Source organism: Sinohyriopsis cumingii, chromosome 16, assembly GCF_028554795.1.
Source record: "Sinohyriopsis cumingii isolate HCF-2022 chromosome 16, ASM2855479v2, whole genome shotgun sequence".
Classification (NCBI taxonomy): domain Eukaryota; kingdom Metazoa; phylum Mollusca; class Bivalvia; order Unionida; family Unionidae; genus Sinohyriopsis; species Sinohyriopsis cumingii.
The window spans coordinates 93312435-93456613 of record NC_142976.1 but is presented as its reverse complement, the minus strand read 5'-3'; the positions used below and the strand labels follow the sequence as shown (position 1 = coordinate 93456613).

Genomic DNA, 144179 nt, shown 5'->3' with positions numbered 1-144179 from the left:
AAATTATTAAAGCTATAGCAATGAAAGCCGCATTTGTGGGTCTCATCAGATGAAATTCTGCAATAGGTTTAACAGAATGCGTTTATGTACAGGTAACTCGGGATTAATGGCGTTGAGCGCTCTCGAGTGTGATAACAGAGCTACGTCATTCATAGTGTAAAGTTGGTTGTTTAGCATCTGTATTTTATTGTCGATTGCGCGGAACTTGTTAAATGCTTGGATTTTACTGTCTTTTTAAAAAATAAAAAGTATGATTTCTTACGTGGTTTTTTATTTTTTAATGTTTGATTGTCATCGGTCATTTCCTTATAACTTAGCACTGCATATGTGGCAGAACCCTGGCTCAAACCAGAGTGATAGCAACTGTCGGACTTTGGAGGGTGGTTTCTGTGGCCGTGAAATTTGTGAAAAAGTATATTGCTATAACTGGTAATGTTTCGTGGATGGAAAAATATTAAAATTACGACCTTAAACTGCATATCCAAATGCATGCCCATTACTAATCAAAATTTGTTTCCATTATGCCAATTTTCATGACGCATAAATGGATGTAAACAGCACAATCTACCAACATACACCAATAGATGAATAACTTCAGTATAATCTTCCCAGTTTTATAATGATTAGACGAATGAAAGTGTAGAATTTCTTTTAATACCACATATTTTCAAAACAAAGAGACTCTATTTGTGACTGTTCCTTGAAGATTGTCTTTTTATGTTTTTCCTGATGAAGCGTCGCAATAAACAAGATTCAAAACATATAATTTATGATCAGCACTACAGTACTCGGACTGTAAATACGAACTAGTTTACTTTACGTCTGCCTAATTAGTCACTCTCATTCTCGGGTAGCTAATACGGGAAAATTAATGAGGACAATAAAAGCATTAAAAAAGCCATTGAGTGACAGTCGTAGTGAAGTGGGGCTATGTAGCGTCAAGGGGATTTTACTGTTAAAAAGGGGTATATACCTTAGGGCGTCAAGGGAAATTTAACATGGGAAATTTTTTGATGCCTTATAGCGTCAAGGGAAATTTAACATGGGAATATATTTTGGGCCTGTATAGCGTCAGGGGAAATTGAACAAAGACAATAGACATTTAAAAAAAATGTAGGCATGAAAGTTAATGTCTTTTCGAGACATTGGAGTGGCCCTGAAAAGGGTCTTTGGTTTTATGTTAACATACCATACTGTTAACATAGAGGGCACCGCTTGGGTCTCCATTTTGTCCTTAAACTCTGTCTCACTTCTGGACCGTAGATCATCACTCTCTTTAAACAACCTTGTCTTTCTACTTATATTCTTCTTTTCCACACACAGGTATCCGTCCTCTTGACAATGACCCACGTAGATCGGACGTACATGGGTAAGTCCGTTCTAAACATCACTGAAGACACAAGAGTAGAGGATTCCACGTCGGTGCACATCTTGGTGACGAGAACAGGTGAAGATATGCAGCGAACTGCGAGTATTTATAGGGAGAGGGGAGATCGAAACCGATTGAGTTGATTGACCAATCCAAACACGGGTTACAAATTCAGTAATTATTCGTCCAATCGGAAAAGAGCAGTCCGTGATGTCACATTACCTATATAGAGACACTAGCGTTTGTGCGCAGTCAATCCATGCGACACAGTGAGCATAAACATGACGGAAACTCAGAAGACAATGAATTGGGGTGCACAGACCGTGGAGACTACCAAGTGAACCCGGACTTACTTCCAGAAGAGGTGAATTGGGATTTTGTGGATTTTCTTTCGCATGAATTTGTTCCTGAACCAGTACCTTCGTCACCTTCTCCTTCTTTACCACACGTGGAGAATTTTAAACAGAGACAGAAAGAAGAATTGGAGAAATTTATACGACAGCAAAAGGAAGCGGAACAAGCTTTTCTCCTACAACAGCAAGAAGAAGAGGTAAGAAAGAAACAACAAGAAGAAGCAGCCAAGAAACAAGAGGGTGAAAGTCAAACCGTTACGGTACTGTTAGACATTTTAGCGGAGTTAGGAAGTCTGAAACAAATGTATCAGACTTTTTTATTACGACCAAAGAGAAAAAGACCTTCCCCAGCTAAACAACCCAACCCTGTGACAACACCTACCATACCACCCTTAATAATTTCTACCAAATCATCATCATCGACATTATGCAGTCCAGAAGTAGGCCTTGTCCATGGCAAAGGCTTAAGACAGTTAAAGTTGATTGCTTCCTAAGTTTGTTGTTTAAAACCCACCAAGACCCAAAGGTCCTTTTCAGGGCAACCCATGTCTCTCGAAAAGAGATAGTATTTCAATGGCCAACATCAATTAAAACTCAAAAATCCATTTTTTACCCCTATAGTACGTGTGAATAATTGAGTGCATGAGTGTAGATTTTTATTCTAAAAATCAAAACCAACAGACACTTACGTTTTATAGACTGTTTATTCTGGTACAAATTTTACAATTCAATTCACAACACCACATAGCACTTTAAAAAATTCATAGGCTTCTTCTTCTTTTTTCTGTCTTCACTCTTTTTTTTTCACTCTTTTTTTTTAAAAATCTCTTCACTTTCACAGCTTTTTCCTCCTCTTCATTCTCACTCTCTTCCCTTCTTTTTTTCTCCTGTTTCTGTTTATTCCCCTGTCTGCTTTCTTCCTCTTCTTCCTCTCCATAACTCCCCTCTTCTTCTTCTTGCTCCTGTTGTTTCTTAGGGCAATCTGGAGACCAATGTCCTTTTTCTTGACAATGATAACAGGAATTTTTACTTTTGTCTCTTTTAACCCCTGTATTGTTTTTTTTTTTTGACGGTCTGGACACTCTGAAGACCAATGCCCTTTCTTCTGACAGATATAGCAAGTATCTTGACTTTTGTCGCGAAAGGAGGGTGAGTAGTCCGTCGGCTGGTCTGAAGAAAATTTTCTGATGACCCCTCGCAAAGCTCTGATGAAAAGTTCGATTTGTGTAGTCTCGTCCATTGTTCTGCTCGGTTTGAGAGTGAAATGAATAGTGGAAGGACAAGACACACACACCCTTTATATACGCTGGTCTGTCATGGATATAAAGTAACCCATGGTATTTAAACTTTAGTATTTGACTTTTTGCAGTCAAGATGAAACGATCCAATTCAATTGAAAAGAAAGGAGAAGAAGAACGTAAGAGACAGAAACGTGATCTATCGCCTCGTAACCATTGCTGAAGTCTTGGCACAAATTCATGCCAGTGATTTTGAAGAGGACATGAGTGAACCAGAATACAAACCAAGAGAGTCTACACATTCGAGAGACGGAAACACGCACCTCTTGAAAATTTAGAACCACAGCTTACAAATACACGGTGAAGTTTAAAGATTTCAAGTCCGAGGTACCCTTGAAGAAAGCAGAAGGGTTCATCACCGAGATGTGGGATTCTTTGCTCACCACACTCAAGCGACAATGTCAACCCAAAGAATACGATCGCTTGAGATTTTCCATACAACACGACGGCTTGAAATCCCCTGTTTGGATCGAGTTTAGTAGCCCTGCAGAATTGACCCCTTCCAAAGTCATGGACAAGATTCAACACGTGCAACAATCCAATGACCAATCTGACATCACCGATGGAAAAGCCACACTGGACATAACCCACGTCTCTCCTCCTCAAGGGACTGGACAACGCAAAAAAGGTGTTATTGGTGTACGGTCTTCGCAGCACTAAGCGTAGCCTCGTTCAAATTCACAACTCTCATGACCAGATGTGTTTAGCCAGGGCTATCGTGGTGGGACGAACCTATGCCAATAAGAACGACACGGTAGAATGTAAAAGAGCGTGGAAAACTATTCAACAATCGGATCGAGCCAAACAACGAAATGATGCAGATCTCCTGTTACAACAAGCCGGTCTGTCCAAAGACACACCCTGTCGCATTCCAGAATAGCAAAAATTGCAAGACGTTCTAGCTCCACGCTACACCTTGAAAGTGCAACCTTAAGAAGTGCGCGGACCTCTGTTGCTTCGAGACCAAGACTTTAAAGATGGAAAATACATTCACGTCTATCATCACGATGAACATTTCGATACCATTGCCAGTATCACCGCATTCCTGGGATACGGTTATTACTGTGAGAAATGTGACTATGGTAATAACAATCGAGAGCAACACAAGCATTGTGGATCGAAATGCTCAGGATGTTTGGCCTCTCCACCCTGTCAGAGCGAAGGACAAGAAACAGTGCATTGTTCAACTTGTCTGCGCACGTTTGTCAGCCCTGCCTGTTACCAACAACATTTCAAGACGCAAGGTTCACAGAAGAAATGCGCTTGTCATCTGCCGAGATTGTGCCTCACGTGTGGACAAGGCATACGTACCAATAGTGCCAAGGCACGCGTATGTTCAGGAAAGAAAAAATGTCACATTTGTCATCACATCGTGGACTTGGAACACGAATGTTACGTGCAAAAATACCAACCCCAACCAGACAAAGAGGACGGTCACAAGAATAAAAAAGGCAATTTCATCTTTTTCGATTTCGAATACATGCAAGAGACTGGCATTCATATTCCTAATTTCTGCGTGGCTCATCGAGCGTGCGAAAAGTGCATTCAAGAACCTATCTTCAGTCATTGCCCTCACTGCAGCAAGATTCCTGGAGGGCGTGAAAAAGTCTTTTGGGGACCGAACACGCTAGCCGATTTCGCACAATGGGTCTTAGACCCCATCGACAAGACGTGGAACCAAGAGGAATCGAACGTTACGGAGATTGTCATCGTCATGCCACGGTGATGGCTCACAATTTCTCCGGACACGATGGACAGTTTCTTCTCAGATACTATACGGAGCATGGCACCGAACGTCCTAAAGTCACTTTGAATGGAGCCAAAATCATTTTCATGCAAGTGGGACAAGTACAGTTTAAAGATTCGATGAGCTATTTGGCCATGCCTTTGAGTCGAATGCCTAAAACGTTTGGAATGACAGAGATGGCTAAAGGGTACTTTCCTCACTTTTTCAATACGGAAGCCAACCAACACGCCGTTCTACCCCATTTGCCTGAGGCTCACTATTACGACCCCGACAACATGCGTACCGAACAACGAGAAGCTTTCTACGCTTGGTACCAGGCTCACGCCTCGGACCCTTTCGACTTTCAGGAAGAAATGCTAAAGTATTGTCGTACCGACGTGGACATTTTACGGCGTTGCTGTGGACAATTTCGAGAACTGTTCATGGAACACGGAGGGGTCGATCCTTTGAAAGAAGCTTGTACCATTGCCAAAGCGTGTTCCTTAGTGTACCGCCAACGATTCATGCCTGAAAACACCGTAGCTGTCATCAGTCCTCAAACGACCAACTATGTCAAACGTGAATACTCGGTCAAAGCCCTACGCTGGTTACATTACTTGTGCGACAAGGAAGACAAGTGGATTCAGCATGCCCGCAACGGAGGACGCGAAAAGACCATCGGAACGTATTCGGTCGATGGCTGGGACTTAGAAAACCCCAAGATCATATACGAGTTTAACGGTTGCTTATTTCACGGATGTCCCGTCTGTTACCCTGATCGCGGCACTAAAAATCAGTTTTTACAACGAACCATGGAAGACTTGTACCAGGCCACTTGTCAGCGACGCCTAAAGTTAGAACAGGAAGGATACCAAGTGGTGGAAATGTGGGAACACGAATACGATCACATTTGAAAACCGATCCCGAGTTTAAACGCCTCGTGGAAAGTTACCAGTTCATGGACCCGCTGAACCCGAGGGATAGTTTGTACGGAGGAAGGACCAATGCCACCTGTTTGCTGTACCAAGCCGACGAAGAGAAAGGAGAAGAAATCAAATACTTGGACGTGTGTTCGCTGTATCCCTACGTGTGCAAATATTGTCGCTTTCCTGCAGGGCACACGCAATTGTTCACGGAACACATTGACCTGAAAAACATTCGACAATACGAAGGCTTGATCAAGTGCAAAGTCTTGCCTCCCACGGACTTGTACCAACCCGTGCAACCTCACCATTGCCAAGGCAAACTGATGTTTCCTTTGTGCTGTACTTTTGCCGAAACGTGCAACCAAGACCAACCTTGTCAGCACACCCAGGAAGAACGGGCCTTGACGGGGACGTGGGTCAGCGTAGAATTGTTCAAAGCTCTGGACATGGGATACCAACAGTTACAAGTGTACGAAATTTGCCACTTTCCCAAGACACAACAATACCACAAGGGTGACCCCACTCAGAAAGGCATTTTCGCAGACTACGTGGATGCCTTTTTGAAACTGAAGCAAGAAGCCAGCGGCTATCCGTCCTGGTGTCACACTCCCGAAGACCAAAATACATTCAAAGAGAAATACTATGAACAAGAAGGCTTCACTTTAAATCACATCGAGAAAAGCGAAGGCGGGCGATCGTTTGCCAAAGTGATGTTAAATTGCTTGTGGGGCAAAATGGCACAATGACCGTGTTTACCCAAGACGAAATATTTGACCGAACCTTCCCGCTACTTCCAGATGATTCACGACAAAACCAAATTCATGAAACACGTGGACGTCGTTCGCGAGGATTTGATCTTGGTCAATTACGAAGAAGATCTGCACTTTGTACAAGACGACCCCTTTGGAAATGTCATCATTGCGGCTTACGTGACAGCTCATGCTCGCGTAAAATTGTACGAAGCTTTAGAACTGTTAAGGGAACGTGTCCTGTACTTTGACACGGACAGTTGCATTTACATCCATCACCCGAGTCAACAGCACCCTGACATCGAAGGAGACCGTTTAGGAGCCTGGACAGACGAGCACCCCGACGACAAGATTCTAAGTTTCGCCAGTGGTGGTTATTAAAATTACGGCTACGAATACCGGGACAAACAGGGAGAAGTGCACAGGACGTGTAAAGTGAAAGGATTGACTCTGAATTATCGTACCAGTCGAGTGGTGAACTTTGGGGTATTGAAAGAAGCCTTGCAGTCTAGAGAAGATGAACACTTTAAAGTGACCACCTATCAGCCCAAGAAGATTGTACGTTTACCCACTCACCACATCGTCAGTCGACCCTTGGAAAAAGTCTATCAAATCGTGTACCAGAAGCGAGTGCGACTTCCCAATCATTTCACCTTACCGTATGGACACGTCGGTACTGGTCTGTATATAAAAAGGAACCCTAGGCAAGATAGATAGTTCATTGTGACTACCAAGACCAAGCGAACAAGATGAATACTTTCAGAGAAACGCAAAACAAGTTCAGAAAGGCACACTTCAAGTGTGGGGCTTCTGAAGTGGAATGCGATTGTGAGCCTTGCGATGGGAACGATGGTGTACGCTGTGACCTTAGCGATGCCGTAAAGCATCATGGGAACTTTAGTGTCACTGCCCCTATCATGGAAAGTGATGCTGTGCGTGTCAAACCTGAGGGATGCGAAAGCGATGCCGTTCGTCCTCTTGGACACTTTACTGGGTTTCATTCTAATGGTGGATGTTCACCTTCACGTTTAGCCCCCTACGGATGTCATCCAGCCCTGAGCAAACTCCTGTTCATGTCACCCAGCCCTCATCGAAACGAACCTGTGAAAGACGAATATTCGTTCCCTGTGCGCTTGTCGGAATACTGCAACTTTGAAAATCGTTTTCAATCGTTCAAAGGAAAATGGCCTAAGTATCTGGGAGGACCGACCCCCGAAGAAACGATATTGAATCATTACCTAAAGAACTGCAAGAGAAGATTTACAAGGAAGTTTGGCAGGGGTTTGCCAGAGTGAAATCTCAATGGGTGACTGTAGAACTTTTGTGCCGAGAAATTCATAAGAGGAAAGTGAACAAAGTCAACCGGTGTGTTAGATTTCTCTAGGTCAAGTGTGCATTCGTATTATTATATTACTCTAGACCGTTTACATCAAAAGAGTTCAATGAGGTTCTTGGACGTTACCCTGAATGGCAGTGGTCAGAAATTACTCACTATGTGGATTACTTTCGCTCTAGGAGAAGATTGTGAATTGTACGGACTGACCTATTAATGGATACTTTACAAGAGAACATTCGTGCTTTGCCTGTTGAGTTGAGAGAACGCATTTACCGAGAGCTGGTCAAAATACAAGTCAAACGTAAAGAACAATTGCATCCGTTACGTCACCAGATCTTTAACCATTGGTACCTGAATGGTATAAGAGGACTGATTCGTCAGAAATTGTTTCAGTGGTCAGACCTTGTTTATCACTTTCAGTTAGTGAATGAACTAAATGTTCGTAATTTTGGTTACTTCGAGATTCACCTAGAGCAACGTATTGAGGAAGACGAGTTAAAGGATTACCAACATATTTTACGTGGAATCTGCTTAGCGGAAGACGAAACATCTAGACAAACTCTGAAGTTTTGGTTACAGTTTGGAGCATTTAGATTCCCTACTGGAGAACGGAGATGTCTAGTTAGAAAGTACCTTTATTGCTTCCGAAATAAAGAGACTATAAAATCAGGAATCCATGCCACGGCTTATGTCACAAGTGATTGAACAGATTCCGTGGAAGGAACTCAATGACCATATTCAAACCGTGGATCATTACCATCAATTATTACAAGAACTGTATCCATTCAATTTGGGACGACGCATAGTGTGTGTCTTAGTGACTTGTTTTCTGGGATTTCGTTTACCAGCCGATTCCTTGTGGACTCTTTACGATCAGTACTTACCACCCCAATGGCCTTAAATGGTCACGAAAGACTCGTTTTGCTTAAAGCCTTGCGTTTTCATCTGGGTACTTCTCGACCTCATCAGGAAAAAAAGATTCGTCAACTTTTATCTACCGAAGACGTGTATGACGATGTGTGTGTAGCTTGTGACTTACACCCCCACTGGACAGATGTTCGTGACTGGAAAGAGGGGGGTTTTGAGGCTTGGACCCAAGAAGTGGCCCAGTATGCACAAGAGTTGTTCAAGGAAAAAAGTTACTTTTCAACCTGTGTTAGTGACAGTGCCAGAAGAGCCCGTCACCGAGAACAACCACTTGCTTCAGGAAAGGATTGTCATGGACATTCCTGAAAGGTCATCCCGGGAGGACACTTGTGTGACAATACCTCATGTAGAGACTGTAAGAACATTACACACTGTCCGTAGGACATCTTGGTTACCCAAAACATGTTGTACAGAGAAGTGTTTATATTCCACTTTGATCGTTTTGATGTGTTTTTTATTCCTGTACATAACTAATTGGCTTTTATGTATTTTTGTCTTTCGTGTTGTTCATATTTGAAACATTCAATAAACGTGTCCTGAAAAAAGTATATAAACTCTCGTCTTGTTTGTTTTCGTGTCACAAGTGACATTCCTAACTCTATGGCTACCTCTGCTGTCTCTGCTCCCTCTTCCTCCACTGTCAAAGTCATCGACGAACACTTAGATCGTGCCAGTTGGGAGGCTTTGTATCTTCCCATCCCTTTAACATGCTCATTGCTGGACCTAGCGGTTCAGGCAAAACCGAATTCGTCAAACGTTTGATCGAACATAAACATCATTTGATCGATCGTCCACCTCAACGGATCGTGTGGTGTTACAAAGAGTGGCAATCGGCGTACAGCCTCTTGAGAGAAAGTCAAGGAGATTCCATCGTGTTTGTGGAATGCATTCCTAAAGAAGACGACGGCATCGTCTCTGACTCCCGTCAAACCCATATGGTCATTTTCGACGACATGTTAGGAGAAGACGAAGAAGAAATTAAACTGTGGTTCACGCGCAAAGAGCATCATCGTAATGCCAGTGTCGTTTACATCACTCAAAATTTGTTTCAACAAAGTAAAGATCATCGCACCATCAGTCTCAATGCACATTACGTGGTCTTGTTTAAAAGCCCTCGATATAAATCGCAAGTGCAAGTCTTAGCCAAACAGTTAGGAACGCCTTGGCTGACTCAGGCGTACGACGATGGCACTCAAACTCCACACGCCTATTTACTCGTCGATTTGAAACCTACGACCCCCGATGATTTGCGATTTCGTACCCACTTGTTTCGCCACTGGGGCCAAGACGGAGGGCCTGTCCTGTACACGTCTCCGTCCTCGACGTAATTTCACTCCACAAAAAAATCTATAAAAGCCTCAGACACATTTCGTCTGTCTCACACAACGTCAACATGACGTCCCTTCATTCGCATCTTCCCGTCAAATTGATTCGTGCCTTGTATGGCATCAGTCGAGAAAAAAAATCCACAAATATGGGCTCGTGTCTTAGAAGCTAGTCTCAAAGAAGTCTTACGATGGTTCACGGTGACAGCACGTCAATTACTACAAGGGATCATTCAGATTCCTCATCAAACCAAACGCTTTTTTGATCGAAACAAAGTCGCTTTGACCCAACTGGCTGATCCTCGCATCGACACTCAAACCAAAAAACAAATCATTTTGAAACCTGGAGGGAGCGGTACTCTAGGAGGGGTCATCATTCGCTCTCTCGTAAGATGGGATCCTAATGCCCCCAAAGTTCTCCCCAAGAAAAAAGTCAAACGAAGCTCCAAGAAGAAGAAGAAAAAGACCAGGTCCCGAAGGAGACCCGTGTCTGCAAGAACTTCTCCAGTGGAGGGACCCTCCTCTTACCAGACACCACCCCGGAAAAAGAAAAGAAGCCCCCCTGAAAAAGAAAAGTCCACAGAAGAAAACTAGTCGTAAGAGAGGCACTTCAGCCAGGACGCAACCTTACACTCGCAAACCACGACCAGCAACGGCGGTAACCGCATCTCCGGTAGCCTCAGGTTCTCCGTTGATGTCACCAAGAACTGAAGAGTACTTGGAGACGCTGATCACACCAAGAACATCTCCGTTGATGACCCCAAGGATTTCCCCAGTGGCAGGTCCCTCCAATTTAGCGGCAATGGCCGCTGCTCACAAAGTACCAGCTCCCAAAATCAAAGTCCAAGAAAGATCGGGTACGTTACAAAGTTTACTGGATTTGTCCAAGCAAGAACTGGCTCGACTTAGTCCGTTGCGTACCCCTGCACGACGTGTCATGCCTGTCCTGAAGTTGATACGACGTAAAGACAATCAGTGGCGACGCGTTCCAGTATAAAAGGGTGTGTGTGACCAAGTCGGGGTATCAGTGTTTTTGGTGTTCCTGAAGACTCAAAGATGTCACCCTCCAGAAAACATCCCTCTTCTAAAACCCAAGGAAAGAAAAGGAAAGGACTGCCACCACGTTTAGTCAAACATGGGGACATGTTATCTGTCCTGTCCAAAGCTTCTCCACCCCTACGAAAAAAACTCATTCAATCAGCCTCCAAAGAGGTCATCGATACCGTGTGCGAATGTTGTTTGAACGTGTTGAAAGGCACGATCCCTTTGTCCAAACACCAAAAACAATGTTTAGGCAAACATCGTCACGTTCTTCGCTAAATGGTTCAAAAGAAAATTCTCATTCGTCAAAAGAAGAAGATGTTGGTCCAACGTGGAGGCATTTTACCCCTCTTGTTAGGCCCCTTGCTGAAAGGAGTCTTGGGATAAGATAAAAAGGCCCTCTGCAGTCCCAAGATCTCAGTATCGACCCCTGACATCCCATGGAAGGACGAAAACTAGCTTTAGTGCCTTACAAACGATGGATCGAATACCATCGTTGGCAAGAACAACGCACCCCGCATTTACCTCCCAATCCCAATTTGAGCGAAATGTCCCAGTTACAACACGAACTGCAGTCCTTGATGGATCGCCAAGATTTGTCCGAAACAGAAAAATCGCAAAAGTACGGTCAACTCTTGCAACGACTGCAACTCTTTCACCAGAAAGCCTCAGACGAAATAACTCTTCCCACTCTAAAAGATTTTAAGACCTTGATGAAAAGTCCAGCACCATCACCAGTACCACTACCACCACTGCCAGTGACCAAGACAGAAAAAGGAGAAGAAGAAGAAAAAGAAGGGTTTCAAACTCCTCCAGAAAAAGTACGCAAGTTAACAACACCACCTACCTCCAGAATTCAATGGATTAAAAAGATGATGACCACTCCTTCTTCATCACAAGAGAAAAAGAAAGTGAAGACAGAAGTGAAGACAGAAGTGAAACAAGAACTGATATCCCCTGTTCAGACATCCTCCTCTGCGACACCTATTGCCGGTCGCACACGCAAAGCATTGCAATCCAAGAAAGTACCCCAAGAGAAAAAGAGTAGCATCTTCCAAGAGTGGGTGCCTTATTAACACACAAACACAAAAAAATGGAAAAAGTGTTAGCCAGCATTTACTACGATCCCTCGCATCCTGCAGGTTACGCAGGAGTTCAAAAATTGTAACGTGCTGCCAAAACGATGGTTACAAGAACAAGCTACTTACACTTTACACAAACCCATTCAACGCAAGTTTTCCAGAAGTCGCACCCGAGTGGAAGGCATCGATCATCAGTGGCAAGCCGATTTAGCCGATGTCTCTCATTTGGCCAGCTACAATCGCGGCTACAAATATTTGTTTTGTGTCATCGACGTCTTCTCCAAATTTGCCTGGGTCGTGCCCTTGACTTCCAAATCGAGCAGTGAGTTAGTGCGAGCCCTGCTACGAGTGTTGAAACAAAGTGGTCGTCACCCTCTTCGATGGCAAACGGACAAAGGCACCGAATTTCTGAACCAAGCTTTCCAAAAAGAATTAAAGAAACGTGACATTCATTTTTTACCATCGAGAATCCTGAAACCAAAGCCAACATCGTGGAACGTTTTCAACGCACTTTGAAAGAACGCATGTGGAAATATTTTATGCATCACCACACTCTGAAGTACATCGACAACTTACCGCACCTGGTGCAAGCGTACAACCAATCTTACCATCAAAGCATCGGACATGCCCCGCAAGAAGTGACTCCCGAGAACGAAGTGTTGGTGTTTGAGCGCCTGTTTGGTACGTCCCGACGAGGGCTGTCCCCAAGAAAAGTGGAGTGTTGACCGTAGGAGATTGGGTTCGCATTGGCAAAACCAAACGCACTTTCGACAAAGGTTACTTACCTAACTGGACGACCGAACTGTTTCGTGTCACTGGACGAGTGCATGGCCGTCATCCTGCCGTCTATAAATTGGAAGACATGAACGGAGAAGTGCTCAAAGGAACGTTTTACTTACCCGAGTTACAACGTGTCACCAAAAAAGAAGACGACGTGTACGACATCGAAAACATTCTCGAACGCATAACCCGTAAAGTGGGCAAACGACGTGTCAAAGAAGTAAAAGTACGTTGGAAAGGATATCCACCCAGTTTTGATTCTTGGATCGACGCTTCGCAAGTCGTCGACTATAAAAAGAAGTGACCATCATGCCCTTTCACACAGACGCAGCTACGTCGACCACTCCTTCACATTGTTCTTCTCTGCAAGATTTACAAAAACAACCTTTGTGGGTGTGGTGTGGAGAACGTGTGCCTAAAACGCAAATCGTCTTTTTCTTCCAAATATTCGTGGTGTATTGTGTCATCGGGGCAGCCATCGCCAATTTAAGTTTGCAACAAGGAGACAAACAATTGTGAACCATTTTATTGAGCAGCTGCATCGGTTACCTGCTTCCCAATCCCTCCCTGAAATTCTCCTCGATTGGGAACCACGGGAACCTTGTGTCCAGTGCCAGTGTCAGTCACCACTCCAATAACAACAACAATAACCCTATTTTGACCGGAGACACGCCTCTGACGTCCAGTAACCCCTCGGACAGCCACAGCCACAGAACTCTGGAATTATGAGTCACCAAAACCAATTTTACTTAACCTTACCCAGTGACAGTTCCATGGAGGTGTTTCCCAACAACACGTTGTGCTGTTACACGGCCAAATTACCTCAGACGATCCCATTAGATCACGAAGCCCATTGGGAAGTGGCTTTAGTAGAAATCATTCACCCGACCCAAGTCCTCAATGTCCTTCCCAATCAAAATTCTTTTGATGTGGAAGTTTATGACGAGCAAATGCAACTGTACTTGGATACCCATGGCAAATATAACATCAAAACCCCTGGCACACAAAATCAAATGTACACCACCTATCACTTGTTCGTTCCCCCAGGCTATTATTTTAGTGGTCAACATTCGGTGAGCACCATAGCCTCCAGGTTTAATGTCGTGTTTCTGAAAGCTTTGGAAAGTGTCAAAAAAAGTGTCACCATGGAATACCACAAAGCAGCTCGTCGCTTCTTGATGAAATTTGACGGGAGTAAAATCATGTCCATTTTATTTTGTCCCGAATTGTTTGACATGTTGGGCGGAGACATGGACATGAGAATGGTCATGCTCAAGAAAAACGAATTACCAATCATTTACGACAACGAGTCTTTTAGCAAGTTATTTCATGCCCCGGTAGAACTGAACCAAGGACTGAATTTGATGTTTGTATACTCCGATGTGGTGGAGTACAACGTGGTGGGACACACCTCTGTGCCGTTACTGCGTGTCATTCCTTTCAAAGTGGATTCTGCCACGGTCACTGACGAGGAAGGTGGAAACACTTACCACGTTCACCGCAAGTTTGTACATCCTCACTATTTGCCTGTCAGCAAGTCGTATTTGGACACGGTCAACATTACTATAAAAGGAGATCTGGGTCAAAATATTCCATTCACCAAAGGAAAAGTCACGGTGAAACTCCATTTTCGAAAACGGTTCTCTCACGACTCGTAAGTCATGTATCCAGTGTACCGAGGGGTTGCTCGACAGCGAGGACACGGTTTAGGAGATATGTTAAAATCGGCCTTTCGTTCGGTGACACGCGGATTGCACGCCTTGAAAGATGCCGCACTGACACAAGGCAAAGAATTTCTCCAAAATGTCATCATCGACAAACAAAATCCTAAAGAAGCCTTCATGAGGGCAGGCAAAAATGTCTTGCTGTAAACGGGCAAAGACCTTTTGGGCCGAAGAGAAACACCTATAAATGCCCTGCACGCTACCGAGGCAGAAAGAGACGACGAAGAAAACACCCTTTCACCAGACTTCACACGTCTAAAGCGAGAAAGGCAAAGAAAAGAAGAACCGTTCGAGACTTAGACGTTTTCGATTATTGAGACACAGAGAAAAATGATGCACCGAGAGTCTTGCGATTGTTCCAAGTCGGAACTGGATCTGTTTGCCATGCCACCCACCATGAGGACCATGCAAGAATCCCAGTGGGTGGAATTTCACCCCGTCTCCTCTTTGACGGATTCCGCTCCCATCGAGTTTGAAATCAAAGGTCGGCCCGAAGATTACATCGATCTGAATAGCAGTTACCTGTATTGGAAAGTCAAAGTGATCAAAACGGACAACACCAATCCAGGAGGCGATGCTAGAGTAGCTCCTGTCAACAATTTCATGCATTCGTTGTTCAGCGAAGTGGACTTGTACTTGAATAACAAACTGGTCAGCAGCAGCATGGATACTTACCCATATCGTGCCTAACTGGAAAATCTCTTGACGTTCGGAAAAGAAGCCAAGAATACTCATCTGGATGCTTGCGTGGTATGGAAACCTGACACGGCAGGTGTAGCCACGTTTAGCGACACAGTCCTGACAGAAGATGACAATCCTCACAATGTGGGGTTTAACGACCGTCGTAAGAAAATTCTGCAAGGGCGAAGTTTAGAACTGATGGATCGTTTGCATTTGGACATGTGGTTACAAGAAAAGTATTTGCTGAACGGGGTGGATATCCGTCTGAGACTGAATCGTAGCAGTGCCGCTTTGCATTTGATGGCCCATGCCAATGAATACAAAACTATCATTCAAGAAGCCCGACTTTACGTGCGTCGTGTGGAAGTGTTACCTAAAGTGGGAAACGACGTCAGTCAGACATTGAGCAGAACGACCGCCAAGTATCCGATACGACGCGTAGAAGTGAAAACGTTCACCATTCCCACTGGACAGCGTTCTATGATCGAAGATCATCTGTTCCAAGGACAGTTACCCAAACGTTTGATCGTTGGTATCGTCAGGAATTCAGCCTTCAACGGAACCCACGATCAAAATCCTTTTGAGTTTCAACATTACAATGTGTCCAAGATCGAAGTCAGTCGCGACGGCAAGACCTTGTGTACCCGACCCTTTGAGCCCAACTTTGGTGTCGCGAAGAATTATTTGAGATCGTACTTGTCCCTGTACGAAGCCACGGGACAGTTAGGAACCAACACCAGTCACGGTATTACATACGACGATTATGCAGGAGGCTATGCTTTGTGGGGTTTTGATTTCACTCCAGACCAAGGCAGCGACGAGGGACATTTCCACCCTATAAAATCGGGTCAGATTCGTGTGGAACTTCAGTTTGCAAATCCACCTCCAGATCACACAGTGAACATCCTCCTGTATGCAGAATTTGACAATACCATAGAAATCAACAGTTTGAGAGGAGTCATTCTAGACTATTAGAAGCCATGGAAGACTGTTATCCCTCTTTACCTGGTGGAGAAACTTTGGAGATGGAATGTGAGGAGACCGGGGAAGAAGAAGAAGAATCCCAAGACGAAGTTATCATGATGAAGTCAAGATGGCCAGAACAAGAAGCCCATTTAGTTTCCTGTTTTGCTACTTTCCTGGCAGATATAATGAAAGAATTGATCAAGGAAGAGTGTTATGGATGTCACAACGATCATCCCAGTCAAATTCAACACGACAAATTTTTGATGTTGAGTCACGAAGAAAAATTGGACGAATATCTGGACAAAGCTTGGGATCACATCGAGATAGAATTCGTGTTGAACGAGTGGTATAAAGGCTTGGATAAACATTCTTCTCCATTAACGTCTCTGGAGAGCCGTCGCATCGAATCTCTCTTGGACCAGAGTAAGAAGTCGGATCTAAACGCCTTTTACTTGTCAGACATTTTCAAGCAAAAAGTCAGGATCGAATTGATCACTTATCATTACCTGTGAAGAAAAAAACCCACACAAAACATGGATACCTGGGAACTTTATTACCTTTTGAACCACATTTCGTACACGGCTTCTTGGAATCCTGTCGTCTGTGCTAAAGATGAAACTCCCTCATCGCAAACCTCAAGACCATCAAGCTTATGTGATCAACACGGACGACAGTCATCTCCCAGGAACCCACTGGGTAGCCGTCTACTTTCCTCAATAAGGATGTGTGGAATATTTCGATTCGTATGGATTGCCTCCTTCGGAAGACGATATCACTGACTTTATGAGAAGAAATGCTCAGACCACACGATTCAATAATGTGAAATTACAAGGCACAGATTCCTTGGTGTGTGGACAATATTGTGTGTATTTTCTGCATCATCGCAGCCTGGGTTATTCCTTAGAACATTTAGTGACTCATTTTGATCCTCGTTCTTCTTCTAGAAACGATGTGAAAGGAGGTCGATGGTTTTGTGACCATTATGCTTATCTTTTGTCTCAAGCTAGGAAACGTAGTGTCCATCAATGGCCTAATGACTTCCAACAGTGGAAATCACAATTTCATTCACAACGTTGTCAACCCTGTCCAAAATAATGTGTGAGTTGTTAGTGTTAAGTGATTTTGAATAAAAAATGTTGTGTTTTGAAAAAAAAATGCCTTTGTCTTTTGTTTGGCTATAGGAATTTTGATTCATGCTCTTTGACTTCTTACTATCCCTCTCATGACACTCATTGAACGTTGCGGCCCGAAAACCATGTGGGGATGTTTTCCTTCACGTCCGCGCTTTGACTTTAAAGCCGGGGGCAGCCTTCAGTCTAACCATCCATTGTCGACTCATCCTCCTACGAAGATGTGCTCCAAACTAGCTAAGCTAAACGAAGCCTACGTGAATTTGCATAGGGTCAGACACAGTCTGATACCGAAGCCAGAAGAGATAGAGAATGTGAGAATCAGAAAGTCACTGAAGACCTGATAGAAGGGCTCTTCAGAGAAGAAGTGAACAGGGAGAAAGAAGAATGGACAGAGAAGTACAGACTTCAGAAACAGCAGAGAGAGCAGCAACAGCAACAACAGCAGCAGCAGCAACCTGAACCTGACAGAGGCTTTGTCGATTGTCGTATCGACACCAAAGAGTTCTTCTTCTCTTTCCGAAGAAGCAGACCTATCGTCAGAAAGTCTATCGTCAGAGGACATCGCATTCTTAGAAACTAAAAGATCGTCCTAGCTTCAACTTCGCACACAAAAAAACAGCTCTTTTCAGGGCTACCCTAAATCTCTAGAAAAGAAATAACAATCGATTTGCCAATGTGTGTATGTAAAGTAGTGTGAATATAAACACTGACTCTTTTGTGGTGTGAGTGTATGTGTTTGTGTGGATAGTAGATAATGTTTGAGGTGCGTGGAGAGTAGATTTGGGGTTTGATTGGATTGCTTTACGTATGTGGATAGTATATTATTTGTTTAATGAAATTTTTTAGAATAGTGATGGGTAGTATAAAAAAGTGAGTGAGTGCTTCTTTTAGGTCCGCGAGTTGTTTGGTTATGATCTAGGTAATATAACTTTTGTTTTAGGGGATGTTTTCCTTCACGTCCGCGCATTCACTATAAATTGAAAATCGCTAGGCAGTCTAGCTACCCTTGTTGATTGATCAACACCAGAATGAACACCAGACTAGCTAAACTTCTAGAACTCCAAATGCACCTGGAATACGCCAGGCGCATACTAAATGAACTTGCCGCGGAGGCCATCGTCGAAAAGGGAAGGATGAAAGAGGAGGAAAGAAGAAAAAAAGAAGAGGAGGAAAAGGAGAGAGGAAATTTCAGAATCCCAGAGACAGAAGATTGGGATTCTGAAGCCACTTATCCCGCCTCTGCACTCCCAACAAAAAAACGTAAAAGGAGACTGGGGAAGAAGATGTGTGTGTGGTGCCAGGCCTGGAAGGTGCCATCATTAACCAGGTGTGACTGGAGTTAAAAACAAACAGCCCTTTTCGGGGCTACCCAAACCTTTAGAAAAGAAATAGTAATCCATTTGCCAATGTGTGTATGTAGAGTAGTGTGAATATAAACACTGACTCTTTTTTTCCGTGTGTGTGTGTGTGTGTGTGTGTGTGTGTGTGTTTGTAAGCGCTCACGTACGTTTGTGTGGATAGTAGATTATTGGGTTTCATTATAATGCTTTGCGTGGGTGGATAGTAGATTTGGGGTTTGTTAATTGCTGCTTCACTTATGTGGATAGTAGATAATATGAAATGAGAAAAGTAAGGGATGTTTTCCTTCACGTCCGCACGTTTTAAGTGATGATCTAAGTAATATAACTTTTGGGCTTTAGGGGGATGTTTTCCATCACGTCCGCGCTTTTCGTATAAGAACCCACAGCATTCGTCGTTCAAACCATTCTACAGAGAATAAAAAAGAAGATGGCTTCAAACCAACTTGATAAAATGAAAAAATTGCAAGACGTCCTGGACAATTTGGGTATGATGGAGCAAATGTTAGTTAGGCTAAACGAGGATCACTATTCTTATAGTCCCCATCGAGTGAAGATGGAGATCAACAATTTAAGAAAAGTTAAGGACATCATCAGTGCTCTGATGAAAGATATAAAGGAGGAGAAGGAAGATGAAGAGGAAAGGATAAGGATGAGAGAATGGAAAGGAAAAATTGAAAAAGAAGAAGAAAATGAGAAGAGGAAGAAAGAAGAGGAGGAGAAGCAGAAAGAAGAGAAAAAGAAGAAAAAGGAGAAAGAAAAGAAGAGAAAAAGTGTAGGACAGAAAATAAGAAGCTGGTGGAGAAATAGAAGAAATTAGAAGAAGAAGAAAACCAAAGACCCTTTTCAGGGCCACCCACATCTCTCGAAAAGAGATAGACTTTCAATTGCCTAGCCCCATTTTTTTATTTTATATATGTGTGTGTGTGTGTGTGTGTGTGTGTGTGTGTGTGTGTGTTCTATCTCTCTCCCCTGTTCCATTTCCATAGACCCATCAGGTCGGGACCTTATTACAATAGGGTCCCGACCCTGTTCCATTTTCCCTTGACGCTCAACAGGCCCAAGATTTTTTTCCATGTTCAATTCCCCTTGAGGCTAGAGTGACCCACGACTTTCCCATGTTAAATTCCCCTTGAGGCTAAAGTGGCCCAGGTGTTTTCCCCATGTTAAATTTCCATTGAGGCTAGAGTGTCCCAAGACTTTCCCATGTTAAATTCCCCTTGAGGCTAGAGTGTCCCATGATTTTTCCCCATGTTAAATTTCCATTGAGGCTAGAGTGTCCCAGGGGGTTCTGTAATGCTAATTCTCATTGAGGCTAGGGTATCCCCATTCACTACTTTCATGCCTACATTTCTTTTTTTTTTTCTTTTTTTAAATGTCTATTGTTTGTGTTCAATTTCCCTTGACGCTATACAGGCCCAAAATATATTCCCATGTTCAATTTCCCTTGACGCTATAAGGCATAAAAAATTTTCCATGTTAAATTTCCCTTGACGCTTTAAGGCATATACCCCTTTTTAACAGTAAAATCCCCTTGACGCTACATAGCCCCACTTCACTACTGACAGTCATTTCCACTAGACAGATACGAACATTATTTCAATCGAATTAGCTTGGAATATATATCACCCAATGCATTGTAATATATTTGTAAACTAGATTCAGATCGATGAACACCTTAACTTAGAAGGAAATAAGAACACCAAAGAAGATTAATCTGTGTTATTGCGATTGCACAAAAATACATTGAAGAACAATTGAATACAATCCAGTTTGGTTTATTTTTTTTCCTCTATGTTCTGAAGGGAATTTCATAACAAACCTTACAAAGCGCTCCCGCATTGAAAATATGCTTGTTAGACTTTTATTCTAATATGTTTTATGTATATCTGCCATGCCTGTAACCAGATCAATTTTTATTATTTTATAAAGAAATCTACTCCTAATTGTACTTTTTTGTCGGAATAGGTTCAAGCAGGCGTTTCAGTGCTAATACGTCGTCAATGGGTGACATACGACGACAAGCATCACATTTCAAACAAGCGTTTTTATTGTCAAAGACTGGGATGCAATGACTTGTTTTCATTTGCATTGTACATGCTTTTAAAAATATAATTGTCAAATTTCTTTCTTAAATTATTACGTATACTCCTTTTTGTGACGTGTTATATCTGTTTACAAAATTATATATTTGCATGTCTCACGCAGCTGTACGGTCTTTTAATCTAGTGTTGCCGTTGGAACTATAATGTTTGTATGTGTATTATTTTCCTGTAAATATATAATATGCAGATATAAGTAAATATGCACTATATGTAGATATATGTAAATCAAAGTCATTTAGTCCTAGTGGTTTTACAAGACAGCGAGTTGGTGGCTAATTTTCTTGATTGGCATGCTTCTTTGTATGCTTTTATTCCTTCTTCCTGTAGTATGTAAGTGTATAGGAAAGTTACCACCCATTACTCCGATTGGACCAAGAGATGGTATTTTCAGGCCACAACAGTTGCCAACGAACCCAAAGAGTTAATGGTGGGTAGCTCTTGATCAGTTTTCCGTGACATTCACAAACGCAGTTATACGTCAGGTACGGGAACAAAATATTTCACTAATCTTGAGAATTCTTTCTTTGCTTCGCGAGGTAACTGGCCCCTGAAACCTAATTTTCCCAATGTTCATACAATTGTCCTGTGTTTTAGAATTGATTATTTCCTAAAAACAAAAACAAAAAATTGTAATTTATTGTGATAATGCACGACAGAATATGAAGATTGATTGCTTCCGATTTCATTATATATATATATATATATATATATATATATATATATATATATATATATATATATATATATATATATATATATATGCGCTGGTCTACATGCTCATATACATTTAGAATAGATTTTTTAAAATATAATTGGTAACTAATTAATTATTCAAAAGAAAGTCACTCGTGTTAAAACCATTGTACATTGGAGCAAAGTTATTATCTGTGTGTAATGCCACTCCTATGAAACAATGAATTATCTAATTATTTCTAAATGGGCAGAATGCCTCATATTTCTATGGACAATTGAGCCAGTTATCTTCCCATCATTATGAAAATTAATGATAAAAGCGCGCAGACCTGTAAAACCTACACTTTTTGCACAAAACGACTGAAACAGATTTCTTTTGAACCGAGATTTCACTGAGGGCGTGCGCGAGAAAATATGTCAGACATACAAAAGCTGGACTTAAAACCTCTTACCAATCGCACAAATAAATGTTGGTAATAAAGCTGTTGACAATGAGACATAATATAAATCTACTCAACGCGAGATCAGTGATGCTTCCAATCGATGCGGTGAGTAGCAATTCCTTCCCACGCGCGTTCACCGAGAAAAGCTAAGAGAATAGAATGTCAATAAAACCAACGGGTAAATAACATTTAAACGATATTTTGTACAGTTTATAATGTGCGCAAAACAGATTTAAAAAAAAAAAAATATTATGCGTCGTGTAATGAAACTCAAATATGAAATTTTGTCCCAATGACAGAGGAGAAATGACACCGATGGATTTGGAAGTGCACATAAATTGATTTTCGTCCTAACGCGCAGATGTTTGGTTGTTTACAGTTTATATTTTTTATCAGCATTGTCACAGAATTTTAAAATTTTACCTGCATTACATCAACCTATGAATATTTAAGCCTTTAGAAACTGGCATTTTTTTTTCTTCTTGTCAATTAAATTTCACTCTTCACGTCCTTAGTAACCCTATTTCTTAATAGTTGATTTTGATCACTGATTATTAATCCACCAGTCTTATAGGCCTCGATGTCGATATACCTGGCCTGTTTAAGTGCTGGTCTTGTGTCAAGTAAACTCCTATAGGCCTAGATGTCGATACGCCTAACTTTTTACATGAAGGGCTTATGTCATGTACAGTCTCATAGTCCTCGAGGTCGATAAGCCTAACCTGTTTACATGCAGGGTTTATGTTATGTACAATCTTATAAGCCTTGATGTCGATAAGCCTAACCTGTTTACATGCAGGGCTTATATCATGTACAGTCTTATAGTCCTCGAGGTCGATAAACCTAACCTATTTACATGCTGTGCTTATGTCATGTACAATCTTAGAGTCCTCGATATCGATAAACCTAACCTATTTGCACGCAGGGCTTATGTCATGTACAATCTTTATAGGCCTCGATGTCGACAAGCCTAAATTGTTATATGCAGGGCTTATGTCATGTACAATGTTATAGGCCTCGATGTCGATAAGCCTAACCTGTTTACATGCAGGGTTTATGTTATGTACAATCTTATAAGCCTTGATGTCGATAAGCCTAACCTGTTTACATGCAGGGCGTATATCATGTACAGTCTTATAGTCCTCGAGGTCGATAAACCTAACCTATTTACATGCTGTGCTTATGTCATGTACAATCTTAGAGTCCTCGATATCGATAAACCTAACCTATTTACACGCAGGGCTTATGTCATGTACAGTCTTTATAGGCCTCGATGTCGACAAGCCTAAATTGTTATATGCAGGGCTTATGTCATGTACGATGTTATAGGCCTCGATGTCGATAAGCCTAACCTGTTTACACGCAGGGCTTATGTCATGTACAATCTTTATAGGCCTCGATGTCGATAAGCCTAACCTGTTTACATACAGGGCTTATGTCATGTACAATCTTTATAGGCCTCGATGTCGACAAGCCTAACCTGTTTACATGCAAGGCTTATGTCATGTACAACCTTTATAGGCCTCGATGTCGATAAGCCTAATCTGTTTACATACAGGGCTTATGTCATGTACAATCTTTATAGGCCTCGATGTCGACAAGCCTTACCTGTATACCTGCAGGGCTTATGTCATGTACAGTCTTATAGTCCTCGATATCGATAAGCCTAACGTGTTTGCATGCATTGCTTATGTCATGTACAGTCTTATAGTCCTCGATGTCGATAAACCTAACCTGTTTGCATGCAGGGCTTATGTCATGTACATTCTTATTGGCCTCGATGTCGATAAGCCTAACCTGTTTAAATTACATGCAGGGCTTATGTCATGTACAGTCTTATAGTCCTCGATATCGATATGCCTAAGGTGTTTAAATTGCATGCAGGGTTTATGACTTTGCTTTTGTTAACAATTTACCACATTCACCACTGCAATTTTTATAAAAATATCTGAAATGCGGATATTTTACTTTTGTAATGTTAGGTAGGTCACAGAAATGCCGTACCAAGAAATATAATACATGGTATATGACTCTTCTACCCTCTAGTTTAGGATCATGTTCGATTCGTGTCAGTACATTTAGTTCTGTTAAGGTTTTCGTGCAGATTATTGATAAAGGTTTTCACAATTTCAGTGATTGTCAATATTTAAAAAATTGTCATAATTTAAATGTTTGTCACAATTTAAATGATTGTCACAATTTAAATTATTGTAAAATTTGTACTTACGAAATGATCCTTTCCGGGGCCATCGGCCATTGTTCAGTAATAGCAATCAACAGGATTCGCAGTTGACCCCTGTTAGAGTAATGCACATAAAAATTCAGTTCTCCAAATACAATAATATTTTCAAATTTTCAATGGACTTTGTCTAATGCATTAGTAAAGTCTGTTGTGAAAGATAAGGTCACTATAATGGACGTTAAAATATACCCCGTCCCCCTACAAAAAATAGAAAAAGAAGAAAAAAAGTCATAATTATGTGGTGGGAATTCTCCTCTTGGACGATGAACTTTTTGTGCGGAATCATCTAGCTAAGATAATGGACTTTTAATATCATGTATATAATGGACTCTTCATAATTGCGTGCGAGTATCTAGATAAGATAATGGACTTTTCATAATTGCGTGCGATTATCTAGCTAAGATAATGGACTTTTCATAATTGCGTGCAATTATCTAGCTTAGATAATAGACTTTTCATAATTATGTGCAAGTATCTAGCTAAGATAATGAACTTCTCATAATTGGTTGGAGTATGTAGCTAAGATAATGGACTTTTAATATCATGTAGCATGGGTTACATCATATAGAATGGGCTACACAATATCGCGTGGGCTACATCATACAGCATGGGCTACATCATATATCATGGCTACATCATATAAGATCGGCTACATCATGTAGCATAGGCTACATAATATAGAATAGGCTTCATCATATAGGATGGGCTACATCATATAGGATGGGCTACATCATGTAGCATGGGCTACATCATATATCATGGGCTACATCATATAGGATGGGCTACATCATGTAGCATGGGCTACATCATATAGAATGGGCTACATCCTGTAGCATGGGCTACATCATGTAGCATGGGCTACATCATATAGCATGGGCTACATCATATAGCATGGGTTACATTATATAGCATGGGCTACATCATATAGCGCGGGCTACATCATATAGAATGGGCTACATCATATGGCATGGGCCACATCATGTGGCATGGGCTACATCATATAGCATGGGCTACATCATATAGCGCGGGCTACATCATATAGAATGGGCTGAATCATATAGCATGGGCTACATCATACATCAAAGGCTACAATCATACCGTGGTTGATAACATTGATTATTGTTTTCATTTCTGCTCGAGATGTGTACTTAGAAGGTTTAATAAAACTTCCAATGCATATTGGATAACAAAGCGCTCATCTAAGACAGCAGTTGTGTTATTTCACGTTTTCTTCTTCATTAGCATCATTAGGTTTCTTTTGGGGCTGGGTTGGCGTGGGGGTTGGGAGACTTGTAGCACAGGTAAAATAAACTTCCAAAATCTCGATATCAATTGGAGTACAAGAGTTGCTTGAGGTAAGAAATTTTCGATTTTCATTTTATTAGAGCGATGTAATTGTTATTTCACTAACTTTTGTGCAAATACAGTTCTTCAGCATAGAATAAATTATGAAAAATATATGAAAGATATTGGATTATATGATGCAAACTTGTTATGACTACTTGCATGATCTCCAAGATGTACTAATTACATATATTTTAAATGTATAAAGAAGCTAAATTATAGGTATGTCATTTTATCTCAGACGATTACTAGCTAAATTATAGGTATGTCGTTTTATCTCAGACGATTACTAGCTAAATTATAGATATGTCGTTTTATCTCAGACGATTACTAGCTAAATTATGGATATGTCCTTTTATCTCAGACAATCACTAGCTAAATTATAGATATGACTTTTTATCTCAGAAGATTATTAGCTAAATGTAAATCGCACGTATAACACTGAATAAGGTTGATAAATGGGAGTAGACAGATTTAAGATAAATTGTATTGTCTAGATAATGGAAGGATCTTATATGCATTTGCTGTCTAGATAATATTAAGATATGAGATGTATTGGTCTGTCTAGATAGTGGAAAGATCTGAGTGTTATCTCCTGTCTAGATACTGGAAAGGTCTTACGTGTATTGTCATGTCAAAATAATGGAAAGATCTGAGATATATTGTCCTATCTAGATAATAGAAAGATCTTGGATGTATTGTCCTGCCTAGATAATGGAAAGATCAGATATATATATATATATATATATATATATATATATATATATATATATATATATATATATATATATATATATATATATATATATATATATATATATATATATTGTCCTGTCTAGATAATGGAGAGATCAGAGATATGTTGTCCTGCCTAGGTTATGGAAAGACCTTAGATATATTGTCCTGTTTAGATAACGGATAGATCTTCGATGCATTGTCCTGACTAGATAATGGAAAGATCTTACTTGTATTGTCCTGTCTAGATAATGGAAAGATCTGAGATGTATTGTCCTGTCTAGATAATGGTAAGATCTCAGCTGTATTGTCCTGTCAAGATAATGGAAATATCTGAGATTTACTGTCCTGTCTAGAAATGGAAAAATATGAGATGTATTGTCTTGGCTAGATAATGGAAAGATCTAAGACAAATTTCCCTTCCTTTCTTTATACCCCTTAGCCGCAAACAAGAGTACTTTATATATATATATATATATATATATATATATATATATATATATATATATACACACACATGGTAATGAAACATTAAATTTCTTCAACATAATTGCAAAACTAATGCGTTTATATTATACATACATACATACACATACACACACGCACGCACGCACGCACACATACATACATACATACATACATACATACATACATACATACATAAAGACGTTCGTATATTGTGGATTATATTGCATGATGGACTGGCAGCGTTAGTGTAAGGCTCCATGTATGTATGTATGTATGTATGAATGTATGTCTCGAATAAAGGAAAGTAAAGTTTACAAATTTCCTTATATAACGAAATATTCTGATCCGTTGTTAGTTTAGTACTCAAATATGAATAGATAATGCTATCATACCATTTTAGCGGTTACAACTTTAAAAGGATAATTAAGAGAACTGAGACAATTGAAGATAAAAACAAAATCATCAAAGTTTTTCGATCAAATTCATTAGAAGGTTCTTAAGGATTTGGCAGCTTCTAATGACGTAAGCAAATGTTAAGCATTAGTGCACTTCTTTCCCAATAAACCACTCATACTTTTTAAAACAAAGTTAGCATGATTAGGTGGTGGAAGTTTAGTAGACGATGTGCTCTATAGTTTCGTATTTTACATAGTTTATATTTTGATTGAAAAAGAATTTACATTGTTTTCCTCACTAGTTATGCTTGTTATTTATACAAAAAAAAAACTTGTATATATTAGATATTGTTACAAATAACTTGTAATTCCCTTTATTTTGGTGTATGGTTGATGGGTGTAATTGGGGTTATAGGGTACACAGCTTGGTCCTCCTTCAGATGCGAACTTTAAAAAAAAAAGTGCTCCGTATGGTCATATTAACTTTCTGGACTGTAATGGTAAATTATCAAAAAAGAGCCGATAACTTTTTATATTTTATATATTTTGTAATTCATTCATTGCAGTTTCAGAAATCGGCATTATCTACTCTGGCGATTTTGCTTTTCTTATTTTAATAACTGCTGAAGATAGCATACTTTAGACTAATTCAGGCTAATTTTTTCAGTAAATGAGAGCCGTCATTTTGGCAAGCTGTGTGTCTAGATAATGTTCAACTTCGTCAGGTTCAATATACAAATATATTTCAGTCACTGTACATGAAAATAACATAGTGGTATGCGTATGCCAACGGTCTCTCCAATGTGTATATTGCGAATGCAAACAACTTCACCTTAGACCCGTCAATCTCTCAGAAATTAACATTATCTGTAGAGCGCCCCCACGATAAGAATGTCCTATTGCATGGGATTCAAACGTAGAATTGAACATTCGCAAAGAATGATGGGGAATACCTTAGTGCGTGAAGTTGACAAATTTAAATTATTTGACATTTCTCTCCATACCAAACCTTCAAAAAGAACGTCCAAAAATCTAGAAGACACTGTCGAAATGTATTTCTCAAGCACATGATGAATATTTCATGTACGAAATTACATAGATGGAACGCAATTTAAAAAAAAAATTGTTTCATACAATTACAATCAACTGTAGAACTGTTCCAAATCAGGTATGCCAACAGGTAGGTCACTGTCCCACCTTACACACGTAACTCATGACGGCCTAGGTAAAATAACAACTTTTCACGAAAGTTAAGATATCTTCTGTAAACAGAGAGCCTCTGAAGAATTATATTCACATAGATAATTTGGGCAAACGAAGTGTTCATTATGTACATTGGTCTCTTTAGCCAGGTTATCGGAAACCAGCCTTCTCTTTGGCCACGTCTGATTATGTTCTTTAATATTGATAATCTTTGGGTTGGAAATACGGAAAGTGTAAACAATGTACTGAAATGATAAAAGCAGTTTCGCATGCACGAATGACCCATTCCATTATTATGTTCATTTTTCCCGAATTGGTCAGAAATTAAATCTGAGTTGAATATCTATTTTATTTCATGGATGTAATTTATGCCTTGGCAAAGGCGTGTTATAAAGTTGGTTGATGAACTCAGTTTTATTTGAGATAACTGATCTCTTAGTGCAGAAAATATCTGCAAATAGCATCTTCAGTCATAGGAAAACTAATCAACTTGGTTGTTCGCTTGATATCCATTTAATCGCCTTCATCTTTTATGTCGTTGGTAGGCCACTATTTGAACGAAATTGACATTAGTGAACCGATAAAAAAGGTATTAACCGCAAAATAACTGAAATTATTCTCAAACCCGAGTAGAACTAAGTACAATGATTCGGAGTCTCATGGGGATAATATTTCTAAAATTAACATTATGAAGGTTTAAAAGACCCGTTGGGCAAAATAAAGGCCTATGTTTCCAATTGGACTGGTTTTAAAATGAGGTTGTTTGTTTTTTAAAACCATTAATGATTAGTACATATATTGTACTAAGCGCTTCAAATACTTGGCAAAAACGCCAAAGTTAGATGCACAAGTCAATTTTGGGAATTTTGATTTGGAATTTTGACTTAAATTGTTTTTACCCGGGTGGGGTGGGGGCATTACCCCTGCAACGAAATATAGGGACGGTCGGCCATCAGAAAACATGATTTTCGGACTTGTCGTTAAATAATGGGATGTAACTCTAAGACGATGAACGTTTTTACAATTGAGCTATCGACTATATTTTTTTGCCATCTCATTAGCGTGTCAACGTACTTCAGATTAAATACTTTAATGAAAATTTGCACACCTACTTCAATAGCACTACTCAGTCACTGCTGAAAATGTTGTCACAACTGGTTGCAAATGGAAAGTAAAGTTATAGGAAGTTGAATTTTTGAATGTTACATAAGAAGAAATGTCAAAGTGTCTGAGCCTGGTCCTTGAGGACTCGAACAAATAAATGGCACAAAGGTATTGTTGTCGATATGGTTCGTTATAATGAAACTTTTAACACTGTAATGGCTATATTATGCCTCGGAACGGGCACTAAGTGCGTTTCCTAATGACAAATTTAGAAACATGCTAGCCTGGGAGGGTATCTAACCCGCGTCCCTTGGATTGCATGTCTAGCAGTCTAAAAAGTTTTCACGGAATTGTATAAATCCCTTTATTCACTAAAAACATGCACTCGACTTTGTTTTACAATGGTCCTGTCTTACAAATACTTGTTGAATGGCTTTGGTTGACGCTTGGCCCTGCCTTACAAATTGATATGTACATGTTAATTGACCTTGGGTGTTACATGTTCTTGCCTTACAAATGAATATGTACATGTTAATTGACCTTGGTTGGTACATGTTCTTGCCTTACAAATTGATATGTACATGCTAATTGACCTTGGTTGGTACATGTTCTTGCTTTACAAATTGATATGTACATGTTAATTGACCTTGGTTGGTACATGTTCTTGTCTTACAAATTGATATGTACATGCTAACTGACCTTGGTTGGTACATGTTCTTGCTTTACAAATTGATATGTACATGCTAATTGACCTTGGTTGGTACATGTTCTTGCCTTACAAATGAATATGTACATGTTAATTGACCTTGGTTGGTACATGTTCTTGCCTTACAAATTGATATGTATGTGCTAATTGACCTTGGTTGGTACATGTTCTTGCTTTACAAATTGATATGTACATGTTAATTGACCTTGGTTGGTACATGCTCTTGCCTTACAAATTGATATGTACATGTTAATTGACTTTGATTGGTACATGTTCTTGCCTTACAAATTGATATGTACATGTTAATTGACCTTGGATGGTACATGTTCTTGCCTTACAAATTGATATGTACATGTTAATTGACCTCGGCTGGTACATGCTCTTAATCGCTCACCGTTCCGGATCACTGCCATCTCACCTCTGTCTGCGTGGGTTCGAGTCCAAGGCTCGGCTAGCGTGAGTACGTGGGAAAGCCTGTCGGTGGTTCTTCCCTGGGTTTTCCAGGGTTCTCCCTCACCAGTTATACTGGCCGCCATGTATAGCCTATATTGTGCTGAAATATGGCGTTAAACCCTAGAACAACAACAACAACAACAACATGCTCTTGCTTTACAAATTGATATGTACATGTTAATGGACCTTGGTTGGTACATGTTCTTGCCTTACAAATTGATATGTACATGTTAATTGACCCTAGTTGGTACATGTACTTGCCTTACAAACCGTCAAGGTAAGGCCTAATAATGTATCTCTTAAGAGAACAACATTTTGAACAATGATGTAACTAATTTTAATTTTAGAAATCAAGCTGTTGAATGGGAATTAAAATAGTATAGGTAAATTATTGCAACGAAATGTATGAAAGTGTGTATTTAAAAAAAAACTCTGCCGCATGCTGTTCCTTTAACAAACCCCCACCCTCAGTTTACGAAGAAATATATTCACCTTCGAGAGAAAATGGTTCCCTAACCTAATTTGAGGAGTATCTCCATATCTGTTCCTGTGAATGTCAGTCCGGTTAAAAGCAAATAACACAAAACTACAGTTAAAGAGAAATCTGGGCGAAAACAACTGGGGCGGAAGCTATTCAACAAGTACCTAGCCGATTTGTAAGGCAGGGCCATGTGTCAAACAGAGCCATTCAACAAGTACCTAGACAATTTGTAAGGCAGAATTGTGTGTCAACCAACGCTACGAAACCCAAGAATTCGATAATTATTTTATTAAACAAATAAATAATACAGTATTTTGAGACCTGGTTGATCATGTCAGAAATAGAACGAAGGAAAACTATGAACATAAAAATAAAAGTTTTCAACTTCACAAAGGATATTTCGTTAGTAAGGGAAAGAATAATGTATTAAAATATGGCTCTAGTTAGTTTCTAAAAAATAAACATTAATTTGTAATTATAGTTATTTCGTTCAATGTCATTTTGGATTATATCCTTGTGATACAACACGGTACTGTCAATACATAACCACATTCTAGGCCATTAGCACATTAGCAAGCTCGAGATTACAGGCAATGTAGGTAGGCTACACAGTACTAGAAGCAAGCAAGTTGCTTTTGTGCTACCCATCCTAGAACAAAGTAAAGAACAAATATGGTTATAAAAATAAATATTTTAATGACTGAATCAGATTCTCTGTACATTGCTTATGACACATCTAACTTTTAAAATGACAGACAACAAAATATTTTATTATGCAAGTGATGACATATAGTCAGTACTATCAATTAAACATGAAGGATTGATAAAAGATGAGATGAATTGCATTCGACTATATGAATTTTATTCCACTATATGAATGGTATTCCGCTATATGAATTGTATTCCACTATATGTATTCCACTATATGAATTGTATTCCACCATATGAATTGTATTCCACTATATGAATGGTAGTCCGCTATATGAATTGTATTCCACTATATGAATGGTATTCCACTATATGAATTGTATTCCACTATATGAATGGTATTCAACTATATGAATTGTATTCCACTATATGAATGGTATTCCACTATATGAATGATATTCCACTATATGAATGGTATTCCACTATATGAATTTTATTCCACTATATGAATGGTATTCCACTATATGAATGGTATTCACTATATGAATAGTATTGGAATTTAGGAAATGTGCTGTCTTAGAAGTAAGAACTTGCATGTGTGAAAGCCAGTATGCAAATATATTATAAATTTAAACATGCAAAGAGGTAGTTGTTTTTAAAACCGAATTGTCAATCCGAGAGATGGATTTATTTAAATCCTACGGCATCATATGATTTACACTATAACGATAAATATGGCTGCTCTTTCAACATATGGTCATAAACATTATTTAGTGTGTGATATGACAACTATACCTTATGGTTATTATACTGCAGCAAAACAGTCCGAATTAGTTCTTTTATATTAAAGTTTTCATAATGATTACTAAAATAGAAAAGACATTCTCTTTAAAGCATCAATAAGATTACTAGACAGTTTTCAGTTATTAAAATCATGATACAAAGATATGTGTGGTCGTTTTTATACTTGTGTAACTGGGGTGGGAAATGATGTGATTGTGTAACTGGGGTGGGAAATGATGTGATTGTGTAACTGGGGTGGGAAATGATATGAGTTATTCTAAATGACCCAGTGCTTTTTCGTATATATATATATATATATATATATATATATATATATATATATATATATATATATATATATATGTGTGTGTGTGTGTGTGTGTGTGTCTGTCTGTCTGTCTGTGTGTGTGTGTTAAGGGAGCCATTATGTTTTGAGTCAAACGTGTTAAATGTAACACAGAACAAAATGGGTCCAAAAGCGCAAACTGATAGCTTAACACAATGGCGAAAACTAAAGAACCTACTATTATGAGACAGTATAAAATATACTGGATGCGCTAGAGTGGACGTAAACTGCAATTAAGTCAAACTAAAAGTGTTATAGTCATATCATTGTTTCTCTAACCTCATCACGTTCATCGTGTTATCAACATCAAGAAGGTAAACATTTCTGGCACACTGAACATTCACTTTGATAATCTGTTTGAAGGGAATGAGAAACTGCAAATATTTGATGATCTTTCTAATTTTGTATGCGGGAGGGGGAAAACTATCATAGTGTTACAGAACTCTTGCCTTTTACTCATACAGAGCTGTGTGTTTACATGTTCATCATTATTTTAATTATCAAGAATTAGATAAAAAGTATGTGTAATTTTGAAGGATTAGCAGCTGCTTAACAATTTTCTCCCTTTATCTGTTTTGAGATAATGTTATACTAGTGACAGAGGACATCACTGTGATACAGGTCAGTGATACAGGTCTGAGCTGGGGTCCCTCCAACAGCGAGCATGAAAGTGACAGAGCATAAACATGTCTTCTTATCTGGTAATAAGAATAGTAATAAATATACTTACATTTATGCTTCTTGAATTTTCTCAAAATGTATTTTCTTAGTTCTGCAAATCCGAATGACATGTCCTCTGTCATGGAAATTCTGACTAAATTTCCAAATAATATCACATTTTCCTTACTGCACTGAACCAACCAAATAAATCCAGTCCGTCATAAGCAGAAAAGCAAAATTGAGTTAAATAAACAGAAAAACAAAATCCACCCATTCTAGACCAACTAGAAGCACCTTTGTTTCAATGTGATTCATTCAAAATATGGCTTTACGTTTCAATTCTAAGTAGACCAAAACGATAATTGTTTTAAAACTAATGTCGAGCGCGCGACAAAGTTCAAAGGTCGCTGGACGGTGCTATTTGTGCATTAGTATTGTACTGTGTATTAATGAATCTACGGTTGTGTATTTATTTTGAAATGCAGCATAAATTCAATTACTTTGGGGGTTTTTCTTCTCAATAATGTCTTCCTTTATTAATAAGCCTTATGTGGGAAAACGAAATGAGTATATAATAAGATCGTGCAGTATTACAAAGAAAAACTCGTTCATATTTTCCCATACAAATGCAGTAGCCTCTAATTACAATGAGTAGATGGATATATTTTGCATTACAATGCGTCATTGGATATATTGTACATTACAGTGCGTCATTGAATATATTGTACATTACAGTGCGTCATTGGATATATTGTACATTACAGTGCGTCATTGGATATATTGTACATTACAATGCGTCATTGGATATATTGTACATTACAGTGCGTCATTGGATATATTGTACATTACAGTGCGTCATTGGATATATTGTACATTACAGTGCGTCATTGGATATATTGTACATTACAGTGCGTCATTGGATATATTGTACATTACAGTGCGTCATTGGATATATTGTACATTACAGTGCGTCATTGGATATATTGTACATTACAATGCGTCATTGGATATATTGTACATTACAGTGCGTCATTGGATATATTGTACATTACAGTGCGTCATTGGATATATTGTACATTACAATGCGTCATTGGATATATTGTACATTACAATGCGTCATTGGATATATTGTACATTACAGTGCGTCATTGGATATATTGTACATTACAATGCGTCATTGGATATATTGTACATTACAGTGCGTCATTGGATATATTGTACATTACAATGCGTCATTGGATATATTGTACATTACAATGCGTCATTGGATATATTGTACATTACAATGCGTCATTGGATATATTGTACATTACAATGCGTACTCGGATATATTTGTACATCACAATGTACAGTTGGTTATATTATGCATTACAATGTGATGTTGGATATATTGTACATTACACTGTGTACTTGGATATATTGTACATTACACTGTGTACTTGGATATATTGTACATTAAACTGTGTACTTGGATATATTGCACATTAAACTGTGTACTTGGTTATATTATGCATTACAATGTGATGTTGGATATATTGTACATTACACTGTGTACGTGGATATATTGTACATTACACTGTGTACTTGGATATATTGTATATTAAACTGTGTACTTGGATATACATTACACTGTGTACTTGGATATATTGTACATTAAACTGTGTACTTGGATATATTGCACATTAAACTGTGTACTTGGATATATTGTACATTACACTGTGTACTTGGATATATTGTAAATTACACTGTGTACTTGGATATATTGTACATTAAACTGTGTACTTGGATATATTGTACATTAAACTGTGTACTTGGTTATATTATGCATTACAATGTGATGTTGGATATATTGTACATTACACTGTGTACTTGGATTTATTGTACATTACACTGTGGGGGCTCCGAGTGGTCGAGTGGTCTTAAGCGCTCTCCGTTACGGATCACTGTCATCTCACCCCTGTCAGCGGCGGTTCGAGTCTCGGATTCAGCCAATGTGGATATGTGAGAAAACTTGCCAGTAGCTTCTCATGGGTCAGTGGTTCTTTCTGGGGTTGTCCCAGGTTCTTCCTCCACCATTAATACTAGCTGCCATGTATAGCCTATCGTGTGCTGAAAAATGGCGTTAAGCCCCACAACAACAACAACAACAACAACATTACACTGTGTACTTGGATATATTGTTCATTACACTGTGTACTTGGATATATTGTACATTACAATTAATACTTAGATATATTGTACATTGCAGCTTATACTTATGATTGTGCAGTGAATTATCTACAACAACAAAGGTATGAAATTTTATTAAATGTCTGATGTTAATCGTGATTGAATAGGTACTATTATACACAGATTGCATTGTAATATTAGGTACTATTATACACAGATGGCATTGTAATATTAGGTACTATTATACACAGATGGCATTGTAATATTAGGTACTATTATACACAGATTGCATTGTAATATTAGGTACTATTATACACAGATTGCATTGTAATATTAGGTACTATTATACACAGATGGCATTGTAATATTAGGTACTATTATACACAGATGGCATTGTAATATTAGGTACTATTATACACAGATGGCATTGTAATATTAGGTACTATTTTATATAGATGGCATTGTAATATTAGGTACTATTATACATAGATGGCATTGTAATATTAGGTACTATTATACACAGATTGCATTGTAATATTAGGTACTATCATACCCATATTTCATTGTAATTATAAGTACTATTATACACAGATGGCATTGTAATATTAGGTACTATATTTCACAGATGGCATTGTAATATTAGGCATTATTATACATAGTTGGCATTGTAATATTAGGTACTATTATACACATATGTCATTGTAATATTAGATACTACTGTACACATATGTCACTGTAATAATAGGTACCATTATACACAGATTGAATTGTAATATTCGTAGTGAGTAGGGGCGATATAGGTTCTATGGGAATTAACATTAAAAACACCCCTGGGACTGTATAGGGTCTATGTAAATTTAACATGGACAAAAACCATGGGCCTGTATAGGGTCTAGGGAAATTAGCATTACAGACATCCCTGGGTCTGCAAAGGGTCTATGTAAATTTAACATTAACCACCCTGGGCCTGTATAGGGTCTATGTAAATTTAACATGGACAAAAACCCCTGGGCCTGTATAGGGTCTATGTAAAATTGAAACAGGGAGGGTCTCTATTTTTTTTTAAAAAATAAAAAATAATAAAAAAGTGTAGGCAATGAAAGTCAAGGTCTTTTCGAGAGATAGGAGTGGCCCTGAAAAGGGCCTTTGATTTATGTTAATATTAAGGTATATTAACATAAAGGGCATCCTTGACTTCTTCTTGTCCTTAGGCTTCGCCTAACTGTATGACCATAGACTAAAACTCTTTTGAGGCATCCTTGCCTCTCCACATAGATCCTACGTATCCATAGGCTGGTGTCTGTCCTATGGACAACTGCCCACTTGGATCTGACATACATTGGTATGTCCGTCCCGAACATCATGGATGATACAAGCGTGGAAGATTGCACGTCGGTCCACATGTTGAGACGCCGAGAACAGGTGAAGGAATGCAGTGAACTGCGCTTATTTATAGGAAGAGGAAGGATTGAAACGGATTGAGTTGGTTAACCAATCCAAACACGCGTTACAAAATTCAGTCAGCCCACATCCAATCCGAAGAGAGCAGTCTGTGACGTCACGTGGTCTATATAGATTCGCTAGCGCCTGTGCGCAGTCAATTCATGCGACAGTTTTTCAACATGACGGAAACTCAGAAAACGATAAATTGGGGTGCACCAGCTGTGGAGACTACCCAAGGGAACCCGGACTTACTTTCAGAAGAGGTGAATTGGGATTTTGTGGATTTTCTTACCTCGCAAGAATTTGTTCCGGAACCTTCGTCACCTTCTCCTTCATTACCGCACGTGGAGAATTTTAGACAGAGACAAAAAGAAGAATTGGAGAAATTTATGCAACGACAAAAGGAAGCGGAACAAGCTTTTCTCCTACAGCAACAGCAGCAAAAAGAAGAGGTAATAAAAAAACAACAAGAAGAAGAAGCAGCAAAGAAACAAGGGTGTGAAAATCAAACGGTCACGGTACTGTTAGACATTTTAGCGGAGTTAAGAAGTCTGAAACAAATGTATCAGACTTCTTTATCACGACCGAAGAGAATACGACCTTCGCGAGCTAAACACTCCAACTCTGTGACTAAGCCTACCGTACCACCCTTAGTGATTTCAACCAAATCATCATCATCATCAACATTACGCAGTCCAGAAGTAGGCCTTGACCGTGGCAAAGGCTTAAGACAGTTAAAGTTGATTGCTTAAACTCTCCCCTACGCCAAGAAAAAGGCCCTTTTCAGGGCCACCCACGTCTATCGAAAAGAGATAGACTTTCAATTGCCAATAACTAAAAAAAAACATTTTGCCCAATAGTACGTGTCTGTGTATGAGTGTGCCTGAGTATAGCTTCTTATTTTAAAATCAAAACCCAGAGACACTTACCTTTTATACCTAATTTATTCTTTTATAAATATTTACAATCCAATTCACAATTCACAACAGAGCACTTTAAAAAGTTCAGAAACTTCTTCTGTCTCATTGTTCACTCTCTCTGTTTTTTTTAATTTCTTCACCGTCACAGTCTTTTCCTCCTCTTCCTCCTCACTTTCTTCCCTTCTTCTTTTCTTCTCCTGTTTCTTTTTCTTCACCTGTTTTCTTCCTCTTCTTCCTCTTCCTCTGAAGAAACCCTCTCTTCTTCTGACTCCTCTTGTTTCTTTTTTGGGCAATCTGGAGACCAATGTCCTTTTTCTTGACAATAATAACAGGTATCTTCACTTTTGTCTTTTCTAGCCCCTTTTATTTCTTTTTTGACGGTCTGGACACTCTGAAGACCAATGTCCTTTCTTCTGACAGATATAGCAAGTATCTTGACTTTTATCTCGAAAGGAAGGAGAGCAGTCCCTCGGCTGGTCTGAAGAGAATTTTCGGATGACCCCTCGCAAAGCTCTGATGAAACGTTCGATCTGGATAGTCTCTTCCATCGTTGTGCTCGGTTTGAGAGTGAAATGAATAGTGAAAGGACAAGACACATACCCTTTTATATACGCTGGTCTGCTATGAGTATAAATTAGTCCATGGTGTTTAAACATTAGTCATTTGACTTTTTGCTATCAAGATGAAACTATCCAATTCATTTGAGAAGAAAGAAGAAGAAAGTAAGAGGCAGAAACGTGATCTATCGCCTCGTACCAGGGCTGAAGTCTTGGCACAAATTCTTGCCAGTGATTTTGAAGAGGACATGAGTGAAACAGAATTCAACCCCAGAGAGTCTTCCTCTAAACAAAGTTTACGACCCTTAGTCAACCCTCAAAAAGTACTATTCCATTCGAGAGACAGAAAAGCGCTCCTCTAGAAAATTTAGAACCACGGCTTACACGTACGGGGTGAAGTTTAAAAATTTCAAGTCCGACGTACCGTTAGAGAAAGCAGAAGGGTTCATCACCGAGGTGTGGGATTCTTTGCTCACCACACTAAAGCGACAATGTCAAGCCAAAGAATACGATCGCTTGAGACTTTCCATAGAACACGACGGTTTGAAATCCCCTGTTTGGATCGAGCTTAGCAGCCCTGCAGAATTGACCCCTTCCAAAGTCATGGACAAGATTCAACACGTGCAACAATCCAATGACCAGTTTGACACCGATGGAAAAGCCACATTGTTTATGACCCACGTCTCTCCTCCTCAAGGGACCGGACAACGCAAAAAGATGTTATTGGTGAACGACCTTCGCAGCATTAAGCGTAGCCTTGTCCAAATTCACAACCCTCAAGACCAGATGTGTTTAGCCAGGGCTATTGTGGTGGGACGAACCTATGCGAACAAGAACGACACGGTAGAATGGAAAAGAGACTGGGAGAACATTCGACAATCGGACCGAGCCAAACAACGAAGTGAAGCAGAACTCCTGTTACAACAAGCCGACCTGTCCACAGACACACCCTGTGGCATTCCTGAGATGCAAACATTGCAAGATGTCATAGCTCCACGCTACACCTTGAAAGTGCACCTTCAAGAAGTGCGTGGGCCTCTGTTGTTTCGAGGCCGAGACGTTAAAGATGGAAAATACATTCACCTCTATCATCACGATGACCATTTCGATACCATTACCAGTATCACTGGATTCCTGGGATATAGTTATTACTGTGAGAAATGTGACTATGGTTATAACAATCGAGGGCAACACAAACATTGTGGATCGAAATGCTCAGGATGTTTGGCCTCTCCACCCTGTCTGAACGAAGGGCAAGAACCAGTGCATTGTCCTGCTTGTCTGCGCACGTTTGTCAGCCCTGCCTGTTACCAACAACATCTGAAGACGCAAGGTTCACAGCAGAAATGTGCTTGTCAACTCCTGAGATTGTGCCCTACGTGTGGACAAGGCATATGTACCAACAGTGCCAAGGCACACGTATGTCAAGAAAAGAAAAAATGTCACATTTGTCACCGAATCGTGGACTTGGAACACCAATGCTACGTGCAAAAATACCAACCCCAACAACAGAAAGATGATGGTCACAAGAAGAAGAAAGGCAATTTCATCTTTTTCGAATTCGAATGCATGCAAGAGACCGGTATTCACATTCCTAATTTCTGCGTGGCTCATCGAGCGTGCGAGAAGTGCATTCAAGAACCTATCTTCAGTCATTGCCCTCACTGCAGCAAGATTCCTGGAGGACGGGAAAAAATCTTTCGGGGACCGAACACGTTAGCCGATTTCGCGCTAAGGGTCTTAGACCCCATCGACAAGACGTGGAGCCAAGAGGACATCGAACGTTACGGAGATTGTCATCGCCATGTCACGGTGATGGCTCATAATTTCTCCGGATACGATGGACAGTTTCTTCTCAGATACTATACGGAACATGGCACCGAACGTCCTAAAGCAACTTTGAACGGAGCCAAAATCATTTTCATGCAAGTGGGACAAGTACAGTTTAAAGATTCGATGAGTTACTTGGTCATGCCTTTGAGTCGAATGCCTAAAACGTTTGGAATGACAGAAATGGCTAAAGGGTACTTTCCACACTTTTTCAATACGGAAGCCAATCAACATGCCGTTCTACCCCATTTGCCTGAGGCTCACTATTACGACCCCGACAACATGCGTACCGAACAACGAGAAGCTTTCTACGCTGGTACCAGACTCATGCCTCCGACCCTTTCGACTTTCAGAAAGAAATGCTAAAGTATTGTCGCTCCGACGTGGACATTTTACGGCGATGCTGTGGAAAATTTCGAGAACTGTTCATGGAACACAGAGGGGTCGATCCTTTGAAAGAAGCTTGCACCATTGCCAAAGCGTGTTCCTTAGTGTACCGGCAACGATTTATGCCTGAAAACACCGTAGCTGTCATCAGTCCTCAAACGACCAACTATGTCAAACGTCAATACTCGGTCAAAGCCCTACGCTAGTTACATTACTTGTGCGACAAGGAAGACACATGGATTCAGCATGCCCGCAACGGAGGAGGCGAAAAGACCATCGGAACTGATTCGGTCGATGGCTGGGACTTAGAAAACCCCAAGATCTTGTACGAGTTTAACGGTTGCTTATTTCACGGATGTCCCGTCTGTTACCCTGACCGTGGCACTAAAAATCAGTTTTACAACGAACCATGGAAAACTTGTACCAGGCCACTTGTCAGCGACGCCTAAAGTTAGAACAGGAAGGATACCAAGTGGTGGAAATGTGGGAACACGAATACGATCACTGTTTGAAAACCGATCCCGAATTTAAACGCCTCGTGGAAAGTTACCAGTTCATGGACCCCCTGAACCCGAGGGATAGTTTGTACGGAGGAAGGAGCAATGCCACCTGTTTGCTGTACCAAGCTGACGAAGAGAAAGGAGAAGAAATCAAATACTTGGACGTGTGTTCGCTGTATCCCTACGTGGCTCCCACGAACCTATACCATCCAGTGTTACCTCATCATTGTCAAGGCAAACTGATGTTTCCTTTGTGCCGTACTTGTGCCGAAACGTGCAACCAAGATCAACCTTGTCATCACACCCAGGAAGAACGGGCCTTGACGGGGACGTGGGTCAGCGTAGAATTGTTTAAAGCTATGGACATGGGATACCAACTGTTAGAAGTGTACGAAATTTGCCACTTTCCCAAGACACAACAATACCAGAAGGGTGACCCCACTCAGAAAGGCATTTTCGCAGACTACGTGGATGCCTTTTTGAAACTGAAGCAAGAAGCCAGTGGTTATCCGTCCTGGTGTCACACTCCCGAAGACCAAATTAAATTCAAAGAGAAATACTGGGAACAAGAAGGCATCACTTTAGACCACATCGAGAAAAACGAAGGCAGGCGATCGTTTGCCAAAGTGATGTGAAATTGCTTGTGGGGAAAAATGGCACAACGACCGTGTTTACCCAAGACGGAATATTTGACAGAACCTTCCCGCTACTTCCAGATGATTCACGACAAAACTAAATACATGAAACACGTGGACGTCGTTCGCGAGAATTTGATCTTGGTCAATTACGAAGATCTGGACTTTGTACAAGACGACCCCTTTGGAAATGTCATCATTGCGGCTTACGTGACAGCTCATGCTCGCTTAAAATTGTACGAAGCTTTAGAACTGCTAGGGGAACGTGTCCTGTACTTTGACACCGACAGTTGCATTTACATCCATCACACGAGTCAACAGCACCCTGACATCGAAGGAGACCGTTTAGGAGCCTGGACAGACGAGTACCCCGACGACAAGATTCTAAGTTTCGTCAGTGGCGATCCAAAAAATTACGGCTACGAATACCGGGACAAACAAGGAGAAGTGCACACGAAGTGTAAAGTGAAAGGATTGACTCTGAATTATCGTACCAGTCGAATGGTGAACTTTGGCGTATTGAAAGAAGCCTTACACTCTGGAAAAGATGACCACTTTAAAGTGACCACCTATCAACCGAACAAGATTGTACGTTTACCCACTCACCACATCGTCAGTCGACCCTTGGAAAAAGTCTATCAAATCGTGTACCAGAAGCGAGTGCGACTTCCCGATCACTTCACTTTACCGTATGGACATGTCGGTATAAAACATTGGTTGTAAGTGGATAGCCACTCACCAGAAGCATGACTTCGCCACAACAAGAATCGAGTGAGAAACTTGATGAGAACTCCAAGTTCAATCCCTACCATTTTCCAGTCTTCTTACCTGACTATTGTGATTGTGCCCGTCGATTGGACACGTTCCAAAAATGGCCTACGGATAGGGAAGGATTACCTTCTTCGCATGTTTTAGCTAGAACAGGATTTGTCTACTTGGGACCTGAGTCAGGATTGGGATACGAAGTACAGTGTTTCACTTGCGGACTGAAGTTACGAATGGATCTATGTATCTATAAAGATTCAGCTATTCTGGAACATACTCGATGGTCTCCGCACTGCCCTTACCTTTCTATGGCCTTTCCACCCATTACACTACGGTACAATTATGACGGTACCATAGAGACGGTACCTTCCAAAACTAGACATAAAAAAGGAACGATGTACAAGCTTGAGACTGCATTGCGACTAGTATAAAAAGGGGCTATTGCTAAGATCGATAGTTCATTGTGATTACCAAGACCAAGCGAACAAGATGAATACTTTCAGAGAAACACAAAACAGGTTCAGACAGGCACATTTCACGTCTGAGGCTTCTGAAGTGGAATGCGATTGTGAGCCTTGCGATGGGAACGATGCTGTACGCTGTGACCTTAGCGATGCCGTAAAGCATCATGGGAACTTTAGTGTCACTGCCCCTATCATGGAAAGTGATGCTGTGCGTGTCAAACCTGAGGGATGAGAAACCGATGCCTCTCGTCCTCTTGGACACTTTACTGGGTTTTGTTTTAAAGGTGGATGTCCACCTTCACGTCTACCCCACTACGGATGTCATAAAGTCCTGAGCAAACTCCTGTCCATGTCACCCAACCCTCATCGAAACGAACATGTGAAAGATGAATATTCGTTTCCTGTGCGTTTGTCGGAATACTGCGACTCTGAAAATCGTTTTCAATCGTTCAAAGGAAAATGGCCTAAGTATCTGGGAGGACCGACTCCAGAAGAATTAGCCAGAGCCGGATTTTTCTACTTGGGCGAAGGGGATAAAGTCAAGTGCTTCAGTTGCGGTGTGTCACTTCACCACTGGGAACCACAAGATTCGGCCTACCTAGAACATGCTCGTTGGTCACCGAATTGTCATTACTTACCCTTAGTGGGCCCGAGACATTGAAGCAACTTACCATGTCGTTGAAGAAGAAGAAACCAGATTGGCTAGGAGTCAAATGTTGGACATCACCGAGACCAGTATTTAAACTCCATTTCAAAAACAATATTGAATCACTACCTAAAGAACTGCAAGAGAAGATTTACAAGGAAGTTTGGCAGGGACTTGCCAGAGTGAAATCTCAATGAGTAACTGTAGAACTTTTGTGCCGAGAAATTCACAAGAGGAAAGTGAAAAAAGTTAACCAGTGTGTTAGATTTCTCTGGGTCAAGTGTGCATTCATCCTATTATATTACTCTAGACCGTTTACATCAAAAGAGTTCAATGAGGTTCTTGGACGTTACCCTGAATGGCAGTGGTCAGAAATTACTCACTATGTGGATTACTTTTGCTCTAGGAGAAGATCGTGAATTGTACGGACTGACCTATTCATGAATAATTTACAAGAGAACATTAGTGCTTTGCCTGTGGAGTTGAGAGAACGAATTTACCGAGAACTGGTCAAAATTCAAGTGAAACGTAAAACACAGTTGCATCCGTTACGTCACCGGTGTTTGAACCACTGGTACCTGAATGCTATACATGGACTGATTCAGTTGAAAGTGTTCCATTGGACAGACATTGATCAACGACCCCCTGGTTTTAAAAAGGATTGGTTTGCTATTGATGATTCTATCTACTACATTGTAAACTTACTGCATCGAATTCCAGAGGAAGACTTAACGAATTACCAACATCTTTTACACAATGTCAACTTAGTGAAAGAGGAAACTTCTGAACGAATTGTAATGTGTAAATTAGTGATTAAACGATTTAGATTCGACAATGAATTAAAACCATGTCTGTGCAAACGGAACATTTCTTGTGTCAGAAAGAGGATATAGTATGACCTATTCATGGATACTTTACAAGAGAACATCCTATTATATTACTCTAGACCGTTTACATCAAAAGAGTTCAATGAGGTTCTTGGACGTTACCCTGAATGGCAGTGGTCAGAAATTACTCACTATGTGGATTACTTTTGCTCTAGGAGAAGATCGTGAATTGTACGGACTGACCTATTCATGGATAATTTACAAGAGAACATTCGTGCTTTGCCTGTGGAGTTGAGAGAACGCATTTACTGAGAACTGGTCAAAATACAAGTGAAACGTAAAGAACAATTGCATCCGTTACGTCACCAGATGTTTAACCACTGGTACCTGAATGGTATAAGAGAACTGATTCGTCAGAAATTGTTTCAGTGGTCAGACCTTGTTCAACACTTTGAGTTAGTGAATGAACGAAATGTTCATCATTTTGGTTACTTCGAGATTCACCTAGTGCAATGCATTGAGGAAGACAAGTTAAAGGATTACCAACATATTTTACGTGGAATCTACTTAGCGGAAGAGGAAACTTCTAATTGAAGTTTGAAGTTTAGGTTACAGTTTAGAGCATTTAGATTCCCCACTGGAGAACGAAGATCTCTGGGTAGAAAGTACGTGTATTGTTTCCGAAACAAAGAGAGTATAAAAACAGGCTGCCATGCCACGACTTTTATCATATGTGATTGAACAGATTCCGTGGAAGGAGCTCAATAACCATATTGAAACCGTGGATCATTACCATCAATTATTACAAGAACTGTATCCATTCAATTTGGGACGACAAGTGGTGTGTGTCTTAGTGACTGGTTTTCTGGGATTTCGCTTACCAGCCGATTCCTTGTGGACTCTTTACGAACAGTACTTACCATCCGAATGGCCTTAAATGGTCACGAAAGACTCCTTTTGCTCAAAGCCTTGGGTTTTCATCTGGATACTTCTCGACCTCTACAGGAAAAAAAGATTCGTCAACTTTTAGCTACCAAAGACGTGTATGACGATGCGTGTGTAGCTTGTGACTTACACCCCCATTGGACAGATGCACGTGACTGGAAAAATTTGGGCTTTGATGCTTGGACCCAAGAAGTGGCCCAGTATGCTCAACAGTTGTGATCCTTCCTTTCAATGTCCAAAGAAAAAAGTCATTTTTCAACCTGTGTTGGCGACCGTACCAGAAGAAGAAAAACCCGTCACCGAGAAGAATCACTCCATTCAGGACAGGACTGTCATGGACATTCCTGAAAGGCCCTTTCGGGAGGACACTTGTGTGACCTTACCCCCGGTTGATCTGGTCAGAACATTACCCAAAACGTGTTGTACAGACACTTGTTTGTATTCGACGTTGATCGTTTTGATGTGTTTTTTATTGCTGTACATAACAGTTTGGCTTTTATGTATTTTTGTCTTTCGTGTTGTTCATATTTGAAACATTCAATAAACGTGTCCTAAAAAAAAGTATATAAACTCTTGTCTTGTCTGTTTTCGTGTCACAAGTGACATTCCTGACACTGTGGCTACCTCTGCTGTCTCTGCTCCCTCTTCCTCCACTGTCAAAGTCATCGACAAACACTTAGATCGTGCCAGTTGGGAGGCTTTGTATCTTCGCCATCCCTTTAACATGCTCATTGCTGGACCTAGCGGTTCAGGCAAAACCGAATTCGTCAAACGTTTGATCGAACATAAACATCATTTGATCGATCGTCCACCTCAACGCATCGTGTGGTGTTACAAAGAGTGGCAATCGGCGTACAGCCTCTTGCGAGAAAGTCAAGGCGATTCCATCGTGTTTGTGGAAGGCATTCCTAAAGAACACGACGGCATCGTCTCTAACTACCGTCAAACCCATTTGGTCATTCTCGACGACATGTTAGGAGAAGACGAAGAAGAAATTAAACTGTGGTTTACGCGCAAAGGGCATCATCGTAATGCCAGTGTCATTTACATCACTCAAAATTTGTTTCAACAAAGTAAAGCCCATCGCACCATCAGTCTCAATGCGCATTACGTGGTCTTGTTTAAAAGCCCTCGAGATAAATCGCAAGTGCAAGTCTTAGCCAAACAGTTAGGAACGCCTTGGCTGACTCAAGCATACGACGATGCCACTCAAACTCCACACGCCTATTTACTCGTCGATTTGAAACCTACGACCCCCGATGATTTGCGATTTCGTACCCACTTGTTTCACCACTGGTGCCAAGACGGAGGGCCTGTCCTGTACACGTCTCCGTCCTAGACTTAATTTCACTCAACAAAAAAATCTATAAAAACCTCAGACACTTTTCGTCTGTCTCACACAGTTTGAACATGACGTCCCTTCAGTCGCATCTTCCCGTCAAATTGAATCGTGCCTTGTATGGCATCAGTCGAGAAAAAAATCCACAAATACCAGCTCGTGTCTTAGAAGCTAGTCTCAAAGAAGTCTTACGATGGTTCACGGTGACAGCACGTCAATTACTCCAAGGGATCATTCAGATTCCTCATCAAACCAAACTCTTTTTGATCGAAACAAAGTCGCTTTAACCCAACTGGACGATCCCCGCATCGACACTCAAACCAAAAAACAAACCGTTTTGAAACCTGGAGGGAGCGGTACTCTAGGAGGGGTCATCATTCGCTCTCTCTTAAGATGGGATCCTAATGCTCCCAAACTTCTCCCCAAGAAAAAAGAAGCCAAACGAAGCTCCAAGAAGAAGAAAAAGAGCCACGGTGTCAAGACCAGGACCCCAAGGAGACCCGTGTCTCCAAGAACTTCTCCAGTGGAGGGACCCTCCTCTTATCAGTCACCACCCCGGGAAAAGAAAAGTCCCCAGAAAAAGAAATATTTAAAAAGTCCACAGAAAAAGAAAAGCCCACAGAAAACTAGTCGCAAGAGAGGCACTTCGGCCAGGACGCAACATTACACTCGCACACCACGACCTGCAACGGCGGTGACCGCGTCTCCGGTAGCCTCAGGTTCATTCACTTCTCCGTTGATGACACCAAGAACTGAAAAGTACTTGCAGACGTTGATCACACCAAGAACTTCTCCGTTGATGACCCAAAGAACTTCTCCAGTGGCAGGATCCTCCAATTTAGCAGCAGTGGCCGCTGCTCACAAAATACCTTCTCCCAAAATCAAAGTTCAAGAAAGATCGGGCATGTTACAAAGTTTACTGGATTTGTCCAAGCAAGAACTGGCTCGATTTAGTCCGTTGCGTACCCCTGCACGACGTGTCATGCCTGTCCTGAAGTTGACACGATGTAAAGACAATCAGTGGCGACGCGTTCCAGTATAAAAAAGGCCTGTGACCAAGTAGGGGTATCAGTGTTTTTGGTGCTGAAGACTCAAAGATGTCACCCTCCAGAAAAGATCCCTCTTCTAAACCCCAAGGAAAGAAAAGGAAAGGACTGCCTCCTCGTTTAGTCAAACATGGGGACATGTTATCTGTCTTGTCCAAAGCTTCTCCACCCCTACGAAAAAAACTCATTCAATCAGCTTCTAAAGAGGTCATCGATACCGTGTGCGAATGTTGTTTGAACGTGTTGAAAGGCACGATCCCTTTGTCCAAACACCGGAAACAATGCTTAGGCAAACATCGTCACGTTCTTCGCCAAATGGTTCAAAAGAAAATTCGCATTCGTCAAAAGAAGAAGATGTTGGTCCAACTTGGAGGAATTTTACCCCTCTTGCTAGGCCCATTGCTGAAAGGAGTCTTGGGAACCATGTTGGGAGGAATGGTGAGAACAAGATAAAAAGGCCCTCTGGAGTCCCAAGATCTCAGAATCGACCCCTGACATCCCATGGAAGGACGAAAACTAGCTTTAGTGCCTTACAAACGATGGATGGAATACCATCGGTGGCAAGAACAACGCACCCCGCATTTACCTCCCAATCCCAATTTGAGCGAGATGTCCCAGTTACAACACGAATTGCAGTCCTTGATGGATCGCCAAGATTTGTCCGAAACAGAAAAATCGCAAAAGTACGGTCAACTCTTGCAACGACTGCAACTCTTTCACCAGAAAGCCTCAGACGAAACAGCTCTTCCCACTCTGAAAGATTTTAAGACCTTGATCAAAAGTCCAGCACCATCATCACTACCACGACCATCACTACCAGTGACCAAGACAGAAAAAGGAGAAGAAGAAGAAGAAGGGTTTCAAACTCCACCAGAAAAAGTACGCAAGTTAACAACACAACACCACCTACCTCCAAAATTGGATGGATTAAAAAGATGATGACCACTCCTTCTTCATCACAAGAGAAAAAGAAGGTGAAGACAAAAGTGAAACAAGAACCGATATCCCCTGTTCAGACATCCTCCTCTGCGACACCTATTGCCGGTCGCACACGCAAAGCATTGCAATCCAAAAAAATACCCCAAGAGAAAAAGAGTAGCATCCTCCAAGAGTGGGTGCCTTATTAACAAACAAACAAACACAAAAAATGGAAAAAGTGTTAGCCAGCATTTACTACGATCGCTCCCATCCTGCAGGTTACGCAGGAGTTCAAGAATTGTATCGTGCTGCCAAAACTCGACTGAAAAGTCTCCGTTTACCTCAAGTGCAACGATTGTTACAAGAACAAGCTACTTACACTTTACACAAACCCATTCGACGCAAGTTTTCCAGAAGTCGCACCCGAGTGGAAGGCATCGATCATCAATGGCAAGCAGATTTAGCCGATGTCTCTCGTTTGGCCGGCTACAATCGCGGCTACAAATATTTGTTTTGTGTCATCGACGTCTTTTCCAAATTTGCCTGGGTCGTGCCCTTGACTTCCAAATCGAGCAGTGAGTTAGTGCGAGTCCTGCTACGAGTGTTGAAACAAAGCGGTCGTCACCCTCTTTGATGACAAACGGACAAAGGCACCGAATTTCTGAACCAAGCTTTCCAAAAAGAATTAAAGAAACGTGACATTCATTTTTTTACCACCGAGAATCCCGAAACCAAAGCCAGCATCGTGGAACGTTTTCAACGCACTTTGAAAGAACGCATGTGGAAATATTTTACGCATCACCACACTCTGAAGTACATCGACATCTTACCGCACCTGGTGCAAGCGTACAACCAATCTTACCATCGAAACATTGGACATGCCCCGCAAGAGGTGACTCCGGAGAACGAAGTGCTGGTGTTTGAGCGCCTGTTTGGTACGTCCCCGACGAGGGCTGTCTCCAAGAAAAGTGGAGTGTTGGCCGTAGGAGATTGGGTACGCATTGGCAAAACCAAACGCACTTTCGACAAAGGTTACTTACCTAACTGGACGACCGCATTGTTTCGTATCACTGGACGAGTACATGGCCGTGATCCTGCCGTCTATAAATTGGAAGACATGAACGGAGAAGTGCTCAAAGGAATGTTTTACTTACCCGAGTTACAACGTGTCACCAAAAAAAGAAGACGACGTGTACGACATCGAAAGCATTCTCGAACGCAGAACCCGTAAAGTGGGCAAACGACGTGTCAAAGAAGTGAAAGTACGTTGGAAAGGATATCCACCCAGTTTTGATTCTTGGATCGACGCTTCGCAAGTCATCGACTATAAAAAGAAGTGACCATCATGCCCTTTCACACAGACGCAGCTACTACGGCTACCACTCCTTCACCCAGTTCTTCTGTGCAAGATTTACAAAAACAACCCTTGTGGGTGTGGTGTGGAGAACGTGAGCCTAAAATGCAAATCGTCTTTTTCTGCCAAATCTTCGAAGTGTATTGTGTCATCGGGGCAGCCATCGCCAATATGAGTTTGCAACAAGGAGACAAACAATTGTGGACCATTTTATCGAGCAGTTTTGCATCGGTTACCTGCTTCCCAATCCTTTCGTGAAATTCTCTTCCAAAGGGAGTAACGGGAACCTTGTGCCCAGTGCAAGTGTCAGTCACCACTCCAACAACAACAACAACAACCCCCATTTTGGGCGGAGACACTCCTCTGACGCCCAGTCACCCCTCGGACAGTCACAGAACTCTGGAATTATGAGTCACCAAAGCCAATTTTACTTAACCTTACCCAATGACAGTTCCATGGAGGTGTTTCCCAACAACACTTTGTGCTGTTACACGGCCAAATTACCTCAGGCCATCCAATTAGATCACGAAGCCCATTGGGAAGTGGCTTTAGTGGAAATGATTCACCCTACACGAATCCAAAACATCACTGAAAAGCAAAACACTTTTGAGGTCGAAATCATGAACGAACAATTGCAACAAGCCATGAATGAAATCGGGTTTTCAGGGGACACAAGACCATCCAACAGTTCACCCTTCAGTATCTACACCTTGAAAATTCCGTCAGGGTTTTATTTTAGTGGCCAACATTTGGTGTTTACCATTGCTTACAGGTTCGAGTCAGCCTTTGGCAAAGTCCTGAACAGAATCAAAAAAAGTGTCACCCTGGAGTCCCATAAAATGGCTCGTCGCTTACTGATGAAATTTCAGGATACCTAAACGTTGTCCATCAGTTTTAATCGTGACTTGTTTGATATTTTAGGTGGAGACACAAAAATGGCTCCAAATTTTAAACCGAAGATCAACAGCAATACGAAATTTTACAAGTTTTTTCGATTCCCTGTAGAACTGAACCAAGGACTGAATTTGATCTTTGTGTACTCCGATGTGGTGGAGTACAACGTGGTGGGACACACCTCCGTACCATTACTGCGTGTCATTACTTTCAAAGTGGATAGTGCCACAACCAATGACCAGGAAGGTGGAAACACCTATCACGTACACCGCGAATTTGTAAATCCTCACTATCTGCCTGTCAGTAAGTCGTATTTGGACACGGTCAACATTGCTATAAAAGGAGATCTGGAACAAAATATTCCATTCACCAAAGGAAAAGTCACGGTGAAACTCCATTTTAGAAAACGGTTCTCTCACGATTCGTAAGTCATGTATCCAGTGTACCGAGGGGTTGCTCGACAGCGAGGACACGGTTTAGGAGATATGCTAAAATCGGCCTTTCGTTCGGTGGCCCCAGTCTTGAAACCGATGGTGACACGCGGATTGCACGCCTTGAAAGATGCCGCACTGACACAAGGCAAAGAATTTCTCCAAAATGTCATCATAGACAAACAAAATCCCAAAGAAGCCTTCATGAGGGCAGGCAAAAATGTCTTGCTGCAAACGGGTAAAGGCCTTTTGAGCCGACGAGAAACACCTATAAATGCCCTGCATGCTACCGAGTCAGGCATTCAGCAAGGACAAGGCAGAAAGAGACGACGAAGAAAACACCCTTTCACCAGACTTCACACGTCTAAAGCTAGAAAGACAAAGAAAACAAGAACCGTCCGAGACTTAGACGTTTTCGATTATTGAGAAACAGAAAAAAATGATGCACCGAGAGTCTTGCGCCTGTTCCAAGACGGAACTGGATCTGTTTGCCATGCCCCCCACCATGATGACCATGCAAGAATCCCAATGGGTGGAATTTCACCCCGTCTCCTGTTTCACAGATTCCGCTCCCATCGAGTTTGAAATCAAAGGACAGCCCGAAGATTACATCGATCTGAATAGCAGTTACTTGTACTTGAAAGTCAAAGTTCTAGATAAGAATGGAGGTGATATAGACACTAAAGCAGTAGCTCCCGTCAACAATTTCATGCATTCCTTGTTCAGTGGAGTTTACTTGTACTTGAATAACAAACTAGTCAGTAGCAGCATGGATACTTACCCTTATCGCGTCTACCTGGAAAATCTCTTGACGTACTGAATAGACGCCAAGAACACTCAACTCGATGCCTGCGTGGTATGGGCACCTGACGATGCAGGTCAGTTTGAAATATTGGAAACTGATGATAAGAAAGAACACAATGAGGGATTTGTAGAACGAAGAAAGAGAATCATGGGAGCCAACAAATGTTTAGAACTGATGGATCATTTGGACATGTTTTTGCAAGAGAAATATTTGCTGAATGGGGTGGATGTTCTCTTGAGACTGAATCGTAGCAGTACCGCTTTCCCTTTAATGGCTGATATTGACGATTACAAAACTAAAATCCAAGAAGCCAGACTCTACGTACGCCGTGTGGAAGTGTTACCTAAAGTGGGAAACGACATTAGTCACACCTTGAGCAGCACGACCGCCAAGTATCCGATCCAACGCGTGGAAGTGAAAACCTTCACCATTCCCAAGGGGCAACGATCCATGATCGAAGATCATCTGTTCCAAGGACAGTTACCCAAACGTTTGATCGTTGGTATCGTCGAGAATACAGCCTTCAATGGAGCTGCCGATAAAAATTACTTTCTACTTTCAACACTTTGGCGTGTCCAAGATCGAAGTCAGTCACGATGACAAAACCTTGTGTACCCGACCTTTCGAACCTAACTTTGACAAGAAGAATTACTTGAGGTCGTACTTCTCCCTGTACGAAGCTACCGGACAGTTAGGAACCAACACCAGTCACGGTATTACGTACGAAGATTATGCAGGAGGCTATGCTTTGTGGGCTTTTGATTTCACTCCAGACCAAGGCAGCGACTAGGGACATTTCCACCCTATAAAATCCGGCCAAATTCGTGTGGAAATTCAGTTTGCAAAACGAGACCCTGATGAAACGGTGAACGTCATCCTGTATGCAGAATTTGATAATACCATAGAAATCAACAGTTTGAGAGAAGTCATTCTAGATTATTAGAAACCATGGAAGACTGTTATCCCTCTTTACCTAATGGAGAAACTTTGGAATGTGAGGAGACTATGGAAGAAGAAGTTATCATGATGAAGTCAAGATGGCCAGAACAAGAAGCCCATTTAGTCTCCTGTTTTGCGAAACACTTGGTCGAAAAAATTACGGAATTGATCAAGAAAGATTGCTATGGATGTCAAAACGATCATCTCAGTCAAATTCAACACGATAAACGCCTGATGCTGAGTCAAGAAGAAAAATTGGACGAATATCTGGACGAAGCTTGGAGTCTCATCTCGGACGAAGTCGTGTTGCATCAGTAGTATAAAGACTTGCGTGAACATTCTTGTCCACCATTAACCACTCAAGAGATCCATCGCATCGAAGCTCTCCTGAATCAGAGTGGGGAGACGAAGCGAAGAAACGGTTATTTGTCAGACATTTTCAAGCAAAAAAGTCAGGATCGAATTGATCACTTATCATTACCTGTGAAGAAGAAGAAAAACACACAAATAAATGGATACCTGGGAACTTTATTACCTTTTGAACCACAGCTCGTACACTGCTTCTTGGAATCCTGTCGTCTGTGCTAAAGATGAACTCCCTCATCGCAAACCTCAAGACCATCTAGCTTATGTGAATAACACGGACGACAGTCATCTCCCAGGAACCCACTGGGTAGCCGTCTACTTTCCTCAAGAAGGATGTATGGAATATTTCGATTCGTATGGATTGCCTCCTTTGGAAGACGATATCATTAACTTTATGAGACGAAATGCTCAGACCACACGATTCAATAATGTGAAATTACAAGGCACAGATTCCTTGGTGTGTGGACAATATTGTGTGTATTTTCTGCATCATCGTAGTCGGTGCTATTCCTTAGAACATTTAGTGACTCAATTTGATCCTCGTTCTTCTTCTAGAAACGATGTGAAAGTAGATCGATGGTTTTGTGACCATTATACTGGTCTTTTGTCTCAAGCTAGGAAACGTAGTGTCCATCAATGGCCTAATGACTTCCAACAATGGAAATCACAATTTCATTCACAACGTTGTCTGCCCTGTCCAAAATAATGTGTTAGTTGAAAAAAATGTTTGTGATTTGAAAAAAATGTTTGATGTTATATTGTTGGGTTATTGTTAAAAAAAAATGTTATAGTTGTTTGTTAGTGTTAAGTGATTTTGAATAAAAAAATGTTGTATTTTGAAAAAAATGCCTTTGTGGTTTGTTTGGCTATAGGAATCTTGATTCATGCTCTTTGACTTCTTACTATCCCTCTCATGACACTCATTGAACGTTCCGGCTCGAAAACCGTGTAGGGGTGTTTTCCTTCACGTCCGCGCTTTGACTTTAAAGCCGGGGTAGCCTACAGTCTAACCATCCAATGTCGACTCATCCTCCTACGAAGATGTGCTCCAGACTAGCTAAGCTAAACGAAGCCTACGTGAATTTGCATAGGGTCAGACACAGTCTGATACCGAAGCCAGAAGAGATAGAGAATGTGAGAATCTTAAAAGTCACTGAAGACCTGATAGAAGGGCTCTTCAGAGAAGAAGTTAACAGGGAGAAAGAAGAATGGACAGAGAAGTACGGACTTCAGAAACAGCAGAGAGAGCAACAACAGTAACAACAACTGCAGCAGCAGCAACCTGAACCTGACAGAGGCTTTGTCGATTGTCGTATCGACACCAAAGAGTTCTTCTTCTCTTTCCGAAGAAGCAGACCTATCGTCAGAAAGTCTATCGTCAGAGGACGTCGCATTCTTAGAATATAAAAGATCGCCCTAGCTTCAACTTCGCACAGAAAAAAACAGCCCTTTTCAGGGCTACCCCCAATCTCTAGAAAAGAAATAACAATCGATTGCCTATAATAAGTTAAAAAATAGAAGTGCGGGTATAAGCACATGAATGGTTTTTTCTTAGTTAAAAAATGTGTGTGTGTGTGTGTGTGTGTGTGTGTGATTGTAAGCGCTCACGTACGTTTGTGTGGATAGTAGATTATGATTTTTTTTGTTGTTTGAAGTGTGGGATAGTAGATTTGGGTTTGATTTGACTGCTTTACGTATGTGGATAGTTTATTATTGGTTTAATGAAAAAAATTTAGAATAGTGATGGGTAGTATAAAAAAGTGAGTGAGTGTTTCTTTTAGGTCCGCGCGTTGTTTGGTCATGATATAGGTAATATAAGTTTTGACTTGGGGATGTTTTCCTTCACGTCCGCGCTTTAACTATATATTAAAAATCGCTCGTCAATCTAGCTACCCTTGTTGATTGATCATCACTAGAGAATGAACACCAGACTAGCTAAACTTCTAGAACTCCAGATGCACCTGGAATATGCCAGGCGCATACTAAATGAACTGGCCGCGGAGGCCATCGTCGAAGAGGGATGGATGAAAGAGGCGGAAAGAAAAAAAAAGAAGAGGAAGAAAAGGAGAGAGGAAATTTCAGAATCCCAGAGACAGAAGATTGGGATTCTGAAGCCACTCATCCCGCCTCTGCACTCCCAGCAAAAAAAGTAAAAAGAGACTTGAGTAGAAGATGTGTGTGTGGTGCCAGGCCTGGAAGGTGCCATCATTAACCAGGTGCCCTGGAGTTCAAAACAAACAGCCCTTTTCAGGGCTACCCAAATCTTTAGAAAAGAAATAGTAATCCATTTGCCAATGTGTGTATGTAGAGTAGTGTGAATATAAAGACTAACTCTTTTTTTCCTAGTGTGAGTGTATGTGTTTGTGTTTGTAAGCGCTCACGTAAGTTCGTGTGGATAGTAGATAATTGGGTTTTGTAAGCGCTTAAGTTGGTTTGTGTGGATAGTAAATTTGGGTTTGTTTATTGCTGCTTCACGTATGTGGATAGTAGATAATATGAAATGAGAAAAGTAGGGGATGTTTTCCTTCACGTCCGTGTGTTTTAAGTGATGATCTAGGTAATATAAGATTTGAGTCTTGGGGGATGTTTTCCTTCACGTCCGCGCTTTAACTATAAGAACCCATAGTATTCGTCGTTCAGACCATTCCACGGAATAAACAAAGAAGATGGAGGTGACAAAATTATTCAGTCTATTAAGAGATATCTATTTCTGGATAATGGATGTTGAACATGTTGTAGGAAGAATAGAAAAGGAATGGAGTGATGGAAATAGGCAAGACTTGTTAACTATTCAAGTCAAAGGACTAAAGGTAGCCAGAGATCTCATCGCAGAGATGATAGAAGAAGAAGTCAACAAGTCAAGAGGATTTACTGACCCATCTTATGTCAGAGTGGGAAGTTTGAAGGAAGCACTGGACCATGTCATCCAAGTCAGGTGCTTCCTAGAAAAAGTATTGTATTGGATGGAGTGGCGATACGTAAAATGGGGGTTCGACCAGTTGACAAAAACGGAAGAAGTAATGAGGAAAGTGCTGACGGAAGAGGTAAAGAACATCAAAGAAAAGTGGTCTAATGAAAGAAAAGAAGAAGAAAATAGAAAGAGAAAAGAAAGCTTTGAGAAACTCAACAATAACTGGATAAAAATACAGGAGAAAGTCCGAGCGATAGGTCATCCTGACTGGATGCATGAGTCAGAAATAAATAAGAAGATTACAGGAATACTGGCAAAAGTTAGAAGATGGTTGAAGAAGTCGAAGAGTAAGAAGAAGAAGAAACCCAAAGGCCCTTTTCAGGGCCACTCCTATCTCTCGAAAAAACCTTGACTTTCATTGCCTACACCTTTTTATTATTTTTTTATTTAAAAAAAAAATAGAGACCCTCCCTGTTTCAATTTTACATAGACCCTATACAGGCCCAGGGGTTTTTGTCCATGTTAAATTTACATAGACCCTATACAGGCCCAGGGTGGTTAATGTTAAATTTACATAGACCCTTTACAGACCCAGGGAGGTCTGTAATGCTAATTCCCTTAGACCCTATACAGGCCCAGGGTTTTTGTCCATGTTAAATTTACATAGACCCTATACAGTCCCAGGGGTGTTTTTAATGCTAATTCCCATAGACCCTATATCGCCCCTATTCACTACTAATATTAGGTACTATTATACACAGATGGCATTATAATATTAGGTACTATCATGAACATATGTCATCGTAATATTATGTACTACTATACACATATGTCACTGTACTATTAGGTACTATTTTACACAGATTGCATTGTCATATTAGGTATTATTAAATACATATGGCATTGTAATATTAGGTACTATCATACACAGATGGCATTGTAATATTATATACTTTTTTTATACAGATGGCATTGTAATATCAGGTACTATTTTATAAAGATGGCATTGTAATATTAGGTACTATTTTACATAGATGGTATTGTAATATTAGGTACTATTATACACAGATGGCATTGTAATATTATGGACTATTGTACATAGGTTGCATTGTAATATTAGGTACTATCATACACATTTTTAATTGTAAGATGGCATTGTAATATTAGATAATATTTTATACAGAGGACACTGTAATCTTGAATTTCCTCAAAATGTACTTCCTTAGTTAGTTCTTCATATCCAACAGACCTGTCTTGCAAAACCTGGTACAAATCAAAACTGTACTGGAATTTCCAGTACATTTCCCGCTGAAATTCACTTTCCTTACTGCACTGAATTGACCCAATAATCCAGTCCATCATAATCAGAAAAGCACAGTTGAGTTGGATCAACATAGAAATAGAATCCATGCGCATCCATTCACAATATGGCTCTAAATTTCAATTTTAAGTCGGCCAAAACTTCAATTATTTTTTAAACTGATGTCGAGTGCACGACGAGGTTCAAATGTCTCTGGGCGGTGCTATATGCGCATTAATATTGTAACTGTGAATTGATGAATATACGGTTGTGTATTTGTGTTGGAATACAGCAAAAATTCAATTACTTTGTTTCTTGTAGTGCATTTTCTATAATTAAGATTTAGGTAGAATCAGAAAATGAGTACATAACGAAAAGTTTACTGCATTTGTGTACAAAAATATGAACTCGTTTTCTCGGATGGAGCACGAGTTAGGGGTTGGGGTTGGGCGGGGTGGGAGTGGGAGTGGGGCGGAGACTCGAGGTTGAAACGTAGGAGGAAGCGATGTTTTTAGTGGTACGACTATGAAGCGGAACGTTTAATAATAATAACGATCAAATTTCAAAACGGCGAGTGAGGGGTCATTTAGAAAGGCAGACATAATACGTAGGATCACATTGTATCAACTCATCTGACTGCTAATAAAGACTACGTCCGGCAACTCTTACATACACGTTGATTTATTTATTTCAGAAGCGTACATGATTACTGTTATTCGACAAGTTTTGTAAGTTTACCTTCAGGTTGAGGCCAAGAACATTAAAGTTTCGCAAGTTTCCCTTCAGGTTGAAGCCGAAAACATTAAAGTTTGTTTCCTCAATAAACATTCTCCATTGTATTTTGAATGCATTCTTCATTTCATATTATATTAAGTTGCAACACATGTTTGCTCTCACATTTTCAAGACTCATTCCAAGTAACAGAGCAACAGATGTCTGCAATTTAAAGAGACAAATTATATTACGGTAAAAAAGGCAAAGAATCAGCAAATATGAGGAAATGAAGAAGATTATCATTCAAATGCAACGATTTTTTTATAACAGAATAAATTGTTTGAACTCCTTAATATGCTTTTAAAAAAATGTGATATCATCATCCCACATAGTTGAACTGACACTGAAGAAACATATGCGTAGCAGTCAGTATTAAAAAAAATGAGAGAAAAAAATTATCATTCGATGATGGATGATAATTCTCCTTGTTATTTTCACTCACTAGTGCTTATTCGTTAGTTAGTATTATCCTTTGTTGATTATTTGATTAATAATTGAAATGACTAATTGATTGATATGTCGAATGCATTCAGTTGTGACAATTGAAAAACAAACTGACCAATTGTAAATTGTTTAAAATTTATTTATTTACTTATTTCGTACTGATGGTCGGGACAAATCAACATGTCGTGCCTAAAAGTAACATTTTGGCAGAGAACATGCACAATTTCGATTACAACTTATTTTTATTTGTTGTATAGGCATGGTGTTTATATGCATTAAGTTATTACACTGACGTACAACTCCTATTAAAAGTGTACTTCCCGCAATGTGAATATAATACTCACAAATTTAAATTTCCAATATGTATATACAGTTTAAGTGTAAAATATTTGTAAATGCAGATAGAATTAAAGGTTTTCAGGGGTTCGAACCCTGGCTGAGTCCTACCAAAGACTTATAAAAATGGTACTAGCAGCTGCCTCGCAAAAGCATTAAGAGGGTAGTGTTAGGAATAGTTGGCTTGGGGTCAGAATAATGCGACTGGGTGGGACATGATGCTACAGGTCAGCGGCATGACGCCCCTGTGCTAGACATCACTGTGAACTGCCACACTGCAGATATCGTAGTCAGATGACTAAAATTGTTCAAGCTACTTTAAAAATCTAATCACACACACACACACACACACACTGAAGTCAGTTTTATTGCAGTGTGTCATGTGACAATTGAACAGTGCAGCTCATTCATTTCAATCTGGATAACAAATGACTAAATATAGTTAGAAAATGTTTATTTGTCTTATGTTACAGAATTCACCTTTACTATGGAAACTGTTAAGTTTCTTGACATCCACTTGTGTTTAACTCAGACAAACAAAATAGATTAAGTTAAGCGATCAAAGCTTGACTACAACGTTTCTTATTGCAAGAATTCTACATGAATACAAATGAAACAAAGAAAAAACAGTACGTTCTAAACAATTCTTCTAATTAGAGTAGTGAGGGAAAGTTCGTTGCTGAAGTAAATTCGTAATGGTCCAGACAAAGTAAAGTCCCATATACATTGGAATCTTGTTGAATCCTCTTTGTATCTCAAAAGTATATCTGAACCAAGTTCCTATGGTTGCGTAACGTAGACCTAAAACTCTAAAGGACCATCTGGTACGTGCCAGAGTAACTGCAGACAATACCACCCTCAGACACATACCATTGTAAAGAGAAGATCTGCCTAATTTGCAAATATATACCCGAGACCAACTCTTATACAACAGGACTAACCACACAATCGATTAGAAGTTAGGATGTCAAGCCAGCAATACAATCTACAATTAGGCATGCAAGATATGTGCCATTCAATATTTTGGGGAGACCAGTGATTTCAGAAAGCGAATGAATAATCACAAAAGCCGCATTTGCAACAAAATCAACGCGAAAGTCACCAACCATTACAACTCGAGCGATTCAACTCCAGTCGCTCGAGATGTTACCTATAGTGGACAGACACAGGATCTAACCTAGGGTGGACAGAACCAGAACGCATACGTAAGGAACGATACTGGATACTTCAAATAAAACTCATGGGGAATTTGACCTAAATGGAGACAAAAAATCATACCTTCCCGTTGCAGCCTTGTCACAATTACAACATGTCATTCATGTTGCACCCGACGCAAAGTTTGCACTAAGATCTACCCAAGTATATATATATATATATATATATATATATATATATATATATATATATATATATATATATATATATATATATTATTCCTGCACAAATTTGTATTGTTATGTCTTATTGTAAATTATCCCATGTGATTCTAATATGTATAAAGGAGTCCAGAATTTTTCGTAGATTTTGTATTAAGTGTTTGTTTTGTATATATTTTTTCTCCCTAACGAAGAGCTTGCCTCTCCGAGATCGCCTCTGATGAGAGACCCAGAAACACAGAAATCCATGCTACAATGCTAGTCAGGAGTATCACCTTGCCAACACAAAGGTACTAGCCAAAAGTGGGAACAGGTGATATAGTCTCCATTCCAAGGGAGAGAACTGCTTCTTTCCAAATTAACAATAAAAAGGACAATGGACCTGACAGAGCCGCCATCCATTTCCCCAGAAATAGCCCGCAAAAATAATAAAATATAGAAGCACACCTTACAGGTGAACCGCTAGAGATACCCATAATAGAAATAGTTTTATAGAACTGTGCATTACTACAAGATAATGACATAAAGGCCTTGCACAAATAGTTTTAGGAACCGGCATTTTCGAAGTGGAAAAATACAAAATATGAATGACCCTTCTTTTTCTATTTTCATGGATTTCTTACCACGTCATGGTGCTGTGGCGGCATATATGACATAAACTGAAATAAAGTACTAGCAAAGTGTGCGGCCAAGGTCTCGGGGGTGGGGGAAATGAGAACACTGACATGGGATCATGGGGGAGATGAGAGAGGATGAGAATAGGGTATCCCTCATCAACAGGCACGAGGATCAAATGGATGCACCTCCTTCTGGCAACTCAAACTGAAGAAAACATTAAAATTAAAATATTTATTTTTTTAAAAAAAGGAAAAGGAAAAGGAAAATAAAAGGGAATAATTAGAACTGAAACCTGAAAACAGAAAGAAAGAAAAAAGAAAACTTAAGGAAAACAAAACAAAGAAAAAAACGGAGAAAGAATAGGAAAAGGAAACCCCAAAAAATCGAGTTTCAAGAAGCGAAAGAGATGGAAAAAATATAAATCAGAAGTATCCACGAGAAAACTTAAGATCAAAATAAACACAAAACCGAAGATTCAAATCTGCAAGAAAAGCAGAAGTAAAGAAACATGAGAGAAAAACACGGAAGAAAATGCAAGATAGAAGGAAATAAAAACTATAAGAGAAGATAAAGGCAAAATACTTTGAAGGGACTATCAATTCTTGTACTCTCCTACCCTCCACAGTGCCAACTGTCACAATGAAAATAACGTGCACATTCCTGAAGAAATAAAAAGAAGACTACGAGAAATGAAAATAGAGAGATGAAACAAATAGAAACACAAGAACAGACAAAAAGGGCAGAAGATGATCCAAGAAAAGAAACGAAAATGGTAGATTACGAAACAGAAACAATAACCAGCCGAAAAAAACACATGCTCGATAGATGAGACGGAAGAAATGGAAGTGATAACAAAGAAACGAGGAAAACAAACACAAGCAAAATAACCACAAATGACCTCAACGAATATCAAACATTATCGTGATTAGATTTGTGAATACAGTACATGTACATCAGTGTGTGGATATAAATGTAAGGGCATCCAGCTATGCTCCAGAGACGGGGAGGGGCAAAGAACAGCCACCACGTTGGGGGGTGGGGGGTGGGATATATCTCTCCCTCTAAGGGATTGGGTGGTGCTGGTGCTTACCTTGCCAAGCCAACGCCCACCCTCGTATGCTCGAAAAGCCTCAGTATAAAGAGAGGAAAATAGGTCCTTATATAGAATGCATAGTGAAATATTTAAAAATGGATACAACATAATTCAGTGGAAAGGCTGAAACCCAACAGTTGCAAAAATAATTTATACATGTCTGTGCACATGGAGCAGGGTGTTGGGTAGGGTGGGAGATGGAAATCATATTTTCACACACACACTTTTGGACAATAAAAGGGACAAAATAAATTATAAATATATCAAATTTATTTTGGCTAAATATTTTAACATGTACTAACATAAAAAAATCAAACACACTGAACACACGTCATCATAAAATCTATATAGACAGGAAATGTCTCATTTGAATAACCCTCTGAGTTAACCGATATAGAAACAAATACATTAACACATAAAGGGAGCACCTTACTAAAACAGTCAAAACGTCATAAGTATCTTCATGTTTAAGATATTTGCCATCCAGTATGGTAGCAAAACAGCTGACTTATGAGTATTAGTAATGGCTCAGGTAAACAGGTCATATCAAAATAAATAGGTCATATCAGGCAAATTGGTCATATCAAAGGAAACAAGTCCTATCAGGTAAATAGGTCATATCAAGCAGTACTGCATTTCCAGTTTACAACCGAACTTGTTCACTTTCCGCATATATGAGGTTTTCCTTTTCAGAAAATAATTTATTCAACTTTTATTTTGTTCTTTTTCTTCAGCTTTGACATTTTCTTGTTTTCGATGGTTTTGCTTCCCTGTTCCAAATGTCAATATTTAATGTCTACAACACGTGCCATATTGGTCATATTAATCGTTAGTCCGTAATCTTTCTTTATTGATCTTCTCTTCTTTTAGCGCGTAGCCAAGACTGTGAAAGGTATGAATCGATTGAAAATAAAATAAATTTAGTATTGAAGTAGTAAGGGAAGATCCACTCCAATTTTTTTTTTATATTTGTGCGTCTGGCTTACGTGCTTTGAAGAAAATTAGTGAAGAGTTGTGGTATGATTATCGAGAAAGGATTAAATTATTTTGTCAAACACATCTGACTTTTTACTTCAGATACTTCGATATCAGGGTGATAATAGTTCCCGTCGCACCTGCTAAGGGCCCCGGATGTAGGAAAACTGATTCCGCTTAATTTGCTAATATAGGCCTATGATGTTGTTTTGTCTTAACAGTTAACTTCTTGGTTGTTTTTCAAGTGTAAACATCGAAACCATATTTTCTGTACTTTTAACAGATCCTACAACTAGTAATATCAAAATTGTGGCTTAGAGATGATGTTCATTGTGATTCCAGTTTTAATAATAAAATATGCACGCAATGGCGATAGAAGTTTAGTAACAACTGTATGGAAAATAGGTCGCGCTAGGCCTATTTCCTCTTGCAGATCTGAAAAATTACATGTGTGTGTGTGTGTGTGTTTGTGAAAAAAGTGTTTTTTAGAGCTTCACCCCTTTCGTCGCTTTTTGCATTGTTATATTTTGACCAAAACATTGCTGAACTTGAAGATTTTCTCGTTAACCAAAGTCATCTTCAATAACATAGGTACGACATGTGTTAGACACATACTAACATAACGCGTCATCTCGAATGCATAGGTACAAGTGTTAGACACATACTAGTATAAAGCGTTGTCTCGATAGCATATGCATGACATGTGTCAGACACATACTAACATAACGTGTCATCTTGAGAGCATAGGTACGACATGTGTCAGACACATACTGATATAACTCGTCATCTCGAATGCATAGGTACACGTGTTAGACACATAATAGTATAACGCGTCAACTCGATAGCATAGGTATATATCAGACATATAGTAACATAACTCATCTCGAATGCATAGGTACGACATGTGTTAGGCACGTACTAGCATATAACGCGTCATCTCGATAGCATAGGTACGACACGTGTCCGACACATACTAATATAACGCGTCATCTCGAAAACATATGGTTGGACACGTGTCATACATTTACTAATATAACGCGTCATCTCGAATGCGTATTCTACTGGATGTGACGGCGAAATCTTCACACATAATTTTTGTAAGGGAGAGCAACAGAAAAAATCTGTGAACTAGTCGTATCACTTACTTAGATTATTTAATCTGAGTACAAAAAAGGATACATGTCCATTTTCATTGGACGAATCCTGTTTCATCGCGATTTTATCGACAGCATACGATCCAAGAGAGAGTTCGGTGACACTGATATACAGGAGTGCATTGTATCGACGGTTTTGACACACATTCGTAAAATCATGAGTAACGAAATGCTCCTGCCCTAGACTGTGATTTTATTTGGTATGGTTTTACAACCGTTGTAAACTAATGTTTTGTTGCTGAAAATTATGGGGGTTGAATAACAGTGAGGTGAGGTGGAGGAGACAAATGTTAATTTTTGTGTGTGGAAATTGTGCTATTAGTCTTTATTATCTCCTCACGCAAAACCGGTATCTTTGTCCTTAGCAATGCTTGTCGTACCACCGACCCACACGCCGCTTGTTTAGAGCTTTAATATCTGTCCACGACAAACCTTGTGATCGCTTCTTGCCTCACGTCTCGTGGAGCATTTTATTAAAACTGGTCTTTTGTGTAGCTGATGTAGACATGCAATATGGTTTGGGGACATTCCTTGATGAGTCGTCTACAGACGTGTATTATGATCAGTTTGCTCTTTATAGTTTCTACTCCTGAACTGCTTGCCAAACTTGATTGAAAGATACATGGTTTGATGTAGATATCAAACAAAGCTTTGCCGTTTTATAACTGTTTTATTTTTGGAGTAACTTTCTTGAAATTTTGTTCGCAAAAAGGAATATGTTGACACTTTAAGTTAGAAAAAAGAACGTTACCTTTTTTTCACACAATGCAATGCTAATTTTATGGAAACTTTGTAGGCAATTTGTTATTGGTTTAAATGAGCAGTAAAATTATACTTTCTTTCCTCTCTCTGTCTGTTTTAGCAAATTTTTTTGAAAAAAAAAGTGTTGAACAAATTTTATTTTGAAAGACAAGGTTTACAAAGAAGTTTGCCATCCCTTCTCCAAAACTGCTTGAAGGATTTTATAGAAATTGTGTCAGATAAATAAGTGGTTGGTGTAAATGTGAAGTACGGTTTTAATTTTGGCTCAATTTTCGGAAATTTCTATGAATATTTTCGAAAACAATGAGCATTTTGACAAGTCAAGATGTTATTATTGCTTGCAGTCTTTGTTGGAGGAACTGTGCTAAATATGTGTAGCTAAATTAGTGTTTGTGAACATGTACAGAAAAGGTAATACCATTTTATGACGGCCCATCTATTTTTTTTTTAAAGTTCTGAAACATGTATCTCTTTTTTCAAATTATATTTGCATGTGGAAGATTTTCATCACTCCTATTAGTCTCTGTGAAACAGCTTACGTACACCTTATCTTACGCAAGTTCTTGATGAGATGGGCAAGATGGAACTATTTACATACCGGAAGTGCAATGATACTCGTGCGCGTGACTGTACCTGAGTAAAGTTTTCTATTTTATTTGTTTATGATTTAAATCATTGTTGTCCAGTCTATCATCTTATAATATGCAACGAAAGCCTGTAATTCTATTTGGTATACACAAAAAACTTCTTCGAGTATTGACTTGGCTAAAATTAAAGCGAGAAACGGAAGGTAAATTCAAAGTCATATAATAAAACAATTAAGTAATTTTTAATTTTTTTTTCCTTTATATAATAATTTATCAACCATAGGAAGAAAAAAATCACCCTGGGTTACGGTCTTGGGCAATATCACTTTTCATCGGTTCCTAAATCATTGTATCAACCTTAACAAAAATCACTAATTGTAGAATGTAACTTGCTGCAAACGTTTCGTGTAAGATTCTTTATATACAACAGCCAGCCAAAATATATTTTTTTGCCATTTAATGAGAAAAGTAACAGTTCACAATTTGTTTTAGCAATGATGCCCGGTCTGAAGTTGATGAGATTCCCAGCTCTAATCACATCTAAGTCAAACTTTAACTATAAGGAAATTTCCATGGTTCGTTGGCCACTACTATCGTTAGCTTGGCGTGAATCGTTTTGAAATAATGGCTAGGATTAAAGCTTGTCGGAGTATTCGGATCTGAAGGTCTGACACCTAGGTGATTTTATTTATATCCAATATACAATTGAAATAGTCATAACATCAAGATTTCTCAACAGTCGGAACAAATATACTTTTAATTTAATAGTAATTGACGAGTGAGAGAACCTGTCTTCTCTATGGCAATAAGACGATAATTATGATATCTCTGAGAATGGGTTGCAAGTGTGCGTGGAATTTTTTTGTGTGGTCTTTTTTCTTTGGGTTGGGGAAGTAAGTCTTTCTCCAATGGCTTTGAAGGATATAAATTCACCAAAAGGGATAGTTCCTGTAAAATAGTCACACAATTCAGACCCAGGATTTCAAATACTCCCAACTATCTTATTAAGTCCACTTTCTCAACAGCTCTCAGGTTGTCTTGTTTGCTTGTTGTTTGTTAGTTTCTTATTATTGTTGTTGTTTATATTCTTGTGTGTTTTTATGTGCGTGTTATTTGTTTCGAAATAAAGAAATCTTCACAAAACGTGGAGCTAATGTAAAAACGAACAAAGTTGGATACTTTGAAGAGAGAGAGAGACAGACAGACAGACAGATAGAGGGAGATGATGATATTCTTTTATTCCTCCATTTTCTGAAGATTTTAAGACAAATTATAGAAATACAATGAAATACATAGAATCACAAAATAGTGGATTCGTTACTTATGAAGTCCTCTGAATTATTTCCAATAGCAAACGAATAAATAAATTAATATAATTACTAAACTATATATATATATATATATATATATATATATATATATATATATATATATATATATATATATATATATGTATACGATAGAACATTTGAAAATGTATCCTCACAGCAAAAATAGTTTCCTAATCGCTTTGCAATCCAGTACAAGTATTTCTTTCCTTATATTCTGTGTGAGTTCTCTACTGAATCAAATATATAATATCCTTTATCTTAATGAAATACTTGGTAGATAGTCTGATCATATTTATCCATGCCTCAAATTCTAAACGTTCTGATATGTCATTTAAACCACCAAGTAGTATAATCAGTATAACATCATCGATCTGATCACAGAACTCACGGTAAATCACTGGAGGCATATACGAAAATAGACTTTCCATATTGTGGTTTCTGTCGTCTAAGATTATGGCACTATTCATCGAAATGTGCAAAATAAGGGTCATGACTCATTTTGCCACATAGGGGACACAGTCCAGGTCTTGCTTGCATTCCTCCAATACGAATTAATGTCCCATATTCTATTTTTCTGCCTGAGTCAGTGTAAGCTATTTTCCATAGATGATGCATTTTTAGTCCTGGATTAATTTTTAAAAATCTACCTAATCCCTCTGATGGATTTATGATACTCATTTCTTGTTTTCTTCCCTCAAATATCTGTATTCTTGTCCCAATTAAGTTTTCCATGTTATTTTGTCTGGAAATTTTCCAGTAAAAATAAAGTCGTTGAGATAGTCTTCTAAATCATGTTTTTTGAGTACAGTATTTATGCCATATAAAAGAGTTGTAGCTATGTTGGGGGTCAAAAATCAAATTTCCAACAGCCCAGAGAGAAACCTTTTTAGCAGTTAAGTTTGCTGATGATCTACACATGCGACCAAAGAATACGAGCTTTTGCTTATCTATGCGAGCTTCCACTGATATCATCCCCAAGCATGATGTCGTAGATCCAATAGGTGATCTTTGAGGAAAACCTTGTACTCTCCGGGCGAAATATCGTTGTATTTTCTCCATTGATTCAATGCCCTGATATGACATATTAAACCAGAGTTCTGAGCCATACAAAACAGACGGCAATATAACTCTTTCCCAGAATTTCCCAGAAACTAGAGGATTCATCCCATTTGCATTTAATCCAATTGAGTATAGTGAGTTTGTTACACGTTAAGCTTTATCGTAGGAATAGACTATACGATCATTATTTTTCATTGGTTGTGAAAAGGTAACTCCTGCATATTTCACTTTTTTTGCTCTAGGAATATTCTGTGATCCTAGAGTAATTCCATTTGATGAGTACACTTCATTTTTTTGATACTAAATATCATCCAATTACTCTTGTTAGAGTCATATTTCAATTTCCACTTCTGTGCACACTGATAAGCTGTATTCAGGAGTATTTGTAATCCGTTCAGCGTAGAGCTTAGTAGAGTAGTGTCGTCTGCCAAAAGCATGCCAGGTATGTTCATCTGATTCACTGTTATCCCTCAATTAGTCATTACTAGTTTATTCAATAGGTCATTTATGTACACGAGAAATAAAAAAGCCGACATTATACGCCCTTGACCAACGCCTCTCCATAATGGAAATGTGTTCGATATACATCGTCTTCACGCTACACAGGCACTTGACTGTGTGTAGGAATGGGCTATTATTCTCCATATTTTTGCATTAATTCCTAATATTTTTAGTTTTTTTAGTAGCACACAATGCCACAATCTATCGAATGCCTTTTCATTATCCAGAAAAAGCAGCATATACATTAGAGTTATGATTATTAAAGTACATCAAACATTCTTGAAGAGTAAATGCAGCGGAGATAGCTCCAGCCTCCTTACTAAATCCAAACTGATAAGGATGTGGAAAGCTTATTTTGTCTAAATACTTTTGAATTCTGGTCATCAATATTTTTTCAAACAATTTTCGCAGACAAGATGTCAATATTATACCACGATAATTCACCCGATCCTTTTTATCGTTACCATTTTGTTTGTATATCGGTATAATCATCCCACATCTATATACATTAGGCAAATACTCATACTGGATCATGTAATTAAAAAGGGCAGTTAAATGTCTGATTAAATATTTTCCACCATACTTTAAGTGCTCATTCGATACGCAATCAATGCCTGGTGATTTTTTTTGTTTTTAGAGACTTGATATGCTGCAACACTTCTTTCTCTGTAATATTATTACATTTTATGTTATCAGTCTCTAGTTTGCTTTCTTCGTACATATTTTTCATCATGACACAGTCATTATGTTCCTCATCTGTTGTACCACTTAATTCAGAAAAATATAGTTTCCATAGATTGACACATTCATCCAAATTATTAGATTCTACTCCTCGAAATGCAATATTACCAATGTCCGATTTATCTTTCCTATCTTCCCGTATGACTGCAGAGAATTCGTCTATTCCCATTTCTGCACTCTTTTCTATCTCTTCAAATATGCACTCTTTATATACCTTTTTCTCTAGCATATGTTTCTTTCTAAACTTTCTCTTTGCGTCCTTGTATTTTCTTTTGATGTTACACTCTGTGCTTCCATTTTTTCCTGCTTTGATCCATTCTCCGCGCGCTTTTCTCATATAATGATGTAATTTTTCAAGCCCACTTTTCTTCCAATATGGTTTCAAATGCCATTTGAATTCGGACTTTGGAATATATCTGTCTGATGCAGTTATTACACTCTTAGTTATCAATTCATTATACTTCTCTATATCTTCTACCTTTTTACACTCATAGGTGAATTCAAGAATGCACTAACATCAGATTTATACATGCTCATTTCTAATGGATTTGCCAAGTTCCATTTCATTCTTGGAGATACACGTCTTTTTTTATTTTCCTTCAATATATATTTTGCAAGTGCCGCTGTAATAGTTAGGTGATCCGATATTGAGAAATCAATTTTGTCATTTGCTATGTAACTTTTTAAAGCACCTCTGATTATTTCAGGTATTAATATATAATCAAGTGTGGACGTTCGTGACACTTCTTTTGATCTATAAGTGATGTAATGTTCATGTGGTTTTATCACCAACGTAGCAACTATGTTTCTCTGTTCTATTCTTTTTTTGAGAGCACGATCTCTTCTTGATGGATTTTTACACACAAGATCTGCATTCATGTCGCCTAGAATTATGAATATATTTTCAAAAGAATATATATCATACACATCAAAAACATTTTCACAAAATATGTCATATACATCATCAGTTCTAGTTGTCGATGGAAAGTAGGCTGCAATCAAAATTATGGGTTCCAACTCTCTCACTAAGACTTTCACCGCCATAATATTTAGGAACTCATTTTGTAAGGTGCTTACTTTGCATAGTGATGATCTATAAAATACAGCAACCCCGCCACTTGTGATCGCTTCTGGCCTCACGTAGCGTGGAGCATTTGATTAAAACTGGTCTTTTGTATAGCTGATGTAGAGATGCAACATGTTTTGGGGACATTCCTTGATGAATCGTCTACAAACGTGTATTATGATCAGTTTGCTCTTTATAGTTTCTACTCCTGAACCGCTTGCCAAACTATGACTGAAAGATACATGGTTTGAAGTAGATATCAAACAAAGCTTTGCCGTTTTTTATGTTTTGTTTTTGGAGTAACTTTCTTGAAATTTTGTTCGCAAAAAGGAATATGTTAACACTTCAAGTTAGGAAAAAGAACGTTACCTTTATTTCACACAATGCTAAGCAAATTTTATGGAAACTTTGTAGGCATTTTGTTATTGGTGTAAATGAGCAGTAAAATTCTACTTTCTTTCCTCTGTCTGTTTGGTTTAGCAAATGTTTTTGAAATAAATTGTTGAAGAAATTATATTTTGAAAGACAAAGTTTACAAGAAGTTTGCCATCCCTTCTCCAAAACTGCTTGAAGGATTATATAGAAATTGTGTCAAATAAATAAGTGGTTGTGTAAATGTGAAGTACGGTTTTAATTTTGGCTCAATTTTCGGAAATTTCTATGAATATTTTCGAAAACAATGAGCATTTTGACAAGTCAAGATGTTGTTATTGCTTGCAGTCTTTGTTGGAGGAACTGTGCTAAATATGTGTAGCTAAATTAGTGTTTGTGAACATGTGAAGAAAAGGTAATACCATTTTATGACGGCCCATCTTTTTTTTTTTAAGTTCTGAAACATGTATCTCTTTTTTCAAATTATATTTGCATGTGGAAGATTGTCATCACTCCTATTAGTCTCTGTGGAACAGCTTACGTACACCTTATCATACGCAAGTTCTTGATGAGATGGGCAAGATGGAACTATTTACATACCGGAAGTGCAATGATACTCATGCGCGTGACTGTACCTGAGTAAAGTTTTCTATTTTATTTGTTTATGATTTAAATCGTTGTTGTCCAGTCTAGCATCTTATAATATGCAACTAAAGCTCTTGTAATTCTATTTGGTATACACGAAAAACTTCTTCGAGTATTGACTTGGCTAAAATTAAAGCGAGAAACGGAAGGTAAATTCAAAGTCATATAATAAAACAATTAAGTTATTTTGAATTTGTTTTCTGTTGATATAATAATTTATCAACCATATGAAGAAAAAAAATCACCTTGGATTGCGGTCTTGGGCAATATCACTTTTCATCGGTTCCTAAATCACTGTATCAACCATAACTAACATCATTAATTGTAGAATGTAACTTGCTGCAAACATTTCGTATAAGATTCTTTATATACAACAGCCAGCCAAAATATATTGTTTGCCATTTAATGAGAAAAGTAACAGTTCACAATTTGATGGATACATGTATTTTTTTAAGCAATGATGCCCGGTCTGAAGTTGATGAGATTCCCAGCTCTAATCACATCTAAGTCAAACTTTAACTATAATGAAATTTCCGTAGTTCGTTGGCCACTACTATCGTTAGCTTGGCGTGAATCGTTTTGAAATAATGGCTAGGATTAAAGCTTGTCGGAGTATTCGGATCTGAAGGTCTGACACCTAGGTGATTTTATTTATATACCATATACAACTGAAATATTCATAACATCAAGATTTCTCAACAGTCGGAACAAATAAACTTTTAATTTAATAGTAATTGACGAGTGAGAGAACCTGTCTTCTCTATGGCAATAAGACGATAATTATGATATCTCTGAGAATGGGTTACAAATGTGCGTGGATTATTTTTGTGTGGTCTTTTTATTGTTGGAAGAGTAAATCTTTCTCCAATGGCTTTGAAGGATATAAATTCACCAAAAGGGATAGCTCCTGTAAAATAGTCACACAATTCCGACCCAAGATTTCAAATACTCCCAGCGATCTTATTAAGTCCACTTTCTCAACAGCTCTCATGTTGTCTTGTTTGCTTGTTGTTTGTTAGTTTCTTATTGTTGGTGTTATTATTCTTGTGTGTGTTTATGTGTTAATTGTTTCGAAATGAAGAAATCTTCACAACATATGGAGCTAATGTAACAACGAACAAAGTTGGATACTTTGGAGAGAGAGAGAGAGAGAGTTATTCTCGGGCCTACTTACTTTTTGGTGCGAATACATATTTTTTTAAAAATTGTCTACTCCAATTACACGTTTCGTATTGATCCGTGAAAGTATAACCAACACAATTTTTAGAAGATTTTAATATATATAAAAAAATCTGTTTGAGAGAAATTGAAGAACGTTCAGCAAGAGCTGTATTATTTCTGTGAATGACAAATGTCAATAAGCGAGGAAAGTCAAGCAGTTAGTTAACCTAAATTCTCAAAGCAATTCGAACACAAAATTTGTTCTCATATTTCCAGGTGTGTATGGCCGTATGCTCCGATGCAAATAAATGACGGCGAACGCCTACCTCTTTCATCACGTGACATTCTGTTTCTTAGCAGTATTACGAGTTGCGTAGGATAGTACATTTACTCATTTGCCAACAAAATGATGTATCGTTTTTTTTAAATTGGCCATTGTTCACTACATACATGATTTCTTGTTACACCGGCATTGGGACATCCTTGGTTCTTGTCGTTTAACGTCATTGGTCCTACAAAAGGATGACTTTTATCTTTGGTTGGACAGAAACTTAGTAATAATTTATTAATTCTGCCAAGGCACATTATTTTTTCGCACCTGACGATTTTACCTCTCGTTCAAAACATTAATAGATTTTTCTACAGTTCAATTTTCCGTATTCTCTTAACTAAACGATTGACGTAAAGGCAAATATTTTTTAGAATCACATGACAAGTACAACACTGAAGTGATATTTTGAACGGATAATTTTAAGATCTGATTCCTGTATATAGTCTGTTGTAAACTGAATCCCTGTTATTGATATTTACTCTAAGGTTTCCTTGACATTTTGTCAGTCTCACGGAATAAGAAATTCAATCTCGACCTTGGGTTAATGACGTCTAAACAATCACCTCCTTGATTGAAGAGAACTTGCAAGTGAAGCAGCCATGTCAGACTGAGCTTACGAATCAAACGTTGACAAATGACATAATTATAAACTATAATTTCGACGACTGTCAAATTTACCAGGTATGGAGAAAAAATATGATGGCAAGATTCTCTACAATCAAAGTTATTGAAAGTTTCGTAACCATGGCACCGTAACTACATCATTGTCGTAGCTCAAATATTGCACGTGTCCGAATCATATTTCTATGTGGTAGCTGTGATACATTAGAATACAATTTATATTAACTTCCGCCATATTTGTTTTCTTGAATGCAGTAAATGCTAATATTTAAGATTGTTTGCTAATTACATGTTTATTTATATTAATTGCAGGGCCATAGTGTAAACTAGCTCCTAGCTAATTAAGACATACTGGATAAAAGGTGAGATTATTATTATATTATTATTATCATTACTGACCTCAGTACTCCAGAGCAAACTATATTACGGTTTACATGTAATCAGGAACATATCAATAGATTAAGACATAATTTTAATCGATATGCAACAACATGTGTACAAAACGTATTTATCATGTATCATTCCCTCACCTGGTAGTGAAGACGATACATACAGATCGCTTACGCTAATACAGGTAACCATTCAATCAGTTGTTATTAATCAATGCTGCAGGTGCTCTAGTGGTTCGAGTGTCCGCCTCGGATGAAGGAGGTCGTGGGTTCGAACCCCGACCGAGTCATACCAAAGACTTATAAAAATGGTACTAATAGCTACCTCGCTAGGCCCCTCAGCATTAATAGGTTAGTGTTAGGACTGGTCGGCCTGGTGCCAGGATAATGTGACTGGGTGGGACATCATGCTACATGTCTGAGGCATGATGCCCCAGTGCTAGACATCACTATAAACTGCCACACTGCAGACATCGTAGCGATATGACTGAAAAATGGTTAAAGCTGCGTTAAAAAGCCAAAACACACACGCAGGTACTCTATATCGGCCCAGTGAACAGGTGTGCATGTATGTGCGTGCGCACGCACGTTCATGTGTGTGTGTGGTAATCAGAAACAATTTTCATTAAAAATAACACATTTATGTACTAATGCGGCAAAATCCAATGTAATGTTCTAAATCTAGCAAATTGACAGTGCAAAACTGAAAGCACACCAACACAGCTTTATTTAGACCATGATAACATCTCTCATTTCGTAATATTTTTGGTATAGGTTGTCTGAATAATCTAATAAAATAAATATAGACCTAATATTGAAATGTTCTAACGATTTCAAGTTTGAATCGCGACGAAGAATCTAAGATGGAAGGAGATGACGTATGATGTAGCCTGTACTGTGTTGATGTATACAGTTCCTTATACAAACACAATAATTTATCCTCCTGTCTTGGAAATTTGTAATAAATGTCCTTGTTCAAGAATTCTATATGAATACAATAATATTTCCAGAGAAACTAATTAATCGTTTAGAGTCCAAATTATTTGGTGATAAATTAACTAATAGCTCAAAAGCTCAAAAGTTCATTTATGGTCACAACAGAAGAAAACAATTTGACATCAAGTATTTAAAAGCCCTGGACTCGAGATCTCTCTCTCTCTCTCTCTAAACATCACTATTAATAATAAGTATTTCGCAATTTCGGAAATGCCTAATTGCGAAATATATTACGAAACAGAGGAGGATGTGATCATGTTTACATGTAAAAGTCACATAGCTCCTGTATGTCCTAGATAAGAACCAATCATTTTCTCATAGAAAAAGTTGTTTACGTGATCCTCAATCAAGGCCAGGAACTAAGTCAAAAATAGAAACAAGTGTTTCTATTATTAGGTATCTAAGAAAAACTCAGGTCAAACTGAATTTTCTGGAAAATATCACATTCTTAGTAAACAAAATTTCATTATATTAACATGTAAAGAAAATAAAAAGATTCCAAAACCCACATACAATCAAACACAAATTAAATCAAATATAAATTAAATCAAATATTTATAACAATATCAAATTAAACCCAATTTTAATAAGAAGCATAGCCGTCATAATAAAAATAATACTCTGTTTTATTTTCTGGAGGAGAACATCAGTAACATGGCACATTGTTGTCATTTATAGGACATACAAAAATACTTATCTAGGACAACATGTTTGAAAACCTAATGACATAGGCCGCAAACCTGAGAATAAAAAGAACAATTACAGATAAATATAATGTAGATATTATATTATCTTAGTAATATAGCAAATATATGTTTCACGCAAAAATTATTCAACGAGAATCTTGTATATTTCCAAACGAAACAGCAAAAATCATTTCTAAGGAATTCTAAAATTGTTGCTAAATTACCCAATCAAGTAACTATTTAAAAAATTATTCAAAACAAAAAGCTGAATGGTCCATGAATTACATAACTGTAGAGATATGAATCTTTCGAAAAATAATCTCTGGAAAGAATCACATAGTCAATTGTCTGAAAATAACGAATATTTCATTTTTATGCAGAAATGAAAAGACTTGATTTTCCATTTGCTACTTCAATATTACCTATTATGCCTAATATTTGCTTACCTATAGATTAACTTTGTTTTTGCCCAAATAACTTAGCTCCTCGTCTGTTTTAAAACTTCTCTCACCGCCATGTTCCGAACGATTTAGAAATTTGTAAAGCAAGATGAAGATGCTATTTTTGGATTGCCTGTTTGTTAAGCAGGAAGTATACCGGAAATAATCGTAGACCACTTTGTTTCAAGCTGCCATCGATCGGTTTAAAGGGAAAATAACCGGCTACGGTCCCTCATTCTTTTCGAGGGCACCAGGAGGTAATACTGATACATCAAGACTTACATATGAATTACGTCGAGACAAATGTTTTGTCTGAACAGATTGTTTTGAATCTTATCAATACCAGATCTTTGCTATTGTATTTGCTATTGTTTCTTTCTTTACACTTTACAATTGTATCAATGACAGAAGTTTACGGAACTGTTACGTATAGTTTCTTGCTATGTATATTTGATGTAATTATATCTGATTTAATATATACCTATTTCAATTAAATTGTTTGTCAGTTTTAATTTTTTTTAAATTTATTATTGCATGCTATTGTAGTGTACATTTTTTGCACTAGGGATGATACTATTTTTAGAAAATAGTTTGACCTTGACTGTTCGTTTTGTAAACAACCAGGTGTTGAACTAGGTCCTGACCTTGATTCAAAGTTGGTAGCAACTACGTAAACAAGTTTTATTTTAATTTTAAAATGATTGGTTGTTGTCGAGGTCATGATGGGACCACGTGTTTAAGATATAAACAATATTTTTAATTTTTTTATTTCTTAGAGTAGAATGATTGGTTTTCGTCAGGGCCAGACTGGATGGACGTGATCTTTAACAAGTACTTAATTTCTACGAGCTTCCAGAACATGATCAAGTGATCCCTGTTTACGTTTTAGAAGAGGATATAACCTTTGTTTTGGAGAGTCATTCTCAGTAGAAGTTGAACTATTACACTGGAAGTTGTATGCTGTGCTGTTTGGAGTTATTTCAAGTCACTTTGATTGGAGTTATTTCAAATTATTTTGATTCAAAAGGATTAATTCTTGTTTTTTTTTTCTGGAAAAATACGTGTGCTCATGTGAGATTCTTGATTAAAGACAGGTCTAATACGAAATTTATTTATATTTCCAAAACCGGAGTGATACTTCTTGTTTCTACAAGGAACTATAGACTGCAACACTACAGGTTACAACATACGTCATAGTCTTCCATCTTGGATTCTTCTTCGGGATTCGAACTTGAAATAAGCATAACATTTTGTTATTAGGACTTCAAAAATTTTATTCGTGGATTATTCTTGGATTATTTTTGGATTTGATTTTATAAAACCATAAGTTCATCTTTTTTCAGTTTTACAGTATATTTCCAGGAAAACAAATTATTATATTTTTTTCGAAGCTTGTTGTTTTCACCCTTTCTTGTGTTTATTCGAGCCTAAACACGTAACATTCTGATGTAAGGCCAATACGCTTTTCGTCGAACTTTCAGTTTACACCTCAAACCTTGACTATTATTTCGCTGACAACTACGCCACACTTCCAGTGCTTGTGAGACGACACATAACTAGAAATCTCTATCTTTTAGTGAAAGTACAGAATGTCCATACTTTCTTCCGCTCGTACCACGTGCCGCTGTGAAGCTACCAACCACATTGGGAACATCCGTGTCTCTTTCCGATGCGAATCGAATAGCCTCGACTCTTTGAAATAGTCTCGGCGGTAATAATTGTGATACTTCCCGAATTGGTTACATTTTGACAAACTAATATGCGGCCAGACATAAACTGAAATATGATAGATCATAAAAAATAACACTTGATAACAATAAATGAAATGCCTGCAGATTTAATTTTTAATGCTATTCCTGCAACTTTATAGAAAAAAAATCTGAATAAATCATTCGGTTTTAATTGTCTATAATGTTTGCTTGCAATGCTGTTAGCGATGGATTGCCATCTATTCATTGTGACGTTGTGAACTGTTTATGACGTAGTAACAGCCATGGGCTTGAGAAAAGTTCAAAATGGCCATTATTTGCATTTGGTGGTGGTGATTTGGGGATGTAGCATGCGATGGAAAAGAAAAAAGACATTCCAGTTCCCACCAGCCAATGACTGCAGTTCAGACGTCAAGAGTACAACTTGCTGCTATGGGAATATTGTCAGTGTAAGGCGAATTACGTTGCTGAAATAAAACTTACTAGTAACTATAAATTCATGTCACATGGGTAATGTGTGCGCATTTACTCATTTTAAATTAAAAAGAAATTGTTCTTTTAAAATTTAACACTGATTTTCTTGAACCAAGGTCTATTCAATCCTGATTATTGAATGATCTGCACCTTAACTGTCACCAAGAAACCTTCAGACGAATGTTATCTATCGCTATGGACTTTTACAATGGTAGCCATGGTCAAAATAAGAGCGCATCGAGTGGAGTCGTCACAACTGAGTGTAGTACGAATCTGTTTATCAATATGCGTTGCTTTCATTGCGACATCACAACGCGCCTCATTCAATCCGGATTGTACTGGAACACACCTTAAGGATCATTTCCTCCAAAATATGTCTACGTACTTGAACATTGATTTTGCATTATGCGCCTCTCGGGTCGTTTGAATAAATTACATACAATAAGACAATCATTTTGGCAGAAGAATGAGATTAAAAGGAAGTCATATCAGAGAAGGAAGTTAGTGTTGTTTCTATATTTTTAGTCAGATGAAAGCGAAGGTGAGACGTAAATCAGTAGACCTCCGTCTTGGCTCCAATTATGAACCTTCTTGACTCCAATTGTGAACCTGGTACCTTCTTGACTCCAAGTGAGCCTGGAACCTTCTTGACCCCAATTGGGGGCCCCGAGTGGCCGAGTGGTCTAAAGCGCTCTCCGTTACGGATCACTGCCATCTCACCTCTGTCTGCATGGGTTCGAGTCTAGGATTCGGCCAACGTGGATATGTGAGAAAGCTTGCCAGTAGCTTCTCGTGGGTCGGTGGTTCTTCCAGGGGTTTTCACGGGTTCTTCCTCCACCATTAATACTGGTCGCCATGCATAGCCTATCGTGTGCTGGAAAATGGCGTTAAACCCCACAACAACAACAACACCCCAAATGTGAAAAGAATCCGTAATATCAAATAATCTGGGATTTTAAATCGATGGCAAACGAGTGGCATCGTTAATAAGCATCATTTAGTCTAGGTGTTCTTAATTGAGGCTGATCGTGCGATGCGCGTTACGCTGTTGAAATAAACAGCGAGTAATGTAAATAATACCAGCGTAAAAGCAAAGTTTAAATTGTTCCTCCTATTATACCAATGTGTTATCAAAGATGTGATGCGTAATAGAAAGTTCACATACGATATTGATTTTTGTATTAAGAAACCTTGTTAATTTGCTGCTTAAAAAGGTTTCTGACATGGCAGTCCATTGTTTTCCATCTGGCGGCACAAAAAGATAGATCATCCCGGAAAGTCAAACCTAGCACGTGTATTTTATAATCCTGCTGACATGATTATTAAACAAGGTAGTCTGCCGTTTGCTTTTCTCCATATTAAGAACAATCATAATTCTGCTTGAAACCTTAGCGAAACTTTAATCCAGCCACAAGGAAACGAAACATTGATTTAAGACCTTCGGGCCGTGTTTTAAATTAAAACCTGCAAATTCGGTCATAATGTGCATTGAATGGTATCACGGAGTACATGCCGTGTTTTAAATTAAGACATGCGAATTCGGTCATAATGTGCATTGAATGGTATCACGGAGTACATGCCGTGTTTTAAATTAAGACATGCGAATTCGGTCATAATGCGCATTAAATAGTATCATGGAGTACATGCCGTGTTTTAAATTAAGACATGCGAATTCGGTCATAATGCGCATTAAATAGTATCATGGAGTACATGCCGTGTTTTAAATTTTGAAGAAGAAAAGAATGCATTAGCTGAAGGAATATGCTACAAAGATTTTGCCACCATGAGTCGTAGTATGATTTCTAAACTCCATGCTGTGGCTAGACAAATGCTTTATTTAAGTGGAGCCTGCTCGTTCAATGCCAATGGCTCGGTTAGGACGTTAAAATCGACAAATCCAGTATACTTGCCTATATAACAATGGAAACTGTCATTGATAACAAGTTAAACATTTATTTCCTACTTGTCTAAACTTGCTTTAAATTGTAAGCTTTGACGGTAATGTGTCTATGCTAGAAAAATGGATGACTGACCTTGACACTGACTGCATGATGGAAATAGTCTTTTTCAGTGAATTGGTAAAAAAAAAAAGATATATGAATGAAATTGTGATTAGTTATATAACAAAAGCCTGCGGTACTTATCAATACTAAATATAGGTATTTGTATATGTACTGTGGAGAATTCGTTGAGTATAAAATGTGCAGAACATAAAGCAATAGGAACTGAACACAATCTCCTTTTCTCTTGTGAAATAAAAATCGACAGATTAATGATATTGCAGGCATTTACGTAACCGAAGCCGGGGGAAAATTTTAGCGCTAAATAAAGGTGCTTATATATATATATATATATATATATATATATATATATATATATATATATATATATATATATATATATATATATATATATATATCTTGTGGCGAGTTCAATAAGTACAAAACTATCTCTCTCTCTCTCTCTCTCTCTCTATATATATATATATATATATATATATATATATATATATATATATATATATATATATATATATTTGGAAAGCCTTTATCTTACATGAAAAGCTAGCTACCAACTCGTGTGAAAAGAATATTGTGATTATTTGCAAAAGTTTAAATTCTTTATTCTTGATTTATCTGAAACGTTTCCAGTACAATCAAATAAAAAAACAAGCGTGAGCACAACAATTGTACGAATAGTGATGTGTGCAACTCAGCCTCGTGGTAATACTTGCAGCGATATGTATGCATGTATGCATGTATGTATGTATGTATGTATGTATGTGTGTGTGTATGTATGTATGTATGTATGTATGCTTGTATGTATGTACGTATGCTTGTATGTATGTATATATGTATGTATGTATGTGTGTGTGTGTGTGTGTGTGCGCGTGCATGCGTGTGTAGTATGTGTGTAGTATGTCTATGTATGTATGTGTGCGTGTATGCATGTATGTATTTATGTGCGTGCGTGCGTGCATGCGTGTAGGTAGTTAGGTAGACAAACTATGGACATCTGTTTCATGTCAGATCAACCTTAACATAGCTGTGAAAGTCAGGTATTGATGCATATTATGGGGAAAATGTGATGGACAATAAAATTGATCTCTCTCTCTCTCTCTCTCTCTCTCTCTCTCTCTATATATATATATATATATATATATATATATATATATATATATATATATATATATATATATATATATATAATACATGACAAAATCTGCTTGGGATTATAAAATTATACAATATATTGCACAACTTTCGGGGACCATTTGCAGATTAACATAAAGGTTGTCTTTTCATGTTTTTCTGCGTGTCTGTAATGTAACTTTGTGTCTGTTGCATTACCACATTTATGTAACGTTACATTTCATCATGGGGCCCCTGGTAGCCGAGTGATACAAGGCGCTGGCATTTGCAGATCACTGACATCTCACCTATGTCCGCGTGGGTTCAAGTCAGGACTCGACCAACGTAGGTATCTTCCCGTGGGAAGGTGGTTCTTCCCGGCGTTTTCCCGGGTTCTTCCTCAACCAAATATACTGGCAGCCGCGTATCATGATATCCTGTGCTGAAAAATGGCATTAAATCCATAACATGTCATCATATTTTCTATGTATATGTTCTGCTCTAAATCTCCTAACGGGGAAATAATGATTCAGTCTTTAAAACATAAATGAACAAAACTTTCTTCTCAGAACCACCACTTCCATGAAGTTTATTATTAACGTTAAAATCACGTACACTTAACAGGCACGTGAAGACCGGCATATACGCCCGGTGGCAGGGCTCGTATGGAGTGACGCGTCGCCAATGCTCTGTAATAGTCCCAGGTGTTGCTGATTCTAGAAGAAGAAAACATATTTGCCTCTGTGCTATTTGTTCTCATTTTTTATAAATGCGCGTGCGTGCATTTCCATCCGAAAAGATGACATTGGCTGTTACGAATGAACAAACCGAAGATGTAAATTTTAATTTACTGTACATGGTTATTTGTCCCGATTTATATTTTGTAAATACGAGGATATAGCTCGTGTTCATAATCACAATAGTATGCGAAACTTTATTCTTTCAAACTTACGACAATAGACACTTGAAAAGAAAGGAAAATGAAGAGAAATGTAAGAAAAGTTGAGAACAAGGAATTAAATAATGAAGAGAAACGAGGGAAAGGATGATAATAAAAATAGAAGTAAATGAAGAGAACCGAAAATAAAGGTGTGAATAGGAATCGAAGTAAACGAAAAGAACCGAGAAAAAACGGTGAGAACACGAATTGTGGTAAATAATAAAAAGAAAAAAAGGGTTACAACATTAACTGAGAAATCGTTCATTGGTCTGCAACGGGTGTTTATGACGTAAATGGCTATATTTAGATAGCATCAGAAATTAAGTTTTACCCTATTCTGTACTACACGATCAAGTTAAGCCTACACGGTATCTAATGCTTACATGATTATAGTTGTAATGCTTCCTATTGGGGACAGGTGTGTTCTTTAAGGCAACAATGAGCATGTTTAACATAAGGAGAAAGAAAAAAATATAATGCGGAAATAAAGAACATGTGCTTACGTGTTCCAGTGCGCGTGTTGTTTGGCATCAATAGTGTGGTAAGTGTTGGCACCGTAATGATCTGTGACACGGATGTACAGAATGCCCTTGACCTTGTCGTATCCGTCCAGCACCAAATAGTCTCCTTGGCTCTGGTTAAGACTAGGGAAGTACTAGAAAAAAATGTGGAAAACAAGGCTACACTCCAGATCTACATCTTAAATGTATTTGCTATCTTATCCCACCCTTTGGATAGCAGCAGAGAGGGCGAACAACTTCTAATTGACTCACTCGTTATTCGCAAAAATAAGCCTTCCTGTAAATCGCAAAAAAGCGATTGCAAACAGTGCCAAGTATGAGGCTTCACCCTCTCTGCTGCTATTAATTAAAAAAAATTATATCAATAATGGTTCATCCGGGATCTTATACTGCCCGGTTAGCTCGAGAGCGACTAGAAGCAATTAAAAAATTTCTCCCTGTAAGTGATTCTTTTAGAGAAAACCTGCAAGCGAGAGAGCAAGCACAAGCTGAATATGCAAAAGGTACAGAACAGTTATTTAAACCTGTCACAAAAGTTACTGAAAGAGTTGCAACAGCTACTGAAAGTCTCCTTCCATCAGTCAAACAAACCGCTGAACAAATTGCAAAGATGCAAAGATAGCTGCAGCTCAGCGTCAACTAGAAGATGAAGGTGAAGAAACACCTGAAGGTGTTGTTGGTAAAAAATAAAAGATGTATACAAGAAATTCAAAAATATAAATTGAAAACTGCACAGGATAAAGCCAAGTTTAGTGAGTTTGCTGCTGAAAATTATTATTAAAGAGACAAGTTTTTAAAAACCGAATACGCGTAAAAAAGTAAACAGTGGTACATGGAACGACTAGGTGTTTAAAATAAATCAAAATGTTGATTATATAAACAAGAAATTGTTAATTACAGAATTTATTCAGCAGGAGTAGAAAGTCATAATAAAACACTAAAAGAACAAAGAGAAACAAAAGGAAAAGGAACAAAAACGAGAACAAAACCAAAAGAAAAAGGAACAAAAACGAGAACAACAACAAAAACAACGATAAGAACGACAACAAAAAACTTCCCAGCAAGATCCTTCCTATCAACTTCCTCCTCCATTGAAACAAACGGAAACAGATGAAGACTTTTATAAACTATATAGAGAACCCACACAAGAAGAATTTTACGATGAGCCTGACATTGGTGCTACTGGTAATGGTTTAGGAAGTGGTCTTATTGCCTGTCCTAACAATATTCTCAATGACGTGCAACGGTTAGAAGTTCTCATAGGAGGAGCGCGTGCTGGTAATAATTCTCCGGAAATAAATAATGAAGCAGCTGCTATTTGTCGGCGATTATTTCAAGGTGGTATCATGGATATTGACGTTTACCGAGAACTTATTCATGAACTCGTTGTAAGTAAAATAAGATGATCATACACAATAGTCAACATGGACCTGTAATGGTGAGAGCAGTAAACTCACGATTATCAGCCTACACAGCGATTTAGGGAGATGGGCTTGATGATGTTGTTCAGAGATTATTCAGAAGGTTAGCTCCAAAAGTAGCGCCTGTTGAAAAACAATTATCTTGAAAGCTATTGATGTTGTTCGTGGAAAAAACTCCTGGTGCAATCGTCAACGTTGATGGTAAGGTATTCTCGGCAATCAAAGAACGACTAGCACGATTAATACGATAAAAATCACAGGCAGTGAAATTACCAAGTACTGAAGTTGTGCCTGCAAATGTCAGTAAAATAATAAATCAAGCTGCAAATCAGAAACTGGCAGCGCTAGCAGATCAAGAACTCAATGAAGCAGGACATAATATTTCGAGTTTAATATCAGGAAGCGGAATTTCCCGAAGAAGCAATTCACGTGTTAGACGAAAATAATTATAATAAAAATGTTTAAACGCATTCCCGACACAACATTTGACATGGACGCACCTGTCCTTAAGGACGAAAGTGTACGTGATTATCAATTTTCTTATAACGCACACGTGCCTAACGAGCGAGGAAGAATTGAATTACAAGCCCTTGATACAAGCAGACACTTTGCCCGCCAAGGCTTTTATTGAGGTAGAAGGTGAAATTTTCAAAACAGATGATACTTAATATGGCGCAGACGATCAAGTTGGCTTTGTCAACAACGGCATCACTGCGCTGTTTGAGAGTGTTAGTTATTTGATTGATGGGGACAACATCGAAACGATTCAGCAAATTGTTGACGTTGCCACAACAATAATAGGACTAGCAAGACACTCTGATGATTATACAAGATTAGCAGGTCCCACAATGATGTTTGCGAAAGATAATTCTAATCACCCAGACAGCAAACCGTATACTGTAAGACGGCCAAGAAACAATGCCAACAACGCTGACGCTGATGTGTGGTCGGTGGTTCATGATGGTAATCCAAAATATAATTTAGGATTTGCAACACGTCGATCAATGTTGGAAGGAAATCGTAGAAAGTTTTCATGCGCGATTCCGCTGTCGCATATCTTTGGATTTTGCAGAAATGTTAGAAAAGTTATCTTTGGAGCTAGACACACAGTTGCTCTTGTGAGAAGGGATACCGACGACAACGCGCTCTGAAGATCTGCTGGTGATCCTGGTAGAGTAGAACTGTCAAAACTTTCGTTGTGGATGCCGCTAAAGACTCCATTACTTGCTGATGAACAGCGATCCTTTCTTTCATGAACAAAGGTGGTAAGTCTCTGTTGTCCTGGTTAACAACAATCACAGATAGTATACACTCTGACGTCGACGTGGAATTTACATGGCATATAGCATCACAGAAAAATGTTTCTGCACCACGACACGTATACGATGCTTTTCAAGAGATTGCTCGATTAAACTCACAAGAACATTCCCATATGATATTTGACCCACTTGGTGTTACTGATGTTTCTTTGCGGATAAACGGACAACAAGAACCAACAGTAAGCATAAAACTGAATTTTGAACACAATCGTGTAGCGCGTGCACACCATCGGTTAGTGGTGTTTATGGGACGTAATCAAAACGTAGATCCTGGATTACAGATCTCACAGCATGATTTTAGAACTCTGTATCCAATTTATTACTTTTCACTGGAGCATCTTGATTTATCCAAACAGTCTGTCGTTGATATGCACTTCGACGCCAGAATAAATACAGGTGGTGCCCCCTACAGAGCAAACGCGGTTATACTTAGTGACAAAGCAATGTTACTTGAGGGTGGAAGTGGTCAAATGAGAGTCGTTAATGCACCTGTGGAAAATCTTAATCTTAATCCACGTTATTTAGAATCACGAGTATTTTATAAAAATGTCATATCATCATGCTAGTGTCAGTGTGACTCCTGGTCAGATAAAGAAATTACAGTCCGCGTCGGCGAGAAAATGCGGAACAACAATAACGCTAAAGCACAATCAAATCACAGACGGTGAAAATAAACTGTCGTTGACAGCGCGCCAACTTAAACATCTCAATGACGCTAACATTCCAAGACTGGAATACGATTTAAACTTTCTGCTGGTGCTATGAACAACACGGTTAAAACGGGAGGAATATTTCCATTTCTCGCGGCAATACCAGCGCTGATAGCCGCAGCCGCACCAGCAGTTGCAAAAACTGCTATGTTAGGTGCTTTTGGAACCGCTGATGAAATGACATTAAAAAAGCAAAGAGAAAGGGATTAAGACCTCCAGGAACCTATCTTGGAAAAGGTCTGAGACTTACGGGAACTTATCTAGAACGATCCGTCCAAGGAAAAGATCTGAGACTTCCAGGAACTTATATTCGTTGAATTCACAATGGGGTTTCACACCAATGTCAAATTTTGATTTAATCAATGCTGCCAAGCAACTCAAAATAAAATACTTCAGAGGTTTTTTATGCGTGATCGTTTACCACAACAACCAAACAGTGCTGAATAGGTATTATTAATCTCGATTCAAGTGATGGACCTGAAACTCATTGGGTATCATACGCGATTGACCCCCGTGGAATAGTTTATTTCGATTCGTACGGGTTAGCTCCACCGCAGGAATTTATCAAGTATGTCAAACAGTCAGAGATCCCAGTTTGGTAGTCAACGCTACCAACACAAAAATTAACCGATCCGCCAATATGCGGCAGTGAAGCAATTGCTGTACTTGTCACTATATCAAAATTGTCGTTACCAACTCACAAAGCTGTGCATGATTACACATGTCAACGATGGAAATCCACGATTTGAAGGAAAAAAACGAAATGAATAATGGCTAATATTTACGGAAGCTCTCAGTGATATTATTTTTTTAAAAATCTGACATAGAGTTATCAAAGTACGTGACCAAAGACGATCTTAATGATCTCAAAAACCTGACTGGAGTTGACCGAGATGAGGTTGTTGATTTTCAGGACCGATATGGCAGGCTAAAAGCCAGCAACATCAAATGGAATGATATAGTTCGACGAGTACTCGGTGGGGTCACGGATAACATCCCCGTGTTTACTGACGGAGGTAGAATCAGAGATTCAAGTTTATCGTTTACAACCATCAGAAATGAAAAATCGCTAATCGTTTAAAGAATATTAGTGACACAATGACAGGTGAACTCAGCATGAGCGGAAATAAAATAGTAACGCTCTGAGACCCAACATCCGACGAAGACGCGGCAACAAAAAAATATGCACGTTAACTACAGCACCGTAGATAATAAATTATCCACGTTACGGGCCGAGTATGACGTTCATGTGAGTATGTTCACGAATCTTCGTAGAAATTTTAGAAAAATTGATGAAATCGCAGATAATTTCTTTGGTACTCCGCTCACCGCTGACATGAAACTCTCTGATATCAAGACGAACATTGATACAATTAAGAAAACACTAGAAGACATAGTAAGTGGAATTCCTGATATCGTTACAAAATTAGTATGATTAAAATTCCTCACAAACAGATCACCAACGTAGTATACACAGTGTCATCCGGGTTCGCAACATGGTCACAGCAGAATAAAACTCTCAATCATACCGCAACAGTTACTGGTGTGTGTAGACTGTCTGTGTTCAGTGCTGCAAAATTTGAGATATTTGCAACGTATCCCTGGCGGCATTCAACCGATGACTTTTCCGGGGTTGTGTCTATTGTGTTAAATAGGGGAACCGAAGAAATATTTATTCTGGAAGCAGCTGTTAAGAAATTACCGCAACATCTTACTGGTGGTGTCTGGAATTTGTTGCTGAGACGCCTCAATTGGTAACTGCGTAAAATAATAATGGTGCTCACAGAATCAAGAGTCCAAAAATATAGATATGATCAAGTATGTGAATGGCAATCAGCGCTAAAAACCATCATTGACAATTATGCCGTGAAAGTAAAAAAATACAATCGGCGTGCAGTTGCCATTGATGTTGTAGTTTATTCAGTGTCCACGTTAGTTGCGTCCACTGGTATAGTGTTACCAGCGCTGACTTCGATAACAACAATGATAGCAACAATATGTGTTTCATCAGCAGCAGCAATTGCAGGTGTTTTTAATATTATCGCGAAAAAGATACCCATGTGCACGAATACAAAATTGCACGATTATGTTACGCGGTTATACATGGCAACAGCAGCATATTCTAAATTATCGTCGCTGATATCATCCAGCCTCGACGACACAACAATATCAGATTTCGAATTTACCAACATGGTGAAGATATACAATAAAGTAATTGATTCAGAAAACCGCCATTTGAAAGAAAATGAAAATAATAATGGGCGAACTACTTCAGCAGATAGCCGCGAGCACAGCGCCGGTAAGAACAACAATGATATCGACAAGCTCAACAAACCCTGAATTCAGTATTAATTTTCCACAGTTGGCCAAATATCAGATCAAAATCAGTCGGTAGATTACAACCAAATAATTCACTGGTATTTGCAAATAAAAATAAACCAGATGGAACCCCCGACTGAACGTTATCAAATCGAACTAATCAATGATGAATTTGCAAGCAGAATAAAAATTATCACCGGGGTGGAATCCAAGATAGCAATAGCTGTCCACGAACCAACACTATCATCTGCAATCGAGATAACCTCTCCGGATTACGTCGTTGATATATATCAATCATCAATCAGATCAATGTTAGGATGGCCTGATGTTGCACTGCCGATACCTCCACCACCGTCCGAACCTACACGGGCTGATTTTACTTCAGACAAAAGTTAGAATCATGGAATTACCCCATCATGCAAAGATCATTATTTCCCTGATCTAAAAAATTTAACGGTGTTGAGTATTACTTTTAGATTATTTAGTAAAGACCATATAATGTGGAATTTCATTGTTAAACAATCCCCTGAATGAGAAATTAAATCTGTTGAGATTCGCTTAGACCTTATTATTGACTATTTTAAAGACATTACTCAAGAACATAAAACACAACGAGAACAACTACAGCAAAGTTTCCAAGAACATCTTTTTGATATAACAAGTTCATTCGAGAAAAATCATCAAACAAATAGAAATATTAAATAAGCTTGTATCAGACATAGAATATCTTAACCAGTTTGTAATTCAGGCAATATTTAATTACACGGACGACATAAATCGCTATAAACAAAGATTTCTTGATAAATATAAGAAAACAGAAGCTGAACTACCGACATTTAAGTTTCCCGGGTATAACCCTCCGAGTTGCAAAAATCATTCAACGATATCATTGATGAGTTCTTTGCTAAAATTCACGCCGAGTTGAGAAAGATAACGCCACCCAGGGACAACATTCTCCGACACAACAATGACCAATCGGGGTCAGGCCGTCATGTATCTCCGGAAGTCGTAAATATATCCTCGGTAATCGCAGTCAACTTTGTATGTGATGCAATTGAAGGAAGCTAACAGATAAACACAGAAATATCCACAGAAGCACAGCAAGGATACATCTTGTATACTTTTACACCACAAGTCCCACCTGGGTCTCTTATTGTGCAAGAACCAGTCAATCCCGTCTATTTGCGATGTCATAATTCTCTGTTATCAAGAATGAATTTCAGACAAACTGACCAATCCGGGAACTTGATGGACCTAAGAAATAAAACGCTAAATCTGAATTTATATGTAAAATCTTAATGATTTCCAATCGTTAAAATTTGCGATTATCAAGGGAACAGCACAAAAACTAATCCTCTTCCTTGACAGTCAAGGTGGACTGACAGAGACTAATACTGGATCAGACCCAAACTGTCGCTCAGATTTCACAATTTTAAAAAAAAAAATTACTGAAAATTGGTCAGTAACAGCCAAAAAATTAATTTTCCGTCCTTGTCCTTGTATCAACGAGGTGGACTGACATACTACATACACTTTAGTTTTATCAAGGAGTCTAACTTTCATTTTCATTACTTGAAATAAATTTTCTTAGTTGCCTCACGCGAGTATTAATTATCTTCTTTGCTTCATATTCACGAGATATATCTGATCTAATTTTTCGATTGCACGAGATATAGAGACACATTCCTTTACTTCGCTTTCTTTTATTGTAGCTAGCGATTGACACAGTGTTGTCTGAATCTTCTTTACGAATCGATATTCAGATGGCAAAACCGCTGTTTTAAGTAAAATTCCAAGCCAGGAGTGATGACTGGTATTGACAGACCTTATTACGTTCGAGGGTATCCTATAACAGCGATTGTTTATGGAATTTATCAGCTAAATGATAAACCCAACGTCGATGATCTTTGCACCAATGAGATTTTCCAAACTGAATTGTGTAGCTGAACGAGTAATCGAACATTTTACAAATGCGATGCGTGGAAATGGGTTAACTGATTTAAGACGTAAAAAAAATAAATGATTGGGCTGAATCGGTTAAGGATACCTGAGCTACAATTAATGATGATGCCGAGTTGTCAAGTAAATTAAAATTTCCAACAATAATAAAAACGTTAACCGGAGAGGTTTTATATGAATCAAAGAATAAAGGAAAGGGAACAACAATTTAAATTATTGATCATAACACACACGCGTGGACCAGCGCAATCACAATATTTCCACGAGATCGAACTGTAAGATTTTACCCAGACTCTGGAAGAAACATGTTTGATTTTATTCACGAAATAAGCAAGAACGATCATGTATCAGTATGGTTATTAAAAGTTCAGATGATGAAAAATACGATCAATTTGTACGACCTAACGGCGAAATATATCGTCGAGAATCTCTTCACAAAACGATGAAAATCTTACGCAGAAATTTTCAAAACTACTGAGCAATTACTAAATAATTGTTTTACAGTTCCGTCAGTTGCAGCTCACTTCGCAAGAGAGAAAAATTCGTAGATGCCAACACGATTTGAATTTCTCGAAAACGTACTATTAAGTTGCTGTGAATAGGGACACGGTGGCTTGTGGAATACCAGGTATAACCGCAGCGACGTTATTTCTGTTGATATGGTCGCGTGTTATCCTGGAAGATTTTTAGAAGCGGGAGAATGTTCTGGATATTTTGCGCGGTTTGGACACCCCACGCACGCGAGTATCGATAAATGGACCACTACCTGATTTTGACCTGACCGGGTTTGCCCGTATAGTGTCGTTTAAAATGGTTATGGGTCTTCATCCGATCTGTTGTGTTTCGTTTGGTAGACACTTTTCAGAAAAACGCTGGGCACCAATAGTTTTATTACGATATATGATTGATTGTAAAATGCTGATATCGTTGACGGTCAGTGAGGCAATTATATCATATCGGAAACAGGCCGAAGTTTGGTTACCATCACCTGATGATGATAGCGCCGCAAAGGATCTCGGTAGAAGAATAATTGACAAGTTTACTCAGGGTGGAGTATATCATCACCAACGGCATTATGCACGATTAATTCTAGATGATGCTGAATATGAATTCGTGGTCGCTTATACAACGGCGAATAATATATTTGTAAGTCGAGAAAATGCTTGCTTATCTGACGCAACACGGTTGCGCACAATTGTTGTTTATATGAATAACGAATCACCTCAGTATACTCATCTAAGATCTTTAATGCTCGCTGATATGTCGATACACTTGCTATCGATGATAAACAGATTCCCTGACACTGCAGTCAGAGTTGCAACGGATTCGTTTTATATCGATAGCAAGTATACATCATTGGTAACTCGTTTTACAAACACTGATGATGTAACCGACGATAGCACAATATGAAAAAAATTAGCCAGTTATAACAGTGATAAAAAAATAATCGAGATCTTGATCTAGATGTTGAATTTATTATGACACTGAAGCAGCAGCAGAATAATCACTGTGCTAGCTGTAATTGTGTAATGTTGTGGCAGTACTCGAGTAATAATCCAAGACAATTTACCATAGATAGAAAAGATAGTAGTCGTGATCATACACGTGAAAATGTGATGCTGACTTGTCTCGACTGTAATCGACGTAACGTCGCTAGTTAAGTGATCGCGGTGGTAATTGCGTGTCTTCGGGAATTACTTGTAATTGTTCACGTGTAAATATACGTTGAGGAGCAGCTGAATCTAATCTGCAGATTGCAGGTTTACCCGTGGATCTTATCACGCTGAAAATTTTGTGTGTTGTAATACTCCAGACAGGATCAGTTGCTCTTTTTGTACCACCTTCCGTTCTTGCCGTTCTAGGGTTTAACGCCATTTTTCAGCACAAGATAGGCTATACATCGCGGCCAGTATAACTGGTGGAGGAAGAACCCTGGCAAACCCAGGGGAGAACCACCGACTCACGAGAAGCTACTGGCCGGCTTTTCCACGTACCCACGCTAGCCGAGCCTTGGACTCGAACCCACGCAGACAGAGGTGAAATGGCAATGATCCGGAACGGTGAGCGCTTTAGACCACTCGGCCACTCGGGGTCATGGGGACCACCTTCAAGTTCACCAGGTTCATATAAATATCTTACAGTCACATTACCGAATACTGGCTGTGCTGAAAAACCACGTCGTTGTATTGATATACGCGTGCTTGTGATTGCGTTAACGGGTTTCAACGCAGTTGTTCGAGTAATTTCATTGTTTAATGCAGCTATCACACATGGTAATCTTGCAACCCACTCACGAGATCTTTTGTCTTGAATGATTTCCTTCGCGTATTGATGTCCAAATAACCGCTCAGCAAGCGTTCGATTAAATCGTTCAACGACCGCCTGATCGCGGTGAATTGCAGCATGCCCTCGTCGTATTTTGACAGTATGTTGCTTCATCAGCGATGATACTGCACCCTGAAATTCTTTGCCAGGATCAACTTGTAGCAGCTGTGACCATCGTAAACTACCCTCGTTGATAAATTCATTTAAACGCAGAAGCTACTTCAGCAGCTGTTTTGTTGCTAGTGGCTCTGCTTCCTTGTATCTACTTGCACCATCAACGACAGTTAACGCGTATTTGTACGTTAATCGGCGTCTTCCAATTTTGATAGTATCATGCGGTAAAAATAAAATATCAGCCTGATGAACTTCATTAGGGACACTGACATCAAAATGCGCGTACTGTATTGTTTTAGGCGGTGGTAGCTAAATCTGCCATATTGCCTGTCGGGATAACCATTTTTCAACAATAGAACGTTCGACCCCTGCTGCTTCAGCGAGTTTACTAATCGCTGCTTTACTTTTCCAGTATCCTCTTGGGGAATAATAAATCAACTCCATTATTTCAATAATCGGACGATTAATTATCGTTTCCCAATACAAGCTAACCTTTCATTACAGATCTCACCAACCAATTAGCTAATGATTATTTGAAAGATTTATTTTTTATGGAATTTAGCGCGTGAATTAATTTCACATCTGCTATGTGTCTGTCTTGCAGATCTTTACTTTCATAAGCTATATCATGAGCATGACACGCTTTATCAATAACATTTATTGGATTTCACCTAGTTTTGGTTGGTCTTGATTGACAAATCTAATATCAAGTCGGGTTCCAGAACCACAGTAATTATATCTTGGGAGGTGTTTTTCTCCTGGGTACTTAGCCCACGGAGTTCCTGGTAATTTAGTTAACTGGGCAGCAATATCACATTCGTGCTTTTTTTAAAAACCCGACTGTACGGAAATAAACTTAAATTTCTTTGTACCGCATCGTTCACACTTACCTGTAACTGCTGACCTGTTATTTTTTTGTTGTAATAGTTGTCAGTGTGCTTGTGGGGGTACGCGTTCTGCATTTCACACAATATAAATCCAAATTATTTATTATATTTCTATAACATGGAGGTTACTGACTTTTCGGCGGTAATAAAACGAGAACCGGTTAAACATCATGCTGCGCTATCAAATTCTATCTGAATGATTATGATAGGTCCGTCTGCATCTGGTAAAACACAACTGTTACTTACTTTAATAATGAAGTGGATGACCTGGATTAAGTTGTATTTGGTATTCGGTTGATGATGCTATGATGCATCTTAAGACTTTAATGAAAAAGCAAAATTCTTAAATGAAAACGATGATGGTGTTATCGAGTTTATTACTGATATTAGTGAAGCACCGTCTGTAGATGATTTTGATGGGTCCATTAACAATTTATTTGTGTACGATGATGTGATGTTGGACAAACAGGCAAATCCTGCTCGGATATTTTCTCGAGGAAGACATAAAAACACAGATGTGATTTATGAAACCCAGCGGTATACACAAATGCCAAAAGTGATCAGCGATAACTGAAATATTATTGCTGTGTTTAACGGAGTTGATACAAATACGCTGAGAAATATTCATCAGACTTGGTGCAGCGGAGATATGGATTATAATCTTTTTAAAAATGTATTTAGTCAGGCTCAATTATCCCCACATGGTTTTATAACGATAAACTTGCATGATCCTCGAGCACGATATCGAGTCGGGCTTGATAAAAAAATTTAATTAATAGCAGCAGAGAGGGTGAAGCCTCATACTTGGCACTGTTTGCAATCGCTTTTTTGCGATTTCCAGGAAGGCTTATTTTTGCGAATAACGAGTGAGTCAATTAGAGGTTATTCGCCCTCTCTCTGAAATTATTTGTTATAATTTTATTTGACTATAGCAGCAGAGAGGGGGCGCCTCTCCTACTCGGTACTCAGTTTACAATCTCTTTTTTTAACGATTTTTTGCGACTTTCAGGAAGGCTTATTTTTGCGAATAACGAGTGAATCAATTAGAGGTTGTTCGCCGTCTCTGCTGCTTGGATTTTATGAGAGCTTGGGTAATCGCAGAGGAATTTGTAAGATGGCTGCCACCCCCTCGGTATATACTGGTATAGAATAAGAAGGACTGCGTGTAACTGAATAACATAAACAGGTCCCAGTCTGAGCAAAATGTACAGTCAAAGACGGAAATAGCAAGGCTATTTTCTTTGGTAGTACATGCTCTATTTTAACATTTGTAAACTCTCTCTCTCTCTCTCTCTCGCTCGTGTGTTTGTCTGTTTACCGTCCATTGAGTACCGTCTGTTGTTGTTCCGCATTTAAACTGTCCCGAAGAAGAGGTAGCGAAGCAGCCGTAACTCGTACTTGCATCTTTGACAAAAGTACACTTAGGTCCGAGTGGGTTTTGCGCAAATGTTTCGGTGATGTATCTTTGAGTACCGCGGAATTTTGGCACGGTCTCTGGATCCTGCCCGGTGTGCTCTAACATCCCCCAACTTCCGTACTTGCTTGGTTTCCCCGTGTAGCTGAAGTAGTTGAAAAGTCCGCCAGGGAACCCGTTGCTGGTGTTTCGTGATACGATTCTGTCCCACAACGCCAAGACATCGTGGACGACTGGCTCCATGAGTGGATCATGGTTAAAGGCGATGGCCTTAGCCGTGACGTCATTGGTACTGACACCGTGCTCGATGGCGCCACTTTCAACGATTCCAGGTCCTCCTTCGTACATCAGCAGCTTAACTCCGTGTGACTGATAAAATAAAGATAATGTAAGAACATTAATCATTAGACGATGGAATTGCATCAGCAAATTTATGAATGAAATGTGCAGTGACTGTAACGTACCCACGGGCTCGAGCATGGGGGTAATCAATCCAAAATGACATTATTTCTCACAGCAGAGGAGTAGCTTGCTTCTCGATTACTAACAGTTACTCCGATTTACTTTGCAATATAGTGTATCCTAGAGTTCCAGTGCCTCTGAAACAACCACTACTGTAGCCATGGATATATATATATATATATATATATATATATATATATATATATATATATATATATATATATATATATATATATATATATATATATATATGACAGCAAATCACCTGTAAAGTACAGAGAGAGAGAGAGAGAGAGAGAGAGAGAGAGAGATGATCAACACAATAGTTCAAAAACGAAATCAAAGTACTGACGCTAAAGACATCTTTAAACGAACTTTCATTTGTGTCTTCAATGAGCATATTTAGTGAATGAAAATATATACCAAGATTATATTTAAACCTAATGCTCGGTTTTAAAGATATGGCCGCATAATATCAAATATTCGCGTTTCTAGTATGGGCTACGAAAATCGGCATGATGGATATAGTTGTGATGTCCAAACGGGTCTATCACTGATACTTTGTTCTAACGTTTCGCCGTTGCAATTTGCTTTTGGAATTGCTAAAAGCAAAATTACATAAGAGCAAGAATCGTAAACTATATAGTAAATAATGAAGATGAGTTTAGTCGAGAGATAGGATATAATTATATGGCTTTCAAATTCGTGCAACAAACTTCGGGAACCAACCAGTTTTCACGATTAGATAACAATTAGTTTCGATATATCATAATCTTATCGAGATACTGCGATACACTGCTAAGACGTTATAATCTTATCGATATTCTGCGATACACTGCTAAGACGCTATAATCTTATCGAGATTCTGCGATACACTGCTAAGACGTTATAATCTTATCGAGATTCTGCAATAAGCTGCTAAGACGTTATAATCTTATCGATATACTGCGATACACTGCTAAGACATTATAATCTTTTCGATATTCTGCGATACACTGCTAAGACGCTATAATCTTATCGAAAATCTGCAATAAGCTGCTAAGACGTTATAATCTTATCGATATACTGCGATACACTGCTAAGACGTGTATTTTACAACTTGTTCCAGGTCATCCACTTCATTATTATTCAGCGAGATACTGCGATACACTGCTAAGACGTGTATTTTTTATGTTAAATCACATTATATCAAAAATATCCACAAACTTCCTAAAATCTACATAAACTATGATTTACTTTCAATCAAATGACGACATGCCTCATAGCCTGAATGAACTAAGCAACATCACAGTACAGACTGTTATTCCCGCCTTTGCAGGCAACGAACTTACAAATATGGCGAGATCCTCTCTACCGAGGAATCGTCTATTGCGAAAACGAAAGTGAGAAAGTATCACATAAACAAGAGTGATAAAATTAAAACTTTATAAATGTCTAATTTTCATTACATTTGACGTTTAATAGAACCAGTTTGTCAAAAACGGTTCTTTTTTCTTTATGTACCCGCAACATCTTTGTTCTTGCAGTGACAGTTACCATAACCTTTGAACTTTTCATCCCAAATCAATGGGATTCTTTCTCACCTCAACTGCAAGTTACCCACGTAGTATATTAACTGCAGAAACCATTTATCTTCTTTCAGTCACAGTGACTTTGACCTTTGACCTTTTGAACCTGGAATCGATAGGATTCTTCTTACCTCACGTGCAAGCCATTCTCAAAGTTGATAATTGTTCATGGTGGACAACTCGAGTTACTGTGCAAAAACGAAAATGGTAACAGACAGACAGACGGACATCATCATAAAATAATACGCCTCACTTTATGGCGAGGGTATACAATGCTTGATTTGCTATTCAACATTTTAAAAATCTATCATATGATGTTTTTCATCAATTATTGGCCAGTTAGTTTGGAAACTAATGTATTTCTTACCAGGGCTAGATCCATATAGTATTTGAAGTCTGACTGATAGCTGGGAATATCATCCATACAAAATTTCTGTATCTCGGCCATTGACATCTGAACCATCTGAGCTTTCTGAAATCCGTATTTCAAAGACTTTGTAAAGAGGACAATTTGAACTCACTTCGCCCTATTATAAAAAAAATGTATGAATATATATATATATATATATATATATATATATATATATATATATATATATATATATATATATATATATATATATATATATATATATATATATATATATATGGGCATTACCTGCTAATAATAATAATAATAATAAGGACTTTCCATAGCACATAAACTTTAGAAGCTCTAAGAGCTTTACAGCATTAGTCAACACCTATAAGATAAAAAAAACATAATGATTACAAAAACAAACACCATGAAATTAGAAAACATTAAAAATCATGCTGAGAATATTTAAGGTAGGAAACATTGTTAGGTATTTAAGTTTGCTCTTGCAGTCGAAAATAAGTGAGTTTTGAGAGCTCTCTTGAATGTGATCACTGTGTCTTCGTGTCTAAGTTTAGCGGGCAATTCATTCCACGTTGCTGGGCCCTGGTATGCAAAAGAACGCTGTCCATATGACTTTGTTTTCATAGTGAGAATAATGAGTATACGATTGTCAGAAGAGGAGCGTAAGTATCTTGCTGGTGTGTACACTGGGTGAGGTCGGATAGGTATGTTTTACTGGAGTCCGTCAGTGAAACGTAGCACAGAGAACAAAGTTTGTGTTTGATTCTGGATCGAATGGATAGCCAGTGTAGGGTACAGAGCAGCGGGGAGGTGTACTCTGATCGTGGTACTCTAAGTATGATCCGAGCAGCTGTCTTTTCAACTTTTTTGACGTTTCTGGAGCAGATATTGAGATGAACCAGACAGAACTGAGTTACAATAGTCCAGTCTTGAAAGTACTAATGAACACACAAGTGTTTTAGTGGCATCAACTGAAAGATATTTGCGAATTGAGCTGATGCGTCTCAGCTCAAGATATGCAGCCTTGCATATGTTCATGACATGTTGGTTGGTGCAATGTGAGAGTACTGTCCAGAGTAACACCTAGGTTTCGTACTGATTGTGTGAATTTAATGTTGGTGTTGCTGATATTTATTGTTTGAGGTAAAGGATGTGAATGAGAAAGTCTTTGTGTTGTGATCAGAATGGCCTCAGTTTTATCATCATTCATCTGTAGCTTGTTACATGTCATCGATGATTACACATCAGAATGCATCTCTCTACACCTTTGATGGTAGCATCAACTTCAGTGGGGTGGCTAGATTTGTATATCTGGATGTCATCAGCGTACAATTGGTGAGACACCGGATGATGATGTGACATTGAGAGCGAGTGAGTGTACAGAATGAAGAGAACATGTCCAAGAACAGACCCCTGTAGAACATCACAACATAGATCAACTGGGCTGGAGTGTATTCCTTTTGCAGATACAATTTGTGTCCTGTTGACCAAGTAGGACTTGAACCACAGTAAGGCTGTATTATGAATGCCAAATACATGCTGGAGACGGTGAAGTAATATATCATGGTCTATTGTGTCAAATGCTGCAGACAAATCAAGGAGGATGAGGACTGTAATCTTTCCGCTACCCAACGCAGAGAGAATGTCATTAACTACTTTTAGAAGAGTAGTTTCAGTACTGTGGCAAGGGCGACATGCAGATTGTACATTGCTAAAAAAGACAGTTTGAATTTAGATGAGATACAAACTGGGATAGAACAACCTTTTCTAAGATTTTTTATATGAATGGGAGATTAGAAACTGGGATAAATAATAATAAATCATAATAAACAAGTATGGACATTAACTACTCATAATGGATCTTGGCATCTTTTGGGTTAGACACATTTGTTTGTTTCTGCTAATTTTGTGATCCATGATGCTTACAAGTTAGCTATGTAAGATCGTGAGACAAACGGTTCTGCTTCATTTAGAATGTGCTAGACATGTTGAGACCAATCTGACTAGGTAACGTCTATGAAGTTATACATATGACAAACATTTTGAATTTGTTATGTCAAGCGTTTTCCACGTACGTATACAAAAAATAGTTTTGAACAACATACATACGGTAAAAGGTAAATCAGCATGGTAATTTTACACTTGCAATGGGCGTACCAAATTAATGCAGTCTGGCCTTTTTCATCAAGCATTTGCAATGAAAGTATCTTTTTCAGGTCATTATTTTCGTGATAAGAGAGGATAAATTAGTACTACAGATGGTACTTTTGAAGCTTACGTGTGTACCAGCTATACTCTGACACTCGATGTATCCGGTTATTGCAAAGGCCTTGAACTTGTGCAGGTTTTGCCCAAGAGCTTCAACAGCTTGCCGATAATAGTCTCTGTACCCAGTCTGCCAAGCGAATACAGGTATCACTCGATCTTTATTGGCACCAAAGACCTACAAAAGAATGAATTTATCAGAGATTTTTGCCGACTTGCATTCAAGCGAAATGTATGTGCCTACACCCATACAATCCATACGCAGACTAAATTTTAATCTTTAAAATTATTCTCCTTCTTTAGATGGTTTGTGTTCTAAAGATATCTCCTCGTCTCGTGTTTATTTGCATCCATGAGCAATTTCAGTTTTCATCTGTCCCTTCATTGCATATTTGTTTAGATCACTGAGAAAGACTGTTGACTTAAATCTAACTTGCACATTTAAGTTTTATTTATAACCTATTTGATTTCGAGTCAGAGACATGAATTAAAGCAACATATGCTTATCTCTAAAACCTAGAGTTACTATTAACCCCTCCGTTTACTTTTACAATCAGAGCACATAACAAGTCTCTTAATTGTCGTAACGCCTTGATTAAATCGTTTTATTGGTATCGAAGTTTCCGACAATCGTGTTCCTTTGTTAATTTCATATAACGGCCCTTATCAAGATTAGCATATAATATAGTTGCAAATATATAACGAGTGAAAGCCGGTTCATCGTTTTTATTTTTTGCATGGTAATAATTTCTGCCTCGTTTTGGGGTTTTCTGAATCACCCTCAAAGACAAAGACAAGCCAAATCTAAGCACACGCTCAAATCTCAACTATTTTTCGTCCTCAATTGAGGTATGACAAGTACTTCAAGAGAACCTGGGTAGCTCTGCACGCTTCATATGTGTCAAAAAATAGTAATTTGGATGTTAATGACTACCCAATTAATGCATCTCAAATGTAGCAATTCCTCTGAAACAGCCGCTTCACTTGAGAAATCATTCTGATGAAACTGCATTTTGATGTCTTTTTCTGTACTGAGCTAATGATGCCTACCCCGTTCCAGATGTCCGCGATTTCAGCTCCACGTCTGCCGTAGTAGATCATTCCAGCCTTCCAGTCATGTATGTCCAAATGAAGCTTCATTCCTTGTTCCTTGCAGTAAGCGGTTTGACGAAATATACCATTCCAAGCTTCATTTGAGTACTCCACATACACCTGAATGGGAAAGTGTAACTCTTTAACCAAGTGCTTATACTGGGAAATTGCTGCGGTCATTTTAGTTTCGCTATCTGGCTGTCATCGGTTTAACGCGAACTTCTATACAACGCGAACTAAGCACTGTGCGGAAACCTTTCTACATGACTAGAGCTCAGAACATAACCTGCACGAACATTTCAAAGTATACAATATAAAATCAAAATACAAAAACTGAGTTATCTAATTCTCAACTGATCATTCTAAGCTGATTATAAATCAAAAGCCATTTTCTGAAGCACTTTTTAACCTTTGCCCGTTATGGCATATTATTCGGCATTGCTCGTGCAAAACCACTTTCTAGTGATTGAAGTGTGACCAATTATTTTCCATCAAGATTAAAGAATATGGCGAAATCAATGTCATGAATCTGTCGGATTACAAGAGGTGTAGCATTTATTTGATACGAAATACTTTATATCGTATCATTTTAACTACTTTTGTAGATTATTGCTTGGGTGAAATTTTATATGCCAGAGCTTCTAATTTGCTTTTATGAATTCTAATTATTTTTCTCAGCGTTTTTTCTTTTTTCTTTCTTCTTCTTCTTTTACCTTGCTCATGCGTATCGACATGGTTTTAGCATGTGGCGTTATCATTCCTGAGACAAAAACATCCTGTCACAAGGCTACTCTTATGTAAAGAAGTTAAAAATGTCTTAACTGAGCTTGTCGGGGAGGTATTTAAATCATGCTTAGTCGACATTGTTTAAATCTAAAGTGAAGCTTCATTTTACGTGAGAAATAAACCCAGTCTCCTCTGCCAAAATATGCTATAGCGTGTTAGTTTAAGTAAAGTTATGTCATTGAAGTTTATCAGTAAATGAAGAAAAATAGATGCTAATGCTGAGAGATTTGTTGCAAATCTAACTCTTGAGTTTTATGGTCAACAAAATATGTGAATAAGAAACCAGAAATGTCATTCGACTTTATTCACAGAATGCTGCCTGTCCCACAAGACTTATTTTCAGGATATATGCTCTCCTTCAGACTCAGTTTCAGACTCAAAGTATTTCAAGAACTTTGAAAGACTAGAAAATGTAGCATTGGTGGTGATGGTAGCAGTAGTAATTTTAGCTGGGAAGAACTCATTACCATTAACGTTAACAGTTTTGTGGATATAACGTAGTAGTAATTTTAGCTGGGAAGAACTCATTACCATTAACGTTAACAGTTTTGTGGATATAACGTAGTAGTAATTTTAGCTGGGAAGAACTCATTACCATTAACGTCAACAGTTTTGTGGATATAACGTAGTAGTAATTTTAGCTGGGAAGAACTCATTACCATTAACGTTAACAGTTTTGTGGATATAACGTAGTAGTAATTTTAGCTGGGAAGAACTCATTGCCATTAACGTCAACAGTTTTGTGGATATAACGTAGTAGTAATTTTAGCTGGGAAGAACTCATTGCCATTAACGTTAACAGTTTTGTGGATATAACGTAGTAGTAATTTTAGCTGGGAAGAACTCATTGCCATTAACGTTAACAGTTTTGTGGATATAACGTAGTAGTAATTTTAGCTGGGAAGAACTCATTGCCATTAACGTCAACAGTTTTGTGGATATAACGTAGTAGTAATTTTAGCTGGGAAGAACTCATTGCCATTAACGTTAACAGTTTTGTGGATATAACGTAGTAGTAATTTTAGCTGGGAAGAACTCATTGCCATTAACGTTAACAGTTTTGTGGATATAACGTAGTAGTAATTTTAGCTGGGAAGAACTCATTACCATTAACGTCAACAGTTTTGTGGATATAACGTAGTAGTAATTTTAGCTGGGAAGAACTCATTACCATTAACGTTAACAGTTTTGTGGATATAACGTAGTAGTAATTTTAGCTGGGAAGAACTCATTACCATTAACGTCAACAGTTTTGTGGATATAACGTAGTAGTAATTTTAGCTGGGAAGAACTCATTACCATTAACGTTAACAGTTTTGTGGATATAACGTAGTAGTAATTTTAGCTGGGAAGAACTCATTGCCATTAACGTCAACAGTTTTGTGGATATAACGTAGTAGTAATTTTAGCTGGGAAGAACTCATTACCATTAACGTCAACAGTTTTGTGGATATAACATAGTATTTGCAAATGAAATCTTAAGCAAAAATGGTTAAGGTTTACTTTTTATTAATTGATTGTAGCGACCGTTATAAAGTACCTTTCGTTGTTAAACAGGTAAGTGACCATTTATGATTTTCAATTAACATAACCTAAGAGTGATCTTTTATAAGTGAACGAGTTCTACATAGTAATTTGCACCAGAAAGTTTTTCCCTTTTTTACATTATACCCATATATGACTGTATTCGAAAAGTTATCCGTCATGATAAAGAAGCTAGTCAAGTCTGACAGGTATACTTGAACAATGTATGTATGTATGTATGTATGTATGTATGTATGTATGTATGTATGTTTTCACCTTTAGGTCTGGCCTTAGTGTGCTTTTTACAAGGGACGCAAATTGTCTGACGTAGTTGTCGTCTGCAGCATGTGGCAAATTAAACCAGGGGTTGGCGCCAAGAAGGTTAGCAAGGTGAATCATGTGTTCTATAGAGCCTCCATCTGTACCACTCTGCGTATGGAAATCGGTTCTTTTTCTACTTGCCCATGTCGTTGGTTCTGGCTAATAATAATAATAATAATAATACATCCAACTAATTAAAAAATAAAATAGACCCAATGCATCTTCCTGCATGTCATGAAAGGTGTGCAATGGAAGGACTCTTTCTGTTCTGTGATGCGTCAAATTGTGATGTTATGGATTATATTCTTTGTAGTAAATCGTTTGTTTTATACGCCTTTTTGTAGGATACCTAAATTTCCTCGCCACAACACAGCCAGTGATGCGCTGTTAAACCATACATACATACATACATACATACATACATACTTCAGTCTGGATACCCAACGTTCAATCGTTAACATTCAAGATGAGTAAAATCAGCAAATTATTGGAGTTTCAGATGCACCTGGAGTATGCCAGGCGCCTCCTGAATGAGCTGGTAATGGAGGTAATCCAGGAAAGTGCTAGGCTTGAAGAAGACGAGGAGAAGAAAAAGAAAGCAGACGGAGAAGGAAAAGAAACAATATATCCTTCCACACATGATGCTAAGACAGATCTGTGAGTCAAACCGATGGTGAGGACATCGCAGAGAGAAGCACCATAGCTACTAACAGCACAGAGACCCATGATCACACAAGTGGAGAACTGGGACCAAGATTGAAGAGTAGGAGGCAAATCTGGAGCCTCAGCGTCCGCATGAGGTAAGGAGGCAGCAACCACGGATGTGGAATAGGAGAATGAGGGTGGTCTTCACTATCCCTCACAGTGAAAACTGGGATGATGAGGCCACTCAAGCTGCCTCTGCGCTCTCAAGAACAAGATTAGGAGCATGATTTGAGCCGCCGTTGCATCATAAATATTGGGGTTTTGTGATAGTAGATATTGTTTTTGTTTTACTCTTCCATTCTGCGTGGATAGTAGAATGTGTGTTTTTTCCTCCCTTTTCCCTCTGTGTGTGTGTGTTTGTGTGTTTGCATGCATGCGCGTACCTTTGTGTGGATAGTAGAGTGTGTGTTTGTGTGGATCGTAAACTGTGTGTGTGTGGAAAGTAGTGTGTGTGTTTGTGTGGATAGTAGAGTGTGTGTTTGTATGCGTTTGTGTGGATAGTATATTTGGGTTTGTTTTTTCTTCTTGACGTGTGTGGACAGTATATTTGGGGTTTGTATACGTGCGCGTACGTTGTGCGAATAGTACACATTTGGGTTGGCGTAGATAGTAGAGTGTGTGTTTGTATGCGTTCGCGTACTATTGTGTGGAAAGTACATATTGGGTTTTTTATAGTAAATATTGGAGTATTATTTATAGTAGACATTGTGTTATTTACCCTTCCGTTCCTTTTTCCTCTATGTGGATAGTATAGTTTGGGTTTGTTTTTTCTTCTTCCCTCTGTGGTGTGTTTGTCTGTGTATTTGTATATTTGTATGCATGCGCGTACGTTTGTGTGGATTGTAGAGTGTGTGTTTGTATGCATGCGCGTACGTTTGTGTGGATAGTAGATATTGTGTTTGTATGCGTTCGCGTACTTTTGTGTGGATAGAAGAGTGTGTGTTTGTGTGGATAGTAGTGTGTGTTTGTATGCGTACGCGTACGTTTGTGTGGATAGTAGAGTGTGTGTTTGTATGCGTTCGCGTACGTTTGTGTGGATAGTATATTTGAGGTTTGTGTGCGTTCGCGTACGTTGTGTGGATAGTATATTTGGGTTTTTTTTCTTCCTCTTCCCGTGTGTGGATAGTAGATTTGTTTTTTGTGCTCCTTCTCTCTGTGTGGATAGTATATTTGGGGTTTGCTTTTCTTCTTCCCTCTGTGGTGTGTGTGTCTATGTTTGTTTGTATGTGTGCGCGCCTATGTTTGTTTGTGTGTGTATGTGTTGGTCTTTGTCTCTATACAACTTCATTTATCCCTATCCAATACATTTCACTTACCTACCTACAGTAGCGCGTATTCAAGTCAGCTACTTGCAACACCGTTGCCATTATTCACCTAGTGTTCTTTACAGTGACGTCATTGAAGCTGGAAATTTCGAGACTAAAAATATAGACTTGGGTTTTTCCACAGGTTCTAACTATAAAGAGATAATATGGTTTTTAAACAGGAACGTCACACAAGTTGACGCTATAAATAGAAAATGTGTTTTTCAAAGGAATTTCCCACAATTTGTTGCTATAAACAGATAGTGGGATTTCATAGGAATTTCAACAGGTTATAGTTATAAATAGATACATGGGTGTTCATCCACAATCGTTACTCATGCTGAGACTATAAATAGTTACTAGGTGTATTCATTTTAGTCCAAACCAGTGTAATCTAATGATCGGATGTATGTTTAGTCTCCTTTAAATTCTGGGACGATTTCGTCATTATAGCGTTACTGTTAGTCACATCCATTTTTGCGTTGGTCTTTTGCTTGATTATAGCTTTTTATAGCATCATTACAGTTATGCAAATTTATTAACACCGACAACATAATTTCAGGTTGAGGTATCGCTTTATATATAAATCTCGGGCTTGTATTAGTGTATGTCTGTCTCTGTCTCTGTTGTGTTTGGCCATCTACCATCCGTGTCCATAGAAAGACCCTATATCATTTCACAATTTTCCTAGAGAGTCCTAACCTATGTTAAACTTTCACTTGTCCCGCTCGAGTCGCAGCCATGTTAAATTTGCCCATGTTAAATTTCCCTTGTCCTTATACGTCCTCACGGTGTTTTTGATTATATGTTCTCATTTGCCCTAGGGTATCAATCTATGTCGATGTGTCGTATGTGTATATCATTTCGCAATTTCCCTAGACAGTCTTAACATATGTAAAACTTTCCCTTGTCCCGCTAGAGTCCCAGCCATGTTAAATTTGCACATGTTAAATTTCCCTTGTCCTTATACGTCCCCAAGGTGTTTTTGATTATATGTTCTCATTTGCCCTAGGGTATCAATCTATGTCGATGTGTCGTATGTGTTATATATGTATATGTCTATATCTCTCCTGTATTCGTCTCTCCCTAGAGTAGCGCGTTTTCAGGTCAGTCACTTGCAACATTGTTTCCAGTGTTCCGCCCAAATGAGGTCAGCCCCTTGCTACCTTGTTACCAATGTTCAATACCGTGACGTCACCTCACCTGTTCCCATTCCTATTATCCCTATACAACAACCGTACTTTCCCTTGTCGCTATAGAGTCCCAATATCCCCCATGTTCAATTCCCCTTGTCGCTATATTGTTCCAGGGTGATCTGAAAAGTGTTGTCGATATATTGTCCCGGGAGGGTCTGTAATGAATGTTTCCATTGTCGTCTATGCATCACAATACACTACTGCCATCCCTTGTCCCCACTGTCATATAACATCCAGGGCACACATCGGCCTCTTCAACCACCTGGGCACTCACAGACCTATCGGTCCCCCTCAATGATAACTAAAGTGGTCCTCACTGACTTGATGGACGAACTCAAGACCATCCCTTATACACAAAGGACAGCCTATACATATATTTCTGTATCATTCTTTATACACAAAGGACAGCCTATACGTATATTTCTGTATCATCCTTTATACACAAAGGACAGCCTATACGTATATTTCATTATCATCCTTTATACACAAAGGCCAGCCTGCACTTATATTCAGTACCGTCCTTGACAAAGGCAATAGCTTTATAGTAAGATAGAATGTTTTACAATGACTGACTATCTGAAAATTAATAAATCCCCGGCTCTTCCCACTCGTCAGTCAAACGTAATCTTAAAGAAATTTTCATGGCCCGCTGACTTCTATTGTCGACTGTCTTGTATGAATCATTTTGAAATAACGTTAAGACTTACAACTCGCCGGAGTATTCGGATCTCATTTTCTGACACCTAGGTGAGTTCCTTTACAAACCATATACAAGCTCAATCATAACTTTAACATTTCTCAGGAGATTTTCTGTAACGTTCTACGCAAACATGGGAACCTAAATACATTTAAATGATACTATCAAAAGAAAACCTATTTTTGTCTAAGAATGGCATCGTTAAGGAGTAGAAGGAGCTATGTTTGCCATTGCAAAAAGACAATTACTATGCCATTTCCTGTGATCACTGACTGAATGGTATATTGCCAGCGATTACTGACTGAATGGTATATTGCAAGCGATCACTGACTGAGTGATATGATATTTTAACTGATCACTGACCGAATGATATATTTCCAGGGATCACTGACTGAATTATATACTTTCAGTGATCACTGACTGAATGGTATACTTCCAAGGATCACTGACTGAATGGTATATTTCCAGTGATCACTGAGTGAATGGTATATTTCCAGTGATCACTGACTGAATGATATATTTCCAGTGATCACTGACTGAAGGGTATATTTCCGATGATCACTGACTGAATGGTATATTTCCAGTGATCACTGACTGAATGATATATTTCCAGCGATCACTGACTGAATGGTATACTTCCAAGGATCACTGACTGAATGGTGTATTTCCAAGGATCGCTGAGTGAAGGGTGTATTTCCAAGGATCACTGACTGAATGGTATATTGCCAGCCATCACTGACTGAATGGTATATTGCCAGCGATCACTGACTGAATGGGATACTTCCAAGGGTCACTGAGTGAATGGTGTATTTCCAGTGATCACTGACTGAATGGTGTATTTCCAGTGATCACTGACTGAAGGGTATATTTCCGATGATCACTGACTGAATGGTGTATTTCCAGTGATCACTGACTGAATGGTGTATTTCCAGTGATCACTGACTGAATGATATATTTCCAGTGATCACTGACTGAAGGGTATATTTCCAGTGATCACTGACTGAAGGGTATATTTCCGATGATCACTCACTGAATCATCATTTTGTTGCTCGATGCATTCAAGGTTGAGGAGTTCTGAAGAGCTATGTGTTGAAGTTTTTAAGAAATTGTCTTTTACATAGTAAATATTTCTTGAATATGCTTATATGATAGAATATCACGAAAGGGATGGTTTATATAAAATACTCAAACAATTTTATGGCAGGATTTTCTTATTCAAAATCTTTCCAAAATCGGACCAAGTTTACATTCTTAACGGCTCTATGGGTTTTCTTTGCTTTATTGGGGTTCGTGGTTATTTTTTTTATAGCTTTTTTTAGTTTTGAAAAATATGAAATTGTACTGATGCGTCCAACTAATGTAATAACGAACTAAGCTCTTGCCCCTTTTTGTAATGTTTTGAAGGAATCTTGTCATTACTATAGTCTGACAATACAAACTCGTTTGTTTGTACCCCACTACCGATTTAAATAATAGAAACCGTTAATACGATAAAAACTGCAAGGAACTTAGTCAATTAATCATTAATTTGTAGTTTCAAACCTGACTGTGAGTAAAGTGACCCTATCACCGTCATCTTATGTGCGTTTCAAGCTTAACGGAAGTTTTCAGTGTAATAGAAGGGCATGCTCGGATCCATTTCCAGTTTCTGGACAAGTCCATTTTCAGCAAACGGGTGTGACACGATTAAAGATGTACATATATAAGTCGTCTGATTCCGATATTTACAATGTCGAATCAAGCAAAGAAAAATAATGACAATAACAAATTTGCTATTCATGTGGATTTATCAAGCGATTTAATTTCTATGTTCATATATGCAAAGGGATATAATTCCAAACTCTCAACGTTATGTAATTTACGGAATTATCCGGCAGTTGCCGAACATGATGAAAATACGTCATTATGTTGTCTGATAGAAATAAACTAGCCTATAGTGTACGCAATATGGCGCCATGTTAGTATGTAAAGACCGTGAAGCATGAAAGGGTGCAGGGGATGACAGCATTAGTGCCATTCTGGTCAGTCAGTTATAAATTGTAAATCAATGATTCAATTGATTTAGTTCTGTGCACATTTTATCACAATAAACGTTTTCGTTATTGAAATCGGTGTTTTGGTTTTCTTTTGTTTTTTTTTACAAAAAAACGGGGATATATAGTCAGACTATAAGTGAGAGTCAGAGAGAACTAGTAGTAATAAAGTAGATAATTTGTTAGACCTCTCTGCACACACTTCAGTTTTCTAAGTATCTAAATACTAAGTATGGACTGTGGTAAAGTACCCCACCAAACCCCCACTTCTTACCCCTGCCTGGCTAAGCGCAAGTGTAATGCATATATGAAAATCATTACCGTGTGTCCATTCGTTGAACTAAAGTCCATAAAGCGGAGCTCGGAATAACGTTTCAGGTTCTCTTCGAAACTTGGATTGAAAGGAAACTGCTCGTATCTATGTTCGAACCCGGGCAAAATAACCCGGATATTGTGGACGGGGTTTGCAGGGTTGGTGCTACGAAGAACCAGGAGTACACCACCTGAGTCCACCTGAAAGTTAGCCTGGATTCGTCCTGAAGTCAGATAGGAAATTAGCTATGATGATGTCCGACTGGAAAAGAGTATTCAGTGTTTTGCTTTTCTCTCGAAGAGAACTATGGCTGTGGAACAGTTTTCACATAATCTATAAACCTGCTCCATTATCAGTGAAGTGCGAATGCAGCAATCAAATGACTTTTAAGAACGTCGACGTGGCAGTCAAAGAACTTTCCATAATGTCATTGTACCAGTCAAAAAACTTTCACGAATATCAGTGCACCAGTCAAAGAACTGCAAAAAAAACTTTCCGAAATGTCAGTGCACCAGTCAAAGATCTGCAAAGAACTTTCCAAAATATCAGTGCACCAGTCAAAGAACTTTCCAGAATGTCATTTTACGAGTCAAAGAACTGTCATTGTACCAGTCAAAGAACTTTCCAGAATGTCAGTACACCAGTCAAAAAAACTTTCCAGGATGTTAATGCACCAGTCAAAGAATTTTCCCGAATGTAAGTTCAGTGCACCAGTCAAAGAACTGCAAAGATCTTTCCAGCATGTTAGTGCACCAGTCAAAGAACTTTCAAGAATGCCAGTGCAATAGTTAAAAGACTTTCCAGAATGCCAATGCGACAGCCAAAGGACTTTCCAGCATGAACTTTCGAGAATGTAAATGCAGCAGTAAAAGGACTTTCCAAAATGTTAATACAGATGTCAATACAGCAGTCAACTAACTGCCAAAGAATTTTTCAGAATTGTAGTTTAGCAATGGAATTTCCAGAATGTCAGCACATGTCTAATAACTTTCTAGAATATCAGTGTAACATATAAATAAATGTGTTGAATGTCTATGCATAGTGTCGTAGCTAAGATATTTGGGCCCCTATGAGGGCCCCTGTGCAACGCTTACCAAAGGCAAATACCTAATCTATAGAATAAAAAATAATTCGTGGGTCCCTATGTTTTGCATACTCTTGCTATATGATAGCTACGCCTGTTTGTATGCAGCAGTCAAAAAGACTTTCCAAAATGTCATCGCTGTAATGAACTGCCTGAGAACTTTCCAGAATGTCAGTACAGCAGTCAAAGAACTTTCCAGAATCAGAGAACATGTATTAATGTTGTCATAGCGGTATATGTTTTATCTGAACTGGAAATCGTGCATCCTTACACACACACACACGCCTTAAAATAATTTTAAGCAGGTAATCTTGAGCCTTATGACTGAAATGTCCCTCAGATTGACATGTATACAGTACAACCTCGCAATTAAAACCAGCAATATGACTTGAAAGACACGTAGTCTAAATGGGAGTTTGTCTAAATGTCTGAAAACAAATGGAACATACAACAAGTCATTGCAGGAATGGCCTTATTTCATGAAGATCAAAAGACGGGGCGGCGGGTGGAGTCACGCTTACGTTCCGTTTGAGGTCACAAGTACAGCGATATATTTTCTCATGACAATTAAGTTCGGACTAAAACATTTTACAAAGTGAAAGACTATATGCGGCATATGGAAATTATGACACAAAAAGAACTTTTAGTGGAGGAATGTAATTATAACACAAATGCAACACATTGTAAGGGCTCGAGCGCGTGATCTCAAAGAAACAGCTAGTAAAAGCTGCAGGACTACAACTTAGTAGTAGTGTATCTTTCTTTATTTACAAAAAGAAGAAACGAAAAAATGAAATGTTACCTTTTCGGTCCTGTATAATATGTGCACGGCTAAACCGGAAGTTGATTTCTCCTTCTCCGTCATATAGAATTGTATAGTTCCCACTATGGGAATTGTAACCGTAATCCCTGTGCATCAGTTTCACCAACTGCATATTATCTGAAGCATAACAAAAATACAACAAATGATATTTAAGAGATTTCAACGTTTTAAAATTAAAAAAATTGTTTCGTATCAATTTCTATAATTTATCTTACGAAATTATTACATAATTTTTTAAAGCTATAACAAAAACAATAATAATAATAATAATAATAATAATATCAACAATAATGATATATTTGTCTCATTACCATAAGAAACCGACCGTTTGATCCATACCACCTTGTCACATCTTCGACCCAAATTGCATCTAATTCATTCGTATGTATTAAATATAGATCACCGTACTGTTTAGATGTAAACTTTCTCAATATCTGTTCGCTATCATGTATATACATAACACATCACGCCACTGTACATGCAAAATATTCCTATTCATATAAGACATTTTGGTGCTGAATCTTGTCGCTAATATGCCTCAATTTGTAATGAATTTCTGCATGCCTTGTTTTATTATTTGTGGTTTTATTTTGTGTTGTGTTTGTAGATATGTGAGTGCATAATGTTTTAGTGTAGAATTTGGGTGGGTGTGCTAACAGATTTCGGTTTTTGAATGCCACACTAACACATTTTTGAGCATGCTATTGGAGTTTTAATTGTATGCACTGTACATATCGATTATTGTTGCTTTGTAGATCTACATTGTAAATATCCATTATTGTTGCTTTGTATATGTACATATCCATTATTGTTTCTTTGTATTTGTACACTATAAATTCAGTATTGTTGCTTTGTATATATACATTGTACATATACATGTTGTTGTTTTTTATTGCGGGGGGGTATATTTATTGTTCGTTTTGGGTATATATACACACTGTACATATCCATTAGTGTTAGGACTGATTGGCCTGTTGTCAGGATAATGTGACTGGGTGGGACATTATGCTACGTGTCTGCAGCATGATGCCCCTGTGCTAGACATCACTATAAACTGCCACATTGCAGACATCGTAGCGATATGACTGAAACATTGTTTACAAAATCCGAATTACATACGTACGTACATACATACATGCATGCATGCATTCATTCATCCATCCATCCATCCATACATACATACATACATACATACATACCTTTACAATCTGTAGGACACTGATAAATTTCGAATCTTATTCAAGTTAAATTATATAGGCTTTCGTTTACACTTTTTTTTTTCAATCTTTAATGCTTAATCCCCATATGTATTGTTCTTATCAACGATTAATCCATAGTTCTCCAAAATGAGGAGATACATGAATGGAACATAGAAAGATTTTTAAATTGCAAGATTTTTTAATTCATCAATAATGGCAGACACTGATGGCATCAAGCATTGTTTTATAATGCATATGCTTACAGGTCTAGCTCAGGCCGCCTAATACGCTTGTAGGGTCAAATGATTTCTTTTCTTTTTAAACGATAATATTATTAACAAAAATAGCTTCAATTAGCTTTAATTACCCTTCAAAAGCTCAATAAACTACCAAATGTACTATAAACTGCCAAATAATATATGTGTGGATAAAATGTTATAGTAGTGTAGGTACAGTTAACAACAACTTCCAGCAGGCTCAGTGTGCGAATTTTCGTCGAATATTGAATTGTAATTTAAAAAGACATCGTTGCTGTCGCATTGATGACAGTATCAGCGTATAGTTATGTCTTCCGTTATTATTCTTTCAATATGAGTAGCAAATCCACAAACCGTCACCTAAATCGACAAGGTCATTGCTATATCCTGTATACCACAAAGACAAAACACTTTGTGCGGTTAGTCCCAAATGAATATCACCTGATACCAGTACAAACGAAACGTGCTCAGCACATGACATTTAACAGTTGTGCTTTTTATTCCATGGTTATTTAACATTTTTGAACAGTTTCCTCTCTCTCTCTCTACACACACACACACACACACACACACACACACACACACACATATATATATATATATATATATATATATATATATATATATATATATATATATATATATATATATATATATATATATATATTGTTATGTATATATAATTTGTATTATTGGTTAGCTTTTTTAATGATTGTCCAAAGTCACGTTCATGTTGTACCTGACCAGTGACATTTATCTTGTAAACAACATAATACATAGCTAATATTTATCTATGAGTGTGGATTAAATATTCAGATCATTATCAATAGAGGTAAATATGTTTATTTGGGTCTAATATTGAATTCAGCGTTGAATGTTTTATAAAGGAGACTTATATCCGGGCTCTATAATTGGATCCAAGCTTGTTATATAATCTTGTTTACCTAAGAATTACTCATTCTTGCTTTAACATCTGAAGTAAAATTAATCCTATTGTTGTGTTCAGTTTTCCATATGGTTGGATTGATTTATTCAAATTATTATTCACTGGAATTACAAAGAGCTCAATCGTATGCATGGACTGGAACATTAATTTGGAATTATAGTGAATTCAGCAAGAAAATATTCGGATCAAGGTATTGTGATATTTTAAGAGACTGTTAGCACATCATCACAATCCATGTCACATGCATATTAGTACATTCGAAACTACAGGCACATCAACACCTTAGCATACCGGAATGTATTTGGAATACCACTAAAATTCAATTCGAACTTCATACATTTGCACTTGTGATAGAACTTTTGAAACTATATGGGATTTAATTCACAATACTGTAAGTTACTTTTTAAATTTTCACTTAATATTCAAGGGAAATAAATTATTTGTTAAAAAACAATTAAATTTGTTTTCGCTTGTTCCTGTTACTTAGTTTAACCATAGAGTCGTAACAGTATATTGATTGCATTATTAGAGTCTTGATTTATCACAACAGCCTTGCTTGTATCAAATGAGACTTGACTGCATTACAACAGCCTTGGTTGTATCGCAACAATCTTGATTGTATCATATAAGACTTCATTGTATCACAGCAGTCTTGATTGTATCGCAACAACATTGATTGCATCGCAACAGACTTGATTGTATCGTAGCATACTTCAGTGGCGTCACTCGGGTTGGTGTCCCCAGTGCGGTAGTTCATGGTGTCACCCCCATGGTCCTCCTTCCGTAACAGACCATACAGAATCCTTAGTAATGTCATTTTGGTGTCACCCCCTCTGATGGTGTCACCCGGTGCAGTCCGCACCCCCGCATCCCCCTAGCGACGCCACTGCTGTGCCTGCTAGTCATGTATTTAACTATGATCGGTTATCCGCTTATGAAATCCGACTAGACCGAGCAGTGTGTGCTCTGTAAAATTTGCAATTTTTCATTTTGGTGTCACCCCTCTGAGATGGTGTCACCCGGTGTGGTCCGCACCCCACGCACCCCCCTAGCGACGCCACTGACATACTTGATTGTAACGTAGAAGCCTTGATTGTGTATAGCAACAGACTTGATTGTATCACAACAGCCTTGATTATATCGCAACAACATTGATTGTATCGCAACAGACTTGATTGTATCGTAACATACTTAATTGTAACATAGAAGCCTTGATTGAATCACAACAGCTTTGATTGCATAGCAACAGACTTGATTGTAGCAGAGGAGTCTTTATTGTATCACAACAGCCTTGATTGTATCACAACAGCCTTGATTGTATCACAACGGCTTTGATTGTATAGCAACAGACTTGATTGTAGCATAGAAGTCTTAATTGTATCACAACAGCCTTGAATGTATCACAACAGCCTTGATTTATAGACTAAGCTCAGAATAGTCCTTGCTGATAGTTTGCTTCGCATTGAAACTTCAATGTTTCGATATGTTTAATCTTGAAATAATCTTTCAACCCAGCATATTCCTTGAACTGCAACAAGCTAAATGACAGAATAGATGAACAAATAGTTAATTTGAAAACCTTGTAGTGGATAAGGCAAATTACAAATAGTTAAACTGCTTGTGGACCTTGTTTTAGAGAAGGCAAATTAGAAATATTTAAACAGGTTGAGGACCTTGTGGTAGATAAGGTTTTTGACAAATAGTAAGTAAGGTTGAGGACCTGGTGGTAGATAAGGCATATGACAAATAGTAAGTTTGAGGATCTGTTGGTAAATAAGGCATATGACAAATAGTTAGTAAGTTTGAGGACCTGGTGGTAGATAAGGTATATGACAAATAGTTAGTAAGTTTGAAGACCGGGTGGTAGATAACGTATATGACAAATAGTTAGTTTGAGGACCTGGTGGTAAATAAGGCATATGACAAATAGTCAGTAAGTTTGAAGAGCGGGTGGTAGATAAGGCATATGACAAATAGTTAGTTTGAGGACCTGGTGGCAAATAAGGCATATGACAAATAGTTAGTACGTTTGAGGACCTGGTGGTAAATAAGGCATATGACAAATAGTTAGTTTGAGGACTGGGTGGTAGATAAGGTATATGACAAATAGTTAGTTTGAGGACTGGGTGGTAGATAAGGTATATGACAAATAGTTAGTAAGTTTGAGGACCGGGTGGTAGATAAGGCATATGACAAATAGTTAGTTTGAGGATCGGGTGGTAAATAAGGCATATGACAAATAGTAACGTTTAAGACCTGGTGGTAGATAAGGAAAATGTGTACTCTAACCGAGTTATCCTTGCTAAATAAGGAATATTGTTGTTGTTGCTATTACTTTTGTTGTTGTTGTTGTTGTTGATGGTGTATAAATGTATTTTTGTACGTACGTACGCGTGTATCTATCTATCTATCTATATATATATATATATATATATATATATATATATATATATATATATATATATATATATATATATATATATATATATATGTCTCACCAGGAAGGCTCTGTGGGTAGCCGTCTGGTCGCCATGTCACCTGATTTTGCTCATGTGAATCCCACTCATTTGCATGCACACCCGAGAGACGTTCGGTTATCCATTCCGATGATTGCTTCGCTATATCAACAAATTTGACTTCAGAGGAGTAATATGTGATGCCGCCCAAGTTCATGCCAACGTTGACGTCCTTGTTCATCATACTGAAAATACATTTTGGCGTTTTGACGTTGTTAGGAGAAACAGTATAAATACTGTAATATATATTTTGACATTTTGACGTTGTCTGAAGAAACAGTATAAATATTGAAATATTTTGACATTTTGACGTTGTCTGAAGAAACAGTATAAATATTGAAATATTTTGACATTTTGACGTTGTCTGAAGAAACAGTATAAATATTGAAATATTTTGACATTTTGACGTTGTCTGAAGAAACAGTATAAATATTGAAATATTTTGACATTTTGACGTTGTCTGAAGAAATAGTATAAATATTGAAATATTTTGACATTTTGACGTTGTCTGAAGAAATAGTATATAGCGATCATGATCACAAACCGATTCTTTTTTTAATTTTAAAAGAATTTAATTAAAAGTGGATATCTTTGTCGCATTTACGTTACATTAAAAAATTGTCGACTATAAGCCGTAGTGGAAACATTTGTCTAAAACTATTAATTCAGCACGGCTTTCATTTTATGGGCATGATGTCAAATACAATAACCATCATTTTGGGTAAAGAGCCAGTTCTCCAGTCAAGTCGAAAAAGAAAATATTACTAACGAAATGTTGAACAGTACGAAAATATTTAAAACGTTTTGACACTTTCCTTCTGTTTTATTTTCCAATGATCCTTTCAATTGTAAAACTGTTTATTGACATTACTCCAACTACAGGTTCAAATAGTTGAAATGCGTTTCACAATTATTTCTCTGAATTATAAGTGTGTGTGTGTGTGTGTGTGTGTGTGTGTGTCTTTTTGTCTGAAGAACAGTCAGCATAATCTGGCATCAAGTGGCATTTATTTTCTAAGATACTCGTGAATATTGTAATTATACTAGTTCTTGATACAGTCAGAAATTACACAAATTTTTAAATTCTCCGATACTATATTTTTAGCACATATTCAGTAGACTTTATCCATATTGTGTGCACTTTATTTTTATATATATCATGTTAAAATATAACTTGATGTGATTCTGATTGGTCCAAATAATCCGATGACTGCGATCGTGGAAAATTTTCATTACCTAATGAAACTATTTTTTATTACCCAGCCTAATGGAACTATTTTTTACTGCCCAGCCTAATGGAACTATTTTTTATTACCCAGCCTAATGGAACTATTTTTTCTTGATATTAATGAGCCTCTGCAGGCTCTGATATTACCATGGGTTGTTTATTGCGACCAAAAATCTACTAACTGTTTATCTTTCGTTGTCTCGTTGGCTATTTGCATAGGTTGCAACGTCAAGATGGACCGTTCAGAAAAAATCGCCCAATCTCGTTGGCCATTTACTCATTTCTACAATATTTAATGAGCTGCATACTAAATTCTGAAATTTTAACTCCATCTTTCAGATGGGATTTTACTTGCATGTTAGGACTGTATGTAGAACACGTTTCTCCAGTATAGCCCTCATAGCATTCACACTGGCCGTTCCAACACGTGCCCCACTGACATTTGTTCTGGCATCCGCAAACTCCAGGGCCCATGCAGTTCACACCTGCCCGTAGGATTCAATGAAAATTTGTTTACGAAATAATAATAATAATAATAATAATAATAATAAGAAGAAGAAGAAGAAGAAGAAGAAGAAGAAGAAGAAAAAGAAGAAGAAGAAGAAGATGATGATGATGATGAAGGAGAGATCACTGAATACAAATGATGAGAGAAAGAGTCAGTCTAATTTTTTTTCTCGAGAAAATAATAAGTAGTGAAAGGGGATACTCTATGGACAATGGGAATTAGCATTACAGAACCCCTTGGGACACTCTACGGACAATGGAAATTTAACATGGCGAAAAATCGTGGGACACTCTACGGACAAGGGGAATTAACATGGGAATAAATCGTGGGACACTCTACGGACAAGGGGAATTTAACATGAGAATAAATCGTGGGACAATCTACGGACAAGGGGAATTTAACATGGGATTTTTTTTTTTTTAAATTTTTAAAAAAAGGGGTAGGCAATGGAAAGGCTATCTCTTTTCGAGAAATATGGCTGGCCCTGAAAAGGGCCTTTGGTTTATGTTAATATGCCCTTAACAGAAAGGGCATTTGCGACATCTTCTTTTCCTCAAACTTCGTCTTACAGCAGGGCCATACATCAGAGTCCTCTTGAGGCAACCTTGTCTCTCTATATAGACTCTTCTTATCCACAGGCTGCTGTTGGTCCTGTGGACAACGGTCCACTTGGATCGGACATACATGAGCATGTCCGTCCTGAACATCATTGTTGACACAAGGGTTGAAGATTCAACGTCTGTCCACATGTTGAGGCTCCGAGAATAGGTGAATCAATGCAGTGAACGGCGCTTATTTATAGGGACAGGAAGGATTGAAACGGATTGAGTTCATTCACCAATCCGAACACGCGTTACAGAATTCAGTCAGCCCGCATCTAATCCGAAGAGTGCAGTCTGTGACGTCACGTAGTCTATATAGATTCGCTAGCGCTTGTGTGTAGTCAATCTATGCGACAGTGATTCAACATGACGGAAACTCAGAAAACGATCCATTGGGGTGCACCAGCAGGGGAGACTGCCCAAGGGAACTCGGACTTACTTTCAGAAGAGGTGAATTGGGATTTTGTGGATTTTCTCTCCTCGCAAGAATTTGTTCCGGAACCTTCGTTACCTTCTTCATTACCGCAAGTGGAGAATTTTAGACAGAGACAGAAAGAAGAATTGGAGAAATTTATACAACGACAAAAGGAAGCGGAACAGGCTTTTCTCCTACAGCAACAAGAAGAAGAGGTAAGAAAAAAACAACAGCAAGAAGAAGTAGCAGCAAAGAAACAAGAGGGTGAAAATCAAACGGTCACGGTACTGTTGGACATTTTAGCGGAGTTAAGAAGTCTGAAACAAATGTATCAGACTTCTTTATCACGACCGAAGAGAATACGACCTTCCCGAGCTAAACACGTCAACCCTGTGACTAAGCCTACCGTACCACCCTTAGTGATTTCAACCCAATCATCATCAACATTACGCAGTCCAGAAGTAGGCCTTGGCCGTGGCAAAGGCATAAGGCAGTTAAAGTTGATTGCTTAAACTCACCCCTTCACCATGAAGAAAAAGGCCCTTTTCAGGGCCACCCACATTTCTCGAAAAGAAATACAATTTCAATTTGCCAATAACTCAAAAAAAAACCACCCATTTTTTACCCTTATAGTACGTGTTTGTGTATGAGTGCGTGAGTGTAGCTTCTTATTTTAAAATCACAACTCAAAGACACTTACCTTTTATCATTCATTTATTCTTTTCTCCATTTTTTTACAATCCAATTCACAACACAACACTTTAATAAAAAGTTCATTGACTTCTTCTTTCTCCTTGTTTACTCTCTCTGTTTTTTAAATTTCTTCACCGTCTTTTCCTCATTTTCTTCCCTTCTTCTTTTCTTCTTCTCCTGTTTCTTTGCCTCTTGTAAATAGAATTGTCTTTTTTCTTCCTCTTCTTCCTCAGAAGAATCCCTCTCTTCCTCTGAAGAATCCCTCTCTTCTTCTGAAGAATTCCTCTTTTCTTCTGACTCCTCTTGTTTCTTTTTTGGGCAATCTGGAGACCAATGTCCTTTTTCTTTACAATAATAACAGGTATCTTGACTTTTGTCTTTTTTAGTCCCTGTTTTTGTTCTTTTTTGACGGTCTGGACACTCTGAAGACCAATGCCCTTTCTTCTGACAGATATAGCAAGTATCTTGACTTTTATCTCTAAAGGAAGGAGAGCAGTCCGTAGGCTGGTCTGAAGAGAATTTTCTAATGACCCCTCGCAAAGCTCTGACGAAACGTTCCATCTGGTTAGTCTCTTCCATCGTTGTGCTCGGCTTGAGAGTGAAATGAATAGTGAAAGGACAAGACACACACCCTTTTATATACGCTGGTCTGCTATGACTATAAAGTAGTTTATGGTGTTTGAACTTGAGTCATTTGACTTTTTGCTTTCAAGATGAAACGATCCCATTCATTCGAGAAGAAAGAAGAAAGTAAGAGGCAGAAACGTGATCTATCGCCTCGTACCAGGGCTGAAATCTTGGCACAAATTCATGCCAGTGATTTTGAAGAGGACATGAGTGAACCAGAATCCGAACCCTCTAAACCAAGTCCACCACCCTTTGTCAACCCTGAAAAGTACTATTCCATTCGAGAGACGGAAAAGCGCTCCTCTAGAAAATTTAGAACCACGGCTTACAAATACACGGTGAAGTTTAAAGATTTCAAGGCTGAAGTGCCGTTAGAGAAAGCAGAAGTGTTCATCACCGAGGTGTGGGATTCTTTGCTCACTGCACTCAAGCGACAATGTCAACCCAAAGAAGACGATCGCTTGAGACTTTCCATACAACACGACGGTTTGAAATCCCCTGTTTGGATCGAGTTTAGCACCCCTGCAGAATTGACTGCTTCCAAAGTCATGGACAAGATTCAACACGTACAACAATCTAATGATCAGTTTGACATCACCGATGGTAAAGCCACACTGGACATGACCCACGTCTCTCCTCCTCAAGGGACAGGACGCAAAAAGATGTTATTGGTGGACGACCTTCGCAACACCAAAACGAGTCTCGTCCGAATTAACAACCCTCATGACCAGATGTGTTTAGCCCGTGCCATCGTGGTGGGACGAACCTATGCCAACAAGAACGACACGGTAGAATGGAAAAGAACCTGGGACACTATTCAACGTTCCGACCGAGCCAAACAACGAAACGAAGCAGAACTCCTGTTACAACAAGCCGGACTGCCCAAAGACACACCCTGCGGCATTCCTGAGATGCAAAAATTGCAAGATGTCCTAGCTCCACGATACACCTTGAAAGTGCACCCTCAAGAAATGCGCGGGCCTCTATTGTTTCGAGGCCAAGATTTTAAGGACGGAAAATACATTCATGTTTATCATCACGATGACCATTTCGATACCATTACCAGTATCACCGGATTCCTAGTATACGGTTATTACTGTGAGAAATGTGACCATGGTTATAACAATCGAGAGCAACACAAGCATTGTGGATCGAAATGCACAGGATGTTTGGCCTCTTCACCCTGTCTGAGCGAAGAACCAGTGCCTTGTTCCACTTGTCTGCGCACGTTTGTCAGCCCTACCTGTTACCAACAACATTTGAAGACGCAAGGTTCACAGAAAAAATGCGCTTGTCAACTCCTGAGATTGTGCTCTACGTGTGAACAAGTCATACGTACCAATAATACCAAGGCACACGTATGTTCAGGAAAGAAAAAATGTCACATTTGTCACCACATCGTGGACTTGGAACACGAATGTTACGTGCAAAAATACCAACCCCCAACAGAGAAAGAGGACGGTCACAAGAAGAAAGGCAATTTCATCTTTTTCGATTTCGAATGCATGCAAGAGACTGGCATTCACGTTCCTAATTTCTGCGTGGCTCATCGAGCGTGCGAGAAGTGCATTCAAGAACCTATCTTCAGTCATTGCCCTCACTGCAGCAAGATTCCCGGAGGGCGTGAAAAAATCTTTCGGGGACCAAACACGTTAGCCGATTTTGCCCAATGGGTCTTAGACCCCGTCGACAAGACGTGGAGCCAAGAGGACATCGAACGTTACGGAGATTGTCATCGTCATGCCACGGTGATGGCTCACAATTTCTCCGGATACGATGGACAGTTTCTTCTCAGATACTATACGGAACAAGGCACCGAGCGTCCTAAAGTGACTTTGAACGGAGCCAAAATCATTTTCATGCAAGTGGGACAAGTACAGTTTAAAGATTCGATGAGCTATTTGGCCATGCCTTTGAGTCGAATGCCTAAAACGTTTGGAATGACAGAAATGGCTAAAGGGTACTTTCCACACTTTTTCAATACGGAAGCCAATCAACATGCCGTTCTACCCCATTTACCAGAGGCTCACCATTACGACCCCGACAACATGCGTACCGAACAACGAGAAGCTTTCTACGCTTGGTACCAGATTCACGCCTCGGACCCTTTCGACTTTCAGGAAGAAATGCTAAAGTATTGTCGTTCCGACGTGGACATTTTACGGCGTTGCTGTGGAAAATTTCGAGAACTGTTCATGGAACACGGAGGGGTCGATCCTTTGAAAGAAGCTTGCACCATTGCCAAAGCGTGTTCCTTAGTGTACCGCCAACGATTCATGCCTGAAAACACCGTGGCTGTCATCAGCCCTCAAACGACCCACTTTGTCAAACGTCAATACTCGGTCAAAACCTTACGCTGGTTACATTACTTGTGCGACAAGGAAGACAAGTGGATTCAGCATGTCCGCAACGGAGGGGGCGAAAAGACCATCGGAACGTATTCGGTCGATGGCTGGGACTTAGAAAACCCCAAGATCGTGTACGAGTTTAACGGTTGCTTATTTCACGGATGTCCTGTTTGTTACCCTGACCGTGGCACTAAAAATCAGTTTTTGCAACGAACCATGGAAGACTTGTACCAGGACACTTGTCAGCGACGCCTAAAGTTAGAACAGCAAGGATACCAAGTGGTGGAAATGTGGGAACACGAGTACGATCACCGTATGAAAACCGATCCCGAGTTTAAACGTGCCGTGGAAAGTTACCAGTTCATGGACCCGCTGAACCCGAGGGATAGTTTGTACGGAGGAAGGACCAATGCCACCTGTTTGCTGTACCAAGCCGACGAAGAGAAAGGAGAAGAAATCAAATACTTGGACGTGTGTTCGCTGTATCCCTACGTGTGCAAATATTGTCGCTTTCCTGTAGGGCACCCGCAATTGTTAACGGAACACATCGACCTGAAAAACATTCGACAATACGAAGGCTTAATCAAGTGTAAAGTTTTGCCTCCCACGAACCTCTACCATCCCGTCTTACCTCACCATTGTCAAGGCAAACTGATGTTTCCCTTGTGCCGTACTTGTGCCGAAACGTGCAACCAAGACCAGCCTTGTCATCACAGCCAGGAAGAACGGGCCTTGACGGGAACCTGGGTCAGCGTAGAATTGTTCAAAGCTCTGGACATGGGATACGAACTGTTAGAAGTGTACGAAATTTGCCACTTTCCCAAGACACAACAGTACCACAAGGGTGACCCTACTCAGAAAGGCATTTTCGCCGACTACGTGGATGCCTTTTTGAAACTGAAGCAAGAAGCCAGCGGCTATCCTTCCTGGTGTCACACTCCCGAAGACCAAATAAAATTCAAAGAGAAATATTACGAACAAGAAGGCATCACTTTAGACCACATCGAGAAAAACGAAGGCAGGCGATCGTTTGCCAAAGTGATGTTAAATTGCTTGTGGGGTAAAATGGCACAACGACCGTGTTTACCCAAGACGGAATATTTGACAGAACCTTCCCGCTACTTCCAGATGATTCACGACAAAACCAAATACATGAAACACGTGGACGTCGTTCGAGAGAATTTAATCTTGGTCAATTACGAAGAAGATCTGGACTTTGTACAAGACGACCCTTTTGGAAATGTCATCATTGCGGCTTACGTGACAGCTCATGCTCGCTTAAAATTGTACGAAGCTTTAGAACTGTTAGAAGAACGCGTCCTGTACTTTGACACGGACAGTTGCATTTACATCCATCACCCGATTCAACATCACCCTAACATCGAAGGAGACCGTTTAGGAGCCTGGACAGACGAGCATCCCGACGACAAGATTCTAAGTTTCGTCAGTGGCGGTCCCAAAAATTACGGCTACGAATACCGTGACAAACAAGGAGAAGTGCACACGACGTGCAAAGTGAAAGGACTGACTCTGAATTATCGTACCAGTCGTGTGGTCAACTTTGGGGTATTGAAAGAAGCCTTGCAATCGGGAGAGGATGGAAACTTTAAAGTGACCACCTACCAACCGAACAAGATTGTACGTTTACCCACTCACCACATCGTCAGTCGACCTTTGGAAAAAGTTTATCAAATCGTGTACCAGAAGCGAGTTCGACTTCCCAATCATTTCACCTTACCGTATGGACACGTTGGTATAAAACATTGGTTGTAAGAGGATAGCCACCCACCAGAAAGATGACTTCGCCACAGCAAGAATCGAGTGAGAAACCCGATGAGAACTCCAAGTTCAAACCCTACCATTTTCCAGTCTTCTTACCTGACTATTGTGATTGTGCCCGTCGATTGGACACGTTTCAGAAATGGCCTACGGATAGGGAAGGATTACCTTCTTCGCATGTTTTAGCTAGAACAGGATTTGTCTACTTGGGACCTGAGTCAGGATTGGGATACGAGGTACAGTGTTTCGCTTGCGGACTGAAGTTACGAATGGATCTATGTATCTATAAAGATTCAGCTATTCTGGAACATACTCGATGGTCTCCGCATTGCCCTTACCTTTCTATGGCCTTTCCACCCATCACACTACGGTACAATGTTGACGGTACCTTAGAGACGGTACCTTCCGAAACAAGACATAAAAAACGTAAAAAAGGAAAGATGTACAAGCTGGAGACTGCATTGCGACTAGTATAAAGAAAGGGGCTATGGTCAAGATCGATAGTTCATTGTGACTACCAAGACCGAGCGAACAAGATGAATACTTTGAAAGAGACATCGTTCCAGTTTGGGGATTGTAAAAAAGTTGTATCTTCCTCTAGTGTGACTAATATTGGATGGATAAGACCCAGGCATTGCGACGGAAAATGTCCGGAAGGAAACTGCGATTGTCCATGTGGTTACCATTGTAATTGCGTAACGGAGTTTGCAGACGAGTGCGATTGTGAGCCTTGCGATGGATACGATGCTGTACCTTGTGACCTGAGCGATGCCGTAAAGCATCATGGGAACTTTGTTCTCACTGCCCCTATCATGGAAAGTGATGCTGTGCGTGTCAAACCTGAGGGATGCGAAAGCGATGCCGCTCGTCCTCTTAGACATTTTACCGGGTTTAAAGGGGAATGTCGACCTTCACGTTTACCTCCCTTTGGATGTCATCCAGCCCTGAGCAAACTCCTGTTCCTGTCACCCAACCCTCATCGAAACGAACCTGTGAAAGACGAATATTCGTTCCCTGTGCGTTTGTCGGAATACTGCGACTTTGAAAATCGTCTTCAATCGTTCAAAGGAAAATGGCCAAAGTATCTGGGAGGACCGACCCCTGAAGAATTAGCCAGAGCCGGATTTTTCTACTTGGGCGAAGGAGATAAAGTCAAGTGCTTCAGTTGCGGTGTGTCACTTCACCACTGGGAACCGCAAGATTCGGCCTACGTTGAACATGCTCGATGGTCACCGAATTGTCATTACTTACCTTTAGTGGGACCGAGACATTGAAGTAACTTCTTACCATAATAATCTGTTCATGGATACTTTACAAGAGAACATTCGTGCTTTGCCTGTGGAGTTGAGAGAACGCATTTATCGAGAGCTGGTCAAAATACAAGTCAAACGTAAAGAACAATTGCATCCGATACGTCACCAGATCTTTAACCACTGGTACCTTCAGGCTATACAAGGACTGATTGAGTTGAAAGTGTTCCATTGGACAGACATTGATCAACGACCTCCTGGTTATAAAAAGGAATGGTTTGGTATGGACGATTCTATCTACTACATTGTAAACGTACTGTATCGAATTCCAGAGGAAGAGTTAACGAATTACCAACATCTTGAACACAATGTCAACTTGGTGAAAGAGGAAACTTCTGAACAAATTGTAATGTGTAGATTAGTGGTGAAACGATTTAGATTCGACACTGAATTAAAACCGTGTTTGTGCAAACAGTACATTTCTTGTGTCAGACCAAAGAGAATTTAGTATAACCTATTCATGGATACTTTACAAGAGAACATTCGTGCTTTGCCTGTGGAGTTGAGAGAAAGGATTTACCGAGAGCTGGTGAAAATACAAGTCAAACGTAAAGAACAATTGCATCCGTTACGTCACCAGATCTTTAACCACTGGTACCTGAATGGTATAAGAGAACTGATTCGTCAGAAATTCTTTCAATGGTCAGACATTGTTCAAAACTTTGAGGTCGCTAATGATCGACATGTTCATAATTATGGTTACTTCGAGATTCACCTACAGCAATACATTGAGGAAGACAAGGTAAAGGATTACCAACATTTGTTACGTGGAATCTACTTAGCGGAAGAGGAAACTTCTAAACGAACTCTGACGTTTCGGTTACAGTATGCAAGTTTTAGATTCCCTACTGGAGAACGAAGATCTCTGGCTAGAAAGTACGTGTATTGCATCCAAAAAAAAGAGAATATAAAAACAGGCTGCCATGCCACGATTTATGTCACATGTCATCCAACAGATTCCGTGGAAGGAACTCAATGACCATATTCAAACCGTGGATCATTACCATCAATTATTACAAGAACTGTATCCATTCAATTTGGGACGACAAGTGGTGTGTGTCTTAGTGACTTGTTTTCTGGGATTTCGTTTACCAGCCGATTCTTTGTGGACTCTTTACGATCAGTACTTACCCCTCCATGGCCTTAAATGGTCACGAAAAACTCCTTTTGCTCAAAGCCTTGCGATTTCATCTGGATACTTCTCGACCTCAACAGGAAAAAAAGATTCGTCAACTTTTAGCTACCCAAGACGTGTATGACGATGTGTGTGTAGCTTGTGACTTACATCCCCATTGGACAGATGTCCGTGCCTGGAAAGAATGGGGTTTTGAGGCTTGGACCCAAGAAGTGGCCCAGTATGCACGAGAGTTGTTCAAGGAAAAAAGTTACTTTTCAACCCGTGTTAGTGACGGTGCCAGAAGAACCCGTCACCCAGGACAGGACTGTCGTGGACAGACCTGAAAGACCCTTTCGGGAGGACACTTGTGTGACCTTACCCCCTACTATAGAACTGGTTAGAACATTACCCAAAACATGTGGTTGTTGTACAGACACTTGTGTTTATTCCACGTTCATAGTTATCATGTGCCTCTTATTCTTGTACTTAAGCCTTTGGCTTTTATGTATTTTTGTCTTTCGTATTCATGTTTGAAAAAAAAACATTCAATAAACGTGTTCTGAAAAAGTATATAAACTCTTGTCTTGTTTGTTTTTCGTGTCACAAGTGACATTTCTCACACCATGGCTACCTCTGCTGTCTCTGCTCCCTCTTCCTCTACTGTCAAAGTCATCGACGAACACTTAGATCGTGCCAGTTGGGAGGCTTTGTATCTTCGCCATCCCTTTAACATGCTCATTGCTGGACCTAGCGGTTCAGGCAAAACCGAATTCGTCAAACGTTTGATCGAACATAAACATCATTTGATCGATCGACCCCCTCAACGGATCGTGTGGTGTTACAAAGAGTGGCAATCGGCGTACAGCCTCTTGCGAGAAAGTCAAGGCGATTCCATCGTGTTTGTGGAAGGCATTCCTAAAGAAGACGATGGCATCGTCTCTGACTCCCGTCTAACCCATTTGGTCATTTTCGACGACATGTTAGGAGAAGACGAAGAAGAAATTAAATTGTGGTTTACGCGCAAAGGGCATCACCGTAATGCCAGTGTCGTTTACATCACCCAAAATTTGTTTCAACAAAGTAAAGCCCATCGCACCATCAGTCTCAATGCGCATTACGTGGTCTTGTTTAAAAGCCCTCGAGATAAATCGCAAGTGCAAGTCTTAGCCAAACAGTTAGGAACGCCTTGGCTGACTCAGGCGTACGACGATGCCACTCAAACTCCACACGCCTATTTACTCGTCGATTTGAAACCTACGACTCCCGAGGATTTGCGATTTCGTACCCACTTGTTTCACCACTGGTGCCAAGACGGAGGGCCTGTCCTGTACACGTCTCCGTCCTCGACTTCATTTCACTCCCCATGAAAAAAATCTATAAAAACCTCAGACCCTTTTTCGTCTGTCTCACACAGTGTGAACATGACGTCCCTTCAGTCGCATCTTCCCGTCAAATTGATTCGTGCCTTGTATGGCATCAGTCGAGAAAAAGATCCACAAACACGAGCCCGTGTCTTAGAAGCTAGTCTCAAAGAAGTCTTACGATGGTTCACGGTGACGGCACGTCAATTACTCCAAGGAATCATTCAGATTCCTCATCAAACCCAACGCTTTTTCGATCGAAACAAAGTCGCTTTGGTCCAACTGGCCGATCCCCGCATCGACACTCAAACCAAAAAACAAATCATTTTGAAACCTGGAGGGAGCGGTACTCTAGGAGGGGTCATCATTCGCTCACTCTTAAGATGGGATCCTAATGCCCCCAAAGTTATCCCCAAGACAAAAGTTCAACAAAGCCCCAAGAAGAAAAAGAAAAAGACCAAGTCCCCAAGAAGAATAACTTCTCCAGTGGCAGGACCCTCCCCTTACCAGACACCACCCCGGAAAAAGAAAAGAAGTCCCCAGAAAAAGAAACAGAGAAAAAGTCCCCAGAAAAAGAAAAGTCCACAGAAGAAGAAAACTAGTCGCAAGAGAGGCACTTCGGCCAGGACGCAACCTTACACTCGCAAACCACGACCTGCCACAGCGTCTCCGGCAGCCTCACGTTTGTCCACTTCTCCGTTGATGTCACCAGGAACTGAAGAGTACTTGGAGACGTTGATTACACCAAGAACTTCTCCGTTGATGACCCCCAAAAGAACTTCCCCAGTGGCAGGACCTTCCCATTTAGCGGCAGTGGCTGCTGCTCACAAAGTACCTTCTCCCAAAATCAAAGTCCATGAAAGATCGGGCATGTTACAAAGTTTACTGGATTTGTCCAAGCAAGAACTGGCTCGATTTAGTCCGTTGCGTACCCCTGCACGACGTGTCATGCCTGTCCTCAAACTGATACGCCGTAAAGACAATCAGTGGCGACGCGTTCCAGTATAAAAAAGGCCTGTGACCGAGTAGGGTATCAGCGTTTTTAGGTGCTCCTAAAGACTCAAAGATGTCACCCTCCAGAAAACCCCAAGGAAAGAAAAGGAAAGGACTGCCACCACGTTTAGCCAAACATGGGGACCTGTTATCTGTCCTGTCCAAAGCTTCTCCACCCCTACGAAAAAAACTCATTCAAACGGCCTCCAAAGAGGTCATCGATACCGTGTGCGAATGTTGTTTGAACGTTTTGAAAGGCACGATCCCTTTGTCCAAACACCAGAAACAATGCTTAGGCAAACATCGTCACGTTCTTCGGAAAATGGTTCAAAAGAAAATTCCCATTCGTCAAAAAAAGAAGATGTTGGTCCAACGTGGAGGCATTTTACCTCTCTTGTTAGGCCCCATACTGAAAGGAGTCTTGGGAACCATGTTGGGAGGACTGGTGGGAGCAAGATAAAAAGGCCTTCGGAAGTCCCAAGATCTCAGAATCGACCCCTGACAACCCCATGGAAGGACGAAAACTAGCTTTAGTGCCTTACAAACGATGGATGGAATACCATCGGTGGCAAGAACAACGCACCCCGCATTTACCTCCCAATCCCAATTTGAGCGAGATGTCCCAGTTACAACACGAATTGCAGTCCTTGATGGATCGCCAAGATTTGTCCGAAACAGAAAAATCGCAAAAGTACGGTCAACTCTTGCAACGAATGCAACTCTTTCACCAGAAAGCTTTAGACGAAACAGCTCTACCCACTCTGAAAGATTTTAAGACCTTGATAAAAAGTCCAGCACCATCACCAGTACCAGTACCAGTACCAGTACCACCAGTACCCGTGACCAAGACAGAAAAAGGAAAAGAAGAAGAAGAAGAAGGGTTTCAAACTCCACCAGAAAAAGTACGCAAGTTAACAACACCACCTACCTCCAGAATTGGATGGATTAAAAAGATGATGGCCACCCCTTCTTCCTCACAAGAGAAAAAGAAAGTGAAGACAGAAGTGAAGACAGAAGTGAAACAAGAATCGATATCCCCTGCTCAGACATCCTCCTCCTCTTCGACACCTATTGCTGGCCGCACACGCAAAGCATTACAATCCAAGAAAATACCCCAAGAGAAAAAGAGTAGCCTCTTCCAAGAGTGGGTGCCTTATTAAGACACCAATCAACACAAAAAAATGGAAAAAGTCTTAGCTAGCATTTACTACGATCCCTCGCATCCTGCAGGTTACGCAGGAGTTCAAAAATTGTATCGTGCTGCCAACACGCGACTGAAAAGTCTCCGTTTACCTCAAGTACAACGATGGTTACAAGAACAAGCTACCTACACTTTACACAAACCCATTCGACGCAAGTTTGCCAGAAGTCGCACCCGAGTGGAAGGCATCGATCATCAATGGCAAGCCGATTTAGCCGATGTCTCTCATTTGGCCAGCTACAATCGTGGCTACAAATATTTGTTTTGTGTCATCGACGTCTTTTCCAAATTTGCCTGGGTCGTGCCTTTGACTTCCAAATCGAGCAGCGAGTTAGTGCGAGCCCTGCAACGGGTGTTGAAACAAAGCGGTCGTCGCCCTCTTCGATGGCAAACGGACAAAGGCACCGAATTTCTGAACCAAGCTTTCCAAAAAGAATTAAAGAAACGTGACATTCATTTTTTTACCACCGAGAATCCCGAAACCAAAGCCAGCATCGTGGAACGTTTTCAACGCACTTTGAAAGAACGCATGTGGAAATATTTTACGCATCACCACACTCTGAAGTACATCGACATCTTACCGCACCTGGTGCAAGCGTACAACCAATCTTACCATCGAAGCATCGGACGTGCCCCGCAGGACGTGACTCCCGACAACGAAGTGCTGGTGTTCGAGCGTCTCTTTGGTACGTCCCCGACGAGGGCTGTCCCCAAGAAAAGTGGAGAGTTGGCCGTAGGAGATTGGGTGCGCATTGGCAAAACCAAACGCACTTTCGACAAAGGTTACTTACCTAACTGGACCACCGAATTGTTTCGCGTCACTGGACGAGTGCATGGCCGTCATCCTGCCGTCTATAAATTGGAAGACATGAACGGAGAAGTGCTCAAAGGAACGTTTTATTTACCCGAGTTACAACGTGTCACCAAAAAAGAAGACGACGTGTACGACATCGAAAGCATTCTCGAACGCAGAACCCGTAAAGTGGGCAAACGACGTGTCAAAGAAGTCAAAGTACGTTGGAAAGGATATCCACCCAGTTTCGATTCTTGGATCGACGCTTCGCAAGTCATCGACTATAAAAAGAAGAAGTGACCATCATGCCCTTTCACTCAGCAGACGCAGCTACGTCGACCACTCCTTCTTCCCCTAGTTCTTCTGTGCAAGATTTACAAAAACAACCCTTGTGGGTGTGGTGTGGAGAACGTGTGCCTAAAACGCAAATCGTCTTTTTCTGCCAAATCTTCGTGGTGTATTGTGTCATCGGGGCAGCCATTGCCAATTTGAGTTTGCAACAAGGAGACAAACAATTGTGGACCATTTTATTGAGCAGTTGCATCGGTTACCTGCTTCCTAATCCCTCCCTGAAATTCTCCTCGAACGGAAACGTTGTGTCCAGTGCCAGTGCCAGTCACCACTCCAACAACCACAACCAGAACCCCATTTTGGGCGGAGACACGCCTCTGACGTCCAGTAATATCCCCTCGGACAACCACAGAACTCTGGAATTATGAGTCACCAAAACCAATTTTACTTAACCTTACCCAGTGACAGTTCCATGGAGGTGTTTCCCAATAACACGTTGTGCTGTTACACGGCTAAATTACCTCAGGCCATCCCCTTAGATCACGAAGCCCATTGGGAAGTGGCTTTAGTGGAAATGATTCACCCGACCCAAGTCCTCAATGTCCTTCCCAATCAAAATAAATTTGATGTGGAAGTTCATGACGTGTCATTGCAACAGGAATTGAATAAGAGAACCATACCTGACAAGAAAACCTATAATGAGACAACTCAAAAGTGGACCTACCACTTGTCCATTCTCCCAGGCTATTATTTCAGTGGTCATCATTTGGTCAGCGCCATAGCCTCCAAGTTTAATGGCGTGTTTGGGAAAGCTTTTGAGCAGATCAAGAACAAAAGTGTCACCATGGAGTACCACAAAGTAGCTCGTCGCTTCTTGATGAAATTTGAGCAGAGTAAAATCGTGACCATTTTATTTTGTCCTGAATTGTTTGACATGTTGGGCGGTGACATGGAGATGAGGGAGAAAGTACAAAAAGAAAAAAACGAATTACCAATCATTCACGACAACACGACTTTTGCCCAGTATTTTCGTACCCCGGTAGAACTGAACCAAGGACTGAATTTGATCTTTGTGTACTCCGATGTGGTGGAATACAACGTGGTGGGACACACCTCCGTGCCGTTACTGCGTGTCATTCCTTTCAAAGTGGATTCTGCCACGCTCGCTGACGAGGAAGGTGGAAACACTTACCACGTCCACCGCGAATTTGTCCATCCTCACTATTTGCCCGTCAGCAAGTCGTATTTGGACACAGTCAACATTACTATAAAAGGAGATTTAGGACAAAATATTCCATTCACCAAAGGAAAAGTCACGGTGAAACTCCATTTTCGAAAACGGTTTTCTCACGACTCGTAAGTAAGTCATGTATCCAGTGTACCAAGGGGTGGCTCGACAGCGAGGACACGGTTTAGGAGACATGTTAAAATCGGCCTTTCGTTCGGTGGCCCCGGTGTTGAAACCGATGGTGACACGCGGATTGCACGCCTTGAAAGATGCGGCACTGACGCAAGGCAAAGAATTTCTCCAAAATGTCATCATCGACAAACAAAACCCTAAAGAAGCCTTCATGAGGGCAGGCAAAAATGTCTTGCTGCAAACGGGCAAAGACATTTTGGGCCGACGAGACACACCTATAAATGCCCTGCACGCTACCGAGTCAGGCATTCAGCAAGGACAAGGCAGAAAGAGACGACGAAGAAAACACCCTTTCACCAGACTTCAAGCGAGAAAGGCCAAGAAAAGAAGAACCGTTCGAGACTTAGACGTTTTCGATTATTGAAACACAGAACAAAAAAATGATGCACCGAGAGTCTTGCGCTTGTTCCAAGACGGAACTGGATCTGTTTGCCATGCCCCCCACCATGATGACGATGCAAGAATCCCAATGGGTGGAATTTCACCCCGTCTCCTCACTGACAGCCTCAGCTCCCATCGAGTTTGAAATCAAAGGACAGCCCGAAGATTACATCGATCTGAATAGCAGTTACTTGTACTTGAAAGTCAAAGTTCTAGATAAGGATAATGGTGAAGTAACAGACAGTGAGAATATAGCTCCCGTCAACAATTTCATGCATTCCTTGTTCAGCTCAGTGGACTTGTACTTGAATAACAAACTAGTCAGCAGCAGCATGGATACTTACCCTTACCGTGCCTACCTGGAAAATCTCTTGACGTACGGAATAGATGCCAAGAACACTCATCTCAATGCTTGTGTGCTGTGGGAACCTGACGAAGCGACCAAGTTTGACAAATTTGACAATGACGGCTTTGTGGAAAGACGAAGCAAAATCCTAAAAGAAAAGAGTTTAGAACTAATGGATCGTTTGCATTTGGACATGTGGTTGCAAGAGAAATATTTGCTGAACGGGGTGAATGTCCGCTTGAGACTGAATCGCAGCAGTACCGCTTTCCATTTGTCGGCTGATGAAACTGCTACTAAGACTGGCAATCCTAAAAGCAAAATCGAGGAGGCCAAACTCTACGTACGACGCGTGGAAGTCTTACCCAAAGTAGGTAACGACATCAGTCAGACATTGAGCAGAACGACCGCCAAGTATCCCATACGACGTGTGGAAGTGAAAACGTTCACCATTCCCGCTAGCCATCATTCCATGATCGAAGATCATCTGTTCCAAGGACAGTTACCCAAACGTTTAATCCTTGGTATGGTCTCGAATTCAGCCTTCAACGGAGCCTTCGGTGAAAATCCTTTCAACTTTCAACACTTCAACGTGAAGAAAATCGAAGTCAGTCGCGATGGCAAGACCTTGTGTACCCGACCTTTCGAACCTGACTTTAGTGACACGAAGATGAATTACTTGAGATCGTACTTGTCCTTGTACGAAGCTACCGGACAGTTAGGAACCAACACCAGTCACGGCATTGAGTACGACGATTACGCAGGAGGCTATGCTTTGTGGGCTTTCGATTTCACTCCAGACCAAGGCAGCGACGAGGGACATTTCCACCCTATAAAATCTGGCCAGATTCGTGTGGAACTTCAGTTTGCAAATCCTCTGCCAGCGACAGTGAACGTCATCCTGTATGCAGAATTCGATAATACCATAGAAATCAACAGTTTGAGAGAAGTCATTCTAGATTATTAGAAACCATGGAAGACTGTTATCCCTCTTTACCTAGTGGAGAAACTTTAGACATGGAATGTGAGGAGACCGTGGAAAAAGAAGAAGAAGTGATCATGATGAAGTCGAGATGGCCAGAACAAGAAGCCCATTTAGTCTCCTGTTTTGCCAAACACTTGGTCGACAAAATGACGGAATTGATCAAGAAAAATTGTTATGGATGTCAAAACGATCATCCCAGTCAAATTCAACACGATAAATGCCTGATGTTAAGTCAAGAAGAAAAATTGGACGAGTATCTGGACGAAGCTTGGAGTCTCATCTCGAACAAAGACGTGTTGCACCAGTGGTATAAAGACTTGCGTGAACATTCTTGTCCACCATTAACCACTCAAGAGATCCATCGTATCGAAGCTCTCCTGAATCAGAGTGAGGAAACAGAACGAATAACCGTTTATTCGTCAGACATTTTCAAGCAAAAAGTCAGGATCGAATTGACGACTTATTATTACCTGTGAAGAAGAAAAAAGCACACACAAATTAATGGATACCTGGGAACTTTATTACCTTTTGAACCACAGTTCGTATACGGCTTCTTGGAATCCTGTCGTCTGTGCTAAAGATGAACTCCCTCATCGCAAACCTAAAGACCATCAAGCTTACGTGATCAACACGGACGACAGTCATCTCCCAGGAACCCACTGGGTAGCCGTCTACTTTCCTCAAGAAGGATGTGTGGAATATTTCGATTCGTACGGATTGCCTCCTTTGGAAGACGATATCATCGACTTTATGAGAAGAAATGCTCAAACCACCCGATTCAATAATGTGAAATTACAAGGCACAGATTCCTTGGTGTGTGGACAATACTGTGTGTATTTTCTGCATCATCGCAGCCTGGGCTATTCCTTAGAACATTTAGTGACTCATTTTGATCCTCGTTCTTCTTCTAGAAACGATGTGAAAGTAGATCGATGGTTTTGTGACCATTATGCTTATCTTTTGTCTCAAGCTAGGAAACGTAGTGTCCATCAATGGCCTAATGATTTCCAACAGTGGAAATCACAATTTCATTCACAACGTTGTCAGCCCTGTTTAAAGTAGTTTGTATTTGAAGAAAAAATGTTTGATGTTTTGAAGAAAATTGTTTGATGTTATAGTGTTGGATTATTGTTAAAAAATGTTAGAGTTGTTGTTTAGTGTTAAGTGATTTTTGAATAAAAAAATGTTGTGTTTTGAAAAAATGCTTTTGTCTTTTGTTTAGCTATAAGAATGTTGGATTGATGCTCTTTCATTTCTTACTATCCCTCTCATGACAATCACTGAACGTTGCGAATCGAAAACCGTGTGGGGGGATGTTTTCCTTCACGTCCGCGCTTTGACTTTAAGAACCGGGTTGTTCCCAGTCTAGCCATCCATTGTCGACTCATCCTCCTAAGAAGATGTGCTCCAAACTAGCTAAGCTCAACGAAGCCTACGTGAATCTGCATAGGGTCAGACACAGTCTGATACCGAAGCCAGAAGAAATAGAGAATGTGAGAATGTTAAAAATCACTGAAGACCTGATAGAAGAGCTCTTCAGAGAAGAAATGAACAGGGAGAAAGAAGAATGGACAGAGAAGTACAGACTTCAGAGACAGCAGCAACAACAACAACAGCAGCAGCAGCAGCAACCTGAAGCTGACAGAGGCTTTGTCGATTGTCGTATCGACACCAAAGAGTTCTTCTTCTCTTTCCGAAGAAGCAGACCTATCGCCAGAGAGTCTATCCTCAGAGGACATCGCATTCTTAGAAACTAAAAAAAGAATGCCATAGCAAAAACAAAAAAACCCAGCCCTTTTCAGGGCTACCCAATACTCTAGAAAAGAAATAACTATTAATTTGCCAATGTGTGTAGGTAGAGTAGTGTGAAAATAAACACTAACTCTTTATTAAAAAATGTGAGGGTATGTGTTTGTGTGTTTGTGTGATTGCGTTTGTAAGTGATAAAGTAGGTTGGTGTGGATAGTAGATTAAAATGATGTTTGTTTTTTTTGGGGCTGTTTGAGGTGTATATTTGGGGTTAGATTGGATTGCCTTGCGTATGTGGATAGTCTATTGAAGTGATGGGTAGCATAAAAAAGTGAGTGAGTGTTTCTTTTAGGTCCGCGCGTTGTTGTTGATTTTGGTTATGATCTAGGTAAGATCAATTTTATGTTATTAGGGGGATGTTTTCCATCACGTCCGCGCTTTCACTATAAATTGAAACTCGCTGGGCAGTGTAGCTACCCTTGTTGATTGATCAACACAGCCAGAAGAATGAATAGCAGAATAGTGAAACTGTTAGAACTCCAGATGCACCTGGAATATGCCAGGCGCATAGTAAACGAACTATCAGCGGAGGCTATCATAGAAGAAGCAAGAATGAAGAAAGAAGAGGAGGAGAGAAGAGAGAGGGAAGAAGAGGAAAAGAAAAGAGAAGAGAGGATGTCGTTCAATATTCCCGAAACAGAGGATTGGGGTGTTGAAGCGAATCATCCTCCCTCTGCGCTCCCCAAAAGAAAGGTGAAAGAAGACTGGGGAAGAAGATGCGTGTGCGGCGCCAGGCCAGGAAGGTGCAACCATTAGATAGGTGCATCAGGAGTTCAAAAAACAGCCCTTTTCAGGGCTACCCAATACTCTAGAAAAGAAATAACTATTAATTTGCCAATGTGTGTAGGTAGAGTAGTGTGAAAATAAACACTAACTCTTTATTAATAGTGGAAGTGTATGTCTTTGTGTGTTAGTAAGAGCTGAGGTATGTTTGTGTGAATAGTAGATTATGGGTTTCTTAGCGTATGTGAAGAGTATAGTTAGGGTTTTATTATATGAAAAAAGTAGGGGGATGTTTTCCTTCACGTCCGCGCGTTGTTGGGTCATGATCTAGGTAAGATCCATTTTATGTTTTTTAGGGGGATGTTTTCCTTCACGTTCGCGCTTTCACTATAAGAACCCACAGTGTTCGTCGTTCAAACCATTCTGCAAAGAATAAAAAGAAGATGGCGTCAAACCAAATGGACAAAATACAAACCTTGCAAGACGTTTTAGACAACTTAGGAATAATGGAACAGATGCTAATAAGACTGGTTGAAGACCATTATTCCTATAGTCCCCATCGTGTAAAGATGGAAATTAACAACTTAAGAAAAGCAAAGGACAAGATTAGTGGTGTGATGAAGGAAATAAAGGAGGAGAAGGAGGATGAAGAGGAAAAGATAAGAATAAGAACATGGAACGAAAAAATTGAAAAAGAAGAAGAAAATGAGAAGAGGAAGAAAGAAGAAGAGGAGGAAGAGAAGAAAGAAGAGAAGGAGAAAAAAAAGAAGAGAAAGAGTGTTGGAGATAAAATAAGAAGTTGGTGGAGGAAAAGAAGAAATTAGAAGCAGAAGAAAACCCAAAGGCCCTTTTCAGGGCCCCCCATATTTCTAGAAAAGAGATAGCCTTTCCATTGCCTACCCCTTTTTTTTAAAAAATTTTAAAAAAAAATCCCATGTTAAATTCCCCTTGTCCGTAGATTGTCCCACGATTTATTCCCATGTTAAATTCCCCTTGTCCGTAGAGTGTCCCACGATTTATTCCCATGTTAATTCCCCTTGTCCGTAGAGTGTCCCACGATTTTTCGCCATGTTAAATTTCCATTGTCCGTAGAGTGTCCCAAGGGGTTCTGTAATGCTAATTCCCATTGTCCGTAGAGTATCCCCCTTCACTACTATAATACTACTTCTTGGTCACGGAATCATGTTGCACTTCCATGTTGAACGTCTGTCTGTCCGTCTGGCATAACCACTTTATACCAGCAGAATGTAACTGCATAGCAAAATATGTCTCGAGGAGCGCAGCAATGTTCAGAAAAAGCATAGTCACGTTTTGTATTCAAGTCAGTTTCTCGGATTATGATTTGCAATTCAGTCCTACCGCCATTGACGTTGTCTTATTGCTGATATTGCTGTTGTCGTTGTCCATCATGACGGTTGGTAACCTTGTGAACTGTGAACGGAAGCCATAACTAACCTTATGTATAAACATGTGAACTGTAAATGGAAACGAATACAAACATTACGTATTAGCCTATGAACTGTAAATGGAAACTAAAACTAACATTGCGTATTAACCTATGAACTGTAAATGGAAACGAATAATAATTTTAAGTAATAACCTATGAACTGTAAATGGAAACGAATACGAACTTAACGTACTAACCTTGTGAACTGTAAGTGGAAACGAATACTAACTCTTTGTATTAACTTTGTGAATTGTAAATTGGAACCGCGTCAAGCCTTACGCATTGAACGTTATGAATTGTAAATGGAAACTAACCTTGTGTATTAAACTTGTGAAGTGTAAATTAAAACAACTAACCTTACGTATTAACCGGTGAACTGTAAATGTAAACCATCTGAATTCATAATGGTTTCATATTTTAAGGTATAAGTGTGTGTGTGTGTGTGTGTGATTTGGAATTTTAACGTAGTTTTAAAAATTTTTCAGCCATATCGCTACGATGTCTGCAGTGTTGCAGTTTAAAGTGATGTATAGCACTGGAGCATCATGCCACAGACATGTAGCATCTTGTCCCACCCAGTGACACCAGGTAGACCAGTCCAAACACTAACCTCTTAATACTGAGCGCCAAGCGAGGCTGATGCTAGTACCATTTTTATAAGTCTTTGGTATGAATCGGCCGGGGTTCAAACCCGCGACCTTCCTTATCCGAGCCAGACGCTTGAACCACTTAGGACACCGGAGAGGTCCATTGTGTAAAGAAAATAACGAATTAAGACAATGTACAGCATGAAGAAGAAGAAAAAGACTCTCAGTTAATTAATGTACTGTACTTTATGATATGGACATAATCTACATATTAGCCCGAGTTGTCTCTCTTTTGGATTCGGCTTCTCATATTTTGATCATTATGGGACGAACTTTCGCACATACATATCGAAATGATTCAAAAGAAATATTTTAGACAGATGAAACATGTACATATCAATTGAAATATAAATAATAGCAATTCGATATAGTTGTCATATACGGCATTCGGATGACAGAGATTTAAAAAATTCACAATAATTGCAGGAAAAATTAGAAATTGGTGAGGTTCATATATCACGTACTTATCGGATTAACAAATATGTTACGTACTTATCGGATTATCACATATATCATGCAATTATATGATTATTACATATAATCACGTACTTATCGGGTTATCACATATATCATGTACTACTCGGATTATCAAATATATAGCGAACTTATATTATAACATATCTCATGTACTTATCGGATTATTACATATATCAGGTACTTATTGGTTTCTTTCGAATATAAGATTTGTAAGTATTTTGAACGTCTGTCGTTATTTTAGGTGAGCGGAAACAGTAGGATACTGGTGAGGAAAAACACCATACTTTCACAGACCTGCGAGTGAGGCATTACCTTCAAGAATTAAATATTTTTCCAAGACCAATTATATGTATTTGTTTGTCATTTAAATTTGTATGAGTTTTATTTTCAATATGATCTCCACCTTTGTGTGTGTGTGTGTGTGTGTGTGTGTGTGTGTGTGTGTGTGTGTTTTAACGTAGCTTTAAAAAATGTTCAGCCATATCGCTACAATGTCTACAGAGTGGCAGTTTATAGTGATGTATAGCACTGGGGTATCATGACGTAGACATATAGCATGATGTCTCACCCAGTCACATCATCCTGATACCAAGCCGACCAGTTCTGACGCTAATCTTTTAATGTTTAGAGCCTAGAGAGGCAGCTGTTTGTACCATTTTTATAAGTCTTTGGAATGACTCGGCCGGGGTTTTAACCAGCGACCACCTGCATCTGAGGCGGACGCTCTAACCAACAACCCGCCGGAGCGGAAGATTTCCACCATTAAAGCCCTCCCGACTTTAAAGACTCTCCAGTAAGGGGTACCCCATTCAAACCTATAAAGAAAATCAAAAGGACGACTCCAATAAATTTTACTTTCATATTTGTTCAATTATATGATCCTATCTTCTGCATTTCTGTGCAATTTTTAAAATACATTTTTCGACGTTTACCTCTAGTTGGCTACATCTAGCCTCTGTTGTGCTTATGTGCTGTAAATTGCTGCTACTTACATATCAGTAGTACGACTCAGTATTAGGAAAACATCCAAATTCAACTATATCAAGTTTTCTCGGTTGTGTTTATGTTGTTAGTTTTTTTTTTTTTTTTTTTTTTTTTACATTTCGCAAATCTATGCGCGATTAAACTGCAGAATCAGGATGGGGGTAGGGTAACAAATGAAAGGAGAATAGAGTGTAACTTTCTATTTATACACTTACCTGCTCCACAGTTGCAATCCCACACACAGGTGTGTGCTGTTGATGACCACTTCCACCCTTCATCACATTGACAGGTATGGTCTGTAAAGAAATTATAAAGTTAGGTAGATGAATATAAAGTAATATAATGTTTTACATACACACATATATAGATACATAAATACATACATACATACATACATACATACATACATACATACATACATACATACATACATACATACTTACAATCCTTATATATAATTCTTAGTGTATATGGAAAGGAGCGGGGATAAAAGCTGTATTTACCGCTTTTACAAATTCCATGACCCTTGCATCCACAATCTCCAGAACAGTTACCATTGTAGAATCCATCGAAGCATGCGCAGTAGCCATACGTACACCGCCCATTCCAGCTGCAGTCTCTCGTTTGTGTGCAGTTGCTAGCTGTCGTTATTAGTGCAAAACATACCCTTTTAAAAAGAGAAAATAATACAGGAGATTGGAAATTTAAAACCAATTTATTGCAGACACAAAAATTGGCCAAAACTATCTCACATTTCAGAAACATGTATTAAGTGTTTCAAACTGCTTCAAATAAGATGTTTCGAACATCAGTTTTTGGACAACGACAACAGGGTACGGTCCACATTAGTTACCCTTCAAGTACATACAAAAAATATAATGCGTATCAAAAAGATGGCAGTGGAAAAAAAGAAAATATGAGTTTCCGCCGCAATGGAAAAAGTTGCAAATGATCTTTCTCCTTTAAGAACGACTCAAAAAGAAAAAGAAAAAAAAAATCATTATATATCTCGGTCACATGAAAATAAGTTACATGATAATCCACGTATCTCCATCCCATTTTAATACTAGAGAAGGTTAGTCGCTTTAGACGGCACACTTTTGCGTATTATTGCAAAAGCGCTTTATGTTAGCACTGTTCTGAGTTAAGGCAAATTGAACATATACAAATATTGTAATGAACAATATTCTCAGAAAGAGACACGTGCGCGTGAATTCGTGAATTAAAGAATCAAAAATCTGTGTACTGAAGGACAGTTGAACTAAAAGTCAATTAATAAATAGCAAGTAGATGAATTAATAAATAATACAATAAAATGAATGTAACGTTAGTTACCCGACCAACATCAGGAAAATGATCCATGACGAAGAAGCCATTTTATTATTCCAGGCGTGCGAAACGTATTTATAGCGAATGTCTTCACTCCGAGAAGGTCAGGTGTATGTATAGTTTGGCTACCATATCGAACTGTCTTATCAAAACAGAGAGAAAGATTGCGCGAGGGTCAAGGGAGTTCTTTAGGTCTCTGGTAGTTCTCACGATCAAGATATATTCACGTTAAATAAGGGAGAGAAAGTCCTCCGTACATTATTCTCTTCTCCGTTCTACCCGTCCACGTTTTGGTTAATTACGTAACAGGTTCCAATTAACATGCCTGAATTTCCAATAATCTCATTGATCTTTGATATTCTACTGATTTGATTTTATTCCCTTTGTGTTAAAAAATGATTGACAAGTATGTAACTTCACTTCTTTGTACAACAAATGCCTACACGTTTCCCTACTGAGAAGACCTTCAACAAATAGTACGAATTATGTAGCAGACGTGTATCTGCTTGAAAAGTACTCTGACGCCGGTCACGTGTGCTACATTTACGAGGTAAAGGTTAAATATATTATGCGAGCGCACTTCACAAATGGAATAAATGTGTGTCTTTTTTTCACAATATTCCAGTTCCTCAGTGTTACAGTTTAGTCAAGAACAAGTACATGTTTACACAATGTTCTTGGACATGTTTGGAAAATGTTACATGTTTGGACAATATTCTTATCAATAATGTAATGTGAACTTTGCAATATGTCGTGACCAGTTGGCGGCGTGTCAACAAATAGGTAACAAGCTGATTCGGAACAGTCTTATTACGGGCTGATTTGACCCAGAGTATGGACTTACTCGGACCACATGAAATATTAAGATTCCTCCAGATTTAAGTGTGACATTTTTACATTGTTTAAAAATATTATATATATCTCATTATTTTCCACGTACTTTAAGGAGTCCAAAATATGCATTTCAGGAAATAAAACCCCAGCTGTGTTGTTTTATATAATGTGGGGGGGGGGGGGGGGAATTTGGATTTTTAACGTAACTTTAACAATTTTTCATACAACTACGATGTCTGCAGTGTGGCAGTTTATAGTGATATCTAGCACTGGGGCATCATGCCGCAGACATGTGGCATCATGTCCATCCCAGTCACATTATCCTGACACCAGGCCAACCAGTCCTAACACTAACCTCTTAATGTTAAGTGCCTATCGAGGTAACTGTA

The 144179-nt window shown here is 39.1% G+C and overlaps 1 protein-coding gene across 1 annotated transcript; it reads right to left on the bottom strand.

Annotated features, from left to right (window-relative positions):
- Positions 1-82304: 82304 nt before the first annotated feature.
- Positions 82305-143371, bottom strand: LOC149781004 (uncharacterized). The gene is made up of 14 exons (XM_089936449.1): positions 142963-143371; positions 142131-142294; positions 141843-141923; positions 118729-118858; positions 117128-117330; positions 112207-112344; positions 110329-110543; positions 104028-104231; positions 101400-101561; positions 100363-100527; positions 98073-98177; positions 95580-96044; positions 83190-83341; positions 82305-82462 (listed from the first exon to the last, which is right to left on the bottom strand). The coding sequence occupies exons 1-14, from the start codon at positions 143001-143003 to the stop codon at positions 82354-82356; spliced, it is 2334 nt and encodes a 777-aa protein (XP_089792575.1). The 5' UTR covers positions 143004-143371; the 3' UTR covers positions 82305-82353.
- Between the last annotated feature and the right edge of the window lie 808 nt (positions 143372-144179).

What these genes read in the sequence shown, in the direction of transcription:
- LOC149781004 (XM_089936449.1), bottom strand. Translation starts at nt 143,003, where the DNA reads ATGGCTTCTTCGTCATGGATCATTTTCCTGATGTTGGTCGG. An exon ending in CACTAAGGCCAGACCTAAAG is followed by an intron (nt 101,562 to 104,027) that starts GTGAAAACATAC and finishes TTTCCCATTCAG; the next exon opens with GTGTATGTGGAGTACTCAAA. An exon ending in TCGCGGACATCTGGAACGGG is followed by an intron (nt 100,528 to 101,399) that starts GTAGGCATCATT and finishes ATTCTTTTGTAG; the next exon opens with GTCTTTGGTGCCAATAAAGA.